Source organism: Argiope bruennichi, chromosome X1 (assembly GCF_947563725.1).
Source record: "Argiope bruennichi chromosome X1, qqArgBrue1.1, whole genome shotgun sequence".
Classification (NCBI taxonomy): Eukaryota; Metazoa; Arthropoda; class Arachnida; order Araneae; family Araneidae; genus Argiope; species Argiope bruennichi.
The window spans coordinates 20735881-20880059 of record NC_079162.1 but is presented as its reverse complement, the minus strand read 5'-3'; positions in this window follow the sequence as shown (position 1 = coordinate 20880059).

Here is a 144179-nt window from a genome sequence, read left to right as displayed (position 1 = left end):
TAAGACGTAACTAAATTTTATGTGTGTAGATGCGCAAAAATATCAAATATTTAAATGAACAAAATTGTTAAGTTTCAAATAATAAATGTCGTTTTTTGAACTCATTGTTATTTTACTTGACTTGCTAAATGTTTTCATAGAAACAGTTTTATGGTAGATTTTTAAATAACTTCCTGATGCGTTAATTAACAAATTTCATATACTTGGATGTCCTCAATGACGATAACCACAGTTAAAACAATCAGTTAATCAATTAAATTAACTCAATTTTGATTACAAACAAAGGGCACTATCTTATAGTGAATTTGAGAAAAGTTTATTTTAATATTCGATAATACTTAAAATAATTAATAATAAATCCAAGACTACGAAGTAAAAATTTATTAAAATAAAAGAAATTCAACTTCTTAATACACTAATAAGAGCGCATTTTTAAAACAACATTTGCATTAAATTTAATTCCTTTGTTTCTTCAAATGAGCTAATTACAGTAAGATAGATGAACGATAGGTTATAAAGTACATTTGCTGAAATAGACCATGCATTTTTAAAATCTGAAAATTCAATATTAAAATTTAATTGATAGTAATTTTGCACTGAAGATGACTTATTTTCAGAGAAATCTTTCAACATTTTTTTCACTTCGAAAAAATTTCCTTTTACTTAAAAAAATCAAGCTTTGAATTTTCTTTCCGTTCTTTGACAGCTGAGATATTTTAAGATAAATTAATATAATTTTGTCAAAAATACTAAGGTCTCAGTTGATTCTTATTTTAAACAGGGATGAATTAAATGCTTCAATTCAAAATTGAAATAGAATAACAAGCTTGAATTAATTATAGAAGAAGTGCCTTCAAAACTTTCGAAAGAAGTCGGATGAATTTGAAAATTGGATCTCAAAAAATCTAACGTGAAATTGAAATAGTTTCGTAAAAGCAGGAAAAAGTACTTAATTTTTTTCTCGAGTTTTTCAAGACAGGGAAATCGCTCTGAAGGAGGTTGAAAGGAAAATATAAGTATGATTAAATGCTCTCTTTTTTATATATGTCTTCAGAATAAATTTTCGATCGGACACAGAAAATGGTACAAAGCAAACTTTTTGTCTTACAAAAAAAAAAGAGGAAAAAAGAGAATATATAATTGTCTTTTCGAATGACAAAGTTCTAGAAAGGAATAAATCGTTCATATTCATTGTTTTTAATGATTATACTTCTTTCAGAAGATAAATTTTCGGTATTCTGAAAAGAATTTCAAAATTTTGATTAAAATTTACTTTTTCTTGTTTCTGGGATTTCTCCAACCTTTGTTGTAATATTTATTTGTGTTAAACTTCCACATCCATTTATTGATTTAGGAAATAATTCGAAAAGAAATCTTGTGGAAAACCTTTTTCAATTTTAGATCTTTATTATACGTGCTCGCATTATTTAATATTTTTGAGAAAGAAGCATTTAATTACATCATATATAATTTGTGGTAGGAAAAATTGTTAAAATATATTAGCATGGCTCTTTTTAAAATTTCATAAATTTATTGAATGACTCAATGTGTATTTTTTGCGTAAAAAGGGAATAGGACGGAAAATATAGCAAATCCTGATTCACCAAAATATTTATAACCTTACTATATTTTATATTAAATGTCTTTGTTCATTTCATTCAGGAGATAATTCAAATATATAGAACCGGGGTCAAGTAAATGTGATAATGGAGAAATGAGAAATTATTGCCATTAGACGAAATCAGCAAGTAAACAATATTTCATATCTAACAGGAAAAAAAATCTCCACATTATATAAAATCGCATATAAGGATTGAACAAGCAATTAAAAGAGTCAGTCCAAACCCTGACGCTAAATGCATATAGCTTTAAAAAAGGCTTCAAAGTTACGCACAAAGGCATATATAAGGAAAAAGTATACTAAATACAAAAAAAAGAGAAGTGTACGTATTTTAAAAGAAATATAAGGAAATAATATTGAATATTAGAAACTACTAGATGCTATGCAAACATTTTATACATGTAATGATATTTTAAAATTTAATTTCCATTCAAATTAATTTCCAAAGTTTTATCTTAATTCAGCCCATATTAACTTAATTCTAAAATATTCTCTTATTTCCTGATCTCATTTCACTTTTTCAATTTAATTAATTCAAGAGAGGCTTTGTAAAATGCTTAAAGTTGCACTTTCACACGCTCCGAGTGAAGGGATAAAAAATGGCAAGCCTAGCACATTCTTTTAAAAGATCCCTATTTCCTTACTTGTGGTCGACACGTGTAGGAAATCCCTATCAAAATCTCATAGTATATAAGCACTGGAAAAAGTATTTTCTCTTTCTTTTTAGCTTTTCCTCATTTCGTGCTCTGTCGTTCTGTGCTGTGCTCGTCGCTACTGCTTGTACAAAAAATCATGCCACCCGGGATGGAAATAAAAAGAAGTTAAAAATGTAAAGTATCTTTTCTGTCTTCGGCCACGACTCTGCTTTAAAAATTATGTTTGCATACACATATGATCGAATATTAGATAAACGAATTTGGCGACTTTAGCGACAAAATAGATATTACTGGAATTTTAACAATCCAGCCAATAGGAGCTGAGAACGCCTAGAGCCTTCTCGGCCCTCCTCCCGGGAGCTATTAAAGGCCTGCAATCTCAAGCTATATTGAACCAGATCGGAATCGTAGACAAGTAACGAGTCTTCGAGAGAATAGCGAAGCAACGGCAGAGTTCTAGCGTTGTGTGGAGCCCAAGCTATTGCTGAACTGAGTTGTGTGACTAGTCCTGTTGTCTATTGTATGGTGATCACCTGCGATAACTCACAAGTTAACAAATATTCTATAATTGAACCAATATATTATGAGAGATTAACATTCTGATTTGAAGCTACAATATGTGCCTTGGGATGATCTCACAATTGTGAACCATGGCCAGTTGTCAAGAGCAATACCAGAATCGGTATCGTTCTCGGCATCTGAACTTACTCATCCTCTCTTGAAACTTATACGACACAACAGTATAAAAAGGTTTCAGAATTTTGGAATACATTTTCAAATAAGACGAGTTCCACGCCTCGAAGTATTCTAATGATGTATTTTCTTTTTCACCCCCTATTTCACTCTCTTCTTCAGGTGTAACTTTTCTCTCCTTCGACTGTTTTCCATTGCAATTTTGTTTCTGGCTTTTCAAAAACACAGCGTATTGTCAGGAAGTGAATTAGATATTTGGAGCACTGTGCCCTCGGGATATTAATAAGCTTGCATGAAGCCACCTAAGAAGTTAAACTGCTAGAGATCAAGCTGAAGAATAACTTTGGCTTAATGTAAATGGTAGCACTGAATAGGAAAAAGAACAAGATTCTTCGAAATTCGATTCGGCTCACTACAGAAGTATTAACATACGGTATTAAAAATCCATTATATATTTTTCGGTTTAAGTTTTAAAGCAACCATTAGTAGCTTTAAGTGTGAGCTTAAGAGATATTTAGTATTATAAGGAATCAAATAATTTCTAATAGACGAAAAGGTGTCAAATACATGATGTATGTGTTAATAAACGTTGTGTAAGGTTAAAACAGGAACTATATGTTTGTTTTACTAGAATGAAACATACGCCCATCATTCGATATAATGTGGGAACAAACATATCACATAGAGACTAGCCTATTAGTTGTTCTTTCTATCGGAAATCATCTAAATCACTGATATTGGCCTTTTAAACTAAACCAAATGCAAAGAAGGAGACGAGTGCAATCTCGGTAAAATTTTCATTAATGTGACATAAATAAACTGAAAACAATTTTTTTATAATTAAATGAAACTTTTATTTTGACTAAAAATTAATACCCTCTCCCCACTGTTTTTAATGCGATGATGTATTTATTACCATGTTTCAGTCTTGAAAAGCTTCCCTTTTACCTTTAAACAACGTCACCTCAAATGCACATAAAAATCAAATTAAGAAAACAAAAAGTCTGTCGACTATTCTATTTGTTCACCTAAACCATTAACTTCATGCGAAAGCTCTATCTCTATTAGACAATTACTTAATATCCTAAATGATAAAATTTGGAGAATTTTTGGTGACAAGGCGTCATATTTGCCGCATTACAGTTAACAAAAGCGACAACAACGTGAATAAGAAGCACATTCCATTGACCTCCCACATTCAGGCATTCCAACAACTCGAAGCTATCGGAATTCGTTAAGGCTGGTGCTGTGCAGAAAGACCTTACATTCCTAATCCTTTACGAAGGATCAAATATTTCCGCCCATTGTACGAAGGTTGGACTCCTCAGCTCACATCATAAGAGAAGTGAGTCAATGACAAGGAAAAGCGCGCTTCATTCTTTTGCTTTCACTTTGTTTCGAAGATTGAGAAAGAAATAATATCGATCAAGGTAAAAGATGTAAGTTCTTTGAAGCCATATGTATTGTTAAAATTCGATTGCTGATAACTGACACAAGTTATGAATCCATCAACCAAAATTAGTGCTTAATTATTCTTTTCCAAAATTGTCTATTGCTAGCAATGTCCGATAGCTCGACCTCAAAGTAAAGGCATATATGCTTGTGCCAATATTAATAAATGCAAATGTTTCATTTCACACTAATTTTTCTATAAGCTACAAACCTTTCCATGGCCGATCATGTTCTTTAAATCCATTTGAAGCCATAACGACTGTTCTATCCACTTCTTCTATCCTACAGTAGTCAATCCATAAATCTGGGTCAACTTTCACCATTTCTATAAATAATACATCTTCAGCTGTAAATCAAGATAGAGATTTTTTAGCTTTCAATTGTGCGCGACTGCGCCTACTAATAAATCACAAAATTTCCTGACAGTTTCCGAAAAGAAGGGGGAAAAAGCAAATAAACCAAAAGCAGATATCAAAGCTACAATAAATCTAGAAATACTTTCCTAATTTTGGAAACTTTGTTGTTTTGAATTTGAGATAAATTCAAAATTTTAATTCAATTCATGAAGCGAATAATAAACTTAATCCTCTAAAAAGCATTTCAGTCCAAAGAAGCAAATTTAAAGTCCGAAAAAAAGTCGTTTTAATTTAGCATTAATCCCTTTTATTAAAAATAAATAGAGATCACCTGTCTCAAGCAGTTTTGAAATAATGTTCTACCGAAGACATACCTTAACACGCCGCCACCTCAAACTAACAAACATGTCAATAAGAAGATTATTAACATTAATGAAATATATTCATAATTTGAGACACAAGTATTGGAATTAAATAAACGTACCATTATTAAATAAATAAAAATGTAGGCTTTCATCGAATTATCCATTGTCGTGTTAATTCTTTTTTTTTTTATTGGTGGTAAGATATTTTCTGAACTTCAAGAATGATAAATATTAAAATTAATATAGTTCAACAAAGGAAATAGTCTTTTTTTATTTACTTTGGTAATTAAACAAATTATTCAATGAACTCTTTATAGAACATATTCTAATAGTAAATATAATAAAAAAATTCTTAAATTTTGTTGCCATTAAAACTCTAACGTACAGTTCTATTCTAATGACCAAAGATTCAGTCCTCTAAATTCAATCAATAAAATAGCAGAGACTTCTACCTAATTACCAGAAGCAATTCTTCAGTATCTCCTAATTAAATCCCCGTTCAAGTCTAGACTGTTGATCATGGTAATTCCAATCATAGTCTATTCAAATAGAGAAAGCATCGGCTCAATTTTCTCTCTTTTTCAGGGTACCCAAGTTAATAACATTTTTATAATGACAATGAATTAATCATTAAGCATAGCCGAAGTGACTGAAAATCCCCTTGTTAGAGTAAAGGGGCAGGATAATTGTTTAATTCTAAACTAACCAACCTTTCAATAGAAAAAAAATTTTAAATTAATGGATTACATTTTAAAAAATTCACTGAAATCTAGTTTTTAACTAATTTTAATTCATTTTTAAATTGGTATACATATCTTCTGCAACTTAATTACAAAATTTTACTTGTAGACTTTTAATTTAGAATAGCAAAATCTAGTTAGTTGGCTTGACGCGCACAGCGTTAGAACAAGAATCATTGTTTTGCCTACATAAGAAGGTTTAAAACTGAAAAAAATAATAGCCTTCATTGCATAAGGAACGCTATGTACTTTAATAGAGAATTATAGTGATCAAGATTATTTGGATATTATATGCATTAATACAAGAACACAGAATTAAAAAAAAAATATTCGTAATACAATTTAATTTCAGAACGTTAACTATGTTTCTTAGAAAATCAAAAACTAATTAGATAATTTCTCAGAAAATAGCAATTCTCAATTATTTAATCTTTTGAAATCTAATTTTTCAACACAATTCAAATTTCTTCTTTTAAAATTCAAACCTCCTACTCATATTTAACATTATATATCTTTTAAATGCATTGACAATAATTGTTCAGACGTTAATAAAACCTTTAAAATTACTTAGGCTTTACTTTTGCCGGAGAATAAATGAAAACATATTTCTGAAACCAGTAGAGACTTTGGACAGAATTTTAAAATCAGTCATATATTTTTTCTGCCATCGCTATGAATTTAAGTGAATTTTCAGAACGGTTTAGTTTTTATAGCTACATCATTTATGAGCTTAAATTTATGACTTCCAATAAAATATTTCATCTTACAATTGTATTTCTTCTTTAACATTCGCCCAATTTTAAACTATGTGCTTTTATTTTTTTCACCAATAGTATAAAAATTTCATTCTTCTTAGGAAACAGTGAAATAAATTTTAACTATTCGTATATTCACAATTTTTCTAATTTTCTGAAAGTATTGGAAATTTATCTAATATTTCAATGCATCCACTCATACGAACATTTTCTGTCATTTTTTTTAGAAGTAAGAAAGCAATTTCATTATTATATGCATTAAAACAATTAAATTTTCTCAAACAGCACGACTTAAATTTCAATTACTCCAATATCCTTTCCCATTAATGGGAATATATTTTTTATTTATAAGTTTCAATCGAGTTTTTATAACGCCAATGTTATTTATTTAAAAAAATAAAGTCAAGTAGCGTGACTTCACAGAATACACAGTCACACAAACTTTGCACGTAATCTAACGACTCATTACCATTATTCAGACTTTTGAATGGTATATCGACCACTGAATAATGCATTTTTTATTTTATGTCAATGTAGTAGCAATTTATAAACTTTTTTGTTGATTTTGTTTGATTGAAAAATTACTTAAAGTTTATATTCAATAACATTTAATTTAATCTCGTCCAAATTTGTAAAGTGAATGAAACATATCAAGTAAGACTGAGTAATATCAAGTAAGACTTCCTAACTATAATAATTAGTAATTTTTAGATATCTGAAATATTGCTAAAGCTTCTGAAATTAGTGATAATAGATTCATATTAAAAATATGCTTTCTTTATTGATGATGGAAGCCCCACTAAAAAATCGTAGATTTAATAAAACTTTAATAAATCATCAATAAACTTAAATAAAACACATGTGAAGTTTATTAATTGTAGAGTCTGTCAAAAATATAACCAGTTATTACTCAGAGTCTAATTATGCTATTTTAAAATCAAAGTTTTTTGCCATAGAAGTGGCTCTAAAAAAGTGTGATTTTTTGTATGTAAGAAATCCTCTTCGCATTTAAATTCTTACTAATTCGACTTACAATTGTAAGATGAAGTGGCAACAACCCTTTTTGTAAGCAAATTCAAGTTTTCTAGCTGAAATCACTAAGAATACGTAAAAACTTTGTAATTTCAAATAAGATATATTATAGGAAACAGGAAACTGTAATCGCCACTGGATAACTTCAGATTCAAAAATCAATTCCACTAAAAGTTATATCTTTTATTCTGGCCTGGTGCATTTTAAATCTCCAATCGGGAATCAACAGGAGTGATTGATTCCAGCCGGCCTGGTACTGATGTTTGGAGAGGGGGTACTGGCTTAAGCATCGTCATCTGACAAGGATTCAAAATTATAATGCACGTCCTAAAGAACTCTCTCCAAATGAGACGCTAATACAACTAAATGTGTACTAAATTACGGATAGTTAAAAAAAAGTTATTCTAAAGGGGTTTTTTTTTTAATATCTCGAGATATAACAGTTTGAGTACATAAATTCTTTCTTTTTATAAAACTGTCATATGACAGAAATTAAAAAGGGAATTTTTAAAAGAATATTTTATTATTTTTATTAGATAATAAATTTTTACTTAAAAATATAATGTGCAAGAATTTTGACGTCAATATAAACGGCAACAAGTGAAACTGCTGATGTACAAATTTTTAGCCAGTTCGATTCTGTACTTTCGCCGTATTCCAAAGATATACAGAGAAATTCAAAATTGCTTAAAACAGAGCCATTTTTACTCTTTTTAGAGGACCATAACAATATAAACCACGTTTCTCACTTTCTTTCTAATAAGTGTACTGGTGTATTATTAATCGTACACCACTGACACGGGATGCCTACAAAAGAGAATAATATCGTGCGATCTTTGAGGATTTATCTTTGGGATGCGATTAATACTCAACAACCAGAAAATGAAATATTTATTTTGGACGCCTTTTTTAGAACCCAAAAATTTGGCACAGAATTACAATTGAAGTCTCAAGGTCACATACTAAATTTCATATATTTAAACTATTCCGTTTTTGAGGCATCGCGTTTTCATGATTGCAAAAGCACAGTTGCCAAAAAAAAATAATAATGGGACACCTCTGTAACTTTTCTATTTACAATAGCAGTTTCTTCAAACTGATATCAAAGAAAACAGCTCAAATGAACAGGCTTTGTTTAAAAAGACACATTGTTAATAAACTATAAGTCTGCATCTTCTTTCGCTCAATCAATTGCTTGTCATGTAATTAACCTCTAAAACTTTTTTTTGTAAGCTTCTGATGAAAATTTCGAGTTATAAAGTTTTGAAAAATGGTACATCCAATGATAAAAGAATCATAAACACTTTTAAAGATATCTTGGAAATTGTATTGTATATCTCAATTTTTTTAAAGTTTAGTTAAAGAACATATATTTCTCAACACAGATGGATGTCATAAATTTATAAATTTAAAATAATTAATATATTTTATGCATTCTTAAACATGAATGTGATAAAAAAGTGAATTGTAATATAATAACTTTATTACATTACAGCTAAGCAGGAATAATGAAATATCGGAATTCTAATAATCGCAAGAATATATCTGTAATAACTTTTGAAATATTTACGAAAACTGCAAAATTCTAACTTTCAATTAGTAACGCATTAACACGTTTATTTGTTGAAGGATTGTGTAGTATTTTTAATTGTATAATTTATTTTCTTCTATTAATCTACTGGTCATAAAACATGAGAGTTTTAACTACTGTCATAAAAACGTCATTGGATAATTTCCAGATCATATTGTTTTTATATGAAGTGGAATATCCTTTTTTTTATCAAAGATAAATAGATTTTATTGATATAAGATGTGTAGAATAATAAGATGAAAATTTTATTTGAAGAAAGAATAATTATGTTGCTGGATTGCTATTTTTAACCAACCATTTATATTTTATTATCTTTCTAAAATTTAATCATCATTGATTAGTGATGCTTAAATGATCATTGACTAGAAAGCTGCAATATCGCAACTTTCATGTACAAATTAATGGTCATTTGGTTCCTTTCTTTTTGCTGTTACTGCCCACATGACTGCATAGGTGTGGTATCGGTATCACAGATGAATACTATTTCAGAAAATATTGAAAAAAAGCAATTGATATTTTAGTTATTTCACAGGAAGCACATCTTTTGGACTGATTGAATCGAAAATTCGACATATCATTACATGTTTAGTGCCAAAACTACATACCAAATTTCATATATCTAACTTGTTGCGTCTTTGAGCAATTTTATTTGAACATTTAGAATTCGACATAGTAACAAGTAATCAACCATTTGGCAGAGCTGGGGCAAAACCCGTTGCAGATCTTTGTGATAAAATCTTATGCCATATTTCATTCGTCTAGTCTTTGTTTTAAAGTATTTTGTGCACGTGAATAGACAAACATAATTTCCCTTATACAAACTCAGCGAAAACTTACTTAATACAATACTACATTTTTTGATGCAGAAGCCAAAAATGAAATTTCAATAACTCTAACTGGTTCTCTAAATCGTTCCATTTTCAATTTTCATTTCCGCAGACAGGTGGACACAATTCCAAATAGGAATTTTTTCACTACAGGGTGGTTTAAAATTCGAGGTTTCAGTTAATTCACGAGATCAAATTGTTAGAAGATTACAAAATATTTTTTATTTCGTATAAATAAATAAAAATTTGATTCTAATGAAATAAAGAAAAAGATGTTAATTTCGATGATGAATTACATTTCATCGCCATAAATATTACCCGAATGCTGTGGTTTTAATCAGAAGAAAGAACAGAATTTTCTTCCGTTAATGAACCTTATTTCGTTAATTTAAAATCATAAACTTATTATTTTGATTTGATTAAAGTATTGCTGAAACCTGTTTAAAATCAAAGTGTAATATCTTTATTATGAACAAAAAGTATTTATCATCTTAATGAATTTCCTGTGATTCACAATCGTTTCTATCTGAAAATAAAATTTCTTTCTTTAAAGAAAGGCTGATAAATTAATTGGCTTAAAATTCCATTACGTTAAGGAGTTTTTTAGAAATAAAGTAAAATTTCACTTGGAAACATTGGAACCAATGCATTTCACTCAGAATAAAAATTTGTAAGTGTTAGTGGAATGTCTGAGCCGGGATCAACCATAGAGGCACCCTTGTGAAAGGTCAACACATGCATTCCATCGGCACGTGGCCGGAAATCCTATTTTATATAAGACTAGTGATCATTTGTTTCGGGCTCTTTCTGACTTCTGCTTTTGTGGCGCACTGTGGTGGACGCGCCTGGTCCGCGTCTCTGCTTGTAAATAATTATGCTTTCACGAAATGGATATTAGAATTAATTTTTAAAAAAACATATCTCTTCAGCGTTTTCGCACCTGCATTCTGCTTCAACAATAATATGTTACATATACGTATATATAATGAACTATCAATTTACTAGTCTTTTTAAATCAAGTTTTATATATGAAAGATAAAGAAGCGGGTTGTAAATTGATACATTCAAGATGTCTATAGATAAGGGGATGAATGCGATTATTTTAGTAATAGTTAATTTTTTCAATTCTTTTTTCAATCAAAATAAAGACTTTTCAGTAAATATAGTTATATGTAATGAGACTACTCTAAGATATTTTTCCCTTGCATATCCCCGTTTGTTTTAAGTCAAATAACCAATAATATCATTTAAAAAATATTTTTGATGGGGAAAATTGTTTAAAAGTAGAAAAAAGAGGATTGTCATTAGTAAATTTGAAAATGGTATAAAAATAATGTGAAATAGCACAGTTCAGCCATAGTTTCTCTGTTCTCTGCAAACGGAGATGATGACAGTATTTTGACGATCGACTATAATGCTAAAAGACTCGCTGTGATCTGTTTTGTTACATTGACCATTCATATAATTCCTTCTGCTTCCTTTCTTAATACAAAAATTCTGAATGTTTATCCCAAATGTTTAATGTATGTTATCTAGCAATATAATTAAAATCTTTAAAAAATAAAATTGTCTTTGTCATTTTGGAGTATTTTAATACAACTTACAAAAATATAAATACAATGCATTTTAAATCAAATGGCACATTTGCTTGATTTTATTTCATTTGTAAATTGCAAGTAATAAGGATTGTTCGGATGCTTTTTATTAAAAACGTTACAACCAAAATAAAAATCATAATAGCTTAAGAGGCTGGAAACAGTATGATAAAGAAATTACACTGAATGAATATCAAACGAAAGAAAAAATTTCAATATTTCTTTAAAGAACGTAACATAAATGCCATCAAAATTTCACTTAGAACGCTGAAGTGAGCACCTGATACTTTTTGCTTCGACCTCCAGACTTTTGATAAAATAAAAGAGATTATATGATTCAAGCACAGTAATAAAAACACTTTCTGAAAACGTTTTTCTTTTTTCCTTTCTGTTTTTAATGTTTTCATTTAAAACTTTAATTAAAATGTAAAGATAAGAATGGCTAAGCAAAAAATTACATCATTTGGAAATAAAATTATTTAAAAATCTGCCATTGAATATTGTTTTTTATTGAAATGAAGTAAAATTAATTAATTGATTAATTAATTGAAATAAGCTGACAGGTCAAATCTCAGAACACTTTTCGTCTTCTGAAATGTGAATACATAAAAGTAATGTATGCATTATATCCTTGCATAAATCTAGAAAATTTAATTTAATTACCGAAAAAGTGACGAGTACTCGAAAAAATTTCGAGTGCTTGTCATTGTTTTCGATTTTATCGCAAAAAAGCCGAAAGACCCTGAATCATCCGTATGATATTTTGAGTATTTTAAATCTGGTGAATGACGTCATTTGGCCGTGGGAGTAAGTTTTAATTAATAAGAATCTGCAAGTGAATAAGAAAATTTCATAATATTCCTTAATATCTTACCTCTTTTATATTCTTAACAATTTTTTATCTTATGAAAACAATCCAACAAGGCCGTGTTTTTGACGTTTTAGCAAAAAATTAAGCAAACTTTGAAAATTAGATTTTTATCCTATTTTACTTGGTTTTTCTATTTTGGCTAATCTTGTGTCAAAATCAGTGACCTTGAAAATTAACGATTATTTAGAAAAATTGGGATATTTTTTTAAAACAAATTAATTATTCATTTAATATAATTTTTATGGCTGAATGATTATTAAACCTTTCAAAAAACAATGAAAGCTATTATTTATTATTAAAAAGAACCTTAATAATTTAGCATTAAACTCCTATCGTTAAAGCAAGTTCTAAATTTTAGCTAATATTTTTTTTTATTTCACAGAATAAAAGAAATATACTATGAAAATTTTAAACAAACAAAGCATAAGGCTGAAAACAAAGGCTTATTGAAAAGCAGAACAGTATTTTTCAGAATTCTTAGTAAAAATTCGATATTATTATAGTATATGTTGTATTATAGAAGAAAGAGTATTTACTGATTTTTTATAAATGAAGAAAAATAAAATCTACAAATTCCCGAAATATCAGTTTTTTGTTACATTTCGCCATGAAATCATTTACATTATTTTAAAGATCTTTGCAGCAATTACAACCTTGTATTACCGCATTTTTAATCGGATGATTCTTTATTTTCGATTCAACTCCTTTCGTTTTCAGAACAATGCCCAAATGCAGAATAAATTAAGTGGACCTATCCTAAATCAGTAACATGAACAAAAGATATGAAAAACGTCATATTTATTTATACGTCATATTTATATACGTATGTATATAAATATGACGTATAAAATTTTAATATACGTATTAAATAATGACGTATTAAATATTTATATACGTATGTTATATACGTCATATTTATTTACGTATGTATAAGGGGAAATGCTCCTTTCCGATTTGGTGGGACGTATACAATTTTTCTGAGGGTTTTATATCTACAAGTGAAAACTTCAATTTGCAAGCATTGAATGTAAACATTATAAAAAATTGCAAAAATCATGTAGTGTACTGCGGAAGCATCAGATCACATTGTAAAATGCATTATGACTAAACAAAATAATATTCCTTTTACTTTAGAAAAAGGGTCTGGAAATGACAGAGGAGAACCAGAAACAGCAGAGTACAGTTACTACTAGATCGGCCACACTGAACTTGGTTCTTATACATTAGAATTACTAAATTTATAATGATTTTATCTGTCTCTATGCGAATACATGGAGAAGATAATGTACGTTATGATTCTCCTAAACTAAATCGCATGTTAAATTTCATCGGCAAATTCTAAATTGAAAAAATATGCTGTATACGCATAGAAAGATTGAAAATGTGCCCATGTGTCTGACATAATGGTATTTGCAATAAGAACACTTTTTCGGAGAATCCACTATGAAACCTTATGGCTACTCCAAACCTCCCGAAGGCACACGGATAAATTTGAATGATCGGACCGCCCTAGACAGCAACACTGACGGGAACTGTGGTTGAGTCCTAAGGGCCATCAACGGCCGTGGTACCTTTCCCGAGGGAAATACCCCCTGTCGTCGATAGGAGGTAGCCGACCCCCACCATTTCTCACCAGGGTGGTTTTTCATCCTTATTTCTGAAGTCCCCCTCCCCCCGGTGGGAGCATCTACTATGAAAACGAGACTCTAGGTTTATTGCTCATTTTATTTGGTATGTTTCGTATTTTCTTTTTCATTTAACCGACGGTGCTTTCATGCAACTTTTCCTGACACATATCCTAGGGCAGAGAAGTTTTATCATGGTTATCTCTGTCACAGTTTTCAATTACTCCAAAGGTTTTTTAATTTCTGTGGATATATAAATCATTAATTAATTTGATTTTTGCATTAATGGCATAAATAATAAATATTTTAGAGTGGTAATCTTTTGATAGAATTCAAATCAGAAAGGTTTATACTTCTTAAACAGGAATTTACTTGTTTTCATCATTTTATTTATATTCTTTTCAAGATGATACTAAAAATGTAACAAAAATAGACATAAACAGAATTTAACAGATTATTTCTGTAGCCATTTTTGAGCAATTATATACTATTTTATAGTGATGCCAGTAGGGGGGGGATAACTATCTTGTGTCTTATTTATATTGCATACTTAATTGCCTTTCGTTCCTGAAGTTTCCGTGCGTTCAAAGGTTACAGATCAGAAAAGGAAAGCAACCAGCGGGAGTGCCTCAACACTTTCTTGCACACTCCCGAATAAATATATCATTTATACACCCCTGCATAAATATTATAGATTGTGAACAAGGCTGTAAAAGCTACTGGTGATCAGATTTTAATTTCCAGAATATCGCATATGAGGGTTTTTTACTTCATAGTACAGTAAAGAAAGTCTAGTTTGTAATTGGAATGTTTTTAATCGAATGATTAGAACCAAGATTTGATATAGAACTACAATTTAAGTGATGAAATCACGTACTAATTTTTATTTATGTAAATCATTAAGATTTTTTTTTTTTTTTTTTTTTTTTTTTTTTTTTTTTTTACTTTCTTGTATAAGAAGTACTGAGGAAGTATTGTAATAATCGAAAAATTTGGACTCGTCCTGAAAAATTTTGGAGCTATATTTGTCTGTCTGTAAACATGATAACTCAAAAACGCTTTGAGCTAGACAGCTGAAATTCGGTATATGGAATTACGACCAAATTTGTAGTATAACGTAGAAAATTTTATATGAAAGCTAGACGAAGGAAGTCTATTTGGCTGACTGTTAAAATATAACTGAAATCGATTACTAAAAAACTCAAAGTATACAAGTTAACAGGTTTGTTCACAGGTTTAACATCCAAATCCTAAATTCATCAAACGGTTGTCCGTCTTCCGTTCCGCACTTTCGCATGCAAGTAAACGCAATAAAATTAATAAAATTCGGTATGTTATCTTCAGACTACAACTGTAGTTTCGTATCAAATTTTGGTGTCAATTGGCTGGCAAAAATGAGTTGAAAATACGTATCCTCTTGATAGATTCAAATGCTAGAAATTCGCTAAAGTTCTAGATTTCATAATAATCGTTCACCAGTACCATGCAAGGTATTCGTGACCTTGCCCAAGGTCTACAGTTTTATGCGTAGGAAGAAAGATGAGACCTTTATTTGAGAGTATAGGAAAATGTTTTCGAGACCCGCTAATTATAGCATTTAAATGTAGATTCGCTCTTAATAGATTAGGTTCAAACTGATATGGATGCACACTTTAAAACTGTGAATCAAACTTTATTTATGTAACTGTTTACGTTTTGTAGTTATTGTGTTCACTGGCGCTCTCCAGAGAATTTCCTGCTAATGGATTTTGTTCAAAATACAATAGAAACCCACACATTCCATATCTCCAGTTCAAAATGTTTTTGAATTATCGTGTTCACAGATCGATACTCATAATTCCAAAAATCTATTTTTCGCAGTCAAGGACATCTGAATTCTAAAGAATCGTCAAAATCGCACTTTCGATTTTTTTGACAACTACAGAACTCTCTTTTTCGAATATGAGAAAAGGAAAAGGCGATCCTATAAAATAAGCATGACTTCTTCACTCCAACTTGTAGGCTTGCTTGGAAGTATTCTTCTATCCATTTCACCATTATCTCACTTCTTCTACTAATGTTGAATGTAGTTGGCTGTATGCGATGTTTCAGGAGCAAAATGCCCTGGAACTTTCAGCATCAACTCTTCTTTTTCGATTAGTTTGTTAGCATTTTTTTCAATGAGCATTGAGACAGTTGAGAGAAAAGGTTTTATTTTTCAGTAAAAGATCTTACATTTGCAAAAGGGAATAGCCACTGAAAATAGGCGAATTATCAAAACAATTCAGCAACTGACAAACAATTCTTGTTATTCTTTTAGATTTAAAAATAACATCCATATAGCTGACAAGATATTTAATGCGCCAAATTTATTTCGCTTCTTTCAGGAGGAGAAGTCACATAAGACAATATGCAATTGGAGACTAAATGACACGCGTTTTCTTTGGATCCCCTTTGCCCGATGATGCGCGTCCTGCAATTGAAAATTCCTTTTTATTTTCTTATATATAAAGCGAATGTACTGCAACCATTAAAATATTCAAAATCGAAATGTCGATGATGAATCTTCATGTTTCAGACTTCTCTGAGTCGGAAAATTTTTGAATTATGTCAGTCAGTTCCTCCATGAATACAACAAGTAAAAAAAAATCTTTGACTAATTGGATGAAATATGGTATTTAGCTTTCAGCATTTGAATCAAATTTGAAAATTTCTATCAAATTTCGAACCAAATTCAATGACAGTTTGTCTCTCAGTCCGAGTGCAAGCGAATGCGATAATTGCATTACATAAAGAGCTAGATAGATAAAATTTAGTGGAAATGTTTAGCATCTAAATAGTAGATGTAATGTAAATAATAAATTTAAATTAAAAATCAAAATTTTAAGCATCTAAATAGTAGATGTAATGTAAATGACAAATTTAAATTAAAAATCTAAATTTGTTCTTGCATTATTATGGAAGGTGATTTTATAGGCGATTTAGGATTACTTTACACACTAAAATATTCAATCCGTAAATATATGGTTGCTTTAAGAGTATTTTCTATCTAATAGCCAACCTACAGTTAATGAGTATCATCTATTCACCTTTACGAACATATTCTAGAAATTATTAAGTTATCACTCAAGAGACGGAACAGCATCTTCAAATTTCTACAATTTTTCTGATTTTTATATTTTTAGAAGATAATATGCTTATAATGAATTTAATCAATTTTTGTCGATGTATGCGACATAAATGTCCGAGAATATTCTTTTAAATAACATTTATCTTGAGTATTCATATAACAGAAAGAATAAAAGAATTTTCTTAATTGCATGTTTCGCGAATAATACAGTCAGGTATTAAAAACTGACAACGATTTGATAAAGACTTTTCTTTTAACATGTTCTTTTTGCAATTCTTGACATTTTTAACGTCTTTTGGCTCGCATAACGCATGGTTGTTCCATCAGATAATGAATTCGACTATTTGAAATTGCTCATTTGAATTTTTTTTTTTTTTTTTTGGAATCATAATTACATTTTTAGAGAGCTCAGATATTGGTTTATCAAATAAAAAGAACAAGTATTACGTACTTTTCTAGCCGTATGTTTAAATATTTCGGAAATTAACGAAAAATTTTCTACAACTTTGAGCGTGTCATTAGAACACCTTTTTTCGTCTTGAATATAATAAAAAGCGGAAGAATATTTTTATAAAACTATAATGCCTTCACATTTCTTCCATAAATGTAAATATACACTGAAAGTTAAACACAAATTTTTAATGATTTTTCCCAGAAGATTTGTTTTTGAAGTTTTGGTATGTTTTTTGAGTCTTATGGATCGTAATGAATTCTATGAAAGAGAGTTGACGTTATTGCACTTTGGAAATGAAGCCTTTTAAATATTCCTCATCTCACAACATTTTTTTCTGCCCTTATTTGCTGTTTTCTTTCAATAATTTGAAATATATTCAGAAGAATACTTCATCTTGACTATTCATATAAAAAGAGTAGAAGAATATTTAGGTCTTCATATTTTTCCAACCACACAGGTTGTTATTGAAAAATGAGTGCGATTAGTGAAAGACTTTTCACCGAGAGTATTAATAAAGTTCTCAGTTATTTTTACGGCTTTCTGCTCACCTCACCGAATGTCCTGCTATCGCATACTTTCTCGCCCTTTTTGCCATTTTTCTTTTTACGTTAAATGCTTATTTTAATTAGTCTAGCCATTGTACTTAAGTTTTATTTAAAAGAAAGCTGTCATTTAAAAAGTTTTTTTTAATTAGAGAAGTAAATTATTTGAACTAAAATGGCCTAGAAAATGATGTTTTATTTTCCAATAAAGCAATTATTGCAGCTCGAAAGTCCTATAGTTTTTGTTATAATATTGATTTTTTTTGTTTGTTTATTTTTTCATGCTAGGAAATCTTGCATGGATTCATTAACTGTCAGCATACTATCTGATGTAAATTAATACTCTTTTCAAGCAAATTATTTTTTTAAGTAAATTTTTAGGAAAAGTTTTAATTCAAAGCCTTATTAATGTTTTGAAGTTTACCCAAAATGGAGAAGACGCTATGAAATTTTGTACGCCTTCTTTTAGTTTTCGCTTTCAATGGGGAATTGAAAAGAAAGAGCTGTTCGAAGAAAAAGGCAGTTTTTCATTATATTTGGTTTTTAAGCATTTGTTTATTGCATTTAATAATCTCGTATGGAAATATAATTTTGTGGTGGAATGTAGATTATTATGATCTGTGCAGGGAGCAACAGGACGGACGTTTTAAGGAAGATTTCTTTTAGTAATCACATTCACATACTAAACAAGCACAAACATAAAGACAAGACAAGACAAAACATTCACGCGCGCAGCTTAACAGTACGGCATCACATCTCATTCTCATTACACTCGCAATGCATTATGGGATGGCATATCAGGCATCGCCATGTAGTATCCAAAAGAGAAGATAAGAGTAATGTACCTGCTGCACTTTTATTTTAAAAAAAATCTGCTAAACATCATTTTTCGCACTCGATATGCATGACTAACTTATATCAGGCCCCGATTATAAAAATTTGCTGTGCAAAAACTATTACACTTAGAAAAGTGTTGCATTTTATTAATTGTAAATTTCATAATTAAATCTGTATTTATAACAATTAGCTTAACAAAGTTTAACGTGCCTTTCTTCTTAGCTCGAAAAATATCAAGAAACTATTCTAGTTCTCATCATAGGTTGTCTAACATTTTTTTTATGAAGCGCAAGACACAACATTGCTTGCCTTCAATGATTTCAATGATTGATTACCACAAAATGATGAGGCAAACATTCATAACAGCATTTAAATAGCCCTTTAGAAGAGATGGTTGATTTTATTTCATTGAATCACAGAAAGCATTGGACTTCTTTTTCCGTTGCTGTTTCATTAAGAATTAAAATTTCATTCAATCTTATATGTATGAATTAATTGTGCCACTTGTTCTATGATAAAACACTTTAAGGAAAGGGTTAGGCGTTATCAAAATTTGTGTATTACAATCAGGCTATTTCATACTAAGATTTTGTAATGAAGACAAGACTTTGTGTTCACTAGTCATAATTTCAGATGTAAATACTTTTAACGTTTTAAAGATAACAAAAAGATTTTATGTTATGCAATACAACTTTCAAAAATTACTTTCAGCCTAATTGTTGTATAAATAAAATAAACCAAAGCTTGCCAATTCCTAAAAAATTCTTATTTGCGAATATATTTCAAAATGGTGATATTGACTTAATGGCAGCGTAATTCTTCAATTCAGCAATATATTCATACAGTTTAAATTTTATTTTTTTAATTTAAAATATTGGCTAGATGATAACCCAGAGATTTCTTAAAACAAAATTTTCAAAAAAGAAAGAAAAAATACTATTTTCTCTTTTTAAATAATGTGAAGGTAGGAATTGCGTTTCTCTTAATTGTGAGCCGAGGAAATTCGCCGTCCCTCTCTTTATTAATTAAATCACCTTTCCAAAGAAAGAATGAAATAATCATTACTTGTACAGCGAATGTTTCAGATATTTAGACATATTGTGGCCTAGATTTAGTTATATTAACGTCTAGTTGTAAAGCATCACTAAGACTATTTTGGGACGGACCGAGTCATTTTGAACCGCGGTCAGATGACGAGGACGACACCTGAGCTGGCACCCCCGTCTCCACGCCACACGCACCAGTTTTGGCCTTGATGGATTTAACGTGCAACAGACCCCCTTACACGACGGTTCTTCGTGGAATCGGGTCTCGAACCTAAAACCCTATGGCTCACGAGCCGAGACCTTACCACAAGGCCACTACGGCCCCACACATTCTGAACTATTGTTACCACACAGTATTATGATTAGAGACGATTTCAAAAATTTAACAACAATTATATTATGAAGAGAGGACATAAATCGTTCAGCGATTTTTTGACTCTTCCATTGTGTAGAAGATTGAACAATTCATTTTCTTCATCTTCCATGGTAAAATAATTTTTCGCCTTCTGATGTTTCACGTTTCTTTCTACTAAAAGCTTTTGAATTAATGAAATCTATTCGAAATTATTAGAATCAGTTGCCATTTTGACACCACTGTTACACTAATAGTTCTCCACAACTAAGAAGGTGTTCATTTGTCTAATCATTCAATATAATTCCCTAATACAATTGCTTAACAAGGTCTTTACAATACTTACTAGACACTGTAATCCATGAAAGATGATGTTGATAATCTTGAAATTAAAAATGAACTATGAACTATGGCTTCAAATGAACCATGGCTTCTATTTTTATTATTTCAGAGAATGTGATATAAAAGAAAGTTAGAGATTTTGACTGGAAATCAAATCGAGGAAAAATTATAAGAACTATCTACGAAGTATTCCTATTAAAATAGTGCTTATCACACTAAATATCCTTTTGAAGAGCGCTGCTCATACGCTCTCTGACAATACAATATTTTGCTCTCTATTAGTTAGATTCATCCATTTCTGAATTACAATACCGTTAAGTACCTTGGTGTGCATTACCATTGCGCATCATTCCAATCAATAATGCCACTGGCATAAATATATCTCCAATGAAATGCTTCCTATTTGCCGTATGAAATAAGACCACTCGTGAATACACTGACTACACTCTACATAACCTAACTAATGTGTGCACACAATATATAATGAAACTAATAATACTGATTACTAATGTATTAAGACAAAACCAGTTAGAAACGAAAACTTTCTCTTGAATCCAACTTGAAAGCATTTCAGATATAAAAGGATTTACCAAAGCAGCCTCAAGCTGTTGACAGTTTCTATCGAGAAAAGAAGCTCGTGGGTATTTTTCCTCAACCTCATATCCTGGATTCCAGATGATGAAAACATAAATGATTAAAACATTTCATTGTCCTTAGTTTCATGCTTCCTTTAAATAAAAGTGAAAAGAATTCGTTACTAACTCAGTTGCATTTAATAGAATTAATATTTACAGAATATTTTAGAATTTCATTCTTGTGGATGTGAAGATACTATACCCTGGTATGTGAATTAAACTTTAAAGAAATAGATGAATTATATTTGAAAATGTATTGTAAAATATTTTTTGTTATTTAGTCATATCTCATTTAAAAAATAAATCTTTATAGCGTTCTTTTTCGAAAGAAGTCACACACACAAAATAATAATAATAATAATAAAATTTTAAAAAAGGAAGATTTGCATTTTACAAAACTCCTTACAAAGTTTTGTATGCTAATCCATTAGCTAATAAACTAACACCACAGCCAAAATTGAAATTTGATGCTTACATTTTATTCTAACATATTCAGTAAAAAAGAAGATAATTTAATAATTAAAAAAGAAAGGATTTATATTCAAATTCATTAATAATGTGGTCTGTCTAAACGATATCTTCCCTTTCTGACTAAGAAATGACAACAAACGGGAGAAATTTATATGGATCGATTCACTTCAAAATATAAATAAAAATGTTCTTGAATTAGATTTTAAGAAAAAATATTATAATGCGCCATTAAAAAAACTATAAAATTAATACTGTGCACAAATTTCCAAGCTTAAAGTACAGGATTTGTAATATGAACGAATTATTGATTGTTCTAGAATAAATGTATTTTAACTTAAATCACAAGAGATTGTTTTAATAAATTCAAAATCTGACAGCTAAATAAACAACTTCGAACTAAGAGTGTTTAAAAAATAAAAATAAGAGAAAAGAGAAGAAAATAATTAAGCAATACGTCAATGGTGTCTTCTTATGCTTTTCTATGAAATTGTACTTTATACTTTTAAAGAAACAAAGATTGGAATCATATATATATATAATGATATAAAACACATAAATTCCAGAAAATAAATTTGTAGACACATTAATCGATTAATTTTGAGATAAATTTATTTTAAGTATCCACTTTGATATCTGAGAATATATATTAATGCACGTCGTTACCACATCACGTAAAAATATGAAAATTAAACTTTATACAGAACTAATTTCTAAAGGAATAAAAAATGATTTCTCATCATTTCATCTAGTATCAACAGAATGTATGCGATTGATTTCAGGGATTTAAAAATATATTTCGAAAGTTCATTCATTAATGAATGTTGGTAATGTTTTAAAAGATTTTTATCATGAAAATAAAGTTTAAATTTTATAGATAATTAACTATCAAGCAGTTCACACGTGATTTTTCATTCATTTCTTCAAATTTCGGCAACAAGCATCGGATAAATTTTCAGGATTTTAAAAAATTTAAGAATATTTTCAGAATACAGTCATTAATGAATAAACTTGGAGAGATCTTAGATGATTTTTAATCCTGGAACTTGAATGTCTCTTTTCCAATAATTTTTCTGAATTAATTAATGTTCATTCTCGAATATTAAAAATTAATTTATGCAAATTGAAATAAATGAAGGAGAGTAAACAGGGTGAGGTTCTTGAGAGTTCATAAAAAACCTTGTCAAGAATTAATGAGTGCGCATTTTTTTTTTTTTTCATCGCACTTCTCGTTAGCTTGGGAGAGTCAGAAGAACGTGATGAGATTATTTTAAATGACACATTTAAATTAAATACCTAAATTTGTCTTGTATTATTTTTGTTTGAAAGCACACATTTGTCGGATGCCAACTGTATTTATTGGACACTTAAGTGCAAAATGTCAAATCATTTTCATAAATAGGAAGATGATTATATTCCCGATTTTTTAGTTAGCACAAAATTCTATTTTAAAAATCGATATCTAAAAATTTTTAGTTAACGCAGCAAGTTAGGGAACCAATCAATAATTTTATCAATGGAAGAATAATTATAGTTTATTAAATCCCAGACAGAAGTATAAAAGTTTGATTGTGTTACAATGCATCATCTTAAGCTAATGCTAATGTCAGTAAATCAGGTGAGATATTTATCTAAAACGTGTGGGTGATATCTTCATATTACTCTCACACTGATGAACTGTTGTCTATTATAGACTTCTATGTATTTGAAGGACAATGTTCTTCAGGACACATTACAGCAATACCAGCAATTTGAGAAAGAAGTGAAACAAAACTAGATAATGAAGAACAGAAAAAAAAATCAGAAAAACTGAATAATGGAGACTCGAGCACAAAAGTCGCTTCATCAGACGCTCGATCTATTTGATATATTTGACAATGCACATACCCAAATCTTTCCTAGGATCAATGTTCCTAGCACTGCCCTGTAACTATTAGAGACCGTATAAATAAATAATGACTTTCTGAATAAGGCGATCTGGGTAGAAACAGGAACCCATTTTTAAACAAAACACATTATGGGAAGAGAGTCTCCGAGAGTGATGGATTTCCATTTTAGAGAATCATCTTTTTAGATCCTTGAAAGTTTTATTTTATATCTGTTAGATGTACAATGAATAAGGATGGCAACGCTTTGAATAAAATTCGTACCTTGGAAATGCTGTAGTTCTCAATAGATCCTGAGGATCGTTAACCATTGGCAGAACAAGATTACGCTTACAAAAAAAAAAAAGACAGTAATGAACCGTACCTTCTGAACATACAACAACTTTTGTAGATATAAAGATGCATAGTGGATTTTGAAGGCTTTTCTATCGCTCACATGTGGCAACTGTATGTATTCAAATAGCCATTAATTTAAAACTTGGCCTCACCTGTTCATGGAACAACCGATTTCTAAACAATATCAACTACGATTCATTCAAGAAATTGAGTGACAAATGTTTTCCAAACATTTACGCACAGATAATGGAAGGTAGTCAAATGTTTAAGGACAATAACCTAGAGTTTGTCAAATTTTTGGTCACATGACAGAATAATGCAGCTGGTGCGATCATAGCACCATATGATCATTATTTAATTGCTTCATTATCTGCTATACGCCATTTTTCACCCTTCCATAGATCAAACGTTTTCGTCCATTGGAATGTAAAATTTAAATCTAGATGAGGGCTTTGAAATTTCGCATAATATTATGTTAAATCATTAAATTGTGTTTTGTGATTTTGTGATAAAAAGTGTAATTATTTGTCAAGTTGTGGTTTCAATCGTTGAAATAAAACACAAATTTGATTTTCGGATGCTTTTAACCACAATCCAGGAATTAATAGTCAAGATAATCACCAAGGATCACATGACAGATTTAGTGAAAATGCTAAGATTACACTAACGGTAGATATTTCATTACTATTGTACATCAATGCCATGCAGTGAATTCTATGGTATAACACCTTTATTAGAGAGTATGCGAGAAAATTTTGGGAAGACTCCCGCTGGTTATGGAACGTATTGTATACAAGAAATTCAAAGATATCTGAGGACTGAAAAAGGAAAGGGTGAGGAAGGAATTAAGAAGATCATTTTAATAATCTTATTCTATTACTAATTATATGAATAATTCAACTAATTACTAGCATTGAGCAAACATTTTAATAAATATTTTAATATAACGTTTATAAAATATATATGAATATATACATATATATATAAACTTTGACTAAATAAAAGTGAAATAGCAATAATCTGAAAAATAATTTTATACAAATAATTTTTGTAATAAACATGGTTAATCAATAAGTTTATGAATCAAAAACTAAAATTATCTTACAAATAATTTAAAAATAAAGAGAGAATTTATTAAATTATAATATTATAAAAGAAAGTCATGAGTAATTTAATTGACATTGCATCGAATAGTTCATTTCATAGATCAATCTAGAGTATGTTTTTACAGGATAATTAAATATGATGGAAGATCTTAAAATTTGAGAAACTATGAACATGGGTACTAAAAATTGCATTAAATTATAATATGCATATTAAGTCGCAATCAAAAAATATTCGGGATTTCATTTTTAAATAATCAGTCAAATATAGTATGTCACTTGATGCTTTACGACATTCGAACATTATTATTATTTAGTTATATTAATTATGGCAATGCTCAGCCCGTTTTTAGAGTAATATTAGGGCTATTTGGGGATGGACCTCTTAATTTTGAAACACGATCTGATAAAGAGTGCGACACTTGAGCTGGTGCACCCCCCCCCCCTTATTGCTTCCTCCCTCACCAACGACATGACGTTTGACACTGCCTGACATACACCAGTCCACCAGACGATTTGGTGTGCACCAATCCCACCAACATGGCGTTTCTACAATGGAATCGTGTTTGAAACCTGGAGCCGTGGCCTTACTACCAGACCACCGAGGACTTCTATGCCATTTGAGGCTTTTGGCGAATTAAAATTTGAGAAATCTTAGTAAATTAAATTATGAAACAGAAAATGGAAACATAAAATGACATGAAAGCCCAGACTGAGGATTAACAAAAGAAGTTTGTTGTGGGATGTATAGATTAAGTAGCTGGTAATTTTGCTGCAATATATAAATATTACTACAGTAAAACTCTTGGATGACATAACCAAAATTTAAAGCGTTGCTCAATTCAAAACTTATTCATTTAAGTAATAGTAAGAAAACTTATAGAAATAAATAATAAAATTAAACCATTACATAAAAAATGCTTCTTTATTAGATAAATTCATTTATATAGTATTGTATGTTTATTTTTCTTTATTCATAATTTATCATATAATAAGTTTAACGAATTGATAATTATATATTCATCATATAATAATTAACTAGTGATTATATTATTGTTACTGTTTTGTTTTTGATCAGGATTTTGGTATGGCTTACTTTTGCTTAATCTTAAGTTTTTCTATTGTTTAGTCTCAATTTTCCTTCAGGGATCTTTTCACCTCTATGCGACACTTCCATAGACTATTTTATATATTTTTTTTAAATGGCTATGAAGAAAGTGAGATCTGTAAAATCTAGGCTTTACGCTCGAAATGTTGGTCCTCGATTCAACAGGAAATTGAAATTGTTGAAATACGAAACTTTTTACGATTGGCTTTTGAAATCCCTTATTTTATTTAATAGCGTAAATTTTTATATGTTCCAGACTTTTATTTCTTTTGGGTTAGACTTTGCCCGTTTATGTGTACTTAATTCTGTATATTATGTTTACTTGTTATATTTTATATCGTTATGTAATTATTTTTGATTTTGAAAATGCTAATTTTCTTTGTTTCGACTTATCGCTATATTTTCTTACTGTTATTATTATTATTTCCAGTATCATTCAGTATTATTATTTAATACTGGTAGTTCACGCTTTATTATATACGAGTTTATTGCACGTTATCATTGTATAGTGCTTTTATCAATTTTTTTTCTGTAGCTGTTTAAAACTTTTTTTTTCGTATTCCATTTTTCCATGATCTGTCAATGTGTGTAAAATTATGCTACCAACTGCACTTCTTTTGTTCAGTTGCTATGTGAATACAATTACCCAACTATGCTCAACTAACAAATTCTGATTTGTAGACTTCCGGTTTCAAGAAATTCCGAAAAAAGTTGTTTAAAAATACTAAAATCCAGTCAACCGCTGGGGCCACTCACAAGGACGTCTATACCCCATAATGTTATTTCCAAATATATGTATTTATTGGTTTCAAGAATATGTGTCTGAAGTTTTATAATGGCGCCCCAAAGCGTTCTAAAACCATATAATTGACAAATCCCATAGCAAAACATATTCTTCCATATAATCAGATAATGATTCAGATAAAATCGCTACACAATTAGCTGAAATTAAACCTTATCAGGAGAAGAATAGTTTAATTAAAGTATTCACAGTTAGTTGCTGCCAATTAACTTATAATGATTATCTAGACAGAGTAAATCATCATTTGGCTTGTAAAGTAATACCCATAAATCCAAATAATTTCATTCAGTAAATTTATTTACAATAAAATTGCAAGCTCTTTATACCGTAACCATAGTCCTTGTTCCAGTATTCGACGATATGGATATCCCCACATTTTTCCCGTGCATGATTCTGATGAGTACGCTAATTGTTCGTATGCTATTTTCTGGAAGAGAGAGAATATCTTCGAGCATCGAAGGAAATATAGGAATATTTAAACATAATTTCAGTTTTATGCGATGTCTCAAGAACTTTCTCGAGACGCAAATTTAAATTGACTAAATTAACGAAATACAATATTTCATAACCTAGTCATTTTAGCTTAGCCGTAAAGGAATGGAATTCCTTTTTGTTTAAAATATTTGTATATCAGGATACTTTTACTAAATTTAACTAATAAGAACCCGGTATAAAAATTCTATTTCTAACTTTCACAAAGGTAAGTCTACTGACTCAAGAAGCTAAAAATAATTCTTTAATTATATAGATATATGCATCCAAGCGGAAGTATAAAATTGTGCTTAATGGCTTAGGAGTTGGGGATTGGTCAACGATTAAAGGAGACACTCATTATGTAAAACACTATTTCATTTATAAAATAGGGATTTCGGTATGGGCTATTTTCCAACCATTTTGAAGACTTTTAAATTTATGTTGAAAAAGCATTTTTCAAGATTAAAATCTCCATAAATAACTATGAATTTCAAATATAAGAAATGGATAAATTCTTAATACATGTTTTTCCATGGGGGCAAGCAAATTTGTTTTAAAGAAATTGGAACTATGAAAAAAAATGTATAAAATTTATTTATTGTAAATTCTTCGTAATGGAATGTTAAATCAAAATAACGCATGCACATCACATAAAAAGAAGGGAAAACCCCATTTCTCTAATTAAAAAAATCTTGATATAAATATATTAGTTGTTTTTGTGTTAACATGTAGGCAAGATTTCAAACATTCCATTCATTCTGAATTCACTGATTCATGGAAAGAGAATAATCAAGTAAAATTTTTTATTAGGTTGATTCAATAATATATTGAAAAGCATACATTTTATATGTTACTGACATGCTATATCATTTTAAGTGCCTGAACATCAGTTGAATGAGAAATCAATATCACGAAAAAAACATAGAAAGGGTAATAGTTTTCAGTATATTTAGAGGTTTAATGAAAGTGAAATCACAGTGCATTCGAACGCTATTCATTGCTTTCTACAAAATTAATGAATCATACATAAAATTCGCTCTTCTTATAAAACTATGTCGTTACTTCCCTAAAGAATGCCAGAAACTAAACAGATTATTTTAGAACTCAGAATCTCCAATGGAAAATTTACAATAACTAATGACATATTAACGTATGATATCGTAAATCAAATCAGAAGCATCGTAAGAGAATGATTTATGAAAATCTGGAAAGTTTTTGAACTGCCATGCATCATAATATTAAAGTTATAAGAGTAAAAGAGAATTCTTAGAATAACGGAAACCGAAATCTATAACAAAATAGTTTCGACTATAAATAATTGCAAATCAGACATCAGTCGAAATTTGATTTCATTTTTCATATGCTTAACTAGAAAATGTTATTATTTTTGTCCCGATTTTTGAGAAGTTTGTCATAATCATCTTACTTGGAATATGTAGTCATACAAAACTGTTAAACTCAAGAAATTAAACTTTTTGCAGGCGCACATGGAAGGAGGGGCATCACAATGCAAAGAACATTCTTTCAAATGGATTTTTTTTAAATCAACCCTTTGTACTCATATGTGGAATTTGAATGGTGCGTCGTTTTTACATTTTTATTAAACAACAATTATTGTATTAGTTTTTACGAATTAAAACAATAATTATATTTTTCATAATTCTAATCATTAAAATGAATCTATTTCGTCATGTATAATTAGGCATTTTATTACTTTTTCTGGTGCAAAGAATTAAAGGAATATTTTACATACTTGCATTTAGTTAGGGTACATAGTAACATCCGTTCCACGAACAATAGTAATTAGAAATTCCAAACCAACCGAATAAATAAATTCCGAAAGAGAATCGAAACTACTGTGGAGTAAAAATAACCAATTTTCTTTAATAATAATAACATCCCATTTTCAAACATCACAATAGCTTTTTTGGGGGGAGGGATCGCAATTTTGATGCATGATTAGTTTAATCATATTAACGTTACATTTTAAAGCGGAACTAGCCCTGGTTATTTTGCGAAGGCCCTGGTATTTTTGTATCCATTCAGATGACGAGGTCAACAGTATTCCCTCTCCAAATGACTGGTCAGAATAAAAGGATAACATCTGAGCCGGAATTTCCTTTCCAGATCTCTTCACTATATCAGTGAGAGACGCTTGATTCGTTATTCGGCAACAAATCAAGTGTGCACCCTGGTCAATATCCGGCAATTCTTCAGCGGAAACGTATTGAGAGTGTAAGACCTGGTCACTTAGCCTATATTCTTCTATACAACTACCGCAGCCCGAGCTCGTGATAAGTAAAATTCGAGTGTGCATTTAAAACTAAAGAAAAATGAAATATATATGATTTCAGGTTTACATACACTTAAATTTGTTTTGTTTAAATTTGTTTGCTAAAATTTTTTCCCAAATTTTGGTTTTAGGATATTTATTCTATTCCATGGATCTGATTTTTTAAAATGTAAATCTTTTTATTTATTTTTTTCTCACCGTTTTAGAATAAAAGTTAAAATTTCATTTAAGTCGATTTTACTAGCATTTTACGCTAAATATATTTTATTTTTTTAAAAAGTGATGTGATATTTCTTAGATATTCTTATTTCAATGCTTTGTATATGAAAATGAAAATTGTTGTGCGGTAGGCACGGATAAAATATTCGCAAGCGATAATATTGAACGATAAAACACTAATTACAGGTTATGTACCCAACGAATAAAACATTCTTTCCAATCAGATTCTTTATACCTACAGTTGGAATATTATTTGAAAGTACTGTAACTACGAGTAAAGTATTATTTACAGATATTTTATATTTTGTTTGTTTCGGTAATCAACATTCTGTTCGATATTTTACACTCTGTTCTATAGAAGTAACCTAAAGATCACCAGAAAGAACAATCAAGATTTCTTACAGAACACTTTTAAGTCTGGAGGAAGGAAAATAAAATAAGGGTCAACTTAGAAGAATCTGGTGGGAAATTTAGTTTCGTAAAATAAGAAAAATAAATTCAATACAGAATTTTACAGACGTGACTTATGAAAGTATAGTCTTAATTCAAATTCTTCAACCATCTTCCAAAGCAGATAAGAGGAGGATTTAACGCATGCATAGCTTTGTTGTAAAAGTTATACATTTTTTAATCTTTTGATATTATAAAATATTAACGGCTATTCAAAAATGTTCAGTAAGAATTTAAATTTTCTCAGTAACTTTATTAGTTGATTGAAACATTTTAATCTTTAACTATGGTTTTTCAATAACTGCAAAAAGTCGTTTAAAATTCATTGATGATGAAAAAAATGCACCTTTTCAAATGTGTGGACCGTTAAGACTGGAAATTAGATTTTTGATTTAAAAGTTTTCTCGCAATTTCATTGCACGCTTCAGTAAATATATCGCTTGAAGCGAATACATGGCACCTAACCGGCACCTAAAACCAGATTACCGAATCAAATGTATCACATGACTCCGTGAAAATATAGTAAAAATTTGTAAACTGGTATGGAATTTTATTACAAAAAGAACATTTGAGATGAAAAAAAGGCCAAAACAATGAATACTTATAACGATAACATTTGTTTTATGTGTACTTATTGATTAACGTTTTATTTATACTGCATGCAGTTAACTTTTTTTTCTCTTATACAATATACAAAAAGAAAGTATTATATTCATCAAACAATTTGACAAAGACATTTTGATAAATTTTCACGCTTTAGATCTTCACGAGATCCAGGGAAAAAACATTTTAGAATTATGTCAGTCTTCCTGCCTGCTATGAACTCGATAGTTTAAAAACGCTCTCACCTAGGACACAATTTGGTCTGTGCTCAGAATCATAAATTAATAGATATGTATCAAATTTTGGCAAATATATTTAAATGATTAAAAAACTCGGGTAGGATTAAATTTAGTACATAATTTTATTATCATGAATGTAAATATGTATTAAATGTTTGATGAATTATGCCAACGGAGTATCGCCTGTCTATCTGCTTATTCGTATGCATGCGAACTCGGCAACACAAGCGCGCAATAGCTTATATAAATGAAATTTGATATCCCATTTTGTGACTAAAAATGTAAATCTATATCTAAGTTTGGATCTAATCTATTGAAAGGAAGGTATCGAAAATTTATAATAGATTTCCTTCATTATATTACAGAACACAAAACTTTATGTATTATTTCACAGCACTAAGAAACCAGATAAGTGAAGGAGACTCACTCTTATGTATTTATTGTGCTCTTGAAAGTTTTGATACCTTCCCTCCACCCTGACTCCCACGAGGCTTCAGATTATGCCAAAAGGAATAATGAAAAAAAAAAAGATGTAATATTGTCTAACTATACGAGAATATTGAGGGGAAATATACCCTTTGGTTTCGTCGAGTCTTGATTTAGTTATATTAACATCCCGTTTTAAAGCAACATTATGTCTATTTTGAGACGAACCTCGCAGGTCAAATGACGAGGACGACATTTAAGCTGGCACCCACTCTAAACTTCTGCACAATACCAGTGTGAGAACATTTGAACCCGACGATTTAGTGTGCACCAGCCCCGCTTCTTCGGTAGAATCGTGTCTCGCAACTGAATATTCCGGCTCCGAAGCCGCGATCTTACCACCGTTAATTTTCAACGTTAGTTATCTGTAAAACATTTGGCAAGGACTATGACGAGTTATCACAGATTACGATTCATAAATTATTATTATTTTTTTTTTTTTTTTTGTAGATTATCAGCGTGTATTAAAATTTTTTGCTTAAATGCATAAAATTTGCAATGAAAACCTATAGCGCCTCTTATTTATTGCGCAAGAAATAATGCAAATATTAAGTTTAGAAAAATGTAGCGTTGTTTCTGTTTTATATCTCGAAATTTGTATTTCGGAATAGTTTCTGAATTGCATATCCAGTTTCAATTCTGATAACAAAATTGAATTAAAAACCAAATTAGCGAATTTCCTTTTTTTATAAGAAAGTTTTATTTCATTACCATGCTTATGAATCCAAAGGGAAAATTTATGGAGTAATAATATATATATAATTATATAATTTAATTACCGGCAGTTTTATACAAAAATAAAATATATACGAATTTTCGTAATTTTAAAGATATTGTTTCATAATCAGTTTCTTCCAAAAATACCCAAGATCATCTTCTCGCATCCTTTTTAATAAAATCATTTTATCTCATAAATGCTCTTGAATCCATTTTGATGATTCACCGAGTCACTTTGTATATTTGTGACACTTCCAAAGCAAACGAAAATTTAGAAGCTATGCGGTATCATTTTCACAAATATCTCTATCTTTCATTTAATAGACTACTACCTTTCTGAAATGCACTTGCCCTAAAAATATAGCTTTTCTTTGAAATGTTTTCCAAAAGGGGATTTTTAAGAAATAATGGATATTTCCACTATTTTGCGACAGTGAATGAAATTCTCTCAAAATCTAGAAATGGAAAATGCATATTTTGAGCGTAATAAAGTCATATTTTTAGCATCTGCTACATAGTTTGCTAGAAGAAGCAACATTGAGATCAAGGTAATAAGGAGCAAATCGAACGCTCCAATTTCCTGCTGAACTCTTAGACCTTCAATTTCCTTTACGTCAAACTCCAAAGAAATTAAAAAAATAGCTTAGCATACTGAATTTGTTGCATTCAGAAAGGAGTATGTAATTTTAAATTCGATTTACAACCAGCTTTATCACTAAAAAACTTTTTTTTTTTCATTTTTTCTACGTTTTTTTCACTAAACAATATTTTTATGAGTTAGTACGTATTTACTAAATTTTTATGTATTTTTTTACACTTTATCAGGAACATTTTTTAATCTAAAAAAAGTTTGAAGTTGAATTCCGAAAGATTATTTTAGTTTCAAGAAACATTATATTCAAAATTAAAGAAAAGATTTGTTTAAAATTAATGAAAAGCAATATCATGATCTGATCATTTAAATACTCTGAATGTAAGTGTGTATAAATTTCTCATATTATTTAATACGTTTGATGAAATTGCGTATCCCAATCAAAGAACGTCGTAAGAAGACAAATAAAATCTATGCACATTAATAAAAAAACCATAATACATCACATTAGGAAAAAAACATCCAGTTTTAAAGATTTAAATCCTATGAAGTATATTTGGAGTAATAAGTTTCTATTATTGATTTAAATTTAAACATGTGTTTATTTTGACAGTTAGTAAATTTTCATTAATTTGAATCTCTAAAATCTGTTCTCAAACTCACTGAAAATTTGTATAATTATCTCGTATTTTATTATTCATATTAAAAAGACTTTATATTTTTCAACAGAAAATTTTAAAAATGGAGAGAACTTGCTTGGATTTTTCATGCAATTATTTATTTATTTTAGTATAGAGTTTCAACATTTGCTTACATTATTAAGTGAGCCTATATCAGCCTTTATTTACTTTAATATAAGTCTTGAAAGCATTTTTCAAATTTGAAAAATACTCAGATGAGGCGCAGATATTGAGTGTGTTCCATAATATACTTGTTGATTGTAATCAGGCATAAAAAAAATATTATGCTTTGAAAGATCCTCCGATTGAGAAATATTTATCATTTTTTTATCATCCAATTTAAATATTTGGAAACGAAGTATTATATTATTTTTCAAACTTGAGAAAATCAGAAAGATATTTTTATAAAGAATACATAATGGATTTTATTAATTAATTCATTTCTTACTGAATTGCAAAAGGACACAGTGGAATATTCGAGTACCCGAATAAGCTTAAAATGAAAACTTTTTGTGCAGCAAACAAAAGAATATTTGCGAAATATTATATTCCTTTGAAGAAACTAAAAATTAAGAATGAGTATTTAAGAAAACTGAAAGTTCAGTTATGCAATAATTCGGTAGAAAACTAATTATCGAAATCCTAGGTCATGGTTAAAATTATTGCAAAACGGTAAATTTTAATTCGCACTATATAAATAGCAAAAAAGGGGCATTCGCGATTTTCCTTTTCGAAATACTTTATACCCTTTTTTAGATTAAAAATTACAATTCTAAGTTATTTTACCAATATTATAATACTTGGGATATTTTATTCAACTCTGAGTCCGATTCAGTGTCATCATTAAAATCATTTTTAAACTAACTATTTGAGGACTGATATTTTGAGAAAGAAATATTTCATTAAAATAATCCTTCCATTCAACTCTTGAAGGAATTCTTTTTTCCTCAATTAGTATAAAATCCAAATAAAATTTTCTTCTGCGATGGTGTTAAACATGCGAGTTAAAAGAAGCAAGGTTATTTTCGATTTTTTTAATTTATGATTGGATAACAGGCAGAACGTTTATAAATCTTATATGGATTTTGATAAATGGAGAGAGAGAATTTTTCACAACTTGATAAATGTATATATTTCCTTTTACAAATAAGCACACTCCAGAAATATTGCAAATATCTTTCGCATAAAATCGGAAATACAACCAGGTGGCAAATTGTTTTGATCCACTACATTTATTATAACATATTTATTTTATCACATCGATAAATAAATGAGCAAAAAAAAGTGATGGGAAAAAATGTTAAGTATTTTGTTGTGCTGATCATTATAAAAGCTTCATCGTCATATAAATAATTTCAAAAATGATTTTAAATCAGAGACATACACTTCTTCTTCATTATTTTCCTATTATTCAATCAACTGACTACTCTGACCATTATCTCTATAATAATTCATTATTATAGAGATTATGTGCATGTGAAATAAGGGCTTAAAGGAACAGGATTTTTTTTTAATTTATAGTATTTTTTTTATTCAGACACTTTTTATAAAAAAAAAAATATTGCAAATTATACAGTCCAATGTTAAACAATACATATGTAATTTTATATAAAATATTATTTTATTTTGCCTGGTTTTAGATATTTACTTCCTTTGTTCTACTTTTCATTTTCTTCTAAAGAATTGTTTTTCCCAAGGTTTGCAATGTTTATTATATTTATTTCTGTAAACATCGTGTTGTACATTATAAATTGTATATAAAAGATTGGTTAATGAGATATCTTATGGTAAGTACATTATCTCTAAAAGCTATTAATTTTTATATAATTTATTTCGAAAATATCTACCGACGATAATTTTTAACATAAACAGAAAATAATGAACGGACCAAAATTCTACAATGCAATGCATTGAATTAATCAGGAACTTGAAATTTAAATACTATTAAAATAGATAAAAATGAATCAAGTTATTTGTTTTTTATACTTAAATCTAGACTTTTAAGAGACGAACAGATTTATTTGATTCTACCAGAACTAAAGTAATGAAAGGATAAAGATATGTTTTATGGAAAGAAGATGAATCATTTCGATCAGTAAGTAACGCGCAGTATTTTTAATTTAATTTATAATAATTGTGAATATTTAAACTAAAAATAATTAAAATTACATGCAAATAAATCAGCATCTAAATAAAAGTACATATTTATATATTTAAAGTCAGAAATATTCACAGCTGTCACTTCAACATATTTCTGGGAAAAAAAATAATTGCGTATTAAAACCGTGTCAACTACAAATTATCGATGGAATTAATTCTTAGTGAATGCAGATAAAAGACAAAAAAAAATATTCAAGCATCGAAATCTACTTCATTCAATCGTTTGTTCATTAATCTAATGACCCTCCCCCTCTTCATTTCACGGGAATTCCATAAAAGAACATGAGCAGCAATCAATTAGTTCATAAAAATCCGCAAACTTCACTGAATTCGGAATTCATTTGCAGACCTTTTTTCAAACAAATACAGCTTCTAAACAAAATCTTCTCGAGGCGTATGTGGTTGATTATCCATCAACTATGGACACCAGTTGCCGATGACAAGTCGTCGCTCTCATTAGCATTCCACCCCTACTTCCACATGCCCGTTTGTTACGCCCCTGTTGCGCTCTTCAAATTACGCTTTTCGACTTCAGACCTTCAAAGTTCTTGTTGGCGCCGGAGGTAGAGGTAAAGACCTGATATTTCCCAGTCAGTATATAGCTCAGCGAAAATTCATCGTTAAATTAATTCCTGAAGAATCCTCAACTTATTGAGGGAAACTATTGAGCCTACGGCAAGTATTGCATTTCTAGAAAAGTTTAGCAAGAATTTTCTTGACCTTGATGAAAAGGTATGGTATAAATAAATAAGAGAGTATTGCGTCAATCCCACTTTTATATTTGTTGATTTATAAGTAACTAGCCGCCATTGGCGACCAGCCGGTTCGCCAATCTTAATGTTCGTTAAAATTTTAATAATTAAATATTTTATGCAATTCCTACTTTAATAGCTTCTTCATCAAAATATTTTTAAAATTCAAATTTTGATAGTCATATAATTCACTCATAATATTAAAAACGCCTTCAATCATAACGTAATATGTATCTCTCTAATTTTCTGTTATCTCCCATAGAATTTATATTTAAATTAAAGTGGAAAGGATTAATCTGCAATTAGTATAATAATATTTTTTTACTGAAACAAAGTATTTTTTTGTAATATGATTACTGAAAACAGTCACTGAGAGTTTAAATCTTAATTTATGTAATATTTCAAGAATTTGTCAACAAAATGTTCTCAGATTCATCATGAGCAGATCGATTCATTAACAATGTTTAATTTTAAATGCATCAAACACTAAGAAAATAAAACGAATCGTTTAAAATAATCGGTTGTAAACAGGTTTAAAAAAACTACTTAAAAAACGATGCACTTAAAACTATAAGCATATACAAAAAATATATAACTAACATAAATACAATTTAATTACAAAAGCATGCAACTAACCTAAAAATAATTAAATCAAGTCCGCAAACGGTGATAATAGTTGTCAATAATCAGAACACAATGCGCATGCGTGAATTTTCAACGCCAGTTGGGGTAACGCTATGCAGATTAGAAATTTTTAATTTTCTTAATTCTGTTTTATTTTAATTCAAAAGTACTTCAGAATGAATCTGAAAGATCGATTAATTAACAATGTTTAATTTTAAATGCATCAAACATTAAGAAAATAAACAGAATCGTTTGAAATAATCCGCCGAAAAATGTTAACCCTAGCCTCATTAGTGTTGGAAAAAAAAACTGAAGACTTACTCATATGGCGTTGGGGAAAATGAAAAGATTTTTTGGCGGGAAAGTTTTTAATTAATAATTAAAATTATAATTAAAAATTCAAAAAAGGGACCCCAGGTGCACATTCCCGACCTCTAAGGTATGCATGTACCAAATTTGGTAGCTGTAGGTCAAACGGTCTAGCCTGTAGAGCGCCAACACACACACACACACATTGAGCTTTATATGGGTATAGATTAATACACTAAAAGGGTATAAAGATATCATTATTTATAATCGAAAATTATTCAGTGTGTGCAAGTTTAAGCTATGAGTTATGCAACCAAATTTTCTCGATTAGCATTAAAAATAATTTCCTAAAATTTCACCTACTGTGGGAAAACTATATCCATACCATCATTTAAAAAATCAAAAATATCAGTGTACTGTGTTGCTATTTTATTTCTTTTAATTTTATGTAGATTCCTAATAGGAAAGCTCTCAGCTATAGTGATTTTCATCACGCGGCTACAGTATGAAAATAATAGTGTGTGTTTGTGTGTGCTATTGGGCAAACGGTTTTATACTGTAAAATCGTCTTAAAGTAGCCATAATTTAATTTATTGATCACTTGATTTGTTGAAATTAAATTTGAATGCAGTTTTTCGCTGTTATTTCAGTAAGTACGAGCCATGACCATTAGAGAGAAATGCAACAAAGCAACTTCATCACTAAAAATATAAAACAAATAGAGATTTCTCGTTTTTGGCCATGACGTTGGAATTGAAACTAAGGAATTAAAGAACTGCTAGGGCAGCAATTTAAGACAGATGATGTTATCGTTATTGCATCCCAATAAGTGTGGGAACATTCGCAGTAGAGAATTTAATGTGTTTATAAGTTTGAATTTAAATTGGGAGGGAATAATTTTATGAATGCAGTGAAAATGAAATTATTACACACACAATATTATTTGTGTATATAATGAAATTTTTTTTTATCTAATTTAAATCTTTCTTGATTTTCTAATTTTGACATTAAATTAACGCATTTTACTTTATTCTAAAATGTTCACTTATTCCTTGTTCCGAATTCTACCCTTTAATGTAAATATTACTAACACACGCTCTTAAAAATGGATGACACTCAAAGAAAAATGCCTAACGCCCACTACATTCTTTTAAAGATACTTCATATTCCATTTCCTAAGTCAGCACGAGTCAAAGAAATCCCTATCAGAATCATAGTAAAATCACTGTAGGGAAAAAATATCTGTCACTTTGCTCTTGTATCGCGATGTCAACAAACGTCTTTTTATCATCGTTTCTCCTCTGTTCAAATTATGTCACCGTAGTAAAATAAATTTGAAATTAAAATTTCTGCAAGTTTCTTCTTTTCTGCCATGCATCTGTAAAATTATGTTGATATATATATCAAGAATAAGTGTCAAAAAAGAAAGACGAAGCATTCCAACACAATGCCTTTTCTTCAAGTAGGGTAATGACATCAACTATGACAGGGTCCTATGACAGATGGAGAAACCTGCATACTTTAGTATCTTCTGATTTCTAAAGAGTTCAGTAGGCTAAGTTCAGAACAGAAGATCTGATGACTGTGGCGATGTGTGTGACTGGTTGTGGCTTCGAATGAAAAACAATTCGTTTTCTGTTGTATGTCACAACTATAGTTTTCATTTTTTGCATCTGCTTAGCTTCTCTGCTTTTTGTTTTAAGTTTGTTACTGTGAGTATAACATTTCCGTAAAAAATTTCAGGTGATGCCATTTAGAAATGTTGAAACTTTGACACTATAACCGAAAATTTAAGAGCTAGGTTGTGGTTTTTTGCTTTTTTTCTCAAACGTGTACCGTATAATATCTCAAATCAAGATTTCTTTCTGTTCGTTTGAAGGATATGTATATAATATATATGCGCATGCACTTGTATAGTTAAAATATCTGTTCGGATAAAAAATGGCCTTAAAGTCGATGTTTGTCAAAATCTAAAGGTCAAATTGTTCGTGGAATACAAAGCTTTTCCGCATCAATTTATCTTTGGCTAGTACTATAATCTCCAAAATGAAAAGTTAAAAATGTACTAAACAATGAATATCAAGCGTGAAATCTTCAGGCTTATTTTCACTAAAAAAATTATTGCTGTTATTGAAGTCTGCTATCATAATCGATATTTTACTAAATACTTGTTTCTGAACGTTTTAAATTAAATAGGATATAGGAAGGAAACTGTATATTTTTAGATAACAATATGTAAAAATGTGCCCAGTTTGTCTGATTAATTATGGAACAAAAATTGTTTGAAAGAAAGAGATAAGCCACCCTGCAATGGCAATAACAAAACTGCAGAGTTCACGAGGCATTTCCTTTATATTATACAGTATTTCCCGTTTCGTTTTTCTTCTTGTAATGAACTGTAATTAATGGTTCAACTAGGATAAGCTCCTTATTATGGATAATAAGCGAAGTAATTGTGGCCAGAAATGTCTTGTCTCCTTCAGCTATGAATATAATAGTTCTTACTTTCAGTGTGATTTATTGCGAAACTAGATAATGTTTATGATTATAAAGAGTTAAAATAATTATATATTATTTTATTGTATAATATTATAAATGCTCTGTATTTTATAAATGCTATTGATAAACAAAGATAATTAAACACCTTTTATTTGTTTTAGGTGCGGGTTATTGTGTTTCCATATAATTAACAAATTATTGTAAAATTTTGAATTGTTATTACTAAGAAAAATATTTTCACAGATAATTTTTTATATAAATAGCCACAACCTTAAGACTTGTTATCAAATTGCCACTCGCTGTTTTTAACATAAATTTGGTTTATATTATGTTATATTAAAAGCAAATGCGTTTAAATTATTTTCATACAAATTAACCAACATTTTATCTTTCTCTGATTATATCAGGAATAATCAAAGAAATCATCGAAGAAATTGAAGAAAAATTATAGGAGTTCGATGATAAGCATTTATGCATTTATTTTTCAATTAATAAATAAAATATTTTAAACTTTGTTTATAAGAGGGAAATACTTAATTAAAACATATGTATTGGTAAACAAACTTATTTTGAATCCTCTTGGAATTTCTATTTAATTACATGATAAGAATATATAAAATCAAGGATGTTCAAGAGTAATTTTCTGTAAAGTGAATTTTTAGAAAATTACTCTTTATATATCCATTGAATCTCAATGACATTATAAATGATATTAAATTTCTTTAATATACACAGAATTAAGTATTTATTTTTCCATTGGAATAATAAACATGATAAATATAAAATAGCATAAACTACTCTAATGGGCAGTATATGGAATCGTTTCCTAAATAAAATACATATTATATGTATTATACATTAGTGAATTGTTTCTTTAGCATACATGTAACAGTTGATTGCTTTTATCTTATATTTTTAAGATAAAAGAAATCGGACAATAATTTTTTTTTCGAAATTTTTCATTAGAAAAGCACTTATATTTGCATTTACGATACAATTTTTTTTGTTGTTAACTACCGTCTGACAAAAACGTATTTGCAATTAACATTCACTTATTTGTTTAATTTTTATAAAAAATTTTAAGAAGTACTTTATTATAATTTCTGATTATTATCCTCCGTAAATAAGATTTAAACATTTCTCTTAATTTTAGTTTTTATTGTAAATGAACAAAATAAAATATAAATAACAGTTGCGCTTAACTTTTTCATTTACAATGCGTTTCCTCTTGAGAAAATATTTGAAATTCAATAAATCTCTTGGGGATTGATTAATTTTTATTTGTACAGTAAAGAAGACATTTTTAATGTTAATCAAGTTAAAAAACTGCATTAACAGTACAACGAATAAAAATACATTAACAATATTATATGCTAATAAGAAAGTTGTGCAAAGATGATACTTACGGAAATAATAATAAAATTCAAACCAAGTTTCACTTTATGCTTTTTATTCGCCTCGATTTGTTGACGTATTGTGTTTATCTTTATCACTTGTAATAAAGATGAATGTGTGAGAGTGTGTTTTGGCGCTCAACAGGCCAGACCGTATGACCTGGATTTATCAAATTTTATTTCCACCCTCCAAAATATCAAAATTTGGAAGGGTTGGGAATGGACACTTCGGAGGGATTTTTTGAAATTTTAATTAAAAATGAAACAAATTTTGAAGTTTTTTCACAATAACTTCCAAAAATATTACAGTAAAAAATGTTTTTTACGACATCTTAAAATCTAAAAAAATCATCTTTGGTATGGTATCTATTATTTTATGCAATAACTCATTTTTTTAAATTTTTGATTAATTTTTAAAAAATACTTAAGCTTAATTTCTTCAATATATTTCACACAAAATAAAAATAAAAAAAATTAATCTGTACGAGCATGTTTTGTTTGCATGAAAAAAATAGTTTTTATCTATGTGTTGACATCATGCCGATAAAAGCTCAATTAAAAATTTAAGAAATTAATTTTCTCTAAAGCTAAAAAGTTTAATTTTTAGCATATTTCAGTATGAAATAGAATAAGTATAAAAAAAATACAAACAGATGCAGGAATAAGAATCCCATAGCTTTTAAAATATCTGCATTATGATTCAGTAATTTAGTGTTATTTAAGGCAAATATAGTTTAATATAATGATGTAAGTATGAGTTATATGACTATAATAATTTGAAGCTTAAAAATATATTTTATGGAAGCCATAAATTCCAAGTTAAATAAAATATTTCAGTGAAAACTGTAACAATTATTAATCCTGTCGAACCAGCTAATATGCTCTCAAATATGCTTATGAAAAATAAGTTTATACGGAGGAGGAAAGAATGGATAGAATTGAAACAGGTCGTGTATTGCTTCAATTATTCGTAGTATTGTAAATTCGTGTAGAGATTTACAAACTGACTGACAGTAAAGAAGATTGATGTCTATAGAAACTGCAGTGAAACATGTGTATAAGATGTTTAATACACTAAATTACACATTCCCTGAAATTATTCGTATGACAGCTCCATAAGCAATACAAATTATGTAGACAAGTGTACAGAGATATGAAACCAATTCGAAATCACATGCTAATGAAGCCAATGAAGTACCTTTCTTTATGAGGTAGACTGAGCTGGAGTAAACATGCGCAACTCAAAATCGTTTCACTGCAAATATTTGCTCTGACATTGTTAGAGACTACCTCTTATGGCCTTACTTTATGCCTCTTCGCCTAGGAGTTAGTGAATCTTTGGTCTTTCTACAGCAAATATTGTAAGAACTTTTTCGAAGAAGAACATGTTCTCCAGTCACTACATATCTAGGATTCCATTATCACGAGATCCTCCTCCTTTCACGGATGGATTTCGACAATTTTGCCGGCCCCCTCGCATAGGGGTAGAGCATCTTCTCCGTGATCTGGCCATCCGGGTTTGAGTCCCGATTCGGGCATAGTTGTTCTCTATCTGTGAGGTGTGCGAATGTGGCCCCTGTAAAAAGGGGTTGTGCAAGCGAATGTGACGCATTAAGTAGTTAAGTCGTACTCTTAGCCCTAGTTGGCACTACTGAAAAAAAAGATGCTCATTCGGCTTAAATCGCTGACAAATAACTGTCAGCGGGCTTGTAAAGTGTCATAAGTCACCACACAATTTTATTTCGACGAATTTGGATTGGCTCAGTTGATTGGTTTGCTAAATAATCGGACTTATCATGTCAATCACTTTTCCCTCTTGAGACTATATTTAAGCAAAAGCGAACGAATTCGCTTTTGAAATAGTTGAAGACGTTATTGCTCAAATATCTGTAACTGTCAGGGATGTGTAAAATATGGCAGGAATCTTCAAAAATGTTAGGAATTTCATGCAACACTGATATCAGCCTTGTCTAAAAGCTTGTGTGCGAAATTTCAAGTTCCTTCTTTAGAATACACATTCCTTGCTTATGTAAATTTCAGCATGATTAAAATCCTTCATCATACTTATATGCTGCTTTTTATTTCTTGTTTTCTTTTTACTTGTTATAATCCTGCTAGTGAAAGACGCATTTCCAAGTTCGCAGTGTGATACTGAATGATATTTGCACCCATCCCAAGTCTGTCACACTGCCAAGTCCCTTTTGTCCTGCTATGGATTTTTGGAGGCATTAGAGTTTTCTCTCATTATTTCAATCTTATGATGATTCAGAAATTCGTTTGGTTAGTCTCTGTTAATGTACGGTTTGAAGATGCACGAGAGCTATTTTGAAGCATAATTTTCAATTTTGCGCTGTAGTGAGATAACTTTGGCAACATTCGAACATGTATTCGACTTTTTAAACTTCCATGTAACAGCAAGTTGGCAAATTTTCTGTCCTTCAGGGTGCGTACTACACGCAACAATTCTTTGGTTCGATCTTGTACTGAACTCGTGATTTTCAGATCCCAAATTCTTGACTCTACCTGTAGGTCGCCGTGATATTTTTAAACTAGCGATCTGGCAAAAAGATTTAAGCAAAATATTTTACGAATTTCAATAAAATTGATTTATATTAACTCCTTAACTGCAATTTTTAAAAATTTTTGGCCAGATAAGTTACATATAAGCACACAAAAAATGTGTAAATGCATAATTATATTCAAATTATGTTTTGAAAATTTGATATTTTTGGAAAAGGGTATCGTTATAAACTGATCAAAAAATTATTTCAATAATAAACAAAAGACCAAGTAACAGAACATTATTATAACCTGTAAATTACAAATTTATGTATAATATTTCATTATAATGTAAAAACGAAAAAAAAAACATGATGCTTCAATTATGACAATTCTGTTCCATTCAATTTACAGGCTAATTACAAATTTGTTCATTTGTTGTCACAGAGTACACACTTTCTGTTACACACATTATTAACTGATATATAAAGGATGAAACTAAACTGACAGTCGTACCTAGTATACTTTTGGCACCGAGTGGTGCAAGTAAAATTGCCCAAATGGGAATCAGGGCAACTAATGCATTAATGTGCGTAGTATTCTATAGACTTGTCTAAAAAATAGAAATGGCTGGAATCAAAAATAAATAATATTTTAAATGATACATTTGTAGTTTAAGAATTATAGAAAAAAAGTTCGATAAAAATATTTAGATGTTAACGCTTTTTTTGATATTTAGAATATTTGTTATATGTGATTTATAACATTTTCCATAAATTCTATTAGAACTTGTGTTAACCTACTTAATAGATAAATTAATTTCTCCTTGTAAGAATTGTAGTAAAATATTTAAGTCTTAGTTCTTAATTTCACAGTATATCCCATATAATTGATTCATATGCCTATTAATTCAACTAAGAATATACGTGCTGGCACATTATTTTCAATATATAATTTAAGATCTATACAAAAACATTACTTACGTTCTCTCTGCTACAGATGAGTTAACAACATAGTAACTATTTTCTAAATAAGAATTTTCCATTATAAACGCCTTGTTGATTCTTTAAAAATTATTCTTTAGACGATCGTAGATAATAGAAACCGAATTATTGGTGTTGAGATCACATTGGTTAAGGTCATAAAGAATTCAAATTCTTCTTTAAAGACTCAATGATTGTATTCTTGGGAGTTTTGATTTTGTTTCGAAGCAATTGGTCACTTTCCAGAAATGTGATTTCATCATTACTAATGTTCTAAATAGTTGAATAACTTTGCTATTCAATGGAAGATCCGAAGTCTGAGATCTTAATTTATTAAAATGCCCCCGTTTAAGTGGTTTTGGAAGCAACTTTCATCTTACTTTGTGGACCAAACATTCAATTACTATTGTGGTGGGTAAGTTAAGAGATGTGATGACGGTTCAGGCGTCTTCTTCATTACCTCATCGCGGTTCAAAATTGCAAACTTGTACCCTTTGCGTTGCTTTAAAACAGGATGATAGCATAATTAAACAAAACTGAAAAACCGAGACAGTTCATAAACACTTGTTTTGCTTTGTGTCGATCTAATACGCTCATACGCCTAATACGTTCAAACTTTTTAATATGCATATATTTATTTCCCCTTTCAAAGTATCCTTTTGATATAATGTTTTTATCAGCTGGAATAAAATTTTTTAAATGTGAAACTTTGATTACCTTCCCAAGAGAAAAGCTTAGGACTGCTGTTGTTTAATAACAAGGTATTGAATTCGGGGTCAGAGAGATTCAGATTCGAAATTGGATTCCACTAAAAGATCCGATTTATATGTAGACATATTGCACAATTAATCTGACTTCATGGGCCAAACGTCAATCCGTTATGTGGTGCGGACTTTTAGAGCGTTCATGTTAGCTCAGGTGTCCTCATCATCTGACAGCGGTTCGAAATCACATTGTCTGTCTCATAATAGAATTCATGAAGCTTCAAAATGAGTGCTTATTATAAGTGAATTTTATAAAGCGAACAGCAAGAAATGTTTGTTTTGATTCCTGCCGATCTATCAGCTTAAATACGTTGAAACTTGTTATATAAGTATATTCTTATATCATCAAGAAATGTGTGTTTTGATTCCTGCCGATCTATCAGCTTAAATACGTTGAAACTTGTTATATAAGTATATTCTTATATCATTTAAACTTATCTTAAAGGTATAAGGTTTTATTTCAGTTGGAGGAAATTTCTAAAAAGAAAAAATATGACCTCCCTCCGAGATAGTTTATGGCAAAATTTACCTCGTAGAATGGCCTCCGTTTAGGGGCTGGAAGGTTCCAGGTATAGAGGAGACTACGTTACATATGAACCTGGATCGCGTTTCATTTCACTTCGTAGACCAAAGTCTTGTACGTTACTATGATATGACAATTTAGAGAGGTGATGACAATTCAGGCTTTGTTCTCGTCATCTCATCGAAGTTCAAAATTAAAAGAACATGTCCCGATATACCCCTTGAGTTGTTTCAAAACGGAAAATGTTAACATAATCAAACTAAAACCATAATTAATAAGCCATAAACATAATTAAATTCATAAATACGTGGTCCAAATAAGCTCGAGCTTGTCTAATTTGCAAATAATCGCCTTTCATTTGAACCTACCCATATAATATGACGTTTCCTTTCAAGTAGAATGGAACTTTGGACCTAGTTGTAATCTGTCGAAAGGTTCCAGATGCGAATGCAGTAAAAGATTGGCCATGCATGTTGTACTGGCATACGAAAAATATGACATGCGCAAACCGCTTTCCCGTTTGTGTGGTGAGAAATTTAGAAGAGGGCTGATACATTTTCCTCGTTATATGATTGCGGCACAAAATTTCCAAGTCTTCTAGAATAGCCTTTGTGATGCTTCAAACCTAAAATTTAATATAATTCAAATCCGAGTATAATTTTAAAATACGTGTTTTGCTTTCTGTTTATATATTAGTCCATGTATGCTGAAAGTGATTAATATGAACATAATCATCTCTCAATTCAATATATCGAATGGTTATGAAATGATCTTTAATTGGAACTGAATTGAATATCAATGCTCTGAAGCTTTATTAAAAACATTTTCTTCTCTCATTTTAACATATCGAATTGTTATGAAGTTTTCTTCAACCAGTTAACTACAGAATTTTTTTCTTTAAAGTCCCACAAGTTCCCCTCTTTAAAATCAAGCGATGACACATATACAATCGAACGCAATACAAATGACAGCATTGTAAATTTTGCAAAAAATCATAATAAACGAATAAAAATTCATTTTTTTAGATTAAAAAAACGGCACATCGACCACGCCAAAATGAAGAATGGGATAAACGCTATATACACGCGGAACGCAGTTAACGAATTTTTTTATTTAATTAGTTAAATGTGCATTTTTGATGACTATTCCTCAAACTTAAAAATCTACGTTCTGCTTTCTATCGATTTATCAATCCAAATGAGATAGATTTGTTTAACGTACAAAAGTTTGTCTTACATTTCAATCTCCACCATTTACTTGGCTCAGAACAGCCAAATATGGCTCTTTCTCCAAAAAACACCAAACAACCAACTTACATTTCAATCTAGATTTTCTTTTTCATTTAAATTAATTAAATCCCGCGCATTTTCAAATAAAATTGCTTTATAAAAGCAATGCACGTTGATTATAATGAATATGCTTGGAGAAGCAAAATATCCAATTAGAATTAACTTACTATGATATCATTAAAATTTTGCGAGTTTCTGCAGTTTTTCGTAAAGATTAACTGAACTTCGAAAGAAGGATTATCTCCAGAATATTCTAATTAAAGCGACCGACTTTTACCACCGTATTTGTGGCGTTATTTTTGTGATTAATGCGTCATTTAAAAGACATATTTTTAGAAAAAAAAAATTGTCTTATTATTAGTACTTTTTGAAAAAAATAAGGATAATTCGAAAATGCTTTATTTCGTTTGAATTAGTGTTATCTGATTTTTTTCTTTTAATTTATATTAATTCATTGAGAGACTGAAATTTCTCCCGTCTTCATAAATGCGTGTGCTTCTTATTTCATCATTAATTGTTCTAAAAATATATAAAAAAGGTATTTAATAAGATGATTAGTGTGAAAATAAAAAGTAATGCCCTATGAAAGATTTCACTAAATGGAATTTTTCTTGAATTATGTTTTAGGAAGGTTTTTACTTCCATTCTTCTTCTTTATCTCCTTTTTTTCTTTTAAAAAAATAATTTGAGGTGTATTACTTTAAATGATTTTTTTAGTGCAAAATCTACATGTTTTTAAAATTATGCATTCTATTTTCCTCTTTATAATAAGATTCCCATTTACATGAAATGTTTATCATGCTTACTTCACGCCAGTTCTTTTTAAAAATGTGTTGCTACACCAATAATTTCTATTAAATAAGTGTCTTATTTAATAGAAGAAACAACAAAAATTCTTTTGTCTTTAAACTGAATTTATGAAGGAAAAAGGGGGAAATTGTGCATTAATAGAGCGTTTTTATTAGTCAGTCATTTTTATTTAAAATTTTGGCTGATTTAATATTTTTTTTTGAAATTTGTAGATTACATATGATAAATGAATTCTATACATTTTTGCAATCAAAGAGCCATTCTTGTCGTTCTTCACGGATACACAGAAGCTCCACCAGCCATAAGTAAAACATTATCTGAATGCTTTAAACATACTAAGAGACTAAGTGCGCCTGATGTGACATTTGGTAAGTTCAAGAAAGTAACAGTACCTTTAAGAGCAATTCATTATGAATAATTGTAGCCTAAAACAGTTGAGGGTTCTGCTAAGGGCTAAACAGGAAAATAAATACTTTACAATAAAACCATCGAGGAATGATGTAGACCATTCGATTATAATCAGTTGATGCTGAAAAACTAAAATATGTTGCTCTGATAGTGGAAAAATCCTTGTTATATTCACAGCATAAATTATATATATAATGAAGCTATTTTTGTATAAATCTCACAATTTAATAGGGTCAATTAAATAGGGCGTAATCATAGCTAGAATGCCCTCGCAAATCTCCACATCTCAATAATACTCTGATATTAGTGTGCCAAAATTATATAAATAAATACATTTGTGTGGATTCCATATTTAGTTTTCTTTCACTGTATCAGCCATCTTTTGGAATTAAAACGATTTTTTTTTTTCGAAATAAAAAAATATCCTAACTTTAAAAAGAATTCATATTTATACTTCTGTGCATTGTTATTACATAGTCAGATACTATTCGTTTCAATATCCCGAGACTATTACTTTTCGACGATTCTACCTCGTAAATGATGAGACACGGAAAGATGAGCGCATTTTCAGAATTCTTCGACATTTTTTGTCTTAATTTCTGCCTCATTAGATGCTTTTTCGTTCTGTTTTCTCCTACGTGTACGTGCGTGTCGTGTCGTTTCTGGCCATGATATTTTATTTTAAATCGAAATTGCATATTGATTGATTATATTGCTAGTTCAAGAGACAAAAAAAGTTTTCAGGAGCGGAGCATGGAATATTTTATATAATATCATTAAATGCGACAAATATTAACTACCGTTAATTGGAAAATGTTATCAAAAAATTCAATAACAAATAAAAAAGAAGTGTTTTAACATGAAAATCATTATTTTGTAAAAAAGTTAATTATCAAATTTTAAGAACATAAATCTTTCATTTATTCATCACATTTTAATATTTTGGCCCTAACAGTAAATAAAATTTTTTCTAAAGTATTTTACTGAGAATTAATATCTTTTCCCCAGAATATTAGAAATATTCTGCAATTTTTACACTTTCTAATCAGCAAATAGCCCCAGTTCACCTTATTGTTAAGTATAAGCATCTCTTCCTTTCATCATTCCTCTTCCTCTTTTAACTAAATAAACGCATCCTGACGCATTCCCAAAATTGCTGACGTTTTATGAATCCGTGAATGAAGTAAACATATATACAGATACAAAATTTGTAAAAGCAGATTGTGATGCATTACAGATTTTAAGCAAGTCAAGCCAGAGTTAGCGCATTGACTCTCTCAATAGGGAAAAGTAGTTTCATCAGTAAAAAAAGGCTTTAAAATATTGTGATTCATGCTTATGGCAAATGATTCCCTATCGGCTATATCTGGCGTTGATTCTAGTAGCAATATCATACGTCTAGCATTAAATGAAGCAACCAAATAGTTAAAATAAAGGATGGATTTACATAAACATACTTGATATTTTTCTTTAATTGAATTTTGAACATTTTTTTCCTGTGAAACTAAAAATACGTTTTCACCTAGAAAACCGCAAAAATTTGTTTCTTTCTCAGTGTTAATGGATCTAAGATGTATCATTAAAATGTTTCTAAAAAAAAAAAAAAAGATCAATCAGCACTGAATTAAAAAAATCTATCATCGAAATAAAATATTCAAAGATTCTTTAAAATTTACAAGACGATAACTTAGCTGTCAAGTTGGAAACGAAATTTAATATAAAGAATATTATCGTTATTCGTTGGAGATCTAGAGAAAATTTATCTTTTATTCCGATGTATTTTTCTTTCAAAACAAAGCTGGTAATTTCTTTTTGAGGTGAAATGTAATGCAAATGAAATCTACAAAAAATGTCATTATAAATGCATTGAAATGACTCTTCATTTTATAAGAAATTGAACCATAGCGTAGCGACTCATTTACATCTTATCTCTTTTATGCTATTAGAAATAAATGTCAACCTCGCTTATCGCTTTTCATTCTACCTAAGCAGACATAAATGTAGCTTAAAGCAGATCCCAAATGGAGATGCTACCTAGTACATTAGTCCTGCTTATCGTCTCCGACCAGGGCTTAAGGCCGAGTGGCCTTGTGGTATGGTCGGGAACCGAAGGCTCCATACTCAAGATCCGATTCCACCGAGGAACCGCCGCATGAATAAATCTAGTGCCCGTAAATCCGTCAGGACCAAATCTTCTCCCATTGCTGTGGTGAAGAAATTTGGTGAGAGATTACCAGTTCAGGTGTCGTCCTCGACATCTGACAGTGGTTCAAAACTGCGGCGTCCAATCTAAAGTAGTCCTAATGTTTCTTTAAAACAGGACGTTAATATAACTAAACTGAAACAACCATCGAACACACAAACTACCTTTTGTTGAATATTTTATATTACCTAAAATTTCGACCGAATTTGTCAAGAGGCCATTGTATTCAAAAGATGCGGAATCATTCTGGTTCGTATTTGAAATTTTCATTTTCCTATAACTGTTTAATGTTTAAATATAGAAAGTTGATTCAAACTAAATGAATTTTCGCCTCATTATAATATACAACTTTTGCATTGAAGGCTTTTCCAATAGCTGAAATTGCTTAGAAGTTATTGGATGAAAAAAGATTGTAAACTCTTAAATTCAATTGCTTTTGAACTTGTAGATTTCTTTTACATACCTCATTGGAAAGCTAGTGTCAACTGCTTTCTCTTCCACACTCTTTCTTTATTAAAACTTTAACTCTCATGAATTGAGGGAAGGAAGTGACGGAGGGCATTTCTAATTTGATGAAGATGATCTAACCGAAAGAAATTATTAGGAATTTAAGATAGTAGCCATAGCTTTAATTCCATCACTGAGCTTTAAAGAAACAATTTTATTTCAAACAATATTACTAAACTAAATTCTGAAGCATTTTATAAGATTTATTAAAATGCTCGTTTTCTGGTACGTAACTGTTTTTGTCTATAACAGGACAGTTCTTAAAAGTTAATTAGGGCAGCGGTGGCCTGGTGGTAGGGTCTCGGCATCGGAATTAGACGGTTCGGAAACTGATTACCCCATAAACCCACGTCCGTCCTAAAATAGGCGCAACATTTTTTTTAAAACAGGGAATAAATATAGCTTAACTGGACTAAATTAAACGTTAATTGTAATCTAATACTTTAATTGTGAGTAATTAAAACCAATCAAAAGATTTTTTTCTGTTTTGTCTTAATTTTTCTTGATAATTTTTTTATCCCCTACTGTATTAATCTTTTATTTTACACAATATTTACGGAATATGGTAAATGCAAAATTATATGGTTCCATTTTTAATTCCTTATTTTATATCAAAAAATAATTATGCGACGCAAGAGCCAAATTTATCATCTTGTATCATATACAATGAAGCATTGTAAGAAATAAATATAAAACTACATTTTCACCAACAGGTTAAAATATGCAAATAAAAACTTAAAAATCTTAATATGTATTCATAGGCCACGGTAAAATAAAATTAAATGGAAAAATAATAAATTAAATCAGAATTAGTGACTATTATCTACAGGAATTAGTAGAAAATTTCCTTTCTATTTTCTACCATTTTCTAGTTATTTTTTCGAAATTTAAAATTGAAAAAATAATATAAGATTTTTAAAATTTTTATCTTATAAATACGCATTACTACAACTTTGATTGTCATATAAATTCGTTAAAATTAATCAAACATATAGTTTGAATATATTAAAAAAATTATTATTAATTTACGAATTGTTGAAATAGATTCTCTATGCATGTGACTAACTAAAATGAAATTTAATTGAGTTTATGAAATACTCTCATAGTGAAATATGAGATTAGTTTTTACTATTTGCCATATTAAACCATATCTGTGAACATGGATGAGCCATTAAACCAAACATTTCACCACTAACATTATCTAAATTAGGTTATTAACCGATGTAGAAATCTATTTGGGGAGAAAAGTGGTGAAAATTAATCCATATAGCTGCATGAAAAACTAGAAATTACAGCTTTCAAGTTGAAACTTCCCCTTTTTATGTTTGATTATATTAAATGATAAATTGTCCTGTGAAGTACGTTATCTTAAATGGGGTGTGAAGCGCATAATTTAGTAATCAATCATCAGGGGATCTCCATTGACCTCAATCTAAAAAATTCATTGGTCAAATACAAACATCGAGTTGCTATTTTAAAATCGATGGTTATATTTTCTGAAAGAATAGAACAATATATTGTTTTTAACTTCAAAGTGAAATTATTATATTGCATATATATTTTATTTCAGCATGCTCTTCGGAAGTTTTATCTTAAGCTTTACTGATTTAACATTAGAATTTTGAAATAGCGCCATTTTCTATAGCTAAACGTCTTAGTGTTTAAATTTTCCGTACATTGGCGCAAATTTCTGTTGCATTAAGTCCTTCTATCGTCTTTCCATCATCGTCACAACATTTCACAATTTCAGTTAATCAAAATTGAAGACAATTTACGAACTCTTGGACTCTATTACGACACTATTAGTTGCTACTATATAATTCCGGCAAGATTGCTATTCCAGACCTCTTGGACACTTTTATGGCAATATTATTCGCTGCTATACAGTTCCTGCAAACTTGCTACTCCAGGTCTCTTAGACTTTTTTATGAAAATATTAGTTTCTGCTACACAATTTCTGCAGGATTTCTGTTGTAGATTTCTTGGATTTTGCCGGCTTTCTATGCCTATGTTTGTTGTTTCAGCTACATAATTTCACAACTATTTAATATTTTACATAACTGTCTATCATCAACTTTCATATACTACTGGTCTATTGATTGATCAGTTCTTAAATAGATATAAAATCTATTTGCCAAGAATTTTCGTTTTAGGTTTGAGTTTCTATATAGTCAATTCTGAAATTATCGCAAGTTTTAGTGTTGAAAATATACGCAAAATAGCAGAAATTCAAACTACATATCATTCTTCAAATCATTTTTTTTTCTATTTTGTTATTTCGTTGAAATTTAGAGATTTTTTATGACAAATATAGGCTATTTCGAACTATTTTTTTTTCATCAAGAATTTTATGCTTTATTTACTAGTATTTTGAATTGTTATTTCTCATTACTAACTCAGTAAGTAAAAAGAAGAGAAAAACTGCACTTAATATTTGATGTGACTTATATTTAAAACTTTTTCATCATTTCTCGAGGTTCAAGAGAAAGGATTTTATTTTATTGAGAAAATGACCAAGATTTCAACACTAAGTCAAAGAAACTTTTAGAAACTGAGAAATATTATAAATTCTTTCTTTTCTATTATTTGAAAGAAACAGAGACTCTTTAACATAGTTAAGGGTAGCAAGAAAGACACACATACGTCACAGACGAGAATTCGACTAATATCTCTATTTAATCAATTGAATCATATGCCAGAGTGACAAAAACAGAAATTTAGAAGTAGACAAAGTGAAGAGAGAGAACATATTTTTGGTTTATTCTGAGAGAGAAGAGAACAGCGGAAAATTAAATATGACAGAATGCGATCGATCCTGTCAAACTCAAAGTAGGGAAAAACCAGTGGAAGGGATCTCCAAGAAAATTTTTCACCACCTCACTAAAATAAAGGTCTTATCCCCTTTTTTCCTCCACTCCCCGCGTAAAATTGTGAATCTTACAAGAGGAGGGCACGAGGTTGAAAATTCAGTTCGGGATGAGATTTAGTACAAAGGTAGTATACATTTAGAATGTTCACTCACGAAAATATTAAAGCGCAATGGCCAGTCAATTTCGAGAAAATGGTCCTCAAACTTTCTGCATAGCTTATATACTAATAATATGTCGCCGTTGTTTGGACACGAATAGTATAGTGGATAAGGTATTGTCTTAGCATTCCGCAGATGAGAGTTCGATACTGGGCTAGCATTTTTTGCTTTTTTTCAATTCTTTTTTTTTTCAGATTTATTTCAAATTAATTTAACACTTTACAAACAGTTTTAATTAATATGCTTTTCATTTTTCATGCAAAAATAAGTATTTATTCTTCTAATTCTTGGATTATAATTTAATTTTTAGAAGAAAAATAATTATAAGTATGAATACATTTTTTTAAATATTCAGAATTACTTAAGTTCAATTAACATTTTAAAGATGGTTTCAATTAATAAGATATTATCGAGAGATGGTCAATCCTTTGACAGGTTTGGTTCCAAATTTGGTGAGAATCTCTATTTTATATGCTTCATCTACTAGATGTTTCTACTTATCTAGCTCTTTCCTCAGTATTTAATACTTATCTAGATCCTCATTATATCTCTGGTTTGGAATTATCAAGTTAACTTGCACTCAAACATCTTGACAGATAGACTTTATAGGAAATGCAGTTTATTCAAAATTTGAGTAGTACGTATACCAAATTTTATCCGCCTAATTCAAAGCGTTTTTGAGTTACCATGTTCGTAGACAGATAGACATAATGCCAAATATTTTTTCTTCGAAATGTGGAGGTTCGTCAAAATATCCAGTCTGAATTTTTTGACGATTACAATACTTCCTCTATACTTCGCATACGAGAAAATAAAAATATTAGTAAAAGGAACATTGAGATTTAATTGACAATAACATCTAATTGCGAGTAGTAATGATGAAAATATTAAAATACTACAGATTGAAATTTAAAAGAATCCAATGCTCAAAGGAGATCTTGAAGTTAGGAAGCCTATTAAGGAGTGATAGTTACAGTGAAGAAAGTATTAAAAAAGTAAGAAACAGTAAGGGGATAGAAAACATGAATTCTTAGAACTGACGATATATATCACTATTTGAATCTTATCTATAGACTGGCTGATTTTTTTTAAACTATGAATTTAGATAAAATGAGTCTTGGATGAAAGAAATTAACCGTTAAGGAATACATAAAACTGAGACACAATCTTAAATTCCACATATTTGAGCATATTGCTAAAAAAACGCAGAAATATTTCTGGCGAAGTGACAACTCGTAATAAATGCGAGAAAGAAATTTACAAGAACTTTAAATGCCTATTCGATACGTCATGCGTTAATTAAAAAAGAAATAATAATTATTCCCGAACAATTACTGTTAATAACTGAAGACACAGCAGCTGTAATAGTTGATGATAAATAGAAAAAGTTCGAATTCTTGAGAAAAAGAATTAGCTATCGGTTTGCAAATTAATGGGTTCTTTGGTCAATTATACTTTTTATCGACGGATTTATCAATCTAAATCATGCAAGAAAAAATGCTAATCAATTTGAAATTGACATATTAAATAAGGAAGTAGATTTAGTTGGGAGTCAACGAACCGTTTTACTATCTAGGAACAGTTACACTTGCTGACAAGTTTGTAAAGAAAGTAAATACAAAGAAAGAAACAGTATTAATAAAAAGATGAAGAATGGAGCAGTAAAGAATGAAGCAGGCTTAGCAAATATTATTAAAGACTCTTTTATATTTCTAGCACTAATTAAAAAAGGGATATAATTCCTAAAAATATTCAATGAAACCTAACGGTATATACTACAGTTTGTACATATATTCCTGCTAGTGGAAACATAGTCTAAGGTATTTCTTTTCTTGAAGAAATCTGTCTAAACCATGCAAAAAATTAATTGATTATTATTGGTAATTTCAACGCAAAGAGTTCGATTTGAAATCCATAAACAACTGGTAAAGAAGGATGGAATGCATTGGAGTTTATATGTTGAGAGAATTTGGAATTAATTAATTCGATTCCTTCCAACTTATTCTTGCGAAAAAGATGAAAGCTAGATAGATTTAAAATAAAGAATGCTGAGAAAAAAAACTGTTGAAAAATAGACAGGTTCATACTGAAATCTCAAATAGTGGCCACAGCTAGATTACATTCCCTATTAAAGACAAACAATGTGCTAGTTAAGAAAGGAAAACCAGGAAATTAAAGCATTAGAAATTTTGGACATTAGTTCAATAAACTGATTGGGAAATTTAGAGAAAAACATGTAACCAGAAATAATACTGAAAAGGTGGTAAGGAAATTTTATGATAAATAGAAAGAAATTTATAACGTTTGTGTTAAAAAGGAAAAACAAAACAGTAAAGTGGACACAAAAGTTGAAGGTTTTAGATGAAGAATTAGAGCACTTCGCAGGCGTTTATAACGCATTTATGAAATAAAAGAAAGGAAACAAAGATAATACAAAAATTCAATACTAAACAACCTCAATATAAACGGCAAAACAAAAAAAAACTTTCTTGATAGGCTCAAATTTATATTTTTAAATTCTTATTAAACTCAATACAAAAGAATAAGTATGGGGAGATTAAAATGTTTTTTTTTAATTTGCTACTTTAAGCTTATTATTGAAAAGACTAATCTAGATAATTATTTATACACGGAGATTCTTAATAAGTACAAAGGTTTTCTAATCAAGAAATTGTTCCCATGGATTTAAGGAGTTGAAGCGACATAATCTGATAATTATGAAACAATTTATATTGTGTGTTTTGACCTGAATGAAATTGAACACTTCATAAGTAATATGAAAAAGAGAAAAGCTCCTGAGGAAGAGAGTTTTATTCTAGATTTTATTCAAGACATTTACCATACTAAAAAATGTAGTTTACCAATATTTTAAATCTATATTTAGAATGAAGTTACTTCCTCAGAGAATGAGAAAGAGCAAAACGTTTCCTCTTAAAGAGGCTAAAGATTCTTAGTCTTACAAATTTGTATGTTGACTGTCTAAGAGAAAGATCTATATAAAGTTATTACCAAGAGACTGATAAAATTCTTCGAAAAGAATTCGAAACCAGATGAAAGGCAATTAGGCAATTCGTATTTAAGAAAAAAAAGTACCACCATTATGTACCAAAAGGAAGTGCGTGATTTCATGAAGAATGCTGAAGAGGAAAATAAAGTGGCATGAATGATGTCCTTAGACATTAAAAACACTTTAAAAACAGTAAAAAAAAATAAGATATTATTCATCTTTTAAAGAAAAAATGAAGTTCTTAAAAGACTTGTGAAAATCTTTACATGTTTTTTGACGAACCGATCTGTAATTCTTAAAGATTAAAAAAAGGTTATACAACATAAGAGTTCCTCGAAGCTCGAGCTGTGATCCATTTGTAGAGTTCATAATAGCCAATGAGACTATGATGTATTATGATGTACTTCCACTAATTATAAACAATTAGTAGCTTTTTGAAGAAGTTTATTATTATTCTTTTATAAGTTTTTACGTTTTACAAATTCACAAAAATGATCAGAGATAATGAGGAAAATTTTAATAGTGAGCAAAGAGATTTAATTTATATTTTAATAAAAAATAAATCAAAATGAATCGCATTTAAATACAAAATGGAAATGAAGCAAATACTAGAAAATCATTTAAGAGATGAAATAACTGGTATTTAAAGAACTCAATAGACTTTAAATTTTCTTTCATTCCATATTTGAATAGGTACAAGAGAAAAACTTGAAAATTCATAGAAAATTTTGAAGAATTGTGAAAGTAACTTTGGGATTGAGTATGGGAATCGTGAAGGAAATGCATTTAACGATTCTTCAAATAATTATTCTTTATAATATAAACATACTACACCAGGAAAATATTTAGTTAATAATAACCTGCGACAAATGCAAAGCTATCCTCTCCTTTCTATTTCCAAAATATATCGTACGCTGTCAAATAAGGCACTACGCATTTTAAGTTCGTATCTACTACCTGCCACATCGCAAGCTGAGTAAAATCGATAATAGCATCGTGATTTTTAATTTAAAGACAGGATTAATGAATGTAAACTCAACCAGTTGAATTGGGAATTTCTGGAAAGTGTGGATGAGAAGATCATTTTCATGGATGTATCAAAAATAAATCCTAAGTCTGGTTGTGGCTTTGTAATTTTTACTAATTGTAATGGATTCGAGAATAGAATAATATATAGGCTTTTTTATGACTGAAGTTTACGTTATAAAACTTGCTGTTGAATAAATATTCAAACAACAACGGAATAACAGTCCAATCGCTATATATTCAATATCTTACTCTTCAAAAATAGTCCTCCGCAAATTCTTAACTCTGGGATTTTGGGATTGTGACTGTTGCATACGTCATTTTCTTTACTTATTTACATGCACTTCATTCTTACATGTTTTTTAAATTCTTATTTTATCAATTTTATTGTATTTTTAATTTAAATTCCTTATTAAAAATATACATTTATATTCTATATGAAATTAAGTTTAGTTTTCTTTGTTGGTCTTATTTCATTTCATTGTTTTATATTGACAATATTGTTTTCAAAATTGTTTTCTGAATATGTAATGGCATTTATAATTTGTGAATCTTTTTTGGCGGCTTTCAAGCATCATGAACCATTTTGGATTGGTAAAGGAAACCTATGAGGGATAAATAAAAAAAAAAATGATCATTTCATAAAATATTTTTTATTAATTGTAGATTAAAGAAAATAAGCGGAAATCAGCTGAGTTTGTGTGAGCCTTATTTTAACTACTGTGTGTGTGTGTGTGTGTGTGTTTACTTCATTCATTCTTTTTAGTGTCAAACTTGAAATTCAAGATTGTTGGAATTTCAAAACTTTAATAGTTTAAAAATTGAGCCAATGTCATAATTATTGGTTTGCTTTTTCTAAATTACATAATTTTACTGCTACTTTATGATGAAAAAGTAAAAGGACTGATGAATACATTTGTATGGATGGGGTGGACACTGTTTATCAACAGATAAGCAGATTGTCGGAACTCTGCTGGTACTTAAAAAGTAATATAAAAGTACTGTAAAACCGTAAGATTATCATTTCTTGTTTTTGGAAGGCAACTAAAGAGTAAAAATAAAAATTAATTCTTGTTAATTATCGATACATTCAGTACAGTACTAATTTTTTTTTTCTATTTTTTGCAAATTATGAAATATTTGAGTAATTCATTAAGAAAATGGATCTGGAACTTCATGAAATTATATATAAGGTTTTAAACTTTTGTTTAAAAATCCACCAATTTTTTTTAATTTAATTTTTTATTTTATAGTCATAAATACAATGTAAAATTTCTTTACTAGTAGGCCTGGGAAGCAAATATCATATATAGAAAAAAACTTGAACTAACACTGAACGTATTACGACTTATCAAATGTGAGTTTTCCAGTTACACTTTCAATATTTCAGTGACGCGTCTATATGATTAGTTTTAAGAACACCTGTTTCAAAAATGTAAGTCGTGGCCTACACATTAGGCAATTAAATTTTCCTGGTTCATCTAAAATAAATGCTTTCCTATTCTTCTAGCTACTTGATTTGAGTAATTTTGATTAATTGTTTTAGAATGCACAATTTAAATAAAAATAAAATTTCAAAATTCAAAAAATTATTTATTCAGTAATGCTTGATTGCGTATTTTTTTAATCACTATTTAAATGCGATGTTTACAAATAACTATTTATCAAACAAAATGAACTGAGACTATATGTTATACTATAATATGATAATAAAAATAAACACACAAAGTGCGAAATTATCGGGATGCAATAGAAAATGAGCTGAGTGCCAACCTACGGTTAATGATATTTTTTTCAGATTAGGTTCACAAGTGAAATTTAACGAGAAATGCAACCACTAAAAATGTAAGCAGTGTTTTGTTTGGACATGTATAATGAAAGATTGTTTATATAGAGGGAATTTTAGTTGTGATTTGTTTTTTAATGTTATGGCAACATGATAAATTTTAATTCTGCATTTTTGAGTAATTGGATTAGCATATACTCTGAACACAACAATGCACTAACAAATGCCATCCCTTTCCAAGGGGATCTAAAGCATAGAAATTCGTCAAAATCTCGAGGTCGCATGTTTCGACCATAACAATATTTTCTGTGTTTACGCTCCATAACCGAGGAAGAAAAAAATAGAGAATTATTATTTATTAAGCAAAGTACATTTTAAAACTTGTCGTTGAGTTGAAAAGCGCACCTAATAAAACACCGGCAATGAAATATTTTTCTTTCCTGTTCAAGACAGAAACGAAGTAGTAGTGACAACTTGTTTTAAAATATGAATACTTTTTAAATAATAAAAAAACAGGTTTCCGAATTCAGGAAATTTATATCTCATGCCAAAGTCAGCTAAAACTTTTCAAGTTGACAGTGAGACCATTATACTGTGGTGTAAAATATGTAGGACATATTTCATATTCCATCGGAGACCTGAATCTATTTAATGATATGTGTGTTTTTGCAAAAGTTAAAAAGAATTGGCATCAGTTCTTTCGCTTAAATATTTCATTCATTTGTTTCGCTTTTAAAATGTCTTTTTTATTATATTATCAGTATTATTATAGTTGAAGTTTTACAAATCGTTTATTTCAGCTTCATCCTTTAACATATATTGAAATTGCGACAAAAAGCAAAGTTTCTAAAATAGATGCATTTTAACTCTGAATTCGCAGCAGAATTTAATATAAAAATTTAAATATTTTAAATTATAATTTTATTTTACCGATTATAATTTGTTCATCTAGAGGCTTTCCATTAGCTTTTTTTTCATATACTTGAAGGAAAGCCAACAACACCACTTATGAATAAATATTCTATAAGTAATATTTCAAGGCAAAATAAATATCATATATTTGCCTTAATACATCCATCATTAATATCTTAGTCGATTTTATACTTTTCTTCAGTTTTTCTTCTTTCTTTTACTTCACTTTTATTCTTCTCTTCGTATAAACTATGAGTTTAAATATATTTATTGAGAAATTCAAATTATATACTTACGCAACTTTCGGTAAATTCTATCTGAATCAATTTGTACAGGTCTTGGGTAGGCTCATTTATCAAAGAAAATTTCAACAACAAAGTAAAAATTAGCATGCAAACAAATGGACCGATAAGATTCCATTATTTTTCATTGTACGTTGTAGTAAATTATCAGAACTACAGTATTCTGAATTAATCATATAGCAAATTATTTATTATTTTCTAAAGAATTAAAATAGAAAGGATTAATGAAACCACCAAATTTTAAGCAGCTACTTCATCATTAATCCTTCTTTATAAATTTCCTAAAGCTTTGTAAGAATTTCCGTGCTTACTTTTTATTTATTTATTTACTTGAATTATTGTTTCATTATTGAATTATTCATTCATTATTAATCATTTACAAAATTTACTAGCATTAGCATGAGTACGTACAAATTATTTTGAATCTAAACTGGTGTATTATTTTTTGGATGGCATTTGTATTTCTAGTATGTGTCCTCATTTATGTACGTATGCATTATACGCACATACTTATAAAGGATGCCATAAGCTCGCGAAGTTATAAAATATTCAGAAGAAAAGAACAAAATGGTCATTAAAAAATGCGATTAGGAAGAATATTATTAGTAAAAAATCAACCTTCTCATTGATAGACTTTACTTTCTTTATCTGAATATTACAGAATATGTACCTAGTGCAACAAAATAACTCTCGAACAAGAGAAAAAAGCCTTACCTGAGCCATATGATTGAATACAAAACAGTAACAGGAATCATTATTGAATTATCTTTTGAGGAATGACGAGCGCAAATATTTTTTTTATAAAAAAGAATACTTTCGCTGAACTTATCACCAAATTTATATTGAAATAACTATAGTTTATCAATAGAAAATCAGTGAATTGATACAAAATTTTTTTCAAAAGAAATCTTAAATATAGCAACAAGTTATTCTATCCAAGTAAAACGCTGAAGGAAATGGTATGTGTATTTTATCTTTGTAAATTTTGAGCACACATAATATTAAATTTTACTGAAAATATTACCACAGAGCAGGAAAAAATACCTTTCGGCAATCGGTTGCCAATTAATAAAATAAGTCATAAGTGAAAAATACTACGATTTTGAATGTTGTCTTCAAATGAGTCGCAAGTACTAGTCAAAAAAGTTTTTTCTTCAGGTAACTGAAAATTGGTGAATTGTTATTTCAATATATTGTGACTTCGAATATAATTTTCATACTAATTACAAAATATGTCACATGAGTTATTTTTCATACATATGCAATAGGATCTTTTTCCTACATATTATCAAAAAATGTCACTCGTCTGTCTGTTGGAAATCAGCGAATTAAATTTTAAGTGAAAAGTTCTTTGCAGCAAAATATTCCATCCGAATCTATTTGAAATATCCTCCCCAGTATGTTTGCATTTCTCGTTCCTGAATAAGGAATGAAACGAACTCTTTTTTCCATTTTCTAAAAGGTATATGATGGAACTCCCTGAAATCGTAACGCGCATTACAAACGTTTTCATCTGCGAAAGGACAAATTTTTGGTCTCTGGAAAAGCCTATAGAAAACATTTTCTTACTATATGCAAATTTTTAAAAGATAAGAAGAAGAAACAGGGCGAATAAGGTATTCCTTTGAAAAAGCGAAAGGAACATTTAAATTGAACTTCTGCCTGGAAGTAAGAAGAGAAAAAAAAAAGTTTGGCTTCAAACCGCTGGTGGTAGGAAACGTTCACACACCTGGCACGGAAACTCTGTTTATTTCTTCTCTAAGTATTATGCTTGGAAATTTGTCTCTACTGTTTTCAAAACTTGTGAATGGTGAGGAAGGTGTGTTGCTGGCAAGATATTTGTTTTTAAAATTGGTCTTGAGTAAAAATTGTGGAATGGGTGCATCCAAGTTAATCAGTGCAACTTGGCATGCACAAATTTCTACTACGTGTTTCAATGAGCTGAGGTAATATCAGACGAGAAGTTTTATCGGTAGAATCTCTTAGGCGAAGTTTTTGTTCATTTTTGTTAGTTCTAAAAATCTTTTGGATTTTACCTGAAGAAATTATATGTTATTGATTGCAAAATACGATGGAATTTCAGTTATGAGTCTGGATATTAAAACTGAAATAATTAATAATAACTAAAAAGATAATTTTTTTTTCAAATCTCTGAAACTTCAGTTAGCTGACGCTACAGATGAGTAAGCTAGAATTAATTATCTTTTTAGAGTGTTGAGAAAGTTTCAGTAAGAAATTTTGAAATTACGCGTTGAAGTAATACCTTTCCATTGAGTCCTTATGATGTCACAAAGTTTCCTTTGTTTGGTAAAATTTAGATTTAAAACAATTTTGATAACTTGTAAATGAGTTGATTAAAATATAATTAAATCGCTTTTGACTAAAATGAACAATTTTGGAATTGTTTGAATTATTACTATTAAGCATATATATATATATTTGCTTCTACATAATGCAAGAACTGAATGCAATCCCCTCCCCTCCATCTGCATAAGCAACAGAAATTTTGCTAAACTACTTGGTATTTCCTGCAACGTTTATTATCTAAATGTCACCTGTTCCTGGTGGCAAAGACTTGATACGGCAATGAAAGCGCATTAAAAAACACCAAAACACCATCCTAAATCAAACCGCTTATGTGGTTTGGAAATTTAGAGAGGAATTCATCTTCAAACTAATGAGATCCTTTCTAAATTGGCCCTTGTGTAACTTGAGACAAGGAGTGAATGCAATGAACTGCCACATCTCATTGAAGTTGCTCTTTATCTGGAACGAGAATGATTCTCCAGAGAAAATACTCCCTGTAGTGCCCCAAAGACGGCAAGTTTGGTTTTCTTCAGACTTATGACGCATTTCCTTAACTTTATCAGAAGACCAGTTATCATTCTAATTGAGCACTTGTGAAACATAACGGGAGGTCGCATTTCGATCCTCCCTGAATGTAGATTAATTATTCCCTTTACTGACGATCAACTCTTCGGAGAATTACCAGCATTTGCTTTAAATCAATAATGAGCTACTTGCATCTCAGCCATGTCATCGTACTTTGTATTCATTTGACCTTTATTTATAGCGTTTCCAGTTAAATAAATGTGCGCCATTTTTCCTTTTATGATCATTTAATTTAATACTGGAGTCACATAATATAAAAATATTTAATAATGAAAATTCTATTGAAAAATACATACTTTTTGAATGAAGTTTAGTTTTGTACAGAATTTAAGGCATTTTCAACAGCAGATGAAAATTTTCATTATTTCAAAAATAAAACAAGTGGAAAATGTAAAGATGTTAGCTAAAAGATTTTCTTGACAAAACTCAGTTTTAAAATTTCTCGTAATATTTGTAAACTTCTACTTGAATCCTTTACTATATAATATTACGATGAATGCTACATATTTACTTAAGATGAATTTTTGCTATATTATGACGTCAGGTTCTCTTTTCACTGAAGGGTCAAGGATAACTGTTGATATGGATATTTATCAGAAATAAAACTTTATCTCGAAACTCGCCGTAATAAAATAGCAATATATATGCACAATTTAACTTTTTCAAGCTAATATCGATGCTGAATGGCTCATAAGTATTTCAAAACTACAGACAGAAAATTAACTCTAATCCTAAAAGCGATGTCTTAACTTCTCTCACTCAGATATCTTGTCTCTTGGAGACAAGATTTGAAGTGACTTCTGACTCCTACCAAAGTTAATCTTTACGATCTCATAGGACTCTTGCAATAGATTTCTTTATCAGATAAGGCATGCTAATCCAAATTATTATTTCTGACTTTGTGCGTTGTTATTTATGTTTGAAGGGAGTAAATACTCAATCATAATTAATCACCATTTCATTTAATTATTTTGTTGTTGCTTAAAATGATAGCATTTTAACTCTATTCTACTTCACTCGGAATTCAAATTTGGTGTGAACTATGCAATAAAATATCAATTCTAATCTGATGCTGCCGAATAAGTTAATATTGATATTACATATGACACAATTGACAAAAACTTATTTTCTCTGAAGTGGCATTTATTTAAAGCATGCCTATATTTTTAAGAATTGGTTGGCAAAGAGGTAAAAAAATAGAGGGTGTCCCAAAACTAAGCAAGATTCGAATTTGCAACAATTCGTACTGTAAAGTGTTGACAACCCTATTTTTAAAAAAACCATTTGACAGCTGATAGTTTAGGTATAGTAAAAAGGGAGCATTACACGATAGAACAACGTATTTTCATTGTTCAACAATATTTCAAAAATAAAGCCTGGCAGCCAGTTCGAGAATTTGAGAATTGGCCCCTAGATCGCATGATTTAACACCATTGTATTTCTTTTTATGGGGCTATTTGAAGCCAAAGGTCTATGCCAAAAAGTACACATGCAAGAGGAAATTCAAAGCAGTATCAAAGAAATTCAATCACATGTATGCAAATGGCCATGGAAAATTTCGACAAAAGAATGTGTATGTGCCAATAAAGCCATGAAGGCCATTTGCCCTATGTGTCATTCCATACATAACCCTATCCAGTGTACTTAATGATTCAATAAGAATATAACATATATAAAAAAATACCTGTGTTTTTTTAATTTAAATCTTGCGTTAACACGTTATTCTATCGCGCAACAAACGCTCCATTTTTACTAACTCTAAGCTATCAGCTGTCAAATGGTTTTTTTTAATAGCGCGAAAGCCGGCAATTTCAAATCTTGTGTTAATTTTGGGACACTCTTTATTTTTACGATGTAATCTTATACTAATTTATTTTCTGATCAATTACGGAAGCAGTTGCCGGAAATATAATTTAATCTTTACAGTTTTCGTAATAATGTCCTTATCAGTTAAAACAAGAACGATAGTAAGAAATACGTACTAACTGGCATATAAAATGAACTCTGCTTTATGAAGATCTTTGAGCAATTTACAGTCTTAATTTTGTAATTTTCTGTATAAGGTCACGGAATTTTATTTTAAACACGGTATTGCTGATGTATTAATCTCAAATTTTTATTCCATTAGCAATCTACAATTTGAAGCTTGAATAATCAAATTCTGAATATTTCGAAATCTAATTTTCAGTATTTGTCAAATTCAAACATCCAACCGTCACTAAGTATAGCTTTCAAATTAAAATAAACTGAATTTCTTTCTTTTTCACATCGTCATTTACAGAAAAGGTCACTGTAATTAGTTATTAAATTAAAATAAACTAATAATCATATAGTTATTAGTCAGAGCACTAAAATTACAGGACTATTTAATATAGATTGAATTATAAAAATAACAAAAATATATAAATCAACTAAATACCATTTACTCTAAAAAAACATTTCGGCATCCTCACAGTTTAATGTCCTGTCGGAATTAGTACATTCCACCAGTACAAATGGTCGTATGTCAAAAGCTCAAATTGAAACAACGTAAAAGGGTTGATTTATCATCGCATTTTACATCATCGCAAGAAGAAGAAAGAAGCTTGAATGAAATTATAGATGATTGCATTAATAATTTAGAACATCCTGTAATTTCCATTTTTGTCCTTTTTAAATTACTTCCACCCACAGGAGCTGTGCATTAACATTGCTGTCACACATTCCAATTAATGTAAACATGATAAAGACATCATTTTAATCCATCAGGCCAAGAATGGAAGTTAAAGAAAAATTACTAAAAACCAAATAAAGGACACGGTTACTAATTAATACGAGAGTGAAATAAAGGTTTTATGAAAGGGGACAGGGGTTGCAATAATATGTGCTAGAACTGTCGAGGGCAAAACACTACTAAACTGAAACAATTACAGAAAAAAATTAATTGCATAAAAAAGTAAGAGTCGTTGCATTATTCTGTATCACCTGGATCAAAATAATTTTGAAGACTGATATTTTATAATAAAATAATTTGCAATAAGATGTCACCTAAATAATGTTTTCATGCTCATTTTTTTATTCTTAATTCACGACTATGACTAAAATTTTCAATTTTAAAAAGGTTATGTTTTTTTTGGGTGGGGGGGGGAGGTGGTTAGTAAAATTTTTCTTTTAAACTGTGGAAAATGATTTTCTCCAAAATAATATGGATATAAATAAAATTTCAAACCATATGCTCAGCCATATAAGTTTTTAAAAGCAACATTAGTAAAAAATAATGTAAAACAATACGGTACTACGAATATATAAGTAAACTAATCATTTTTATTAAATTACAAAACTTGAAAAGTAAAAATATCTAGTTAGCTAGTTTCAGCAAAAAATTATCGTAGATGAAACCTAATTTTTTTTTTTTTTTTTTGATAAAATATATTATTATCGGGAAAAAATGCCTAATATAAGCTTAATTTCTTCGTAATAATTAATAGCAAACTTTCGTAATAATTAATGACCTGCATTTTTAAAAAATCATATATTTAGCTTGTCTTATAACTAAAATGCTACCTTTTTATTGTTTGACTTTTACGCATTTAAGGTGGGGGGGGGGATGGGAAGCTCCCTTCACAAGGGAGAAAACCTTTTCATTTCCTGGAGGCCCAAGGAGTCTTTGACGAAAGTTGAAAAACTTTTTTAAATTTCCTTCCATTTTCCCTAATTGCAATATTTTATAAGAAACAACTACAACTGTATGATTTCCTTTCGTTTTCTTCCTTTCTTAAAAATAACTTTTTAAAGAAAACCATGGCAAAAACGGAATTATATAAAGATTATTTACAAAAATAATAAATAATAATAGTTAAAATTATTCGTTTTTAATAAATTGGGTTTGGTAATTCTATGCTTCGATATTTTTGAAAATTCAAAAGTGGGGAGGGAGGTTGAGAGGAAAGCTTTGCCTTCGAAGATGGAAACTTTTTTCATTTGCTTGATGACAAAGAAGTATTTCACAAAAGATTAAAAACCTAAAATTAAATTAAAATTTACTTGAAATCAACATAAAGATTCTGAATACCATATTTGCGATTTTTTGTTGCTAATAAATGTAAACCTGATTTAGATTTCTTTTTTATATTTTAGAGTCATGCCTTACAAACATATTTATGCAAGATATGAAAAATTTTTCATGGTAAAACTAAACTTCTTGAATTACCAGAATTTGTTCTATAAGAATATTAATAATATAATATAGGTTATTTATCTGTTTTATAAGGACATTAATAATATTTATTGAAATTTTATAGTGGTAAAATTCAATTCATGTGTAAATAAAAAGTTGCGTAAAATATAAACTATAAATCAATGAAATATTAAAGTAGTTATTTTCTCGCAGTGACCAAGAAATCAAACATCAATGTCTTTGAATTATTTAATTTCATTAAAAAAGTTTTGAGGCTGTTTTTCGACTAATCACCATCTCAATAATAACAGAATTAGATTTGTTATATATGATACTGGTTTAATTACTATCTCGAAGCATTTTAACGAAATTTATAGGTGTTTTGAATTGACTTAGTTCATGAAAAACAAATAAGATATCATATGAAAACCATGAGTGAAGCTTGAAGATAACAAGAATCCACAAATACCTTGCCATTCATATAGCACTAAATCAATATTTGTTGACAATTGCTCCTTAACAGCCAATCGTAAACATATCCAAAAAAATAAGAATCTCCGCACTGAATAGAAACCCTTTCGATCATACTTCAATTGCACTGAAAATATGTAAACAATTATAGTAGTATATCACATGTGTTTTAGAATATATTATTAGTATGTTCATTATTCTTGTGAGATATTAGAAAAAGAAGAATTACTACGCATATTATTTAAAAAATATATCTTTTGTAAGAAATATAGTATATGGCCCACATATTTATTCAGTTACATTTGAACTAAGAATAGTAGAGTTGTAGAAATAGTATTTACTTATGATAAAATAGTCGTGCGGAAGTCTTTAAAATTAATCACAGGGACTCTAAAGACAGATCATTGAAATTATGGATAATAACAAATAGCAAAAACAGCAACAAAAAATATATATATTGTTCTCGGTTTAACATAAAATGGCCCTTTCCATTCAATAATGATTCAATTAGAAAGTCTGATAGTATTCCAAATGTAGTCACTTTCAACACACATTATTGTACTTAATGACATTCAATAACTAAAAACCTATTATTTTAGACTACTTTTCAACTTAATATCTGACATTTGTTTAAAAAAATTTCATTAAACTATTAGTTTTATTAATTAATTTGCATACATTTTAAAATTTCAACTTCCTTAAATCAATTTTTGATATATTTATAATTATATTGCCTTTTTTGGCTTATAAATCATTCGGTTTCACTCGTATTTTTAGTGATAAATTACTTATGAAAGGAATCAATAAAATTTCAAACTGAAATATTTGAATGGGAATATTTGCCATCAGTAAAAATTGGATGTTTACTTCTACTTCTCCGGAAATAATCCATGAAACATTCTGCGTTCAGAGAAATCCTCCCTTTAAAATGATTTATGAAATGCATTTTCCGAATGCAATAAAATATTGCTACTTTTCCTAGGATTTCAGAAACTTACAAAACTGAAGTAGCGATTCAATTTTTTTGCAGTCATTTATAATATATTTAAAGCATCTGACTGAAAAGAACGGAGTTTTTGCATTTTTTACAGTCAATACTTCTTATTGAATTACTATCATTTATAGACATCGTAAAACATTATATCCTCTTTTCCTTTATATTTGACCAAAATTTTATACCAATATATGTGCAGTCTGAAATGTCAATTCATTTATTATACATTCTGGGATTATTCCATGTTGTTATCTTAGATTTACTTGATAAAATGACTCAAATGTTACTTATTTTATAAAAAAGTAACTTTTTTCTATTAAAACTCGTCATATAATTCACTATTTCTTTCATAAGAGTTACTCATGATTTGCAAACTGCAAAATAGTATTAACATGAATCATAAACAAAAAATTAATTGGCATCATCATCCTTAATTTTGCTGTATAATAATAAATAACACATGTGTCATTGTAAATAGAATTGATATAACCAATTCTAATTTTAAATTTCTAGCTACTGATTATTAAACAGCTCCTCTTTCTAACCAATTGAATTTAGAACTTTAGAATCATGCAACTAATATGCTACAAACTTCTTATTGACCAGGTTTCAATGATACGGGTCTTGAATCTTCACGTGATAAATAGCATTTTGAAGCCACAAGAATATTATTGCCTTCTAATAAACGTGGAAGAAGAATGATTCATTCTCCCTTGGGATATTTGTGGACTACATCCAGATAGTCATAATGAATCTAAAGTTCGTTATACATTACCTATACCATACATTTCACCCTAACTTGAAAAGGAAGTTTCGGTATGTTGTGGCATAATAACCATATTTTCTGAACTGCAAAGTTATTAAGATTTTGTAATATAAGATTTCTTTTTCATTTTCAAAAACGAATTTGAAACAGCGATGGTTTTTAATAAACCATTTGAAAGTGATAAATACCTTGTTGAATTAATTTTTGTAACTGCTCTTTTGGAAGTCTGCCAGTCATCAGAAATTACTAAAATATGCACCCTTCCAAGTACAAAATCTTTCAAGCATATCTTGCAAATTACGGTGGCAACTTAGAATACTTTATGTAAGACAACTGAGAAGAAATCATTTTGCAAATGCCTTGCGAGTATTGATATAAAAAAGTATTCGGTTCCCGTCTTAGGCTATTTTTTTTCTATTCTCTTTGCGTCACAAAATGTCAGAGAATGGAGCACTAAACTGTCATAAGGCTCGTTTATCCTTTTTGGTGCCACAATGTACATCTGGAAAGACTGTAACATAATTTTTGAACTGTAATAACCATTACCCACTACGCAATATGTCAACTGAAATGTTAGTACAAGCTCCAAAAATACTTCCGCGAAAGTCCTGAAATGTTACAGGTATTTTTCAGAGCCTAGTAATAAGTGTTCTGCTTGTTTTACTTATCATTATGCAAAAACATTTTTCATCCATAATATGTCTGCTAGAAAAGGTGGCTAGAACATTAAGTAATTCGTAATAAAGCTGCATTTCGCTTAAATCTTCTCAGCATCTACTAAAGAATTGACTGATATGGATAAGAGCTTAATTTTTAAGGATTTTTCGAATAACTTTTTGAGAGGCATAATTTTACAAATCGCAAGCAAACAAATGCTCACTTTATGCATTCTATTCTTAGCGCCAATTTACAAAAAAGTTTTTTTTCTTACTGAATCGATGATGCTCTACAACTTTGCAGAGGATTTTCTTTAGTATCGCTAACTGTTTTTGAGATAAAAACGTTAACTCCAGATTTTGTCAAAAAATAACTTATAGTAGATATATCCCATTAAATATAATCGATCTGAATTTAAAATGCAAAGGCTGATCACTTTAGTGGATACCCTGTATGTTGTGAAGCAGTTCGTCTTAACAAATAAGCAATTCTTTGGTAATTGCTCGTTTAAGTATTATTTACGAAAACAAAAAAAACTGTATTCTTTTGAATTTACGAATAAAAAAGAATTTTGAAATAAATCTTGGAAAAATTCATTTCACATTTCCATACGCGACTGAAAATTTTGTTTTCTAATCGCACATGGAATTTTGAGACTGTAATTGCTAAGAAGAAATTTTGTTTTCTTCTTTTCAAATACAACTTTAAAATTCGATATGCGACTAATGTTAAGCGAAATTCTGTGTGCGACTGGTGTTAAGTGAAATTAACAATACAGAAATTCTGTATCGAAATATCCACAATTCCAACAATAAATTATATAATCATTTTCACATTCCAAATTATTAAATGCTTTTGCATACATATTGTTTCGCATAAATTTATTATTGAATATGCGCATTTTGTGATTAAATAAAAATATAAATATATATTATATCCAATTTCTCAAATATTGATACTTTCAAAAGATATATTAAAACGGAAAAATCGCTTTTAAAGCTCTAAATTTTAATATTTGTAAAGCAAACATGCACTTGAATTTTTTTTAATATTTATTAAACAATTAAAATAAATAATCAGTAATAATGTAAAATTCTTATTTAACTAGAAACTTGACAAAGCATTATTTTATAATCGCCTATCTTAATCATATGCTTAAACTCAAATTCAAAAATGCATTTAGCCTTGTTGGAATCCCCCTGGATTAAATTAATAATTGGTTTCTCGAGGGAAAGATTTGTAAGCTGATTAAAAGTCAACTCGCGTAGTATTAAAAATAAAAGAATAAAAATGCACCACTTAAAAACTTTGAGACTCTAGGAATCTAAAATCAATAAAATTGCCGTGAAAAGAACTTATATATGCAAAGCAAGTCTTATTCTTAATGATTAGCACATTAGAAACTTTGAAACAAGGGATTGATATTAAGTTGTAAAGCGCTACCAATTATTAAATTACTATTAATGATATTATTGGTAAAGGTTTTTTTGCGAAGAGATTTTCTGCTTTTTTTTTTCCTTGCATCTCTTTTATGGTTCGTTCAAAAAGTAGAGCATGTATTATGATGTAAATAATAAAGATTTTCCTTATTTCAAATTGAGAATTTTAGAAAATTTATTTTGCATAGCAAGATTAAAACTTTTAAGAAGGCATCATTAACGATCAAATAATATAAGCGATGATCAACACGTAGTTTAGAGCATTTATGAAGAAATTTTTGATTTATTAAAAATAATTTTCTTTATAGTGTGTTAAATTAAAGAATTATGCAATGTGTCCACTAACCTCCTGAGCTCGTTCTATCGCTTTTTGTAAGAATTTATAGTTTTATATTTATATTTCTAGCATTTCGAATTCTTATAAAGCATAGAAAATGCATTTCACAGAGAAAATGTTGCAAGTTCTCCTCATCTATGATTCACAATGACAACTGAAGTAAATAATCTAAGTAAAAAATTTTCCATCTATCTTTGTCGTACAACTACATTCATTATTCATTTTAAATATTTCACCACAATGGTCTAGAACTCTGCTTTTCGGTCAGTTTATCTACCAAGTGTCAGATGCTGTCCTAAAAATATGTATTTTACAATGCATGATTTATATTCGATCAGGCTTCATTTCTCAGACATAAATGTTATACTAGAATGACATAAATGTTATACTAAAATGACATAATGTTATACAGTTGTGAGACCAGCATCGCTGGTTACTGAAAGATGCTTTTTGTTTTTCAAAGTTAATGTTATTTGGTGATGAAAATTATAATGGACAAACTGTTTTTTCCCCCAAGATGATGTTTTAGTAATAAAATTTTTAAAGGATCTAATTTTTACATCACTTAGAATATTGTACGGTATGAGTGAATAAAAATGAAATGTATATACATGGAGTGAATATACACAGATGGGAGTGAATAAGAATTAAATGTAAAAATGATTTGTTTCATTCATTCATTATTATTCACAGTGGAAAAAGAGATATTTTAGTGATAATATTTGTTGCCTTTTGTAGTCTCTAAATCGTTTTTCAATTACGCTCATAAATCACTTGAATCTGAACAACAAACATGCATCCATCTTTATATTATTTTTAAATCTTAAACGAAAACATGTTGATTAAAAATATGTTTTGTAGAGATTAACTCTCCGGTCTCTTTCTGACTGATTGATGTAAACTGCATCAGTGAAATAATAGATTTAAATAATATCATCGCTTTAATAATATAAATCAATAATATCATCGCTTGCACTTACGTGTATTTTTAAGTGGTAACATATCCTGAACGCAAATAAATTATAATTGAATAATTTTAACAAATTAATCTGGATGAATTTAATTGATTTATTTAGACGAAACAAATAATTGTAAGCATGAAGTATTTCTACCTTTTTAAATATTTGATTCTTATGCTGACAAATAATAATATTAGCTGGAAAGTGTTAATAAATCAACAGGAATGTCTCCCCTGAAACTTTCTGTTACTGTGAAGAGAACTGACATGCTTGGATAAAAAAAATTTTTGTCAAGATCTCTTATTACATTTCATTTGAATTCGATCGAACGATTTTCAGGTATAAGTTCAATCGACATAAATATAACCTTTTTCGATAAAGTTGCTCCAAATTCTGATATACATAATTTTGGTGATATAAATCAAATTTCATCCATCTAGCTTGTTACCATTTTTTTAGTCTTCTTGTTCATTTGAACGGTTGAACAGTAGATTCGCTATTGACGAGTTTCGACCGAAACTGGATTGAGATCCACAATACAGATATTAAAATATATTACCAAATTTATTCGAGTCGTTTATTGTTCAGCATCTAACATAGATGATTCCAAAATAATTGTTTCTTTTAGTCTAATCTAAAGAAAGTCTAGAATCTGCAATTTTTTGATGATTACAGAATTTTCTTTTTATGTATTTTGAGAAAGTAAAAATGATTATTAAAAATAATATCATGAAATAGGCTTCTACATTAAATACAATTTTCATAAAATACTGCCAAAAAAACTGATTGACTAAGATAAATAATAGATTAAAAAAAAGATAAATTTTGAATTAATCTAACATTTCTTATACGATGTAGAACTTCAACTCCAATTCTAACCCCAATCATGCAGTAAATTACGGTTGTTTGTTGTTTTCTTTGAGGATAGAAGGTAGACTATCATTTTGTAAAAGTATCCCAGTTTTACCGTCATTCTTTGCAAGAAGTTCATCAAAAAAATCTCCTTTTGTGTGCGAATCGCACTTTGTTCAGAACCATTTTTACGGGTAGCCATCTCTATTTTTTTTCTTCTGATGCTACAGGACATCCACTTCGTAACGACTTCTGTTCCATTGAGTCACGATTTCCCAAGAGAGGGAAGATCTATTTTTTTCTCTTCCAAACTATTATTAAGTTCTTTAAGGGAAAGAAAGATCTTTAAAGAATTGGATCTTCTCCCAGAATGCCACTTCCCTGACCATGCGGGGTCTTCTTCGTTCTCTTTGTTTTGATTCAAGAATGCTCAAGTGCTAAAGAAAAATGCAGTTTTCTTAACATTATATCAACTTCACGTCTTCTAAAGCGTGATTTATAGTATATTATTCTCACACTATTCCAGTAGAAAGTTACAAAATATAAACAGTTTGCGTAAAATTAATTTGTATTGCGATCCCTCATAAAAGCTTAACGAAAGAGTTATATTAAAAACAGCATTTATAGGAAAAGGGAATTTTTTATACAGTACTTTGTTAACGTTCAGTCTCTTTGTTTCTCTAATATGTGTGAATTTGTGTATGCAAAATAATTAAATAAAACTTAATAAAACACATATATATAAATACTTGATTCAATTTTTCCTATTTATTAAGATATTATTTTCTATTCATTACTAATTTCTCAAATAATGCTAATATTTAATATAAAAACAGACAGCAAAAAATAATATTCTTCAATCATGCTTGATATCGTTGCTACCTATATAATATTATATGTTATAAAATAAATAGTGTTTTATATGCTTCTTGTACATTATAAAATATATAGAAAAGAGAAACTCAAATTAATGTGAAAAAATTTTCTTGTTATGGAAACAAACGAATATGTTTAGAATAACTGTATGAACATTATTATAATTAGTTAATATTATAATTAGTTGCAATAAATATTGATAAGTAGATGCTATTCAGGATTCATTATCTTTTCGAATTTTATTTTAATGTTAAACAGTTCAGAATAATTCTAATAATTCATAATAACTTCATTGTGTAGTCGCTGAATTTTATGATAAAATCGGAACTTTTTCTCTTTGCTCAGATCTGAAAGTCGGATTATAATTCAGGATTAATATTTTTTAATCTACAGTTTAGGAGCTTCATAAAATCTGAAATAGTTTATATGATATTTTGAGAAGAAATGCAAGATCTGAAACTGGCAAATGACTCTTGTCAGATGTTTCGATCATTAGACATAAACAAAATCGCATTCATTTTCTTTAAATAAATATTATCTTATTTAACACTTTCAAAGAAAAGATTATCGGAGTTTATGATATTGTGATGATATCAATTATTCTCCAGTTCTGTATATTTAAGTAAAAATTATATCTTACGTAGATATAAGACATAATTTTTACATTGATATACAAAAGATAGTAATATATAGAAATACAGATAATATTACATAGTTATACAGATCTCATCGATTTGCAACAAGCCTTTCTCGATGGCATTTTGAAATCGTCACTTAAATTTTCTAACCCGAAATAGTCGTTTAATTTAGAGTTCATGGGATAATCTGAATGTTTTCAGTTATTTCCATTTTGAAACAATTATTTTACCTTTCTTTGTAATGCCTCATTTTTTAAACGAAGAAAAATATTAGTTTTCCACATGTCCAGATTACACCTCAATGTTTAATTAACAGGGCTGTAAGCACTTCTCATGTATAAGTTAAAAAACTGATCGAGAAGTGCATTAGAACAACTGGAAAGCGTATCGCACAGCCTTAAAAACAGTAGCTAACTATTAGAACAATACACATCCTGTTTTATTTAACTTAATTTTTTTCAAACTTGTAAAGAAATTTTGCGAAAGAATTCTTACTCACTTCCTAATGATTCCGGGAATTTTGAAATTTTGTACACTTATGCATTCATGATGAAATGTCGTACTTTAATATTTTTATAGATTAATGATCAATTTATATTTAATTAAATTTTAATTCCTTTTAAGTGCCTCTTCCTGATAATACACTCATGTATGGTATCATTTAATTGATTTTATTGTTTAATGACTTGAAAATTTAAAATAGAAATAACAATGCAAGTTATTTGAAAAAGTAATTAAATATGTGGCTATTTGTATGGATAATTCTTTATTCCTTTTCCTTGAAGAGCAATATATCGTGAAATACTGATCGTACAAAAAGCCTCTATATGCTTTATTTCCAATAAATTTCTTCCCTTTAAAATGATTCCTAATGGGATTTGCTTTCAACATCTTCTTTTAGAAGATACTCCACAAAACCGAAGAAAAAAATCACAATAATAGCAACTTTTTGAGAAATAAGTGAATTTGAACATCTATATCATATTTATATTTAAGTTACTGAGCATGCTTTAGACTCGAAAGGAAATAAATCCTCTCTAGTTCAAGTTTTTAATGTCTTTTTTTCTGTAAAATCAGTCATTTAAGAAATATTTAGGAAAAACACAGAAGAGACAAATAATTCTGATTATTTGTTAACACCAGTCAATCACGGTTCCAGATTGAAAACTTTGTTTTAGAATACAGAAGCTTACACATATCAAATAATTAATATAAATTTTTTAAGAAATGCTTTTATCTGCATATTAAAAAGGAAAAATATTTTTGATCAAAAATCTTGAAGTCAAAACAAAAGTCACAAAAGCATTAGGTGCGGACAGAAATTTTGATAGAAGGAAAATGGACTTGTAATTATATTTATTTTTTCTGGTTATAAATTTCTGATTATTATTTCTGATTTTTATTTTCATAAGATATCATGAAAATAGATAGTAGTCGCTGCAGATATCATGACCGGATGAAGCAAATTTCTTTTTAATAAGAAATATGAACTCCAAGAAATTCGTTCAATAGGCTGACGAAAATCCTCACGATGCGGCATCAGCACCTTTACATGAAACTAAAGTGACTGCGTGATGCGACATCATAATCAAATTTTTAATCGCTCCATATTCCTTCGAAGAGGCCACTCCACTTCAAGTATTCGATATACAACGTTGCAAATTCAGTAATTCCATAACTGCAGCAGCGGAATGTTATTAATGACGTTGTTCGAATATTAGATGGTGCTCTTCCACACATTGCCATATGTATTCGGTAAGTGCTGCAACAGTACTTCAGTGATAAAGTTATCTGCCAAAACTTTGCATTTTGGTACCGTGTTCTCAAGACTTTACATCAATACATTTCTGATCCTGAGGTTATCTGGCATCTAAGGTTTACACATAAAATCCATGAAGTGTGTCAGAATTGAAAGATGTTCATAATACGTAAGTTATCCAGAATTCTTCTGCGTTCGTCATAGTTGTCAAAAATCATCCGCGTATATTAGGAAAACGTCTGCAAAGGTGGACACGTTGAGGACTTATAATTCTAATGAAAAAAATTTAAGACTAAAAGGCAGTATTTGAAATCTTTTTTTTATTTTTATTATTTTCAATTTTTAATATATTTCATAATTCATGTTACAAATATTGTGAAAGTTAAAATTTAATATCTCTCAAATTAATTTTTGGATGATGCTACCACCATGAAATCAACTTTTACAAAATTAATGCATTAATTGTGCATTAAGAACTAAAAAATTAAAAAATATATATTTATTCTATTATCATCAGCAACCAATAAGTGTACAAAATTTCAAAATTCTAGTACATCAAAGAGGGAATGAAAACTCGATTACAAAATACCATCTTCACAAACATGGAACATTGAAGTTAGCTAAAAACGTACAAAAAAATCGAAACAACATGACCTTTCCCATAGTACCTTTTTTTTTACTCTTTTGTATACGAAATTAAAAAGTACTGTAATGGTGAAAAAATTCAAACTCGATATTTTGGCGAATTCTCACTATGCAAATTTCCGATTCCGAAAAACATATATTTGAACTTACATCTGTTTATCACTCTGTCGCAAATTAAAAATGCTTCGACCTAGATGCATGAGATTTGGTATATTTTCTTTGCACCAATTATGTAGATTTCAGTGAAATGTTGAAGGAAATCCATTCTGAGGAACTTTGTCTTTCCGGCAGTCCGAATATAACAGTACTCGATAAATACAAAAAAAAAAGAATGTGGTAGATAAAATTTGGTAAATGGATTTATCCTCTAAAGTTCAGTCCGATGTCAAGATTGGAACCAAATCTCTCAAGGGGTTGATTGTCTGTCGGTCTTTACTTTCTCATGCATGAAAACGCATTGACTCAAAAAACCAATGACTTAAATATTGTTCAATGAGATTTATTGAAAATTTTATGTTTAAAATTATAGTCTAAAAAATGTGGTAGTAAATTCAGTTATATTGATGCGCTATATATTTATTGAATTTCTCATTTTAAAAGTGTCCCAATACTTTTTTGACTCCTGTTTGCCTTTGAATTATCTTGAAAAAGTTAGATCAAATTATAATTCTGAAATGCAAATAAAATTTTCCTTACAAACTATATACCAAATGTTAAAATATTTCTTGATTCATTTTTTATTTTAATGTGATAAATAGTTTTATAAATAGCTTTGTAGTTGTTCAAGCTAAGTGTCCCAGTCACTTTTTTGAGTGACTGTATTTTGCTCTCCACCACCTACTTCTACTGAATTCTGAGATAAATTTGTCCAATTTAGAAGGCCAATATTAAAGAACTAATGGACATTTTGAAGATCGAGCTGATTTTTGGATCATTGCGACGAGATACTTGAGAGACTAGGGAACGCATGTTATGATTCTAACGACCATGATTACCAGAGGGACGAAATCCCTTAGCAGCAAGAAAATAGTCTTGAAAATTTCCCTTTCAGCCCCACACATAATCTATTAACACCACAGCATTATATTTGGCATGTTTTTGCCTAATAAACTTGCTTATTTTAGAGATATTTTTTATAAATGAAGCTATCTTTTTTATTAATATCTTATATAAAACAGCGATATTTAATTTTAGTAAAATGAAATCTAAAATTTCTATGGCATTTTCAGAATATATATTGTGATGCTTTCAATCAAATGATCATAAAATTAATCTCACATTTTTTTTAAGCGGGCTTCTTTTGGATTTACCGATAAATGAGATGTAATCCAGTTAATCAGTAGGGTGTTTTATTCCGTGTTGTTCCTACCGCTGACTGGAAACATATTTTTTTCTCTATTTACAACGAAGAAGCAATCATAGGAATGGAGGCTATTCTTCGTAGCAATATACTTTTATGTCGATTCTAAGACATCTTCTAAGGGTTAATCGATTTATCTCCTTTTCTGCTAAGATCTAGTGATAACTCAGTGTTTACCTCTCCCTCCTTCTTTCGAAAATATCAATTACCCTGTTTTCTTTTCTAGTTTCTAAGACCATTCTACAGAATCGAATATACATTAATTTCTTTTAGATCTCTTATAAGGCATTGCTTTTTTTTAGATTGTAAGGATTTAGGGCTAAAACAGTGTGGCTTTCTTAAATTTTCAATTTTAATTTTGTACGCTTTGAAAATGTCAACCAGGCTGTGCTCTAAGGGTGCTGTCTGCCCCTCTCTAATTATATCACTGAGTTAATCCGAGAGTAGCTAGTATTCAAGCATTGGGCCACTTTGGAGAAGTATTTATTTGGCAGCAATTGGTGCAATAGGCTAAAGATCAAAGGCCTGCCACCACAATAACTATTGGAAATGTATAAAAATTGGAAAAAACAGTTCAAATCAATTTCATATTAGAAGCAAAAACCATACAAAAAAACATTTACATACCAAAAGGGATTGATAAAAATTATATTGCAAAAAGCAAGATCTAGCTGTCCTACGTCCACAATTTAAAAAACGTTCTAAATTCAAAAGAGTTTTATCAAGAAGCAAACGGATATTTTATGAAATTTTATTTATAGCTTATTTAAGTAATCAAATTAAATGAGCTATATACTGGATTTTGTGGTATGTAATTTTATAAACTATACTTAAAACCTGCAATAGTTAAAATATATTCTGAATTCCTCTTATATAATGCTCCGAATATATTTTTCTGTTGCGTATTTATATATTTTTTCATTGGCTCATTAATTAAAACTTAATAATAATTAACCTAATGCCATTACACCTTATGATTAATTTATTTTTCCTTATAAAATGTAGATTTCCATGATCTATTAAGATATAAGAAAAATTAAATTGATAGATTTTGTCAGCGAGAAACCCTCCCTCCATATCTCTTGATCCACATTATTCTTTAAAATGATACTCTGTTTCTTTAATGATTTATAATCTTTCTTTCTAAGAATTTCATTAAAATTCTCTTTTTTCTAATTTCTCTGTTCCGATAAATTTCCACGCTTCTAACTCTCCAAGTCAAAAAAATTAAGACTAAGCAATTAATGTGGAGTGGTTTTAATCTACACTTGCACTTGGTTGACAGATTATTGGCTCTTATACTAGCTAAAATGTCTTCATCATATGGATTTAAATAAATCCCATGTTGTGTGTTACCATTGATGAAAATAACCATATCATATTTCCTCTACAAAATGTCGTTAGTACTAAAAGAAGTACTTTGAACTTTCTTCCATGGGAAATCAATACCTTGCATAAAAGAGCTTTGTTATATGTCATACATATATATGCTGGAATGATGATAAACGAGATGTTGTATTAGAACAACAGAGCATTCATTCCCATGATGCAACCGGATAATGCTCCAGATATTATTTCAAACATTAGATTAAATATTAGAAAATGAAGGGAAATAGGTCTTAGATAAGACACTAGCTATTCTCTAGTAGTTGCTTGCAATTTTTATCATCATCTGCCCATTTAATATAGTGGATATTTAAAAGCTTACCGACCATCTAATATCGAAAGCAAATTGATACAATGCAATCATGAAGAAAGGCTCTTCTCCCTGAAGGGTCATTTTCATTATTGTTAGAAGCTTGTTCAATGTTAGTTGTATACTCATCTGAAATGAGAAATCATCGATCACAATGTCCGACATCATCGGAACCTACCGGAATTTTCTGGAATTCTCAGTCGCAGAAATATTTCTTAGGAAACAGAATATCTTATGCTTGCACTTCAGGGAAAAGAAAGGAATTTTGCTCAGACAGCTCATCATTAATCTCCATCGACCCCAAATAAAATTTTATTAATCAAAAATGTTTTAGCAGATTCTATGAATAAAATATTGTTTGTAAGAATTGAAATATAATTTTTCTGATTATATAACAGACATGTAATGTCTGAGAAAATTCTTTATAAAATGTACTGAATGATACAAAATATGCAGTATGAGAGTATATGCTTTATATGATGTACGAAATATGCAGTATGAGAGTATATGCTTTAAATGTAGTACAAAACATGTAGTATGAGACGCTTTATATGTTGTACAAAATATGTAGTATGAGAGTATACGCTTTATATGTTGTACAATAGAGCTTTGTAGTATGTCATACATATATTTGCTATAGAAATATTTAAGTATATGGTATAGATCCTAAATATTATAGCCTAAAATAAAAGTATGAAATTACTTAGTCTTATTCAAAAATAATTTTTTTTTAATTCATTTTTATTTTTCATAGAAATTTTTACTTTGGTGAATATAATTGCAACTTTTATGTCCCACACAAAAACATAAAATGAAAATTTTACTTATAATTATAAACAAGTATTAAGTGCAAATTTACAAAATCTTCTGAAAATATAATAATGATGCATGTCGATAAATCTTTTATTACGAAATAGCATTTTCTTTCATATCTTATATCTCATTATATTGTTAAAATTTTGCTTAAACAAATATTTTACAAGTGAATTTATTTTGCATTGAAAACTACATTGACCGATTATCCCCGATTGCAAAATTTTTCGAAAGTTCTCAGGTAACCCAAAAAACAAATACGTGTTTGAAAGGAAAATTAATATTTCAAGATTTCCAAAGGTGCAATATGTCACACAAAAATCAAATACATATCATAAATACAGAAAAATGAGATTAAATGATATTTTAATGATATGAAACTAATTGAAGTTTCATCATTTTTATGGGATTGTTATATATTTTATAAAATAGTTCTCAGTGTCATTTTATTGCAATAATTGTTGCAAGAATTTCTTCTTGCCATTTGCAGAAATATCTTGGTTCATTTTGCGGAGTATTAATCAATAGCAATAATATCTTAGAATTAAGTTTTCAATAGCGTATTCAGTGCTTCTAGTTCGGCACTTTACTAATAGCTAATTTCAAACACGTTTCAAGTTCTCGCATGATAGTCACGTGCAATCATACTTCACAAACCATTAAGTTATTTGCTTATACCAAGCATTTAAGAAAAATACCTATGTTAAGCAACAGAAAATTTGTACCTTTCCTTCCAACATAGTATTAATGGATCATCAATGAATTGTCAATATCAAAGTCAGTTATTCTTTCAAATCCGGAATTTTTAGTGTAGCCAATCAATAGATATTTCTGGTGGCAATTTCTCCACTTTAAACGAGAAAACATTACTCAAAAATGTTACATCAGAATAAAGGAAACTAATATACAAACAGAATATAAATTCTAATATGAACTCCTTCAGACAATGGCGCTTTGAAGTTTATTACACATGGCAACATAAAGAATTTCAAAACATAATAATCTTCTGTAACACAATTTTTTTAAAAAGTAAAGTTTCTTAGCTTCTTACATAGCTTCTTAGTATTATATGTTGAAAATCGGTTATAACTAAGATGAATAACAGCGGTCTCTTCAAAATATATTAGCTTTGATCTTTGAGATTGATTCGTAACACAGATAAATCTATCAGAAATGACAAATGTTCAACTTCTTCTTTCACACGAAGACTCTCATTATAATATAAAATAAATCCAAATCTTTATTACAGTTCAATAATATGTTCCATAAAGCAATTCATAGTTATGTTCACTTGATCTTGAAGCTTAATATTTCACATTAAAAACATTTTATCCGTTTCTCCGATGCATCTAAGAAACAATAGATAGTTGGAAGTCTAAATCAAAGCATTCTACTGGTGCAGGCGGCATTTTCAGCGGAATCTCTTGAGAGTATTGTGGGAATCCTCATGATTGAAGGGTATTGGACTTGTTTTTATGTCGATCGTCTCTCTCATAAAATAAAAGGTATGTTCTTAGATAAAATTCTACAAAAGAAGTGCTTGTATTTCTTTTCTTTCAGAATATGGCCATCCTCAGAGACAATCTATTTTGATAAGCGACCCCTTTTTTGAAGATTCCTTTTGAGCTCAAAATTAACCAATTTTAATCCAGCGTTCTGGCAAATTCTTTGATTTGTAGTAAAATGCCATTCTGAATTTGCATATTCTAATTCCTTTTCAAATAATAATTATCTTGTGAAACGAGTTAATTTTCATTTGTTGATGATCGTGTGATTTGTGCACTTTTGAACATTTTAATTTTTTTTTTTTTCATCTTCGTTTTTAAAAATCTCTATGGATGGATAATTCACTCTAACGTTTCAACATAAGTTTCTTGTATCTGGTTGTTTGGATTACTTTGTCTTTCTTTTTATCTTTAATTTAGACATATTTTATATCATTTTATACTCTTAACCATATGTGTTAATCAACTAAGCTGTAACTGAGTTTTGTAATATTAAAATCCTTAATAACAGCTGTTTTTCTTAAACAAATATCTTTTTTATATATAATTGCATCAATCAAAAGAATCCAAATTAACATTACCCTTTTATATCCGAAAATTTCGTCCTAAAAACTAAACAAGAAAAATAATGTGAAATTTCTTAATTAAGATCATCACTTGCTTTGAAAGGTGTTCAAAACTACAAATTTGGGCTTTAAATCATTTACTACTTAACGAAACTTGCTCCTAAGATTGCATGCCTCCTTACAATTTTTCGTTTTTGCTGCATTTCTGTGTCATCATTCTTTCTAGATTTGAAAATACGAAATTCATGCCACAGTGAAAAACGGGTTTAATATAAAGAATCATTTATCAATAAGCGAAACATAAAAATAAAAAGAATAAGATTAAAATAAAAGTGTGTATCATATTATTCAACTAGAAACTCACCTTAGCATAAAAAAATACCAATTCTTCAAGATAAATTCGATTCAATAGATCGATGATTAAAAAACTGAATCAAATCAAATGAATCCTTTTAAACTAGTGTAAATAATTCATTGCTGCTCATTAGGGTGGAACGAAAAAAAATCAATTTTTGATTTTTAATTTATAATATTGTGGAAAAGTTGCCCTTTGGTGTAGACAAAATAAATTACAAATATGAAAAATATTGTAGTAGGTCTTGAGGTGCCGCAAGGACGCTAAAGTTTCATAAAACACACATTTTGCAACTTTTAAAGGATTTTTCGTGCCTCGATTATGAAATAAAAAGCTTTAAATAGGCGTTGTCATATGTATAGAAATATAAAAACAGTTTTACTGTGCACTGGCATGGCACTGAGTCGTCGCCTGAGTGGTTATTATTCAGGTAAGACCGAGATTTGTCTGCGTCTGTTGATAAGGACAGCTGAGTTCATTTGAGTTGGCGTCTCCGTTTCGTCTATTGTGTAACCGATTAACGTAACTGACTTGTTCGTTTGTGCGCTGGTGTGCTTTGCTGTGAGTAAAAATGGCTCAGTCTAAATTAGTGAAAAAAAATAATGTCGGAGAGTTCTATTTTTGGGAAATTTTGTGATTTGCTTGAAGTTGAACTCCTTACTTACAAACCTGTTATGAAGTGCTACTGTTATATTAGGCATAACCTCAAAATTGCTTCAGAGAAGAATCTGTAAGTGAAATATGTGACACTTCAGCTCCCATAATAGAGCAATTATGATCAAGAGCTTCTATTCCCGTTGCTTCTAGCAAAAAAATTTCATAAATGATAAAAGCTTATCATGCTAAATACAGCAATTTATTAAAGTCTAAAAGTAGAAAATGTTCAGATTCATTCCAACCTCACAGAATTTAGAGAAGAAGTTAAACGTTTATTTGATAATGCTGATTTATATAAAAGAAAAAAAGTGTGAGTTATGGAACAAAAGTTTCTAAACGATTAACGCTCTAACAGGAAAATAGTTATGGGTAATATTGATATTGCTACCACAAGCGCTTTGAGGAAAAAATAAGCAAAAAAGAGTAAAAAACTACAGAAAATAGTTAATTTAATCAAGAACGGACAAAAAACACTAGTGGCGACGGTTACTGACGACAATGGCAACGTTGAAGAACAACAGTGCTCTTTACAAAAAGAGGCAAACCAAGCAAATCCATCAAAAGGACAAGAAGAGATAACTACCAGGTGTCTGTGTGGTTTAATATTAAGTTAAAACTTTCATGTACTTATGGTTCCAAAGAACTTTTTAACCTTAACTCATATTCACGCTATCTCTCTGACGATCTCAAGAGCGTTATAGACCAGATTATTCAAAGAAATGGGCACTTAGCTGCTTCAGAAAATATTCTTTTGTCCATGCTAAGTGGAGAACGTAAAATTCAGAGAGAACTTGGTTTACGATGTGTTTTAGAAGCATGAACAGAAAGTTAAGACAGAGTTGGGAAGTTTAAAGCTCCAAAGATAAACTTCGATGCAAAAGATTACATCGACATGATCTCATGGCTTGAAAATGACGCAACTGAACCTCCCATGTTAAAACATGTTTCCAGTGACTCTCTGAAAGACTTTATACGGAAGGTATCTGAAACTCAACCAAGTAGTATAGAGGACTCGGTTATCGACTTTTCTCGGCTTCCTTGTCACACGCAAGCAGTGGAAAGAGCCGTGAAACTGGTGGTCGAATCGGCTGAAAATATTGTTTTGCAGCAGTAACATTTGTAATCATTAAAGATACAGTAGTAAGAAAAGCAAAATTTGACATAAAAAATAGTTTTTATTATTATATTTTGTAATTAATAATTTTTCCAGTTTTATTACTTATATATGTATTTAAAATCATCTTTTGTAACATTATATGAACAAAAAATTCCTAAAACTATTTTATCAAAGTTTATAATTATTTAATTTGTTTGCTAATTTTAAGTTCCTTGCGTCACCTTGAGATATTGTTGTATTGCAACAAGAATTTTTTTTAAAATTCTTTTTGAACCTAAAAGCTAACTTTTCTCCACTATTAACAAACTGAAATCTAAGAAAAAATTTTAAAGGCCCATCTTAAAAATTTCCATTTTTCAATATTTTTACAAATTTCAAGCTTTTTGCGGCACCTTAAGATAATATAATATTGTCACCACATTTTTAAAAATTGTCTTTGAATCTAAAAGGCAACTTTTCTGCACTATTACCAAACTAAAATCTAAGAAAAAGTTTTAAAGGCTTATTTTAAAAATTTCCTTTTTTCAATTTTTTTTTTCATAAATTTCAAGCTTTTTGCGGCACTTAAAGATAATATAATATTGCAACCAAATTTTTAAAAATTGTTTTTACCCTAAAGGGCAGCTTTTCCGCACTATTACCAAACTAAAAAATTTAAGGCCATTTTCGTTCCACCCTACTGCTCATATTCAAGCAATCACGAAATAATACGGATTTCATCATGAATACCTCCAAATCAATTACTGTAAAAATATTAGTTTCTTATGTAATAAAAATCCACATAAATCGTTCTGAAAGAAATTGAGCTACGAACGAAAATGGAAAAACATTATTTTAGTTTTTCAATAAATTTAGGATTTTTAATGTCTTATTAGCTGACACTTGCAACATCGTGTTTGCCTGGTTTTGTTCGCATCTTGTTTTCTAGCTCTATATACCATTATATGTAAATATTTATCTAACTGTAACCATGTGCATCTATCATCAGTCTCTCTATATATATCTTGAATATTGCTTTTAGTTTTGCAATATACCTTTGTAAATCAGTTTTTACTAAAATAAAATTATGCTTATGATGGATCTAGTATTATTTTTCAGAAAGTACTTGGCACATTATTCCTTTGTGTAATTGTTTTAAGTTGAATTTCTCCTTTTGACAATTAAAATTATAAAATGAATAATTAAAAGTCAAAATGATGCACTGTCTTGAATGGGGCCTGAGAGAAAACATCTAAGTGCAAAGAGTTAAGAACTCGATTTGTAAAATCTCCAGATGAGTAAACCCCCACATGTTGTTGAAACCAGAAAAATCTGATAAATATAATTTGTCTTAATTTAATAGGGATCAAAGAAACTCTGAAAATTCCGAACTTTTATTTGGGATTTAAGAAAGTCATTTGCCACGTATATAATCAGGAAATTAAGAGAAGGTTTGTATTGATAATCAAATATTAAGAATGATTCTGGTACTTTGAAAGTTGAAGAAAAAAGCTTTTAATTACTATGGGGTTCATTTCAAAAACTCTTCTATGCACTTGCATATCTTGTCACTTTCTGAGGTCTCCGTAAATGATTCCCAAACCATTCTGCGGAATAATCTTGAGTTTTATTGTCACGAATTACTGAGCCATCTGAACTTGAACTGTTCTGAAATGTTATTCATTTAATGCAAATCTGAACTGACTTTTAGAATCAATATAAAGTTGGGAGGAGTCATATCGGGGAATGAACTGAAAAAGTAAACCATGAGATTTAACTGTGTTACTCTTAAGTCTAATTGAGGAACAGTTTAGTTTAGTTTAGTTATATTAACGTCCTATTGTAAAGCAACACTAGGTCTATTTTGGGACGGACCTCGTAATTTTGAACCGCGATCAGATGACGAGGACGAAACCTGAGCTGGCACCCCCCCCCCCTCTCCACGCCACACCACACCACACCAGCGGGAGGACGTTTGGCGCGACGGATTTAAGGTGCAACAGACCCCCTTACTCAACGGTTCTTCGGTGGAATCAGGTCTCGAACTTGAAACCCTACGGCTCACAAGCCGAGACCTTACCACCAGGCCACCGCGGCCTTTAATTGAGGAACAGTGCATTGTCATCCAAAAGAGCAAGCTGTCCATATACAGGAAAGTCATGTTGAAAGGTAACTTTGTTTTTTTCATGTTGAAAAACACATTTCATTTCAATCATGCCTGGAGTATCAAAACACGTTATCAGCATCACTTTCATCTTGATTTTCATTAGGAAAATCTTATTGGAAGGTGATAAATCTACTCCCCCTTACAAACTCATATTTAATTAAACTTTATTTTTAATGATTAAACTGGGGAAGTATTTTCTGATCAGTATTTGTTAAATTTTTTGTTGTTTGTTTGTTTCTAATGGCACTTACCACTGACAAGCCCGCTGTTACGAAGACAGCAATTTAAGCCTGAGAGGGAACGTCTCTTATTTTTTATAGCAGCGCCAACTAGGGCCAAGAGTACGACTTTGCCACTCACGCATCATTCATTCGCTTGCACAGCCCCTTTTTACAGATGGGCACATTCACACATCTCACAGATAGAACAACAGAAGAACAACCATGCCCAAACCGGGACTCGAACCCGGGACGCCCAGATCACGGGGAAGACGCGCTACCCCTATGCCAGGACGCCGGCGTTAAATTTTTTAAAAGTAAATAGAAGCTCGAATAAAGTGTTAAAAAGAAGAGAATCCCAGCAAAATATTTTCTGATATTATAGATGGGAATACATTCTTGATGATTTTATAAATTACATGAAACGTGTCTATGAATTTCGAAACCTATTAACCAATGATGTTAGAAGATAAACTTCATTCTGCATCATCTGAAAAGTTTCAGAAATTCTGTTTCTTAATAAGTAAATACTCTATTCTTTAAAATAATACTTCACTGCTATCTTTTGTTTCCTTTTTTGAAACAGCATTCTCATGGGGTTTTTCTTCGAGTTTTAACAAAATTATCAAACTGCATATTGATTACTGCATATTATCATTAATCAACATAACAGATGAATAATGTACCACAAGAAAGAACATGATCCATATGGAGACGATGTTTATTTTTAAAAAAAATGCATGCAATAAAGATGATGGACAGTAGAAAATTTAAAATACAAAGACGATTATCAAAATGCATCTGGAAGTTGAAAGTTTCCCTCTAACAAAGGAAAATAGTCTGTGTAAGTAAAGTAAATCGGATATTTTAATTACTAATGAATCGGTTTGAATTTGAGACAAGAAAAATTCTTTCTACTATATGCGATTTCAAAAAATAATTTTATAAAAAATGTTCTTCAAAAAGTTAAGCTTTAATCGGAAATCTTTAGGAAATGTAAGTTTTTATGTCATTATTTTTAATATATGATCTTGCAAATACAAAGTAGTAGTCATATATTACTATTTTTTATATAATTAATCTACTTTGGCCCTTTATTTTTTATGTAGCCACTGTTAAGTGAAAATGTCGAATGGCAAAATCTTCATAAAGCAAAACATACGAAACTGTTGTAACAGCTGGTACCACTAATGACAAATGGCATTTTGTGACAAATAACTCTATAACTATATTACGTACAATAATCATGCCATACAGAAAAAATGATTTAAGAGTAGATGTAGCTAACCTTAATAAATTACAAAAATGTTATATATATCCAAAGTGCGATTCTGTTGTTTTATATCAATAAAATTCTTTGACAGATGATCTTTCAATATAACCGTCACAATATTTAATGTTAAGATTTTTTCAACGTGGTATAAAATTTTGTAGATGAACTTTCCAAACGATTTCAAAAGTTGTTCTGAAGATAGTGTGTAAATTAATAAATTTTATAAAATTATATTAGATATATATGACGTCAAAAAGCATAAATATCATTTCACGCATAATAGAAGACTTCTTTATCAGCTTACTGCAGTTACAATGTCTGCCTTAGCTTTCCCGCCATTATTAACACAAAATCGATCAGCCTAGTTTATCTATGACAACACCTATTCAGTCTTATTTTGATTGATTGCTCGAGTATTTTTCCATAGATATACTGATCAAAACCAACCTATCGATCCACCACAATTTTAATTTTAGATAAGGCCCTGAAACCACTGAGCATTGTATTTAATTTTCGATAAAAAATTTCATCTTAGAGGGGATACATTTTTTTCAGAGATAAATAATATTTTCGTATAATAGCAAATGTTAAACGGCTGAGCGAATTTGACTAAATTTTTATTTTGAAAACGATTAAATGAGGGAATATTTGTGTAGAAAAAAATTGAATCGTTTCCTTCAAGAAAGTTGGCGGAAGTTATTTGTTATCCACCTTCTTATTTACTAATATAATAAAGCGCGCTTTCTGTTAAGCCTTGTATTACAGTGAAAAGAATCGAGTATACATCTGTATTTAAAAAAAAAATTTTTTTTGAAGATTGAATATAAAATTTGCTACAGGTTTATAGCTTCGTTGTTAAGATCACTCACTAAATTTCATTTATCTAACTTCGTTTTTAAATTACGTATACAATCCCGCAAATAGATCTATAGATTGATAAATTTGCGACATATTTTTTTTTTTTTTTAATTTACAATTATAGTTTGGCTGATAGAACTGCACTCAGAAATTCATCAGTTTAACTAGTTATACTTTCGATGAGGATATCGTGTGCGCGTTACCACGGAAAGGGGGCGCAGTAGCTTCTAAGGATAAAGACCCCTGAGCACCCGAGGGCAGAAGTCTGACTTCTTGCTCATATGAAGATAGCACTGACACATTCGGTTGCACAGCCCCTTTTTACATGAGGGCTCTTTCACACACCTCACAGATAGAACGCAGGATGAAGAACACCCCTGCCCGAACCAGGAGCCCGGGACGCCCAAATCACGGGGAAGACGAGCTACCCCTAGGCCAGGATACCGGCAGTTACGCTTTTGAATAATTGTTTTCAAATACACTTGGTCGTCTGAACGGATAGTCTTTGTACTGACAATTTCGTTCAAAATTCACAGTTTTAGGAATAATATTCTTTATTAAATTTCATCGTTTAACAAAAGAATTTTGATGATATAAATAATGAATGAACCTGTGGATAATTCAAATAATGAATGAAAGAGAAACATTTATTATTAAACAGAAATTTATTAAACAATGATAGCCATAAAATTACATATTGATTGAAAAACGGTTATTTATTTTCAGGCGTATTATGTAATGATATACGTATAAACATAGTTAGAATTTTATTATTTTGGTGCGTTTTTGTGTATTGGCACCAAGGCCCATTACGGCGCTAATGGAATATTTTTATTAAAAATGAGCATATATGATGCTTCTTTCAAATGTTTTCAGGTTAAATCGTAGTAATATATAGAAGGGCCACATTGGTCACTTTATATGATGACCGAGAGTGTGACTGGCAGCGCTGAATGATAGCTCCAAGATCAGTTTTCTTTGCCACTCACTTTTGCTCCCCATGACGTTACTGAAATATCCAAGTGTCTACCATTGGTTACCTCCGTGGCAACCGATGTGCTAAAATCTAGAGGTCGAATTTTTATTATTTCAGTAATTTAAACAATTAATTACTAATTAGAAACAGTTAATTGGATGCATTTTTTATAAAATATACGGTACAACTTTCTTAAGTAGCCTCTGACCTTTCAAATAACTTTATTTTAATATTAACAAGTACATATTGAAAAAACTACAGCGTCTTTTATGTACCATGAATTTTAGAACTTAATCTTTAGAAATTCAGATCACAGATTCAAAAATCCTTTACTTCATGGAGAAACAAGGAAGAATTGGGAGGAAATATTCACTGACTGCAGAAAATCTGTTTCTTTGCTCCTAATGCTGCTAATCATAAAAGAATAGATATAGTTATAAGCAGGATAGAAAGAGGAAAAAGGGTTAAAAGTAAGAAAAGATTTCGAAACTAAGTCTTAAACCGGCAACATCGAGAGTACCGAAACTTACCTGATCTGAAATCCCATCGGGTGATATTAGCACCTTGCGGAACCAACGCGTCACACATCTAGGCGATATTAAGTTTCAGTGACAGAGATGCATCATCGCTAGTTTGTAATCAGAGAAGCTCATTAAAGCTATTTATACGGAATTTATTATCATGATGATCTGCTCTCACAACTCTCTCTACTTCATTATAGTGTTGCTCGAAGCAATAACTTGACTGGCTACTTATTATCTTTTAAAATATCTTTCATATTTAATCAATGTCATCATTTTAAAGATAAATAGCTTTATTTTGATAGAATTGTCTTCTATGTGCCATTTTGACTCTGACTGACACCTTATCAACGGTTATGAGATGCAATATCCATAAATTTATACAATGTTACGAAATGTTAACCGTGGTTGATTATCATACACCTTGATTACAGTGAATATCGTATTGAAAGAGAAGATAATAATTCACCTGCCGAAATGCTATTTAGAAGTGACACTAAGAGAATTCTTAATGCTTAAATAAAACAGTCTTTAAACTTTAGCGTTAATGATATAAAATCTGTTGAGCTGTATTTATGAAAGGAAAAGTAATACTTTGTGTTTTGGCAAAGTTGAAGATAGATAAAAGGTTTACAAAAGGAAAAAAATTCAATGATATGCATTAAATATAACAATATTTATGCATTAATTATGGAAGTTTTAGCATAAATAAAAAATGTTACTCCATTAAATATTCCGTTTCAAAACATTTCAACTGACTGGTAAAGAAATAACCACAAAGAACACTGATCCTGATATCAAAAGCTGCATAACAAACAACAACATGAGCACTTAAAATCCCGTAAAGAAAAAAAGCGCCTTATACCAGGAGCATTTTAAAGATATTATGCGCCATATTCTGAAACAGGTCTATCTACTTGAGTATAGATAATATGCCACAAGGCGAACAGGGCATTTTCGTACATGAAGAGGACTTCTGGAAGATACTGAAAAGGTAAAAAGAACTTTCCTAAAATGGCAAATCATGTTTATGCCTAAAATGAATCGGACCCCACTAAACGATCTTATAAATTAAATAAACTTTGGAAAACTTCCTTTTATGCGAATTCAAAAATTTATATTACGATATATTTATATGCATACTTTACTATCATGACAAGTATATTATTTTTAAAAAAAAAAATTTCATCAAAACAAAATAATTTTAGCTCAACGAGAAAATAAAGCATTATATAAACAAACGCTAAAGACTGTTTCACGTTGAAAAAAAATTACGCTTTTTTGGAAGCTTTGTAGCATCTTAATTACTTCTAATTATTCCCCCATTTCATGAAATGAAAGAAATTAATTCCTCTTTAAGTCAAGTTTTTCTTCATGTAAATCTTTTTTTACTTCACTTAATATATGTTTTCTAATATTTTTACTTATGAATGTGCTGAATTATTATTTCCTCACATATAAACTAATGCACACACTTAATTAAAAGGTAGCAAAGGTAGCTTTTAGTTATCGGAAATTAATACTTACTTTCTCTGTTCTTTGCGAAATTATTCCCTAATTATTCTTGAAAAAAATTATATCGTTTTGCTTCATTTTACTTTAACGTTTATAAGTATTTATTATGCTTCTTTTTCTTTCATTGGAAGTACAGGAAGAATCAAATATTCTCAAACGCTTGTCCAAACCTGTTGTTTATTTCGCTCTCTTGATAAATACATGAAGTGATCCAAAAAGATAGAAACGCATTTTAACATTTTATCTGTTGGAAAAAAAATAAGCGCTGTTAATTACAAAAGAGACCAAAATAAAGTTGGAAATTAGATTATGTTCATGAAACTCTATTATTCGAACTATTGCATCGTTTCAAACCTCCCGAAGATAAAAATGAACAGTTAGAAAATGCTTTCTTTTGTTGCAAATGGCTCAATCTAAAAACAGCCTACATACTTGTATTTTTAAATTTATTGAATTATAATGAATGTAAAATGATGACGTATACGATTTTTTAAGCAATGGAAACAGAAACCATAAACAAATTTACAATGACACTCTTAGAACAAGAATGCGCTACTAAGTATTCAAAAAATATTTAACAATTATGAATCAAGAGAAAAAATGCATCTAAAAAGACACAGTAGTCCTGTAAAGTGACAAATATAGAAAACATTGTTCAATTCATAAAACACTTTTGCTGTACACAACTAAGTTTTCTATTAACTAATCTGCAAATGTTTCGAACTCTTTGTCTCTAATATTATTACAAGGGTAGATGCGTGGAACGGTATGCTTATTGAGACTTGAGTCAATTTGTTGTATATATAATCATAGTATGTAATAGCACTATATTATTGATGATACATTTTTTTTTTTGCAAATGATAATAGAAATGATTGAGAAATTACGCTGTTGAACCGATTAATTACAGCATTTATCAATCCAAAGAATTTTCATAACAAAGTTGAATCTTTGTAAGATTAATAATCAGTTGTTGCTCACCGGAATCAAAAGACTTATTTGCGGTTCTCTTGTAAGGGATAATACATAAAAAATAGAAAATAAAATTTCTAATTATTTTCTACATATTAAACCTTATGGTTATTGAAATGCTCGATTTAATTTAAAATTTTTCATATATTTCCAGATATCTAAGTATAACCAGCTGGCGTTATCTTCCCGAAACTCTCTCGTATACGCCCCAAACAAGCCTTATCCCCCTCCCTCCCATCCAATAAAATGAAGGATTAGGGCAAGGTCACCAATGCCTTGCTTGGCATTGACAAAAAATAGTTACGAAATATAGATGTTGGTACGAGTCTTGCATTTTTGATGAATCTATCGAATAAATATGTATTTTGGACCCCTTTTTTTAGACCAAATGAAACCAAAATTTGACACGGAACAACAGTTGTAGTAATAAGGTCACATATCAAATTTCTTTGATTTAAGTCATTGTGCTTACATGCAGACAGATTTGGTTCAAAATTTAGTAAAAATCTACATTTAGATGATAAACCTCAATACCAAATTTTACCTATCTAGCCCTTTAAAATTTGTACTCATCGATTTTACTTGTACTCGAACAGTCATATAGATAGACTTCCTTTAAATGGTATTCTTTGAAAATTTGACAGAACACTACAAATGTAATGCAAAATCCATGTACCAAATTTTATCTATCTGGTTCAAAATGTTTTTGATTAATGGAGACGGACAAACAGAAATAATGACAGACATAATGTTTTTAGAACTCAGGAAGTTATAAAATGTGGGAATTCGCCAAATTCTCGAGTTCGAATTTTTTGACGATTACAATACTTTCTCTATATTTTATACGGGAGAAAGTAAAAACTCTGCGCGAGTTGGAAATCGACAGAAAATATCAATCTTCTCGTTTTACTTCGACAGGATTGGGAAAGAAATTTTTTTTTATGTTTTCATTGATATTTTTTGAGAATTACAGAATGATTGTTGTTAAAGTCACAGTTTTCTGGAATGTCTTTCAACAGATAAATCGAAAGTTTAGAATGCCCAACCTGTCATCACGAAAACTAAATCAAAGGAAACTAATGTCGCTTCTTCTTCTAATGTTCTGTCTCTTTTCATAATTCTTTGTTCACTTGTTTGTTAACTTTTTTTCCAACAATGGCAGCAGGATGAAAACGACAGTGGAATGACATATTCTTTTTAAACAAAATGTAGAATATAAGGCTTAGATAAAAGATTTTTTAAAAATTCGACTCGGTGACTCAAACTTTTAAACTTTATGAAAAAGGAATGTGAATTATATAAGCGAACTATGAATCCATTCACAATGCATTCATTTCTTTTTTAAAAGATTAAAATACATTGATGATTTACCCCTAATTGAAAACTATGGGAACATACAGCTTTTCTTAAAAGCGGGAAATATCTGCATTATTCAGAATTACACATACTTTGTATGTTTACTTATGTTTTTACTCAAATAATCATCAAAAAACTTTCAATTTCTTCAGTTGTGCATATAATTTGAAGTGTCGGTGATTTAAGTTAGTATTTACTTTCTTAATATTGATAAATGCACTTCTATCTCGTAAGCAAAAGAATTTAGAGTTATTACAATCAAAAGATTGTTATTTTGATAATTTATAAGCCATTGATATTTTTTATTAATAGATCTAATTACAGCAGCTAAATATAATCATAGTGTGAAATAGTTTAATGACAGAAGAATAATATTTTTGTGAATGGTTCATTTATAATTGTGATCTAATTGCAGAACGGAATTTCTATAGTCAAGTTCTATTTTCTTGCCATTTTATTGCCAAATTCTCGCATTGACACAAAATATCAAATCTAAAGCGGTGGAGTTGAATCTCCTGTGTCTTATATTGAAAACATTTCCTTGATATGCAATACATTTTTCTGAACTTCTGAGAAATATCGATTGTATAACTCAAAATATTACGATCACGTTATAAAAAATTATATCATGGATTTTCTTACACCAAAGAACTGTCTGAATGTGCTGTTCATTATTTTAGGTTAATCCTTCTAAATTTACATTTATATTGATGTCTTTCGATTTAAACAACTTTTCTTCATCTTTAATATGATGCTGACCTTTATAAAAATTTCTAATTAAATGATAATGCAAAAAAAAATTTAGTTTTCTTTAAAGAATAAAATGAGCAGTATAAATATTCAGAAATTTTTAGATTGTTTAAAATAAATTCATTTTTACATTAAATATTAGAAATAATTTAAGTCCTGCAATTATAATATGTGCATTCATAAAATAGTTATTTTATAATTATATACTAAAAAATGTAGTATATAACAAAGAATATTTATGATATGCATATTTACAAAGTCAATTAAATTTTCATAAGTATGAAACATTGTTTTTAGTTTTCAAATGCTCTTTTTTACTTCGTAGGTGCCGAAAACATAAAGCGAAAAAAAATCAAACAAGAAAAGTTATTGAGATTTCTGAAAACTTCTAATAATTTCAGAAACTCTAATTATGTTTCAACAAAATCTTGTATTTAGATATGAATGTTGCTCAAATTCCTTACCAGATGGCGCTACAGGTATAGAATCAATATTTAGTTCAATAAATAATTAAAATATTAGATAAGTGTTTTGTCATCAAAAATATACAAATATAAAAAAAAACTTTTAAATATCTAGTTCATTAGGAAATTAGTAAATAATCGATTATAACATTTCATTTTAAAAGCATAAAAAAAACTAAAGTGAAAAGTATATAAAAGTAAACTAATTCGCTATTCATCATTATAATAAGAGCATTAGCATACTAAACAAATGACAATGTTGTGAGATTTAGCATCGTAGATTATCAGCAAATACTGATTTATCATAGCACTTGTCAGAATAAATTTACTAAATTCTTGAAAAATTAGTTTACAGTGTTGTAAATTGCTTAAGGAATATACAAGGAATGCTAAACAATTCCCACATAGCTTTTGAAGGTAAAGGTTTGTTGACTATTTCACTGTCACATTCAGTAAGTGGAAACTCTCGCAGTCGGAACTGTCTTGTTGTCAGCATATTTTAGAGCCATTGAAGTTTGATAAAATTATCGACTTTTACCTGTTTCGTCTTTTTAAATATGTTTATGGGCGTTTATTTAATTTGACATGTTTCATGATTATTGAGATGGAATTTTGGAATTGATCTTTCATTCATTTCTTCATGGCTAGAGTTTTGAAATTTTATACAAATATTTGTATTCCTGATGACAAAGTTAGTCCTAAAATATTTTAATATTTTATAACAAATTTATCAATTATTTATAATCAAAATTTTGATTGAATTATGTGGATGGCGTTTGGTTGTGAATCTGTGAAGAAAAATTAATTGCAGATTTCAGTAATAATTACAGTAATGAATTACTTTTTAAACTAAAATGTGGGACATAAAAATAATTTTAAAAAATACTTTAATCGTCACACCTTTATTATTATGCTTTAAAAATTATCAGAAATCGAAAGTGAACGAAATAAAACTGTAAATGTGTGAAGTTTTGAAAAAACATAATTAGGAATTTGAAAAAAAATGAAGAATTATGAAATAAATATTATAGAAACGAAAATTCCTCAACAGTCATTAAAAGTCCAGAAATATTTAGCATGCATGTACCCATTAGCACCTCGGACTTTGAATTTTTTTATTTGATCCCAAGATTTCTGATTTAAAAATTCTTTAAATCAATAATTTTACTTTTCTCATGTATGAAATATGGAGAAAGTATTATAATCATCAAAAAATTCAATAAATAGTATGATTTGTTCCCAAACATACTGTGGATTTACATTTTAGATGCCAAACATGTGAACCAAATGTTATTTATCTAGTTCCTCATGTTTTGTAGTTATCGTCTTCACATAAACTTTGACAGCTAGACAGATAAACGCCCTCTTAATTTATTTCGCTTAAAATTTTACAGAATTTTACAAATTTGATATAAGGCCATGCACCAAATTTCATACATCTAGTTCGAAGTCTGAATCTTGAATATTCTTTAAAATCTCGAGTTTGAATTTTTTGACGGTTACACTCTTTGTGTACTTTGTATGCAAAAAAGTGAAAATGTCACTGAATATTCATACTGCTGAATAGACAAATATTTTAATATAAGATGAAAGCGAATAATAGTTTTTGAAAAGTTGAAATAATAATGTTCTATATTCGTTTATTTTTTATTTACAAATTCTTTTTATTTGTATTCGTTTAATTACAAACTCATATCTTTCCATTTTTTAGGTGCGTTTAATGTTAAATAGTCCAATAATTTCTTTTTATTTAAAAGGTTTTAAAATGAAAACATTACTTAATTTCTTTTAGTTTAAATAGCTTTACTATAATATTATTTCAGAAATAAGACATTGCAAAAGTGGTGAAGAACCCTTAAATATCTCTAACATCAACTAAATTATGAAATTCAAAGATTTGAAATTTAATTCTAACTTATTAAATAAAAGTAAAATAAGCTATTAATTAATTAACCTAATCATTGAATAAATTATGATAATTTTATATTTCGATATGTGGGATCTGGAATATTATTCTCTGAATAAACAAACAACAACTTCAAACTACTAAACATACTGATGAAAAAAAGGATTGGGCTTATGATAAAATGAAGTAAGCAAATTAATCATGATTAGTTGGTTACAGTTATGAAAATGTCGTCCAAACAGACGAATATCTTTTAAATTTAGTATTCAAATCATTCTACTTTTAGAAAACTTTGTCAGGTTTAAAAAATTCGCTTTCAGATTTCACACTAAGCAAATAAAAAAAAAGCAAGACGTCTTTCTTCATTGAAGTATGCATTCCGCTCTGAATATTTCTGACATCAAGCTTTACTTTTCACAAACTGTCAGAATGCACTCTGCGTGTCACTTTAAAAAATGAAATATTTTTGAATTATTGTTCTTATTGTCTCTACTTCAAGATATGTCTCTATGGTAAATCAAAACTCAAGCAATGAATATGATTTTCATAATTTGAATTATTTATGATTTTAATAGGAAAATAATAAGTTTCCAATAGAAATATTCTTTCACATTCTGAACGAAATCTCTATATATAGTAAATAAATTTAATACAAACGGTTTTTAAAACACTTTGATTCGTGTACTACAAAGTAAAATTTATTGCGAATATTCTTAACTCTCTAATCTTCAATTAATAATTCAATATAATAAATGCTTAGATATCTGACAATATTTATTTTTTCAGAATGCTACCTAGTGGTGTCCCTTGGTTGGAATAAAATTTCCATTAAATTAAACGATTCATTAATGGTTAAAGGCAAAAAATCAAAATAATGTATTTTTATCGAGAACAAAGTACACAAAATTTCGAAACTCTATTCCATAAAGAATTGAGATAAAAATCTGCTGCAAAGTTCCATCTTTACAAATATGAAACAAGTCAAATGAAATAAAATTGTATAGTTGATAGTATATTCATTTTTCAGAGTAAAATTTTGCAACCGCCATTTTAGATTGATTCCATAAAGTAAATGGAAGGTTCAATTCCAAAACATGAATCTGAAGTTTTGGAATTTCCAAAGCAAGAGAAATATTCCTATAAATTCATACAGTAGGAGTGGTGAAGTACTTTTGGAGTCGGCTTGTATTACTATTACTTATTTATTACTTATAAAATCTTGTTTTTCGAAGTTTGAACTGTGTATAAAAGAGTTCATGATACAAAAGCTAGATCTGAATAAGCTACACTAAGAATAATAAACTCAGATTGAATATACATATGCCTACATCTTTACGTTGTCATATTTGCATTAAACGTTTTGTATATTTAATTTTTTTTTGTTATTAATTTTGTATATTTATTTCTTTAGATGCTCAATATAATTCTTATTTAGAATCAAATTAGAATATTATAATGACAGCATCTAGTTTAAAATCGGGCATTCGCCAATATCAAATAAGCACTCTAGTACTAGATCAGATAAAATATAGTCTTCCGAATTCTCAGACACAAACCGAAAACACACAAACATCGAAGACTTACGAATTAAAAACTTGATTGATGCATGCAAATAGGATTCGGACAATAATGTGTAAGCTCATCTAACAGATTTAAAATGACTAGTAGAAAAAATATATATAGCTTCATCGGTCAGGCTCTTAAGTGCGATGTAAAACGAATGATAAATATTCTGAGTTACAAGAAGATCAAACTGATTCCTGAGAGTAGATTTTTCGGAATTGTCTCTCCGAATGAATTAAAGGATTCTAAAACTGTTATTCACTTTCCATTGTGACTGATGTATAATGCTAAATAAAATTGATTTTGCTTTGTTCACGAGATTTTTGAAGATTTCAACCTAAAGCAGACAAGGGAACTTGAGGGGAAAAAAGGAGTATTATTTTTTTTTTATAAAAAATATTCGATAATTCTCGACATCTATAGTAACACCCTGTAATAAAGGAAAAGTAAAATTAATCGAAAAATAACGGTTTTCAACAAAACGAGGAAAGTTTCGATGAAAAATAAATATTTAATGCAAATCATGTTTCAAAGACACACCAGAACTGCTGGTATTTCGGCTAAATTTTATATTAATTTTCGATAGTTTTAAAACTTTTTTTCATTCAGAAGATAGGTTATTTTCATTGTTTTAAGACTTAAACCGTTTAAATGGCTTTTTCCTTTTTTATATTTAGTTTAAAACCATTTATTTTTCCTTTTATTTATATTCTTATAATTCCATGGGGTGGATTCCAGAGATTTTACTTAATACAAAACAGTTTAGTTTATTCATTTTAAAAGCTAATTTTCAAAACTTAAAACCCATTATATCTAGATAACTGGGGACTTTGATCTTTAAAGAATAAAAATACTTTGATCTTAAGTGTTTAAATAAGTTTATAAGCAGCATATATTCGAAAAAGGCACTGAAACAGAGAGAGACGAAATATTTCTTAATTTTCTCTGCTGCAATTCTTTACCTTTCCAGAAAAATCATCAGATTAGGATACGATGCTTTTAATGGGTTTTTGATGAGCGAAAATTATTAGATCAATACTAAGTTTTATCATTTGCTTTTGTTAGTTTGGAAAGAAAACGAAAATACATTCCAGAAAGAAAAGTCTCTTTTCATTTCTTCTGGAAAATAAACAGTACTTATAAATCAATCTTCATTCTAAAAGGATTTTCTAGATAATTATGATGAGTTAATCTTTCGATCCCATAGAAAATCTGTTTCTTTTTATCCAACAGTGGAAATAAGAAACTTCGATTTTTCGTATAATGTCGCAATACAGACGCATTCACCGATAGAAAAAAAAATTGATTGGATACAGGTGCGTTTCATAAATCTTCTGGAAATATTTAATTTACAAGTTCCACAGTAAAGTGTAAATAAATCTAACTTTTATAATTTAATAAATTATTCACTACTTTTCACTAATAAGAAGAAAAATTTTAAAGAGTTAATATTATGTAAAGCATCTGAGCCTTGGAATTAAAAATTGTATATATTGTTAAATAGTATGTTCAGAATAGGTTCAGCATCATATATGTATATTTAAATGTTATATTATTATTTTTCCACATTATTTATCAATGAAAGTTAGCTCTAATTTAGTTATCCAAGCTCTTGTTAACTATAGTATTACTTATCCCAAAAATTATCCGTTTAAGTAAAAGAGGATCTTAGAAATTAAAAATTACACAAAGCAGTTATGAAACACGTTATATTTTTAATTACTTTGAAATTCTCCTATATACATAGTTGTATAATTTAGAGCTTTTAGAAACAGCGGTGAAAAAATCAAGCAATCTTACTCTTGAAAGACCTACATAGAACTCCTAGATAATTATTGGTTTTGGCAACTCTAAACAGATTTTTTCAAACTTTTAACCCTGGGCTTTATTTATAATCATAAAAAAGGCTAACCGAATTGTCAAAAATTTTCATTTAATCTGGACTTCTTTTTTGCTTCAATAATAGTTATCTGCGAATTACTAGTTATAAGACTTGCACAATCTCACAGACCATTAGAAGGTGCGAAATTTCTAAACAACATTATGAAAGCTCCTGTTTCTCTTTATGTTAATGTGGTTACATTCCATTTGGTATTATATTGTTTAAAATTCTTCTGTATATGCAAATTGATCTTTTGGTTCTTCATTCACTATAGAGTTGTTCATTGACAATAGAGTTTGTTCGTGAAATACTTCAATTACTGATATACATAAGTATACACAAGCATTCATTTCTATAGTCAAATCATCAGTCTCTAAGAGAATGGATTTAAACTGTTTAGGTCTCACTGACAATTTGCTGAAGCAGATCTTGATTTGCTAAACAGTAAAACTGGAACACCTTAATTGATTTTTTGACATTCATCAACATATAGGAATTCACTTTTAAATATTTCCTCAGAATCAAGAGTGCTCACATTTTCTGTAAGGCTCAAAAAATGTCGACTTAATTCTCTGTTTCATTAGTTAATTTAGTTTACTTGTATTAACACTAGAGCTATTTTAAAGCAACACTAGATCTATTTTTGGACGGATCTCGTAATTTTCAATCATGGTCCGATGACGAGGACGACATCTGAGCTACCCCCTCTCCAAACTCCACACCAGCGGGACTTTCTTTAAGCAATTCAAATTCGTTAGTGGTAGCGAACCTCACAAAATGAGAGGAAGGACTTGAAAGAAGTTTCCAAGCAATAAATTTTTTTCGCCAAATGACTCGGAGCACATTGCGCGGCATTTAAGAAGTCTATAAATAGCTAAAAATGTTTGTGTTTGAGTTATTCTTCTCATTCAAAACGAACATCTTTGATTCTTAACCCACTTTGGCTTCCGAATTACATTATTTCAAACTGCAAGCGGAAAATGCATTTAGAGCAAGTAGTATTTTCGCACCATTCATGAACAATCTAAAACGAATATGTGATTAAAGTGAATGAATAGAATACATACTAAACAAATTTTATGATTAAATAACATTTTATACTTCTGAATTGGCTTTTCTTTTTATATCCGGCATGTTTTCACTGGGATTTGAAATTCCAACTAATAACTTTTATTGGTGATTTGTTTTTCCCATTGTGCTCATAAACTATATAAAAAGTTTAAACAATTTTTATTAAATGAACCAAAACAGCTTTTAGATATACGAGTAGGACAATGAAATCATACAATTTTTTGAACTTTCTTAAAATTTGTAATCTGTTCTTGAATGATTTTGCTTCGATCAATATTGCGGAAATGAGGACAAAGCATCGATTCTGAAGTCCTACCACAATATTACATTGCTCCCTTATTCAAGTTCCAATCTTCGAACGATATAGGAATAAGTAAATGAAGGATAGAATGAGTTTCATCAATATGTTGTTGCAATTCCCATGTAGGGTTTATAATGCCAGGTATGAGAAGTGACTTTTCATTCGTTGATTCGAATTTCATTCTAAAAACATTTTTCTCTATTTATTTTATTTATTTATTTATTTGCTTTTAAATATAAAGTTTTTTGAGATTTCTTAAACTTATCAATCTATTTTTGAGTGGTTTTGCTCAGTTCAATAAAAATTCCGGATATGAAGCTCTATCTCTGTACAAAGCGGCATTAATTCGAATTTATCCAGACTGATATCCTACTAAAGGATTATATTGCCCCTTTATTGAAGTTTTAATTTTCAAATCAGATAGGAATAAATGAATGAAGCATAGATTTGGCTTCACCGGTGGGCTGGTAAGATCTGTATAAGGGTTAGAAAATAAGTTGAGTGACGACGTTTTTCTATCTCCGGTTCGAATGTGGCTTCAAGCAAAAATACTTTTACTTTCCTCTCCTTCAAATTTAAAATTCTTGGATGTTTCTCCATTTCTCAAATTTATTTCGGAATGATCTATTTTGGAGTAAACGAAAGAGTTGGTAACGGTGATCCTGTCTGACATCCAGATAGATGAAGTATATTTCTCCCAAGATTCGATTTTATAAATTTCGATCGATTTCCGCTCCTAAATTTTAAAAAAAAATGAGGAAAAAAAATGCGCTCTATGAGGATTAAATACAAATTTTGTATATGAAGCGCTCTATGAGGAGAAAGCGTCGAGAATTCCAATTCGCTCAGATTTTGATATCCTGCCTTAGGAATATGTTGCTCCGATCTTAATTTCGGATAGTCATAAATGAGTGAAGTGTAGATTGGGCTTAGTCAATATATCGTTGAGATTTATGTATGGTGAATAAAACACCGGGGATGAGGAGAAAATTTTCATTGATCGGTTCAAATCTCGTTTTAAACACGGTTTATTTTAATCCTTTTTATTATCCTTGGTTTAAATGCAAGCTTCTCTGAAGTATCTCAAACTCGGCAATCTATTTTTGAGTGATTTTCTTTCATTAAATAAAAATTGTAGATATGAAGCAATATTTCTAGAGAAAATGTCAAGTATTCCATCAGAATCTAAAATAATGCCATAGGATTACATTGCGTTTTTATTCAAAAACTTGGAATTTGTTTAAGAATAAGTGAATAAAGGGTGGATTGAGCTTCCTGAAAGAGCAGTCAAGTTCTCTCTCTAGACAATTTCCCAGCCTTTTTTTTCGAAACCCACTACAACCATGATTACTTTTGCTTTTTTTGCTTTAAAATACATGGTGATCAAGAAATAACAGGAGGTGTTCGGTGCCCTGTAGCGTCTTATGTATTGGAAGAAATATAACAAAATTTGGCCATCATACACATTAAAGTATGCGGTTTCGATTTATCAAGAAAAAAAATTAGTACCAAAAACGCCGATAGGGGAAATTTTGGCACTGCGATCGAAAACTTTATTATATAATTTGCTTATACGGGTACTTTGTGACATGACATCGAAGATAAAAGAAAAGGTTTCGGGAGTTTATATCCTTCCGCAAAAATTCGCCGGTCGATTGCGTTGCCACTACGTGAACGCGCCTTAGTCAAGCTGTTTTATCAGCAGGATGAAATTGCCAGTGCTGCTCTTCGTGAATACCCGCGGTTAAAAGAGTTACGTAGAGAACCGATGGCCGTAACAGACTTACGAAGAATGGTTGAAAGATTTGAAACAACAGGAATTCTTGGTGTGCAACCAGGCCGAGGACGTAAAGTTATAATGCAGGAACAAGTTGAAGAAGTTGTAACCCCCGTTGTGGATCAGGCGATAACTAATAAGCAGGTTATCAGCAGTGCACGTTCAATATCGCAACAGATACCCCATTCGCGACGATGCAGAAGATATTGTGAAAGATCCTGAAATTTTATCCGTATAAAATAACACCCATTAACTGATGACACTGATTCGAATTCTTAGAAATTTCTGGTTGTGAGGCGGTTCTGGTTCACTTGAAAGGAGTTATGTATCAAGGACATGTTCCTGAAATTCCTACTTTAAAAGATCAAATAACGTTACATGTTAGATGAATAAATGCCGATATGCTGAGAGCCCCCATCGAAAACCTCTTGTACCGCATGCAATTATTGGAACATCAGGTTACTGGTCACCTTGAGCCAAATTTGTAAGTTTCTATAATTAACGTTTTTCATTGGTATTTGGTGTGTTGTTATTTACTGTTTCCATTGGCAGTTATGTATTCTTTTCCCGCATATTACGCGCTTGCAGCGCCAGGATTTCCCCTGTCGGCGTTATTGGTACTAATTTTTTTTTCTTGATAAATTAAAACCGCATACTTTAATGTGTTTAGTGGCCAAATTTTGTTATATTTCGTCCAGTACATAACACGCTACAGGGTTCCGAACACCTCCTGTTTTTTTTTTTTTTTATCATCCTGTATAAAATTTTTAGATGTTTCTCAAAATCTTTAATTTACTCTTACCTAATTTTGCTAAGTTCAATAAATTGTAAATATGAAGAGCCGAGATTCTGACATCTTACCTTACAATGACACTGCGACTTTAATGAAGCTCAGATCTTCAGTTCGGATAGTGGACAGAATGAAGGACAGATTTTTCAACAGTGTATTATTACGATTTCAGTATGTAGGTTCTACTACCAGGTATAAGACGTAATTTTTCATTTGTTGGTTCAAATTTCATTTAAAGCAAGATATATTTTTTTTCTTCTTTTTTTTTTCTTTTTTTTTTTTTTTTCCTTTCAATTATAAAAGTTTTTGAGGTTTCTGAAACTTTGTAATCTACTCTTGAACGATTTTGCTTAATTCTATAAAATTGGGGGATATGAAACGTTATTTGTGGAGAAAACTTCGAAAGTTTCAATTCGAACAAAGGCTGAAAAAATGGCATACAATTGCATTGCTAATTTATTCAAGTTCAGATATTCAATTCGAATAGAATAAGTGAATAAAAAGTAGACTGATTTTCATCAGTGGAGATCTCTGCATAGTAGTTAGAACACAGAGTGCGAGTTTTAATTTTGGAGCTATTTTTTCCGAATCCCACTTTTACTTCTGAATACTTTTATTTACTTTTCCGCTTGCAATTAAAACAACTCTGTATAATCATACATGTAAAAGCTAAATTTGAAGCTAAGAATATGCATTACCAAAAAAGATCATATATTTTCGTCTTCCAGTGACTTCAAAAGGAGGAAAGCATTTTCTTGTAACTCAACTCTAATTTCAATGATTTTGCATGGCTGACAAAGGACAGAGTTCAGTTACAACAAATTTATTTTTACCATTTTTCTAGTTATATTAAAATGATTATGTAACCTATAATTGCTTATAAGAATTTGATGCTATCTATGTTATAATGAAGCTCATAAAATAAAAATTGGTATTTACAAATATCGAGAATTTTTTTGGAAGTTGAAACATGAAACTGACTTTGGCAATCTACTAATTATTTCTTCACTTTCTACCGAGACCGATTTAGCACCTCACCTATACATACTCTAAAAAAACTAACATTGTACGGCAAATAGCTTTTATGGGTTTATAGAAGAATGTTATTTTCCTCAGTGGAATACGTATAATGGAATATCAGTTTGATACATCAAAAAAGATGCTTTGTTTTACAAACCATAATTTATTTGCATCTTTAAAATATTAAATATCTTAATCCATAAATGGTGGACACAGTTTAAAGGTTAATAAATTAAAAATTGAATATGTTGGTGATATGAATATTTATAAATGATTCATTGATTTCTAAGAGTGAACGAAAAAGTTGTCATTGTGATGTCCTTCGACATCCATATTGATGAAATGTATATCTCCCAAAATTCGGTTTTATGAATCTCTATCGCTTTCCTCTCCTCACAGCTCAAACATTTTTCGAAAAGGTACGTATATCTTTTCCTTAAAAATGAGAAGGGCTAGAGGATGCTACTTTCATTAGAGATTGGTGTCAATGAGGTGGTCTCATAATACCTCCAAAATTTAATGATAACTTTCATAACTCCATTGATTATTCAAGAAATATATTCTATACTGTATGCATAACTGAAATTAAGTTCAATAATTTCTAACTAATTCATCACATCCAAGCATTATCTTGCATTTATGATATTTTTAATCATTCCTCGAGGATAGTAAATTTGCTCTCACTATAGAGGGGTTTTGACCTAGAATCTAAGCTTAAAGATAATCGGAACAATATTTCGCTAAAAAAGGACTTAAAAGTGAGACGGCTTTTCTTCTTCCAAAAATGAAATATCTTGTGAGGAAATATGGCTCCTAATTTCTTTTCAGAAGATTATTTATTTCCTGTAACATTAAATTTAGGTCGACGAAATATTTTTCTATTCAGGAATTACTTTCATACGAAGCCGCTCCGTCTAAACCTGTCGTTTTACTCCATAAAATGCTCCAACAATACATTTCAAACTTGTTCACTTTCTTTCTATTTGAAGAACGCGAAATCCTTTTTATGAGTCAGCCATAAAGTGGTGGTTAAGAGAAACATTATGATCTCCTGTTTAGAAGTAAGCAGTATAAGTCATTGTTGTTTTCTTAAACTATATAATAGTAACTAACTGAAAGAAACTGCAGTCTTCAGTCATGAAAATAACGCTTTAATGGAAGGTTGAAGCTTTGGAGACTTGGTCGCAGAGTCTCCGCTTCAAGATCGAAATTCCTTTCTTTTCGATACCCGATTGCACAGAAGATCCATTCTATATGTAAACCTAATATATTTCAAATATACCATTGAGGAACAAATACGATTGATAAGAAATTTGAAAAGTGGGGTAGTAGTTCAAATTTCGTTTTCATTACTTAACCTTGGTTCAAAATTGCAATGATTTCTCACAAGATTATCCACGTGTAGCTTGAAATATAGGACATTTATCTAATGAATTAAACAGTATTAACCTTTGAAAGATAAAGAAGGATTTGACAGAATTATAATTAGAAAAATAATTTAAAAAGCTCAGTTATTAGTAGGGTAGGTAGTTCTAAATCAATTGAGCTTTGCTCTTCCACAAAAAACAAATTTGCTAATCATAAAATTCCCAGTTCTGCCAAGTATCCCTATTATAACATATGTTGATGACTATAGGGGAACCAAGATTAGGTAATAATACATATGGCAGGGAAAAAACAATAAATCGTATACTAAAATAACTTTTTTTAAAAAGTAGCGCTCTTTTGTCATCTCCGTTACAAAAGAACTTTTTTAAAATTTCATTTCCTATGCTTTAGAATTTATCAGTAACTGAGATTTTGCCTGTAAGATAAGATTTTTTTCCTGTTTCAATTTTTTGATAAATGATTTAAATCCGAAACCGGAAGTTTAATAAAAAGAGCTCTGTAGAAATATTTTATTAAATAAGCTTAAATATTAAATTGTAAGAAAAAATTTCACATATTTAATTGAAACAAATATATGTGATAACGGAGCTTCTAGTTTAGAAATATTACATTAACCAAAAAAAATTCTTATCGTATTAAATATGTCGTTCTCGTAGCAGAATTGCTATTAAGGGTTATGATATCCGTTTTAGAGCCTCTAATATGGTTTCGAAGCGGGACGTTAAATCTGAAATCATTTTCTTAATGTTAGATTATAAATGATAATAAAATATTATAGTGCTACAGATATGTATTATTGAACAAATAAATGGTTAATTATCTCCTTTTTAAATAAGTTACTCAAACTTATTAAAATATAACTTTCGTCGTAAAGGAGGGTTGAAAGTACACAATATTATATCCCTTCTCTATAATAAAAGTTTTATATATAAATATAGTTACTATAAATAAAAGTTATGATACAAGGTTGTCCTTTTTTTTTATGATACTCAGTATTGGAAAGTAAAGCTTCATTATCTTTACATGCTTATTTTTTAATATTAGACATTAAAATGTAAAAAGTCTGTAAAGTGTTTGATAAAATGCCCACTCAAAACAATGCTTAGAAGCATCAAAGCATGTCTGCGGTATTGAAGTGTGTGTGAAGTAGAGAATAATTTCATTTTGAAATTCTAACTTTACAGATTGCAAAATGTTGCTTATGCAAAATAATTGTATCGTTTGTACAAAAGACTTCTTCAATACCTGCAAAATCATAGAAAAATAAAGATTTTCATATTGAAATTGGTAAAGTTTTGAAGTATAAATTATTTGATTTTCAGAATAATTCTTTGAATAATAATAATTTAGAACACGCCTTTGTTAGTGTTCTTAAATGTAGTAAATAATCTATTTATCATAAATCCGGTTCAAGTGAAATTCGTAAAAACATGAGGCGCCTTTAAAGATTAGAGAGATTATTTTCCTCTGTTTTCTAAATCTTGGTTAAATTGAATTTAAAATAATTTCATTTCTGACAAAATTAAATTTTGATTATAAGAATCCTTCCTACTGTATTTCTGGTGTCTCAGAAAAATGTTATGATGAACACTTTTTTTTTAATTTTCCTGTTACATCGAAACTATTAGATGATAAAAATAATAACTCCGTCCTTAATGTAGTATTCTGAGCCTCAGGCATCTGATTATTCCAATTTTCTTCCTTCATTTTCAGAGACTCCCCAGTCTTCTATTTAACGTAAGATGCGTTCTCTTTTTTTCTCTAAAGTTGACAAAATATTTCATTAATATCCGCAAACTTCTCTATTTTATGTTTAAATTTACTTAAAACTTTCTTTTTGTTTGCTAAAATAAATTGTATAATAATAAAAAGTATTATGGTCAAGAAGAATTATTTATTAACATAATCAAATTCTTTGTTACAAATTAATTAGAAATAATTTTAGAAAGGTTATTTCATTCTTGTACCTTGAATTTTTTTTATAGAGTGGAAAAAGACATTTCTAAAAAATTGTATTTAATTTGAAAAATTTCTATGAAATTTTAAAAGTAAATTTCCTCTTTGTATCATAAAAGAATAATAGATGCAATATAATTCAAATATTACTGAGAAAGGTTTTCAGTTATTTCCAGCTAAATTCCAGCTTACTTTGTACTACATTAAAAAAAGTTAAATAAAAGTTACTGTTATCTTGTATAAAATAATCAGAAGACACCTTCGACCGTATCACAAATTCAATATTCGTAGTATTGTGATCCCCATGCAACTTCTGCTCCGAAGGTGCGACTTGCCATCTATAAAAGAATTATTAACCATTTCCCCTCTGTTTATAGGTCGACCTGAAACCAAAAACCTAGTATTAACAGCTACCTTTTAAGCCTAACTTTCAAAGTCGTACGGCAAAAGAAATTTTGTATAAAACAAGGATATATTATCGATGTCTAGGATTTTTTTATGTAAAAAAAAATTAATTCCTCATTATTATTTCAAAACATTGCATTAAAAGTCTTATAAATACAAATGAAACCAACAAAGTATGAAATTCTAATTAATGATATGTTTATTGATTTTATCGATGTGTCAGTTAAGTTTCATAACAGAACTTCATCCATATTACCACATTTATGAGGTATACAAGTAAAATCTTCAAAAAATAATAGATCAATAAAGGAAAATTATATGAATAAGCAATTTGTAAGAATCTGACTACAATTCATTGCCTCTCACAAATTTAAGCATTTAAAATAATAATGAATTATCGAAAATAAGTTTGTTTTTAGGATTAGAGAGAAAATATCAAGCAAAAACTCAAACATTTTCCCATAATTACTGTTGATTAAGAATTTTAGATTCTATGCTCGCAGCCGCCTGATCCGCGCAACAGACTAATTAATTAGCTTTGTCATGTCAATTAACTCTAGAAGTAATTCTTTAAGTAAGACTTTGCTAATGGGTATCAAACTAGACTTAACTAAGAGTTAAAATTAACTTCAAAATCATTAGAAGTCATTAGTTACGGAACCTGCTGCTCGATATTCGAAAGCCTTTAGTAGACTACTTTGGATCTTTTGTATGCAAAATAATTCCCAAATTTAGGAGGAAAACACAAGGGTTTTCAGGAGAAACGGATGTGTGACGTGCTTTTGTAAACACGGAGCAGTTTGATGAGCTATTTACTAATGGTCTTCTCCTCAGGAAGATTTACTAATGAGTTGGATATTTCTTATAAGTCAACTAAAAGAGATTCGAAAGTGGGAAACTGTGAAATTTGTGTTGTTGTTGCTAATCCCACTTAGCCAGCTCGCATTTAGGTTAAGCCCACGAGATCCCCACGAAAAAGGTAGAAACAGGACAGCAACTATTTGATCACACGAGACTTAGGGAATGGTAAAAGACTTAATAAATCCTTAAAAGAAATACAAAGGATAAGCTTAAAGTTTATTTAGAAATGGAGTGCTAAGATACTACTAAAAATTCAATGCAGTTTCAAGGTTTTGTTGATTTAGTTTATAAAATATAGCTTGATATCAAAATATAATAATTATAATTATGTGATTTATTACAAATAATTAATCACTCATTTTATTCTTTGTCAATAAATATTATAATGCATTAATTCATATGACGTTACAATCATATTACAAATGTATCTGCAAACGTATCGGATATGTGATTACCCTTATTCTTATGACATCAAATCTTATTTCAAGTATGATGCTCTGTGGCGCTGAAAATCTACCTTCTAAGCACGTAATCATTTTCATCCATTTGCTTTAAAGTGTGAAAAATGGTTAGTAAACAGAATTTTTTTTTTTTTTTTTTACATTTAACCAAATCTCTGAAATTTAATAAATTATCCGTAGAATCTATAATTAAAAATCTATTCATATAATCAAGAATTAATTGCATTTGAAATGAACACGAAAAGAATAAAAGCCAATTTGGTTACTTGGAGGATTAAATTGGATCAACAGCTCAAAAACTGACGCTAATTTAATATGATAAAATAAAGAAATTCAAAAACTACCCTAACAATCAGAATTGAATATTTTTGTATACACTATTGGAGGGGGAATTGGATAGCCCCAGCTTTATTCTGCTTTTATTAATCGAAAACTAAATGGAATGTATGGAAATAGAAACAAAAAGTGCCCTTTTAAAGGTAATAATTAATATTAAAAAATATGTTCCTGATACGTTATAATAGATTGCAACTGTATGAACTTTAAATTTCTTGCATTCGTTCTTAAAAGTTTCGAAATCGTTTCAATATGTGTAATACCAACATTTGAATTCATAACAGAATTATCAAACAAATCAAAATTGTTCATTGAATAGAAGTCAAATAAAAAACAACAAATATAAATCATTTATAATCTATTGTTTTCTCCGTAAGTAGCAAGTTTTTAAGAAATAATAACTTCAAATTGAATTGCGTTCGAAATATTCTGTATTTTTTGTTATCAAATATCTGTATTTATCTCAAAAGAAATTCCAGCAAAAAATTATTTCTCAAGAATTTTACTCACCTTGTCATTCACCTTGCTTGAATTTGATTCTTCTTAATTACAATTATAGTTATAACAAATACTATTACGGGATATAAATTTCATGAAATTTAAGATTTCTGTAAGAAATCTTGAACACGTGAAACAAACAATAATAAATGTTAAATAAGAAGAAATGGAAATTTTCTTGTTACAAAATATGGGGTTCGTTATGCATTAATTATAAACAGAAGGAATTTGGTTAGGATGTTTTTTTTAAATTAAATATTTACAATTCTACAAAATATTCATTAGGAAATGAAATTCCCATTTTTTTATTGATTCCTTATATTTATTGCAAATTAAGGTGTATGTCGCTATTTAAAAAAATTTATCGCATGTTAAAATTACTTTTTCATAAAAAGTATATGTGTAAAATGTTTATACCTTATTATTTTCATAATAAAACATTTCAGCTCAATAACTGTATCCTTTTTGAAGATATGAATGAATGTTTAAAATTCTATTTTAACATTAGAGGGTCCAAGATTTGTTACCTCATAATTTCTTAATTATCCTTAACTAATGAAATTTTGTCTCCTGGGGTAACTTTTGATGGCATTTTGAAATTTGAAGAGAAAAATGGATGTTGTCATTAGAAAGTTTGAAGTTTATTCTTATTTCTATATATGGGCGGCCCTTCATGAAATTTTTAATTTTATAATCTTCATTATTATTTTAATTCCTTTCAAAGAATAATTTCTTTATAAATGTATGATGAAAAATGCCAGAATAATTGTAGGCGGATCTTTCTTTCTGTGATTATACAGGTATTAATTTACTTTTAAAAATAATTATTTTTTTAACAGAATTAGAAAATAAAATACAAAATATGACGAAACGCAAGATTCTTTTTGCCACAAGAATTTAAGTTTATGCACTCCATAAAGGATAACAATACTTTTTCCTCTATCATTACAAGGTAAGAATATAATTTGAATGCCCCAGAACTTCTGTAGAAGTTAATTGTAAGAGTTAAGATATTCTGTAAAAGATAATTATATACGTAAATATATCGAATCTTGAACATTGTAGCACGTTTGTTTTTGTTCATATTTATTTTAAAAATATATTGTATGAATGACTTAAAGGCATCGGCATCTGTCTTATTCAATGAAGTTCTCCAAATCATGGAGAACAAGAATAGCCATTTGGGTTTTAGACAATTCCTAAAAAAAAGTATTCATTCGTCTGAAATCCATTTGATTTATGATCATATTTCCTGATCGGAAGTGAAATAATACTATTTATTACTCGATGGTGCATTTTTAATATGCCCATGTTTTGTATCTAATTAGCCCCAAGATCTACGATTTTGTTCAAATACAAATAAGATACCTAAAATTCTTTGAATTACGCATAATTACTAATTTCAGCTCACTTAACATAATTTAATTTTATAGAATCGAGGGTGCAATTTTTTATATTTTTGAACATTCAGAATTTCAGAAAAATCAATTGTAAAAAATTCAATAACATGTTATTCCCCGAAAAAAAGACATACATAAGCGTATAAAAATTGTTATCTCCAATTTTGCTTTGATGCGTCACATATTTATCAGAATACGACATTAAAATACTTCTTTAACTTCACCACAATTAATAGTAGAAAATTATTATTATTCTAATATTACGCTCTTTAAAATTATATCTAGACCTTGTCTAACAAATAAAATGAGGACTGGCTTATAAATTACCACAATATTTTCCCCTTTAGACTCTAAATACTCTCTATTAAAAGAGGATAGAATTCCAAATTATAACACCAAGAAAATATTCTTTCAACTAATATAGCAAAGTCGCTCAATTTATTTGGAGAGATTAAAAACGTTAACGTTTTGTAGCGTTGTCCTGTGGGAGCATGATTTCTAAAACACGAGACTTAAGCATTGTAAGATAATGTTATATCAAATAATAAAAACGTCAACAGTTTTGAAAAAAAAGTATTATTTGTGCATCATGCCATTGTTCAAATATTTAACAAAGTATAAATAAATTATCAATATGCTTTTATATTTCAAATCTAAAAGGCAAAGGGAAATTGTAAGGTAATCATAAGTTGACAGGATAGGGAAAAAAGTTGTATACGTTTATATACTTCAATTTATCGAATGAAGTAACTAATCTTCCGGACAAGCTGTCATCTAAACCTAAGAGGCTTTATTTTGTTTATTAAATCTATCATTTTATTGACGTCTTTTTCTTCTAGTTTACTTCATGCAGTCATTCTAAAAGAAAGAACGGATAAAGAATAAACAACAAAAGCATCACGGGAAAATAATAGAAGTGAAAAGCTTAATTTTATTTAGTTTTCGTAATGACAAATTGAATCTTCTGTGCTTTTATTTTCATCGTAACAACGAGCCTACTTTCAGAAAAGCTTCAGGAAATGTAGTGTTCAAATGATAAATCTAACAGAATTATGTTGAAATAAGATTCAGAAATTCTTTCTGAAGTTCTTGTGATCTGGCAGCAATTTAATATGACGAGGTTTGTAACCAAATATCATTTGTATAGCTCTGAAAAGGTATGTTAACATAATAAATTAGTCTTTGAAGATTGCATTTTAATTTTGGTTGGTTTGTATGTTAAACATGGAATGAAATTCATCTTTAGAATGATTCTTTGTTTGGTTTTTAGTTAGTTTCTAACAAAATCATTCATCCGAATAAAGTCCAAGGAATAGAATACAACTATCTTTAACAATTTACTTATTATCTTTAACACTTGAAGATCCTTATCGAGACACAAACAAGCATTTTTTATTTCAAAAAAAAATCATTCTTTGTGAGAACATTTTGATTTTCCAGAAATATCAATATAATAATATGCTCTTACTAATTTATTGCAGCGATTATGCATAAAAACAGTCTTAAAATATTAATATAATCGTATGCACTAATGATCGAAACTCGCCTGTGATATTCAAAGTTTCATAACTCGATCAATTTGAGCGGGACTTCTTTATTTAAAACAGCGCTTCTCCACTTGTGGTACGCACACTCCCAAAATTATGTGAAATTGTTTTGGGGGTACGTGGAAAAGATTCAATGGTGGGCAATCGTAGATATTATAGTTACACATCATGAGGTGCTGTCAGGGCATGGTGCTGTGATGATAAGTCAAGAGGTAATCAAATAAAAAAAATTTGAGAAATACGGGTTGAAAATATTCGTGTGTCAGGAATATTTTATTAAATGGGACTGTATAAAAATGTAAACTATGTGTAATGTAAAAATGTAAATTATTTAAGCAATACTTTTATTTATCAGATAAAATATAATTATTTAAGCGATTTAAAGCATTTTTCGAACTGAAAATATTGCATACGAAATCATGTAAACAAGCCAGTCAAATATCACACAACACAAGGGTAAAATGATTCGACTATTCAAATACCTATTTTGAAATATATGTTACTAGAAAATACGGAATTAAATCACATGGTATCCTACCAACCCGCTAAATATTATCCCCCAAAATTCATCAATTGGTTATACAAATTTGATAGGCAATTAAACCAGATTAAATATTTCTATTGCATATTGAACCTTCAGCGAAAATTGATGTAATGATCAAATGCACATCGGTATTACTCAATATTGGACAAGTTACAACATTTTGTGGATAACTTGTCCAATATAACTTACTTAATGGATGAAATATTTAATGGATCAAAAGCAAATGTTAATGAAGTAGTGAAAATAAAATGTTCTGAAAAGAAATATATTACTTCCTTTTAAGTAATATTTCAATTAGTTTTTATATTTAAAAAAATAAAAGTTCGTGAAAAATTCCATTTGAGCTGAACGAATGAAACACTTAATGATTGTAGGAACTTTCCATTTGTGACTTTTGAAAAATGGATGCAGCTCTTATCAATTTATCATTGTTTGAAACTACGCATTTTAGTCGCATTTTCCCTCATATAGTTTCAAAGCGGTATGGTGAACTAAAAGTCAAAGCATTAGATGATTACTACTTATACAAAAGACAAATAATCATCATTTCTTATTTTTAAAACATTCGTGTCTGCTGTTATTCTTCATAAGAAACGCTTTCCTTTGGGGAAGAATATTTCTTCCAAGAGAATTTGTGTAGAATTCTAATGTGTTTCTGGTAAATTTTTATTTAATGAAGATACAAAATATGATGTTGTTTGCCACGCAGTCGCATTGCATTTGATCATTTGTTATGTATCCTTTAAGTAAAAAATGAATCCCAAAACAATTCCTTAATTTTGCAGGAATTTTTAATACATTTGATTTTTGTTTTGAAAAATGAGTTTCAGAATTATTTACAGCTATTCAAATTTAATTCATTTAATTTTAATAATGTGTATTTATTTTAGCTCAGCATGTCGTGTAGTAATTTTGTTATTCCTTAATTATAAATTCCTCAATAATTGTTTTTTTTTAATTTCCTTATATTATTTAAGAAGCATTCGTGGGAACATCCACTCTAAATATCCGGATGAATAATTCGAAAAGAATAATGTGCTTGTTTAAGATATAAAAGTATTGAAAAGAATTTGAATGTCAAAAAAAGACAGTGTAATAGTGTTAAATTCTTTTTTTTTTTTCTTCAAGAATCTGAGAACTTTATACGTTATCTTCTCTTCGATTGGGTTTTCTTCACGTTAATACCATCATTCGAATCCTGGAAATCCATTGCATTGTAAATAATTGCAGTCTCGCTGAGATTTGATACAGAAAAGATACCTCAGTTTTGGCTCAATAAATCCTTTTAAAGTACCTGTTTCACTGGTAACCCCCTTAAAGGCAATGCATTTTTTCCAAGTTTAGCTTAGGGCACTCCCAATCTCGGCGAGATGCTCTGCGATCTAAAATCTTCAGGATAACAAAAGAATTGGAGATAATAGGTTGGTCCAGAAATGCGATCAGAATAGCTGAAGAAAGTATACTTTCCTCAGTTTAAAAAGTTAGAAAAGTTGAGTTTAGACAATTAATTGGCTTGACAGAATTCAGTGTACTCTATAAATCGTCCTTTCCCTTTTTAATCTAAAGTGAATCCACTTAATGCTCTCTGGATTAGCCTTGTTTTCGTACTATTTGTTACCATGTGCAGAAACGTTTTGCTACTTTTATAAAAATGTAGCAGCAGGGTAAGAACAATCTATGCGAGTCTTCTGGAATTGAATGCATTTATAAATAAAAAAAATCTAATTCAAATTCTGGATATGTAGTTCTGCTTCAGAACATCAGAAGATGGGAAAAGTTATTTTCAAAATTCACAAAAATTGGAACAAATTTCAACAGGTGAATATCGTGAATTAATTATTTAAAATTAACTTCTTTTATTTGTGATACGACAGTCTTTCATCCTCTTCAAAGTATCTCTGTTTCATCCGCTTAAAACTCTCTCTCTTTCTAATTTGCTTTACACTTTTTGCTTTTACTTTAAAATCTATAATAAAATATGAATCTACAAATTATATCATAAATTTTCCATGTGTGTTTTAATCAATCATTATAACGTTGTGCTGCGTTGATAATTTTCATAGTTAATCGTATCTCGCTGACGTATCAAGATATTTACGTCACCTGAAATATTTAACCTACATTGACTACATCATAAAATGCTTCATATCAATAAATATCACTATTATTAATGGAAAATCAGCCATTGGTAAAGCTTACCCAAACTTCTTTTAGGATTTTGCCTTCGAGCCCAATCTCCCAAAGATCATTAAACTACCTTCATCTATTTCAGTCAACATTAGGCCATCTTACTTGAATCAAAGCTGTTAAACTTAGAATTTATAATTTAGCTTTCGCAATATTGATCAATGTTATTGAATGTAAAATTTGTAATATTAGTAATACAATACTTTATAATATATAAACAAAATTCAGCATATTGAATGAAAACTTATTCCAGGGAATTTTTTGAAATAATCAAATAAAATGAATTATTAAGCTAAAGCTAATATATTTCACGAAAATTTTAAGATAATATTGTTTAAATTTTCGGTTCCCTTTTAATATTGTTAAATATTGTTGATACACAATAGGTATTCCTCGACATCCATAATGCCGTTCTATATTTCCCAAAATATTTTACTATATGGTGGTATTGCTACGGTACGAGATTACGAAACAAATATTTAGAAAAATAAACTTCTCACGATTCGAATTTTTCAAATGAAAATAAAGCCATTCTTTTATTTTCTAAAGATCTTGGAAATTGGAAATTTATTTTCACGTAAAATTTTATTTCATTGTTCAAAGAAAAATTCTATGAAATTGAGATACGTCTTTCTAGAAAGCTGATGTGCATTTTAAAGTTCTGCTAGCTTGCATATGATGTATAGAATCTAAAATTACTTTCAATATTTTTTTTAATAAACGGGTACGACCTTAATTTTATAATAAATTAGGAATAATATTAAGATAATTATCGTTCACTCTAAGTACATAATGTTTCTCTGACTTTGTACAGAACAGATATATAATTCGAAATACTTACAGAAATCCCTGACACTTTTTTTAATAAATTTGTATTTCACTCATAACTAGATAACTAATAAATTCCAATAAATTAGAAAGAAGGTGCAATTGTGTCTCTGAATTGCAAACGAAGTAAAAGTATTTAAGAAAAAAAGTCCTAAAATAAATTCAGCTTGGCAAATTAATATTGTTTCTAAAGGGATAAATGCAATATTTCAGGTAACTCAATTAAAAGAATGCCCAAAGAAATTTCAATTTTAATTGAAGTTTCTCTGTACAATCTCAGTTTTCATATCATAATCCAGACTCAAAAATATAACAACACGGCTCATTATGTTGTTGTGTCAAAAACAAGGGACAAGAAGAAAACTGAAGTATAAACAAATATGGTATTTATAAAATGATCATGAATTCATTTTAGTAATATATATTTCATTAAATTTCAAAAGCATCGTCATAGATTTATTTTTCAACACGAATTTCTAAAAGATACATAATTAAAAATTTGTTAGTCTATTTAAGAATAATTCAGAAATTAAATTAAATCTCTCATGTTTCTTAGTTAATACACTTTTTTTTATTTTTTATTATTCAAGACTTTATTATCATATATTAGATTCTAATATTTGCAAGTGCTTTTGTACGCAAAATTAAAGCTAAGAGCGCCTTACCAAGAGGGTTTTTTTTTAAACTTAATATAAGATATTTTCTCCGTAAATTTAGCTATTTAAAGCTCCCTATGAATAAAAAAGATGTTAGATAAAGCATTTTTTTTTTATGAAAGGGAACATCATTCTAGACATAAAAATAAGCTTCTTAATATCAGATGACCTCGAGTGAAAAATTTCACTCCCCAATTACATGATTTGCATTTAGTTAGATACATTTTTCTATCAAAAACTAGAATTAAAACTTAATCAGTTAAGCAGATTATTTAAAGTATCATCAACGAATAAATTTGACAAGAGTTTGGATTAAATTCTTACGTCATTAACCTGAATACGAAATTCAATATTGTAAAATTCTTCTTTCGTTCCAAACTTTCACAGTCGAACTGACTTGCAGAATTTTTACACGTAAATAGCAACAAAATACGAAGAAGGGTGAAAAAAGAAACCTTCTAGCTTTATTTCAAAATGAAGTGCTTTATCATCCTTAAAGTGTTCATTCCGAAAAGTTCCGGATATTATCAACATCACTTATTGCTCATTATTGATTAAGTCTTATTTTTAGTAGTGTTTTGGGATTAGTACGTAACACACCATGCTCTCCACCGCAAAATTTTTCCCGCCTGGAAACTGCCTTCCGGGTAATAGCGGCTCTAATTACTAGCAAAGGTAGAAAGAAAAGAAAAACCCCAGTGATACGTTGAGCTGTGAAGCAGTATTTTATGTTTGTAGGGCTAGAATTTTTATGCTATTTCACATGTACGAAGTCATATATTTAATTTTAAATACCCTTTTAAACTTTCAAAGTTCTTGCAACCTCGAATAAAATCGGGAAAAAATGTGTTTCTCCTTAATCATAACTGAAGATAATTCAAACAGTGTTCGCTCATTTTTAAAGAAAAAGTTTATGTACTCTTTTATTTTCAAAGTGTTAAAACATATAACTAGTTTAAGAAAAACTACGCATTTATTGGGTTCCATTTCTTTTAGGGAAAGGTTTTTTTAAAGGTCATTTTCATTCTGTCTGCAAAAATTAAAAATTTCATGATGTTTGTTTATTCTAAACGTTTCAAATTTAACAAACCCAATAAAACGTTGCATCTGCAAGAAAAAATTAATTTTAATCAACGGCTAAATCAAATTCTGAAAATTCGTAATAACTAATATCTTTGTTAGCTCCAATTCCAAATTATTTTCAAGACAAGCTAACGCCGTTACATTATAAGTGCAAATGTGCTTTTGCTGCTATTTCATTTCTATGTTTCTTCTGGTGATTTTAAGCAAATGCCATAAAAGGAGCAAAAAAAACCCCTGAAAATTTACATTATAAATATGTATTGCAGAGAGGATTTTCAGATCACGGTAATACGGAATCTAAAAATACTTGACAAGGAAAATATTTTTTTCGAGTCAAAGTAAGAAAAGATCTGACATCTCTTGCAGATACACCAGGTGAGCTCTTTGCTTTCTTTCTACATCCCACATGTGGTGATACAGTAGAAGAGAATATAATAATCAACAAAATTGTTATGGCTCGACATAAGCTAGCTAGCTCTTCGAGGTATATAACTCTGGTAATGTTTTCTAGATAACTTTGCTAAAGCCTTCTTAAAACGATATATATATATATATTAATCTTGGAACTAAAGAAAAAATATTTTATTGTACAAAAGCAAAATCGCGTTTATGGAAAAGGATAATTTCATCATTCTATCAAATAAATTTATAGGCAATAAATTTCATTGAAATACTAAAGTTGTATTAGATATCTGCTGTTTCTTGAAATTACTATTTTTACTGATTCCATTTGGAAAAAGTCATGAATTTTCAATTATTTTATGTATTTTAACTGGAATGCAATTTGAGCAAATAGTAAATGCAAGTACAGACATGACTAATAATTCAAATTTTGCTCTATTTTGAAAAGAATTTTTATCTAAAACCTTGATAAAAACTTGATTCCATATGCAATATACATACTTACTTATAAAATATATTCAGCATTCAACTATTTAAAATTTTAGTAATTAAATTTTTATTAGTGAGTTATAGATAATAGAATGGTGAAAAAATTTCAAATACAAAAAGATATCTTTAAAGTTTCATCCATCAAAAATAATATATTTTTTAGATACATCACATATTAGATATGATTTAGATGCCGCAGTTTAAATTTTCTGCATCTAAATCATGTTGTAGTTACTTGAAGAGAGAGACTATTTACTATGCCCTTGTAAGAAGATAGTTATTTTCTGATAAATTAGAATAAATTTTATTACAGAATCGAATTTTTTTTTCAAAACTGAGTAGCGAAAAAGGTAATGAAAGGGGGTGGTATTTAGAAAAAATTCACATTTCCAATAATCCGAAATAATATAATTCAATAATAACAATTACTTCCTATTTTTGAATAACGGTTAGTAAAAAAATTATGGACATATATTAAAAGATTTTTAAAGTATAATAAAATATTTTTTAAAAATAGATTAGTTTCAGATGTTTGTTTTAGTTCAAAAATAAACCGAGAGGAAAATAATAATGTTGACGATACTTCAAAATCTGGTTTAGGTGTCGTGTATGGCAACTAAAACTTGAATAACACTTTATCCGTTTATATATATTGCGTTTTGTGTATAAATATAAATGTTCTATAAAAGGAAACTTTGCATTAAAAGGATGAGTGAATAGTTTTTAAAAAATGGAATATGATTTAATCAAATGCTGTGTTTAGATACTTTTATTTAATTTTACTTGTTTCATTTTGTAAAGATGACATTTTGTAATAGAATTTTCACTCATTTATCTACTAAAGTTTTGAAACTTTATACAGTTGAGTATTGCCGAAGATGATATCATATCTTATTATGCTAAGAAGCTAATAGTCAGTTCATCCATTTTTCATCTGATTTTTTTTTCCTAATGAGTGATGACATTTATAATAAATTTAAGAAAAATACTTATTTGAAGCTTTGGTAACAATTACAATAATGAATGGCCCAAATATATTAAGCACTAAAAAAGGTAAATATTAAAAATAATAATAAATTTAATAGGGGTGCTAAAAGGGGTGCGAATTATATTTCTTTCTACAACATGAGTTGCTGTAAAAAGAAATATAGAAAAATTAAGCAGTATGAAATATAATGAGAAAACACTCCTGAATGTTCATTAAAAATTGAAGTATAATATAAACGTCTTATGCTTCAATTATTTTGCTATGATGTCCATATTTTTTTTTTTTTACTTTTCAACACATTAATTAAAGCTTTATTAATTTTTTATTATTTTTATTAATTATATATACAATTTTTTTCGCTTCTGGTAAAAATTCCACTATCCTATTCCATGAGACAAGATAAAACGAATCTTCTTTCTAACCATGTTTGTAAAGATAACCGATAAATGATGCTGTCAGTGCCATCTGACAATTTAGGGAAAAGACAAGGAGAGAGAAATGTTTTCAACTTTTGTTCCTCACATAAAGACATCAACAGTTACGCTACAAGAGAGTTTTGTTCTGCACTATATAAAAAGCTGAGCCCACGGAATTGTGTAAGCTTTTGCAACCTCTGCAAAATTCGGGACAGTGGTTCTGTCACTGGAATTCAAAAGAAACTCCCATACAACAACTCGTGAGAAGGGAAAAATCATAAAAAAAATAAATACGAATCTATTTTATGTATGCCTTGCAGGTGTTATACCGCAATGTAACATATCTGCATACCTAACATGAACGACTGTCTGTTGATTTTAAAAAGTGTTTATTTTTCAAAAGATGGCTAAAACGAGCAAAGGTCAGGGAATTTAAATTCATGTTTGCGATTTTTTTTTTTTTTTTTTAGTGTTTGACCTTTTCAACTGCGAATATGGATTGCCAACTAAAAATCCACAACATGTTATTATATTATAATGGGTAATACACTAAGCAAGATTTAATTACTTCTTTTTATATATTTTTAAATGGCTTGATTTATTTCACTTTTGTAAAAATGTGTTCTGCAATCGACTTTTTTTTTTTATGATAGACTTTCACTGAATTGTTCATTTTTTGCTGTTATAGAGTGTTGAAATTTTGTACAACTTTGTATTCTTGCTAAAAACACAATATTTTATTATTTTCAGAATGTAACTGTAGATTAATTTTATTTGGTTTTGATTGAGCAAAAGGAAATTCGATTTGGTGAAGAATTTTGGAAAGACTGATCGCAAGATTGTGTAATAATTTAATACTTAATTATGAAATACATCAAAAACTAAAAAAAGGCATGATAAAAAATTTTATGTAAATGTAAAATAATGTTATTTTAAAAAAAGTAGAAAAGTCTAATAAATAACTGAAGATTTGTATATCAGTAAAATAAAAAATAGAATTATATATTTAAATTCATAAAGTCGTGAAGCTTGAAAAATATAAGATAATGATTAAGAAACTACAATAAATATAAAAAAATGAAATTCTGGAATATTCAGTAAAAGTTAAAATAATTGGGAATCTCATTAAAAATTTCTCTCACTGCTGGTTAGTAGAGAGAGCGAGTAAACCGTCAATGAGTAAACGTCGTCGTTTGAGTCCTTTGACTCAGAATTGTGCTACTTTTACTTTGACCTTTTCACTACATAACTAAAAGTGGGTTTTAAAAAACTTTTAAATTTTTATTATTTATTTTCAAATCAGTTATAAAATAAAGAACAAATGTGATAAAAACAGCTTTTAAATACAAAATATGCTAACAATGTCAATTTTTCACTTTAATTTTTTTTTTGTACTTTTAAGTATCCAATTTATATTTTATTTTGATAAATTTTATATATTCTTAAAATCTTTTACTTCGAATTAAGTACCCATTGGCGCCAATCGCATGAAATTCAAATATAATTCAACCAATCGATTAATTACTGATACTGTAAAGGTGTATTGTCATCCGAAACATCAAAGTGTACCCAAATTGAAAACTTCAATCCAATAGGAAGCAAATGAGAGTCGATTTCAGTATTCCAAGTTTAATAAAAGTGTGTAAAAATAAACCAATGCTGACAAGTATGTTAACAAGCCGATTCCTTGAGTTGATCCAATATTTTGCTTTATTTTTAAAACTGATTCAAATAATAATAATAATAATTAGAAAACAACACCTTTCATCAATTTTGCATATCTTACATTTGTGTTTGGTTCAAATACTTACTATAAATATGGTTTGAAAAAAAAAACATGGATAAACATCAGGTATTATGCACTTTAGTAATTTTATACAAATGTTCAAATCAAGTTGTTTTATTCGCCGCGGAAGATCAAAGAAAGTGTCTTGAACGACTACCAAAATCTTCATACGCCTCATTTGTTGCTAAGTGCTGTGAAAGTTCCCGCGGGAATAATAGACATCTAGATTTGAAAGTTGGTTTTTTCCTTATCTTAAAAGAATTGAATTATACTTTTATTTCAAGTTTTCTTCTCAACTTCTGTCGTCTGCTGAAAACCGTTCAGCTTTTCGTGTCTTAATAATAAAGAAAATTTACCATTTGTCCTAGCTTTGACATTGTGCAAGTGAGGTCTAATGCATTTTATTTAATACGCTTTGAGTTTGTGTATACATTGTTGTGATTGTTTCATGGAGTTTGATTATCTGTAGTAGGTTGAAATTTGGTTTTTTTGCATAAATGTCCTGCTTGGAAGCAACACTAAGCCTGTTTCGGAATGGAATTCGCAATTTTGAACTCCGACCTGATGACGAGGTCAATCCTCCTCTCCAAGCTTCCGTACCAATCCACTAGGAGAACTTTTAGTCACATTTTTTTTTTTTTTTTTTTTTTTTTGTACATCAGGTTCGTGAAATTGGATTTCTTTCCATTTTTAGTGAAATTCTATTTCGAGCCTGTAGCCCACTAGCTCCAATACCAAAATCTTAGCATATACCAACACAGCATCTGCATGTAGTAGAAGAAGGTGATAAAGAGCATATAATAAATACAATAAATATCTTAATTGCCACTAAGAAGATATTTTACTACAATAGAAAACTCCATTTCTACAAACTTAGAACAATCATATATTACAATAAAAGTAAAAATATTACTGTAAAAGAAATAAGAAACAGCGAATTAGTGCAATATAAATAATAAAAATAGTAATTCGGAAATTCTTTAGATCTGCTGAGAGATTTTTTTTAATTGCCTATTCTTTTGCTTCAAACTTTAACTAGGAAAGCTCATTTAAAGCTTTAGTCTGTATATTTTACTGGTCTTATGCTTAGCTTATAATTAAGAAAATATTGATTTACTTTCTTTTACTTGAAGAAATATATTTTGCTTGATAATTAAAAAGAACGTTTATTTAATTCTGCTTCTTGATTCAAACTGTCTTCTTTTCTTCTTTTCAATTAATTTCAATAATTGATTAACAAACCATTTGCGTTTTTCATTGATTATAAGAAAGGAAAAAAAAATTTTAATAAATAAAATTTAATTAAGGTTTTGAATTTCATTCATTTAAAACAATAATTCTGATCAAAATTTATTTTTTCATCATTTTTCTTGCAAACTCGTTTACGCATTTAAGGAGATTAAAAAAATATTTCTTTTAAAAAAATGAAAAAAACTTAGAAAGTAACATTAAATATTCACTAAATATTCTGGATTATATTAATTTAAGTGTACATTTAAATTTCATTTTTATTTTTTCATAGTTTAAATACATAAAACATTATGTTGATCAGATGTCACGAAATGTTTCGGACTATTTCATAATACTTGAAATTAAGACTTGTGTATATCATTCCCCTTGCCATTTCATGTATATTCGAACTGATCAGTGAAAATAAGTAGTAATACCGCACAAATAATCTCAAATTTTAAGAAAAAAATCAAACACTTTTGTGGGTATGTTTTTTTCTTGCTTCTGCAGAAAAATACTCTTTACGAAGTCTTTTAGTTTCTTTTCATATGGCTGCCTAAAAGGTGCCCTAGTGATTTTAACTTAAACATTCAATATACTATCCCAAATGTTAGGTTTAGAAAAAAACCCGCCCCCGTTGTGTTTTCCCAACTACTTTAAAGATTTTCTTTCCTGTAAAAAGTCTGAGAACCGCGTTTTCCTTTTATCAGAAACGACCGACTTTAACCCTTCCAGTCTTTATTTCAGGACAGGTATTCAGGATTCTTTTATACGTTCTAAAATTGAGTACGCCTAAACACACATGTTTGGGAAAAAATCTTAGATAAAAAAAATTCTTTAGTTCTTGTTTGTCTTCTACGTTCTTTATTGCTTTAAGTACGTTAATTCATTTTAAATCAATATCTCTCAAGTAGCCTGCAAGTATTTTGTCCATACAGTAGTTCAAATACCTCTGAAATTTTCTCTGCTCTAACTGCAAAACTCAAATATATTCATCAATAGCAATAAATCAATCGAATGATTAAATACTTGCGAAGGAAAGATGAAATAAAATTATATTCAAAAGTATCAGATTATGCAAGTCCAGGAAATCTTGAAATATTAAAAAAAACATAAAACAATTCATAAATCTTTATTTAATTCGAAAGTTTTTATGAAACTAAAATAATTATTTTGGAGATGCGTTTGAAAAAAGGCAAAGTAAAAAAATCAAATACCGTATCCTATTCATTAAATAAGGCGGAATTATTAGATTCAATATCTTTTACCTACCTTTATTTAACTTGATTAATTTCATATTCTTAAAGTAGGAACTTCGAATAGCTTTTTCACTCATTTTTTGATATTCTAGGACTTTTTAATTTTGTAGAACTGAATACCCTGAATGGCAATACTTTATTTAAATATTTCAGAACTTAAATATCGGTAAATCAATAAATATTGCTTAGTTCTTATTCCGAACAAGATGCACCGCATGATAAAACGTTTAAGAAAAATTGAATTATAATTTAATATTAATTAAAATCTCAAAAATTTATTAAAAAGAATTTAATTTTTTTTTAGTACGCCAACAAAATTTACTTTAAGAAATTGTTCTTACTTAATTCTTCGAATTTATTTCAATCTATCTTATAACAAGACATAAAAATATTTATATAAAATCAAGTTATAAATATTTATTTTCAAATTATATAATTTTGCAATAAAGAATCAATTCCTAAACGTGATTCGGATATATAGCCAATTTCATAAGTAAAAGAATTTCGAACACTCTATTTTTCTAAATTTCATTATTATATTATAAATAATCTTTTTACACCGTGACTTGATCAAAAATGGTTAACTTTTCGACCACTAACTACAAACCTTAACAAAACCTTCAACATTGAATCCAAAATCATAAAATTGTATTTGATTGTTTATTTATTGCATAACTATTTGCAAATGAATTTTCCATCCTGCGATTTTAGACGGTTTTAATTATTATAAACGTGATTTTGTATTTCAATTTTGTAAAGTTCAAATACTGTTTTCATCGAGATTTCAGGGAAGATAAATAAGAAAACATATTATTAATAATAATATTACATTTTTGCTAATTACGAAAATATTAATTTTCAAAATTCAAGTTGTAAAGATTTAAAAACGCACAAATCTTTTTAATAAAATATAAGAAATTCAAAGTTTCATAAAAATTACATAAAATATAAAAATTCAAAAGGAAAGTTTCATAAAAATTTTAAGCACAGATTACTTTGAAATAATAATGGTGTGTTGAAATCGGCATTGAAGCGATGTAGATAATGCTAACAATATTTCGTATTTTTAAGGGTTTTTTTTTTTCAAAGTTTTTTTCTCCTTTTTGAAGACAGAAGTATGAATTCTAAAGCAATTGAAATGAATATATCAGTAGTTTTTACCGAAAGTACAAACAAAATTTACACAAATTCAGTAACAGGTCTCTATTTTCAAGAAAAATAGTGAACATTTCTAAACAAAAATAAGAGCTGTTGAAAGAAAACTTTCGTAGGATAAATAAACAAAAGTTAGCTGTAAATAGATGCCAATATGGTTACGGGTTTAAAAACAATTAGTGATTTATGCACAATATTTTTCAGATTGTTTTTAACTTTTTTTATGTGATGAATTTATGTTGAGAAAACCATTTTGTTTGGCGATTTACTAAACTGCCATTTTTATTTGGGATTTTTCTCTATGATTTATTGATTTTTCAAAGAAAGTTTTAAATTATGTTTAAATATTATTATAGCAAAATCCAAAGGACTTCATAGCTTATTACATTTTAAAAAATTATATTGCACTATATGCAAAATATAAAAAATACGCAAACAATTTAAAACATTTGTTTTCATAAGATATAAATTATAAAGGCTGAATAAGATGGAAAAACTAACAAAAAATACATGTTTGGGAACAAATAATATATTTAAATTTTAGATTTTGTGATTTAAACAGCGTAAATCAAAGTAAAATCAAATTTATGGAAGAAATTTTTATTAATTTTATAATCTTTTAAAATGAAAAAAACTTTTTCTACTTTGAAATGAACTTTTTTATTCCAAAAGAAATAAAGGATCCCTTAATAGCCCTACTGCTACCTGTAATAGTGTAATACCTGTTTTGTATACCTGCTCGGTATATAAAACATGAATATATAAATCCGCAAAAAAAATATCCACGATAATCAAAAATTAAAATTTTAAATGCGTCGAAATAAGTTTATTAAAAAGCGTGAAAAATCAGTGGATTCAGCCAGGTAACAGGAACAAGAAGTAAGTGAGAAACTGACTACAATTTGCATTAATTGGATGTTAGCGAACTGAAAATCATGAATTTTGGTTAAGACACTCGAGAGGAAGGGGAAAAAATACTTTCACTTTTTAGCAGCATTATTTATTTATATATAAATGTGCTCAGATGAAACCGAAGCAAAAGCCTTCGTAAGCTTCATTTTTCGTTTTTGCATCGATTATATGCAAGTTAAATGTTTCCCCGGTTTCGAGGAATATTCAATTTTCGTTTTTGGAATATCTCCTGAGGAACAAATTACTTACCTCAAATCATTTTCATCGAAGGTAATTAAGGATAGTTTTTAACGTAATGAAAACTTATATTTTTTATATATATTTAATATTTTTTACTTTCTAACGTAGTTTTTTAACATAATGAAAACGTATTTTTCATATATATTTAATATTCTTTACTTTCTAACGTAGTTTTTTAACGTAACGAAAACTTATATTTTTTATATATATTTAATATTCTTTACTTTCTAATTAGTTTAATATGAAATTTAGAAACGCAGTAGTGGTCCTTCCATCCAATAATATTTTTTACGGCAAATTAACAGCTGGCATTTTCACCCCTTTCTTACCGACTTTTGTATGGTTAAAATTTTAAATCTCATGTAAAAATGGGGAGACAAAGATAACATGTAAAAGTTATCGTTCTACGATAACTCATGTGAAAGTAGGATTCATTTAACCAATAGGGAATGTAATCTGACCTATAGGTCGCATATTCCCATTAGAATCAAATGGGCTAAGCATTCCACAGTGTTATGATTTACATGCACATTATATTTTACGCATGAAAATGGATAATAATTTAAAGCCATTTAACATCAAATAAAGAAAGCAAGGAAAATGATGACGATAAAAATGACGACAGGATATTAATAGAAGAATCTGCAAATGACGATTTTGACTTCTTTCAACAAGAAATGGAGGATGCAGATGTAAAGGAGAGACCTTACCTCGAATCATCCACGAACAATTTTTCAAATATATATATATATATTGACTGACAACAATTAAAATGTTGTCAGTCAATGGAATGAAGGCTTATTATTCATAGATCAGTAATATTGAAGATAATGGTGGTGATTCCATATGACCGATTTAAGGAACGTCGATTTCACTAAACTAAAATTTATTTTGATGATGTATGACCCGTTTGCATCTTACGAGAATCAGATAAAAGCTCTACTCCTGGATTCTATCGTTAGGTAGATGATACAAAAGAAATACTTGTTATTTCAACTGAGCATTCTATCTGAATTAGAAATGGATTCTTATACTACTAAAATCAACTTTAATTTCTATTCATTTTAATGTATTTCTCTCTTACATGTTCCTTTCCAGTATATTATAAGATTAATTCACTTTTTCTTTTATTCAGCTTATTTTCTCTACATTTCCAGATAAAATGCATAATCATTAATATAATGATTATGCATTTGAGATAAAATGATTATATTACTTTAAATTGAACTTATTAAAGAGTCGTAATAACTTATATGTGACAATCTTGCTGACAGAGAGCAAATAATGTTCTTTGGAGCAATTGTAAACAGGCTGTAAACTGTATTATGTCTAAATATACAATAATTCCCTTAATTACAATATTTTCCCATACAATAATTCCCCATCATATCAGATGTATCCTTCTCAAATCAATTCGTTAACGGAATCGGAAGTCGGAACATATGTCCCAAATATCCCATAGTTTAGGGTAAACTGGGAGTGTTCATGTAAATGCGACTGATTAATTAATAAATTATTTTGGGAAAAAGGCTCTTTTTAACAAATTTTATATAGCATGATTATGCATTCACGAAATTCTAGATATCTACTTCAACTCACACTATCATTTTAAATTTTAAAAAAATGTTATCTGTAAAATTCTCCCAATCATCCCAACTGATATTATTTAAAATGGTCATAAAATATATTTATGCTCGTTGTCTAACTTATAAATTCTCAGATTTACAACATTTATGCTATTATTGCTGTCTTTTGGAATTAAACCTATAATTCTACCGCTATTTAGCTCATTTTGTATTTTCCTAAGAGAAAGGTTAAAAAAAGACTTTTTGGTATTTCATCATATCAATGAATAAATGAAGAAAAATGAGATGCACATACTATCTATTCTTTTCGCAAAAACTTCGAATTACCTCAACTAACGTATATACTTAATGTCAGGGTTTCGAAAAAAAAATTTTTTATCGCGAGCTATTTCAAATCTTTTTTTTTTTCTTTCCCTTGCCTTTTATGATGCACTTCTATTTTCCTGAATACTTTTTTAATCGAAAATTTTAGTTATCCAACACTTTTAGCGTTACCTGTCCATAATTTCAAAGAAAGAAAAACATCCAAAACTTATGCATCATTATAACCTTTATTACGAGCATTAAGGTTGATGAAGAATCCTTAACTCGAATAAGCCGTTACCCGCTTAAGACCATAAATGACGGTGAGGCTTATAAAGGATTTTTTTTATATTCTCTCTTAGTTATTAATACTATTCTTTTAAATTTTACTGAAGTCATTGCTTTTATGGACAAAACATGATAGCCATATAACATTTAAGAATTTCCTCAATGTAAGTATTTCCGCCAAAGCCTAAGGATCTGGTATAAGCATGAAAGCCTAAATTATTTAATAGTTACATTTCAGAAAAGGAGCACATTTTATATGTCGAGTTTCTTAATTTAAGATGTTCTTTGCTCTTTTATTTAATAAAGGTATCGGCAACGATAGAGTGAATTTAAATATGACGCTAAAAATGTAGATGTATTCATAGCACGAAATATGCAGATGTATTAATAAAAATTATAAAATAGAAGCATAATATCTGCCATTTATGAATAATGCTTAATGTCATGAACAGACAAATAACGTATCCAAAACCACAAAATGGATAATAACTTCAAAATGGAATTTCTTAAAAATATTTGAAAAAAAGTATCGGATATCTTTCACATGCTTTGATTTAACTTAAATTATTATATGCTTGCAATGACGGGATTTTGTAAATGATTTTGCATTCCCTTTCTCTCTTGTAAGAATTCGGCTTTTTTGTATAGTTGAGTATCTTTGATGACAATACAGTATTTTGATATGCTCATAATTTAATTATCAAATTATTACTTGATTTGGTTTTCTAATTCAATACGAAATTCAATAAGGTCAGTTAAGATAATTGGCAACGAATTTTGCAGACTTTGTTCTTTCCTTTTATGGGATAATGATCGCAAGCTATGTAGAATAGACCTATAATTTATGTGAGGGTATAATCATGTTTGGAGGTCGCATTAAACAATATCTTTTTTAAATGAATTTATTAATTAATTATTCCCTGTTGCTGCAGTGTTCATTATTATGCAGTTATGTTCCCGCTTATTCAAGTGACTATAGGATAATTGGGAAAACCTGTTTTGGTTTCTGATCATAGTAACGGACTGGTTTGAAGATAATATGTTCGAAATTATAAGAAACTATTAATAATTATTTAAGAATCTGTTGTACCTCCCGCTTTGAACTGTCCCTAAGTATTGATTTTTTTTTCTGATTTCCAATAAAAACATTCTATTTCATAGAATATGTTTCTAATACTATCATTACAATTAATACTTTCAATTTGGAATAGTTTATAATCTTTCTATTCTCGTTTTGTTGAAAATTAAGCTTCATAAAAACATAATGGATTGAATTTCATGGAGCACTGAAAAGAAATATCGATGACATAAGTACTTCAAAACAAAGAAACACACTTTAAAATGAGTAAAGAAGTAAAATGAGTAGAAGTTTAGTTTTGAAAACATAGGGCCCCCACTTCAAGTAGAACGTTTAATCTCCAATTCAATTCCTTTTTTCTGACATTTACTCTCCCTGAAAAGATCTAATTATGTCATAGGACTGGTAGAATGACTTTTTTCTTATTCTCAGATACCATACACAATTATTCACCAACAAAAAAGTTTTGATTTAATCGATTTTGTGCTCTTCAAATGTATCACATACGATTAACCACCGTCAGCTACATCAATCCCTTAGTCTTATAACATCTTCTTTCTGGTACCTACAACAAGATTGATAAAAATATGCATATTTGCTGAAAATTTTACCTTGGTTGAAGTTGATTATTTGACATCAGTTTTATAATTACAATCAGTCTGTTCCTAATATGTATCTATTCTCATTTACTGTTGACAAATTTTATTAACTTAGATATCTTATTTTGCTGCATAAAATATAAACAGCTGAAGAACATATAATTGATTGCAATTTAGGTGGATCAATTTGGAGTTTTAAACATTGAGGACTCGTACGTGGGGAAGGATGCTTTAACTTTTACAATATTACAATAAAATTTTTAACATTTTTTTTATTAATTTTGTAATGCTCTTGCATGATAATATTTTTGTCCTTGTTTACAAAATATTCATGAAAATTTGTTGAAAAGTGTTAAGCATGAAATTAAATGTAATAATTTATTATTTTGTGTGTTGAAAACAGTATAAGATACCGTAGTACCTATGTACTTGGAGTTTGCAATTATAAATTATTAATAATTAAATTAATGCGCGGATTAATAGCTTGGATTCATGTTAAAAATCTTTTGACAATATTTTCATAATTCTAACTATATAAATAGAACAGCTATTTCTATATGATCAATAAGAGAGGAACTTATGGAGACAAGTTACCTTGTAAAGGCGACAACATATTTCGTATCTTTTCCCAACACTGGCTCAGAGTCCAACAAATACCACAAAAATTAATATGCTTACGCAGAATTCATCTGAATACTTTCCATCATCCTATAACTTTAGAGTATTCTATTTTAAATATATCACTGAATAGCCGTTAAAACTATTTCCGTTCGAAAATATCATTATGAACATTATACATTATATTTTAATGATAACCATCATGTATTAAATTATTTAATGAAAAATATGCAAGGCTTATATATTTATTTTCTATAATTGTACATTTAAGGTTCAATATCTAATGCTATCAAAATAATAAATAGATTTTAAAATAAGTTGGATTAGAGGGTGGGCGAACAATAAAAAAATTTCGAAATTGATTAAGAAAATAAAGAGCATGAACTGAAATGCAATTTGCATTTTGAAACGTATTTAAATAATAGCCTTTGTTAAAAAGTTTTATTGTTTGTTCTAACAAAAACTTTTGGAAGATGAAAGTTGAGAGTATCTTTATTCTTTATACACTTGTCTTCCTTTACACATAATTAAATTATATAATATAATGTATACATGTATATAAAAACATATTTCCTTATTTTTTTTTATTGTTTTTAACTAAATATTGTCTGTTATAAAATGAATGTGAATAAATTCTTTCATTTTAAAACAACGCCATCAATAGAACTTGTAACAATATAAGCATATAGCTTATTTTATTTAACCATAATAATACTTCCTAAACTGTAATACTCATTTAACATACAACACTATTCAAACCATTAGGGCTGATTTCTGCACTTGGGATTTCTGTCTCTTCCCGAAATTAAAGAATTACGTGTTCAACATACGGCAATAAATGCTTAAATTGAAATGCAGTCTTTCTTTAAAATGTAGTGCTGAAGAAGAATTAAGGATGAGAGTTCGGTTCAATTAACAAGAAATCATAATATTATGTGTCAAACGTAAAAGAAACTAAAGCAGACACTTTTAACGAACAGTTGTTGTAAACTTATTAGTAAAATGCATATGCGTCGTTGAATTTCATTATTCTTTAAACCACTTCTATATCTCTTTGTTTATTTAAACTACCGCGCAAGCCATTATATCGTTAACTATCGCATCTTAACATAAACTGCAAGGCTACGTCATTTTCGAACACACATCGCAAGGAAATACGACCGCCACTGGAAATTGTTTTTAAAAAATTTTGTGTAGTATATTTTTTTTTAAATCAGAAATAATTAATTTTCTCAATTTAATACAACATATGGTTGTATTGAATATATGATAGAATTTATACAATGATTGAAGAATAGAATTTACTACATATGATAGAATTTATTTTTGATTTTGAGAATTTATCTTACCCAATTACCTCCGAAAAGCAATCTGGTAAACGAAAACTAGAGTTTTTTTTCTTTGTAAGTTCTTCATAATTTATAGGTCCAGAATACGAATTAAAATAAAGATTTTGATTAGCATGAGTGCCACTAACAATTTTAGCAAGAAATTACACATGACCGAAATCCGTTAAAGATAAATAGTTTCGAAGCAAACAGTTTATAAATAAAAGATGACTTTCTTGAGTATCTGAATTGTTTTGTTGAGTAGAGATGATCTAGAAATTGAAAAGGGGATTCGGAAACAACATTTTGATATTTTCGAATATTTTCAAATCTACCCATAAAGTAAGTGAATCTGAACGTACCATGGAAGACAAAAAGGAAAAGAATGCGTTTAATGATGTGAAAAAAGAAAGATATATTGTTTCTTTGACTATACATGTTTCTTTGACTTCAAAACGAAAACTCTTTCAGTAATTTTTCCTTTCAACGGTCTGGAAAAAGATTAAAGCTGTCTCAGCAGTTTTGAAGAATGTTCCGATTATAGTTGAGTTATCATATTTCCATGTAAGGGTTTTCTGCTTTAGTTTCGTTCCTTTTTCAAACTCTAACCACAGCCGAGCTATCGTCTTTCACTACCGTTGTCTCTACGAAAAAAGCTGATCAGAAGAAACCATAAAAATAAAATTGTACGTGCTTCAAAATTCTCTAAAAGGGATTTTACTTAACCCTGTTTTACTTGTTAAAAGTAACAGGTTTAATAGAATATCTTAAAAAGAAGTTAATTACATTTAATGATAGTTTTAGATTTGTAGTCACAAATTGTCATTTATTTACTTATTTAACGTTAACATTTAACATTAACATTAAATCAATTATCAATTTGTATAATAATATATCAATCATTTTTAATATTTTATTTATTTATTTGTCTAGGTGGGCTGATAATATAGTCTTGGCTTTAGAGACGGAAGATTGCAAATTTTAGATGCAAATTCTTCAACAATTCGTCATATATATGTGTGTGGTGAAGGTCAAATTTGCCATTATAGATCAAACATCTTTATGGTATGGATTTTTGTAATAAGGTTTTAATTATTTGAATATCGTTCAAAATTACGAATTTCGTCCAGAAACAGTCCACTAGGGCTTTAAAATAGACTATCACTCTAGCCAAATGTTCAATGCTTGATAACAGCGCCATTTTTGCTCCAAATACACGATGATTTTTATACGCCAAAGCATTTTTTTTATTTGTCAAATCTATTGCATTTTATGGGTTTAGTATAATCTGCGAGTAATGTAATCAAGATTCTTTCAATGAAAGTTTACACAAATTTAGAAAAAAGTTTTAGGTTTTATTAAAACAAATGTGACGCGTTGAAAGGAATTTTACCGCCAATGTTTTTCGGTCAATCTGCTGAAATAAAAAACAAACAAATGTAGATTCATAATATGAAAAATACAATTATTTTGCGCAAAAGCATTAAACTATGTAAGAGTTTTCTAAACAGTTTTCAAGGAATCAATTAGATGATAAAAGATGCAATCCTTATAAGGGATATTATCTTTGAGAATCCAATTTACAAATCCAAAAGATTGCCTTGAGGCAAAATTTCTGACATAATTTCTATTAATTCAAATTGTGAAATCTATACGCATAAATAAAAGTTTAAGACAATTTCATGAATAATGTAAAGAGCATTAATAAGTCTAATGATTGTACATTTTATAGTAAGACGAGTTAAGAGAGCATATAGAGCATCTGTACATCCCACTGTATTTTTTAAAAATATGAAATAAAGAAATTTTCAAACCATTCGCTCCACATGTCTTTTCCTAGAGACAGCGGCAAATCATTAATTGATTAAGAGCAGTAAATAAGAGGTGCTATTTGTAAAAAGTTGAATTTCGATGCTTACAACTTGAAACAATACTCGGTTTAAGCTACTCAGTTGAATGTAATTGGATAACTACAATATAAATAACTAGATCATTTTAAATATTACACTAGTAGCTTTTTTGCTTAGTCAAGAAATATTATATAAGACTGTCCAGTATCAAAAACTCATTGTGGTTTTAAAATTAGACAGAAATATCGAATTAACTATGAATAAGTAGGTTAATAATTTATATTCCTCAGTCTTTTACACCATCCTGCTAAACTAATAACATCTATAGAAGTGGCGTAATTATACTTTGGAAGAAATGGTAAAAAAACCTTAGACACATAGCCTTATGAGGTCCTAATGGAAAGTGTTACAATTATAAACTCCATAGATACTGCTTCTGTCTTACTCGCCAGGGGAAAAATGGGACGCACTCTAAAGCATTTCAGAAGTGACTGTATTATCTATTTACACTTCTTATCCATAGACAGTTTAAAACAAAAAAAAATGTCAAAGAAAACAAGAGAATTTCAAAGAGCAAACAAAGAGCATTTTCTTTGGGAAGTAGATTAATATCTATAGAACTTTTTAAATAAAGTTTTTATGATCTCAACGCGCCTTTTTAGAAAAGCTGCGGCGGCAATAGCTTTAGTCTTTACCCTTTTAGTTTTAGTTTAAGCTGAGGTGAAGGGAAAAAATTATTTTTCTGATCGATTAATATCTGTGTGAAATACACTTCCTGCTGATTCCAGAGCATTTCTCATTCTTCCTGAAGTTCTTGATCGTTGTGCTATGTACGTTATTGAAATTCTAAAAATTCAGAATGATCTTTTCTTATTAACTTTTTCTATGTTTCATTACGTAATAAATGCACTATTTACAAGAATCACGCCCAAGACTTCATTGAAAATTAAAAACAGTATCATGCATGACGTATGCAATATTTCCAAAGGAAAGGGTGGCAGGGAGAGAATTCATGTTCCCTAAAATTATTTCGGTAAGCTTTTTAAATAAATCATTTGTATTTTTTTTTTCCAAATAAATATATGAAAGTAATTTCCTGTCCCAATAATATGCTTTTGTTAAATGAGGAAAAAATATTTCTATTAACCAAAACTATCAATGTTCAAAGATGCTCCATAATCTATCACGTATATGATTAGCTCATATGTTATTAAATAAAAATACACAAAAAAGTCAGTTCTTTTCATTATTTTTTATTTTCAGTCTTTAATTAATAATTTATTATTATAAATATAATGGAATGTTGTAGCCTTAAATTCATCATCAGTAACTTGTACAAAATCAAAATCAAACTTAATTAAGCCTCAAAACTGTTAAATTAGCATAATGTCATCTTGAACACATACAGTTGTAGTGCACATGTGTAAGAGCAGAGAATATGAAAAACAGCACATCAAGAAATGACTGAAAAACTGATTACTAAATTTCATCTTTACAAATATGAAACAAATGAAATAAAGATGCATCATGAAATTAAATTGCAAAAGGATAAAGAGACCAGATTTCACAGATCTGGAAATTGACTTTGAAAAAGTCAAAAGCACTAAAGTCCAGTTATATCTGGACAAAACGTTCTTCCTCTATTATGCACAGTGTTTATGAAATAGGACTAATAAATTAAAGAATAAACCTTTGTAAAAGCGTTGAAGCCGTTAATGTGCTTTATAAGATTTTAGACAATAGAAATCAAAGAAGAGCTTCCAGCATTTGTAATTACTTTTAGCGTAGTGTGTAATGCATACATGTATAAAATTACTACACAATAAAATATTACGCAAATATAAAACTATTGCGCAAAAATTTAAACAGGATTGTTTTCAAAAGAAGCAACAGAGGCGTTTAGGAAACATCTATTTTATAATTTATATAAAAAAAAAATTATGTTCTTTTCTTATAGTAAAGATAAAAGTATCCCAAAATGGATCTGGTAGACGAAATATTAACACACTTTATGCTTTATATGATTTATGGGAGGGAAGCAAGAATGAAGTAGAATAAACCTCACTGATAAAGCACAAATAATAAGAACAGGAAACTATTCGAAGTTCGTCTCTTTTCTTCATTTTCTATCTCACTCCCTCTTTATCCATTCATTCAATGCTCAAAATTGACCATACGATTTTTCTCTTATTCATATGCAGAAAATGAGAACAAGAAATTGTATAACTCTGTACTGCAGATAAAAGGCTGTATATTTAAACGATGGGTTATTTTGATCTCCCTAATAAAAATCTTTTTGTGTAGGATAAAGTTGAGCTTCAGAAACAAAGATTTTATGAATTTATTTTAAGGAAAATCATATTAATCTCATGAGAGTAACCTCCTCCTGAGTTGTTGCGACGTTTTTATCTAATTAGTAATCGTGTATTATCTTTAATATAAATGCTTATTATTTTTATTTGAATTATTTACTTTTCCTGATTTTTTTTTATTTACCATTATTAATGATGTGATTATTAAAGAATTTTAGCAAAAATAATAATAATAATAATTGTAAATTCTGAACTTTTCTGAACCAAATTTCGTTTGCATTATGTGAGTTTGTTTGGTTATTAAATTGCTGACTGCATGGGATCTTAGATGCTTTTTGCATCGTTCAAGTCTGGAGCTTAGAAAACATTAAGGTTTCTATAATACTAATAGTAAGTTACAGAATTATGCATGTATGGGATCGAAAATTCTATCACGATTTTAAATGTTTCCCCAATCAGTTCGCATTATAAATATTCGATATGGATGAGTTTTAACTCCTTCTAAACGATGATGACCTTATCAATGGAGGCTTTGTCCTTTCAGTGGCTACTTACGATACAATTCCTACAAACAAACCTCCTAAATCAAAATCAATGTAAAAAAATCGTTTACGGTTAGAATAATCCAGTGTTGGTGGATTTTACTTACACCTATACTCTCTTTACTTATCTAAACACCTCATCTGTTTTCCTTTATCAAATGTTCCATTAAAAGCTCTCAAATTCAGTGAAGGTTCTGCGAGATCCATTTATTAAATAACAATTTAAGATATTAGTTTGTTATCTATGGAGGAAAACCATTTTTATCGTTCACTTCATTATTATCGGTTGTCCAGCTATAATTTTCTAAGATTCTTAAAGTATGTTGCGATGTGTTTAACGCTTGCTACATGAAATCTTTCTTTCTATTAGGCACGAATTATTTTCACCCAACCATTAAGCGTGCTCATATATGAGAAATTTCTTGCTTAATTTAAATATTTTATTGAAATTTATGTGTTCCTGGTAAAAATCCTCGTATGTTTGAATTATTTTAAATGAGTACAAAATTCTAAATTAATAGTTTATCAAAAATCAAAATTTTTAACAAAGTTTTGCGAAAATTAATTCATAATTAAATGTCATTATTGCAGAAAATATGCATCAAAATATTTTTAGAAAGATAAAAACCAATTTTACACATACTCATTCATTTCAAGTTTTTTTATATATCTTTTTCGTCAATGTTTCATCGTTCCATTTTCAAAAACTTTGCCTTATATTCTACAAATCCAGAGATTTTTTTAATATTCTCGCAAATGAATTCGAAAGAAAATACTCTTTTTCAACATTATTTTTGAATCTTTGAGACCCCTAATCACGCAGAATCTTGGGAGTGAGGGATTATATTGTCAGGTTCAAAAATACAATAAGTCTTGGACAAATACATACGTGACACATTCAATAATATTCTTCAATCTCTCCTTTCCCATATTAGACATCTGTTTTTCCTATGCATTTATGAACGTGATTTTTAATTCCTTCAACTTGATTCTCACGTGTGACAACATGAGCCCAGTGTTGAGGGCTCTCATCAGTCAACCACTCAACATCTAATCTCGCCCATGTAAATCTCGCTTTCGAGCGATGAAATTCACATTACAGGCAAACAGTATTACAGATTCGAAAGAATATCAAGCAGTATGACAATCATTAGGAAAAATTGAAACTTAATGCTTTATTTTATTAACTCAAACAAATATCAAAGGCCTTTTGTGCTAAGCTTTTCTTGCTTTGTTTATTTTATTAAATATGTAAATGGAAGGTTTATGAGTCTTATTTGAAAAAATTCTTTTATTTTCGGGCACTTAAAATTTAATTTTATCAAATGGATTATGATCCGAGAAATCTACAAATATATTTAGCATGATTAAAGAACAGAACACGCTTTCATTTTTAGGATTTTACAACTTTAGGAACCAAATGAACTTAACTTGGTTGAAAATTGTGTGATTATTTACCAATTGCTCTTAACTAGTAAATTGAAGTGAATATGATGCTTATTTTACGCTAATACAGACATTTCTGAAAGATTGAAAACTGGAAATACAAGAGCTCTTTTTATCAAGAAGGTATTCCAACTATTTTGAGAGGAAGGGGGGGGGTTGAATTGAATTAAAAAGAAAGAAACATTTCCAATTTATTTTTCCACAGTTTTTATAAATTCACTTTTGTATCCATTGAAACCTAAATAACTCAGAGCTTCCTGCTTTCGAAAATCCCTGCAATTTTCTATCTGTTCTAATATTAAACAAAGGAAAAAGAAAGCTTATCTGTTCAGTCTTTGAAAGACAATATCATTTCTCTTTGATAAATAATTGAATTGTCCGTAGATTTTGATTAGAAAAGGCATCAAGTGTCCCCATATCGCTTACAGCCCTATGGACAGGGGTAAGGGAAAGAAACTGACGTTTGACTAAGAATTATATTCTTAAGAGAATTTTTTATAAAAGAAAATTTACCTTTATGGAGCTCAAAAATATTTTTGAGAAAGCTTTTCATTCGTAACTGTGACAAGCAAAGAAAAGATAATATCATTAATAT